The sequence below is a fragment of the Paramisgurnus dabryanus genome, chromosome 21 (genome assembly GCF_030506205.2).
Source record: "Paramisgurnus dabryanus chromosome 21, PD_genome_1.1, whole genome shotgun sequence".
Lineage (NCBI taxonomy): Eukaryota > Metazoa > Chordata > Actinopteri > Cypriniformes > Cobitidae > Paramisgurnus > Paramisgurnus dabryanus.
The window spans coordinates 12,915,125-13,059,303 of NC_133357.1; the positions used below are offsets into that span (position 1 = coordinate 12,915,125).

Below are 144,179 nucleotides of genomic sequence, written 5' to 3' on the forward strand. Positions count from 1 at the left end.
TTTTAATCAGAGTAATTTTACCATTTTTACCAAAATAAACACCATTACCCGAATTCCCTCAGGGACTAGTTCAGCCTCTACTGTTTCCAAAAACTACCTCTCTCTCTCTCTCTCTCTCTCTCTCTCTCTCTCTCTCTCTCTCTCTCTCTCTCTCTCCTTCTCTGCTTAAATACTTTTAACAAAAGAGAGAGAGAGAGAGAGAGAGAGAGGTAAAGAGAGAAAGGGGGATGGGAGAGGTGGGGGAGGGTAATTGTGTGTGCGTGTGTGTGTGTGTATGTGTGTGCGTGTATGTGTATGTGTGTGTGTGGGTACTCTGTTGTCACTGGTTGGGAGGGAAAGAGAGAGAGGGAGAGTTGAGTTGAGTCGTGTCCCATATGTGGAAAAAAGCATAGTAGTGCACACACGAGTCTGTCCGCTCCTAGGATTATCTAACTGGTTTTGAATCTAATGAAGAAATGCAGGCATGAGAAGGTAACTCTACCTTGGTTTTAAAAATGCATTCTTTTCTGTGCGGTGTTGTCTGTAAATGATTCGCCCTGTCTTAGCACTGAATTGCACTTTCCTTTATTCCTCCTGATAGTTTGAACTCTTCTTCTTCTTCTTCATTGCAATCCCCCTCTTTTAATGTGAAACAGATTCTTCTGCATTCCTCATTCTGCATGCAGGTGTGTTTTTTAAAGTGTACGACTAGGTGAGAAATCATTTAAGGTTTGGACGTGTGTGTACAGAACGGGGTTAGTAGAACGTGTCAGCTATCATTCTGAACAAGTTGCAGTGTTTTGGATTGTGTTTCAGTCAGTGAGCATGTAAAATCTCTTATGGTAGAGTTTTAACGTTCGGAATCAAGTTTTGGATATTTTCTGTGTTTAGTTAATGTATGTTTTATTATTATGTTTTATTTTGTGGTAAAACCTGCAGTTATATACTGTAAATGAACATCTATACAAATATGTTCATTTTATACCACAGTTTGTGTTATGTGTATTGTGGAGTTTTCTGTGTTTTTATGTATTGGCATGTGTTTCTTAACAGTGTAAAGATAATATTCATGTTTACAAAAATAAATAATTTAAAAGCAGTGTATGACATGAACCAGCACATACAGCTTTGTAATAAACAGTATGTCAGAATGAAGTTTCCAATAAGTTTTCCCAAAGCTGCGCTGGACGCCACACTGTTTGACTAACATTATTATGTAATATTTTTCATTCACGTGTGAGCTTTCTCCACGCTCACTTGAGAAGAAATTATGCTTTTCCGATTGTTCATTTACATACAGTACAATCTTTTGCAATGTAATTTTTATTGCTTTATGTCTGTTATTTGTTTGTGAGCTTTCAAATCTACAGAAGTAGACCTTGTGATTTATTTAAATAGACTTTAAAATGTTAAATATCATATGTTGTGTTTATTACTACCATCTTAAAGGTTATATCTTATTTTTATTAATAAATAACCATTTATTAATACGTTTTTATTGCCGATTTCTTGCGATATTTTGAATGCCTCACATATCCACCCTAGTAAAAAACAGATCCAATCGATGTGATTGGGGATAAAATGAGCAAAAATTTTGTAAAAGCGTGCTCTCTGCTGTGGTTATGGGGCGAGAAGAGCAGCTATGGTATGCGTGGTGCTTTTTGTTAGGAAGGTTTAGAAAGCCCCCTTTAGAAACCGGACAGAGCCATACAATCAGCTTAATGCCTGTGTGCGGACTCTTAATGAATACCCCTGTGTGTGTCCAGCCCACAGAGAGAGTGCTTGTGTCCATGACTGTTTCACTCTTGTCCAAAATTGAGATGACGGCTTAAAAGGTCCTGATTGTGGGTTGCGTGCCCGTAGGCGTGAATTCATGCATCATCAACTTGTTTACATTTACAAGCGACCGTGTGGATTATGCAACAAGAGCGTATGCATGTACTTCTGCTAAAAGTTTCCCGTTCTTCTCTTTCCCGAATAGATTTTATACGGAGTCCCAATGTGAGTGCAAGTGAATGATGGACTACGGTCGTACAGAAGCTAGCCTGGGTTTCCCTGCAGAACTATCGCCGTAATCGAGACCAGGTCCGCAGAATGCTGAGTCCCATTGTTCCCTATAGTAAGTTTAACCACATTCTCTGTTGCTAAACATGGCTACTGTCAAGTGATGAACTAATAAGAAAATTCCCCTATGGCTACAATTATTGAAGTATTTGTTAAACCTGTTTAACTAATGGCACACTTGACAATGTCAATCGTGTTTTTTAACATGTCTCCAGAAAGTTCACCTAAATGGTTGTTGTTTATTTCTTTAGTATGCTTAATGAAATGGACAAGTTAATGATGGGCAAGTTACCTTTTTATATTCAATATATGTCATACCAGTTTGGTAGTTGAGGAACTGAGGATTTTTTTTTCTAAGTCACATCATTATGTACAAAATTACGAGTTATTCTTATTAGGGGCGGTAAGTTGTCTGACAATGTCATCTTACCACGATTACCATCCCTATCCCAGCAGTGTTCAGCTCACAGTTGCTTCCTCTATCTGTCTTTCTCTTCTGTTTCACCTCCACCCCCCTCTCGACGGACCTAATAACTGACATGTCCAGTTTTAGCCCCATTCCTAACCCCCCTGCCAGGCTTCATTTGAGCTCGGCGCTGGCCCTCTCCAAAACAGCATTGTTTGTTGGCCAGCATGGGGTTTCTTCCCCCAGTTCTGCTTGAGGAGATGCTTTTTCCCCACTCTTTAGCTCTTCTCCCCTGCACTTTATAACCATGACAGTTACATGAAAAGAGGGAGGGAAATCAAACTAAAGGACCAAGTCACCTCAATTCGAGATGTAATCGTGTATTAATGAGGAGCCGGCTTGAATAGTTTTAAGCTGCTTGCTAGGTTGTTGCTTCAGCCATTGAAGTGTAATATGGTGTTATAATTCCATTTAGCAAAGCATTAAAAGGCCTTTGTTATGTGTGCCAATAGACTTACTTTTTAGTTTGTTTTGATAAATACCTTTTTTATTGCAAATGGGCTCCAGCTCGACCTACATGTATAGTTTTAGAAGTGATGAAGACATCTTTCGACCGAGGGGAGATGGTTATCTTTTCTTATCGATACTGATGATATTGCTTAGAAGTTAACTGAAGGTTCCTCTGATGTTTGGTCAAACATTCCTCAGAAGCTGAGCACAAAGAAGTATTTTGTATAGGAACTTAAATGACGGTTTATGTCTAGACACGCCAATTTAGTTTCTCTGTCTAGCACATTTTTTTAAGAGCAGCCTGAACTGATACGACTGTATTGCTTATTGATAATAAGTTTTTACTTTTTCAATAGGTATAAGTTTAATTTAATCTGATTTAATTTGTTAAGTTTCACTCATTTTAAATAAGAGTAAGGATTTGGCAGACGCTTTTAACCTACAGTGCATTACAAGTTATACATTTATCATTATGTCTATTCCCCGAGATCGAACCCACAACCTTTTGCGCTGCTAACACAATGGTCTATCACTGAGCTACGGGAACAGTTTTCACCGTCTGATAATGTTTAAAATCTGGAACTAAAAATGTAAAGTATTTTTATGTGTAGTCATACTTTATGCAAAAAAATGTCACAAAGCCCTGACAGAATTTTTTGAATTCTTTGAGGATCTGAACTGTGTTTTGTGTGTACGTGTCTTGTGTGTGTTTGTTCAATTTCCTGTTTGCTAGTTGCGTTAGGATGGAGGCTAATGTGAAAGATCTTGATTTTCCAGTGCTGCAGCATGTATTTGGATTCAGAACTAGTTTATTCATTCAGTTTTTTATTAAAAACTGTGCATGTGTGTATGTATGTGCTCATCTTATATGTTGACCACAACATCTTTAATAACCGTTTAATTTCTATGCTTTAAAGGCATGCGAACTCCTTGTGTTCCCTTCAGTCCTTTAGTCCTTATATGTAGGCTAGTTTTACCTCATAAGTCCTCTGTTCTGTGGTCAGCTGAATGCAGGGCAGCTTATATAGTATATACGTGAACAGTGTCACATCCATGCTGGAATTTTCTTAGTGGCTGAGCATTTCTGACGTTGGTGTTTATGTTTGACCTGAGAGGATAGGCATTTTTGTACTCGTACACTCATGCATCAACACTTACATGTGCATTTAAGTGTCCATCTCATATTGCATCCACAAACCATCATGTGTGTGATGTCTTTTCCGTAACTCTGATGTGCACGTAGGGGCCACGAGCTGAGCTGCAGTCGGACCTGAAGGAAATCTGAGAGAGATTCCTGGGGTCATGGATACTCCTGGAGGGATTTGGTGCAAAGAATCTGTAATCTGCACTTCAAACACACCCTAAAATCAGTCCCAGGCCAGGAGCCCATGAGTGCCCTAACTTTTGTTGCTCTGAGTCTTGTTGCTCAGGGGCCCTGCTGTCCAACATATTCCTTATTTAAAAAGAAACGAGCATGGCCAGGTCCACTTCTAGCGCTGACCCATCCTCTCCCTTCATTAGGACCTTATTTCATACGAAAGGACCTGGGCGATAAAGGCAATGCTCTGATTGCATCCGTTAACTCATTAAGGCTTTGAGTCCGGTCTATGGGAAGCGGCTTACTGGATGCCTCTAAAGAAGTGATGTAACAACGAACATCCAACACATCTATTCTAATGAGAGCAGGGGCTCTGAATGCGGCTCTGGAGGGGCCCTTGAGTAAACAGCAAGGTGCTGAAGTGTTGGTGTGAATGGGCACGGGGGTCATTAGCGGCGGGTGTGAATTGGCTTTAATTAGCCCACAGTGCACTCAGTGAGATGGAAGAGTAACGGCACCCATCGGAAACACGGGGGGTTAGAGATACACGTTGTGTCAGGTACCCCGCCTCTGCTCATCATCTCAGCATCATTAAAGACAGATCATTAGGCCCATTGCGGCCACAATTACCGCTCCAATTAAGACTTTGGGGGCTTATTGGGCGGCAAGCGTGTGGTCTGCTTTCAGCTCCTTCTGTTGGCTAGAAAGCCAAGATATCGCTCCATAATGTCCATGACACTTGCTTGGAGTTTTAAAAAATCTAAATTTTGTCTAAATATGAACCGACAAGTGCAGAGATGAAAATAAGTCCAATTCAAGTCCTATTTGTACGTTTAAACAGAAAATCCCAATACATAATAAGTAAAGTGGTCAGGGAATTTGAGCGAGGGCACTGTAATGCAGTTAGGGAACTCCGTGAGGGGGTAGGGTGGATGGGAATGAGGGAGGGGTAAAAAAGAGATTGGAAGAAGGAGATGGAGGAAGATTGGGTAAGGGAGACAGATGGAAGGGGGTGATTGGTCATCACAGAGCTTTAGGACAGCTGTTCTTTGATATATTAGTGGACACAATGACCCAAACCTGGCCTGCGGCCACAGAAAATAGGAACCCTGTTTTTTCTGCACGAGTGGGGGTGCCGGGCATTTGGCCATTTGTGGACAAGAATTAGCTGACCAGGGGGTGGGGGAGTTGTTTCTAAAATTATGAGGATCTAGCCACGCATCTAATCATTCATTCACACCACTTAGACTCCAATAAGACTCTATAAGCTTAAAGTCCACATCTTCATTTTTCTCCTAATGCACCTCTCAGATGGATTTTTGATGGCATTAAAGATAACACATCGCATTTAAATGTCTAAATATTAGGACATTTGTACAAAGTAATGTTGGTGTGATGCACAATATTTACAGCGGCATGCATGCCAATAACCAAGATTCATCAAGCGAACCAATGGCTGGAAAAGCTTAGTGTCCCATAGGGCAAAAATAATAATACCTACAAAGCTAAGAGATCGTGGAAAGCAGCTCAAATCTATTCTAGACTGAGGATAGAAAGAGCAAGACAAAAAAAATCAGATCTTTCACTGCCACTCTAGTAGATAGGTTTCTTCCTCTAGGGACCCCACTGGGCCCCGCCTGAAAAGAGCCACGGCGTCTGCAAGCGCGCTGAGGAGCAGGTGTGAAAACTCGTAAGGGCTCCACCGCCTCTTTCTTGCTTTTTTAGGCTATTGAAAGGGAGCAAATAAGAGAGAGCTCCCGTTAACCACATTGCTGTAACTAATGCAAAGATTTATAATTGTCTTTGTAATGACCTATTATGCATGCCTTGTGACTGATGATAAGCTGTTGCTGAATGCACGATTATCTAACGGTTGTTTGAAGAAGCACTCGTGCTTCTTTCTTTATTATGTTACTAAATAAATACATTTAGTTTTTAGTTTTACATAATACAGTATGGTATTTTAAAGATTGGAATTTAAAAAGTACATTTATGCATTTGGCAGACGCTTTTATCCAAAGCATCTACCAGGGCATCTAATCTATACATTATCAGTATGCGTGTGCACTGGGATCAAACCAATGACCTTTGTGTTGCTAACCAATAGAGGTACAAGAACAAGCTTGACAAGCTCAGGAATAAAATGAAAAATCAATTACAGATTTTTAAATAAATATTTAGGATTATTTGTAATGTCTTCTGCTACGTACACCAAATGCACGAAATGGCGTTACTCGCTCTAGATTACTCACTTGTCATGTGAATTTTTCACTCCAGTTGAATATTTTTAACTTGGGCGAAGATGCTTTTGAGCCATATAGCATCATTCGCCTCGCCCCACGCGAGGATGCGTCTGATCGTGTCTTTGCATTGACTTTTTATGTAATCTACTCGCGCAAATCGTTGAACTCGCGTCTGGGGTGAACCCACAGTTAGTCACTTATCAAATTTAAGGAGATTTATTACATTTAGATCATCTTGCGCAGTCCATGCTTGCTTGAGTGCATGCTGTTCTTAAAAACAAAACATAGCCATACCACAAATAGGTGCTTCGTGATGCAATAGAAGAACCATTTTTGGCTAAATGGTTCAATGAAGAACCTTTAACATCTGAATAATCTTTCAATTTCTTTTTTAGTTTTTTAGATTATATGAAGTTAAGAAAGAAATGATTCTTTAAAAAGGTATGACTGAATGGTTCTTCTACAGTATGGCATTGTAGTGAAGAACTACATTTTGTTTATTACACATTTTTCTCAAACTTGCCCAAGCCTGTTCCACTGACAGTAAAATGTTATAAGGATTATAAAGAAAATAATTTTTTAGATTCATTTTGTTACAGTATATCCTGATGGAAAAATGGATTTTAAATACCCATCCGTATTTAAGGAGTGCTAACATCTTGCGAAGACTTATTGCAGTCTTTCTGCATTGATTCAGAGATGTTTGTACAGAATACAAATCAGCAGATAATTAGAGCGCTGGGTGCCATCTTATCTACAGCGAAGTGATTAATTCATGTAAACACAATCCTCCTGGCGCTCTCTCTTCAACCAGATCTTCTCTGTCCTTCTCTCTCATCTTTCTCCCTTCCTCTCCGTCTCGCTCCCCCTTCTTAATCACTTTGCTCTTTTGAAAGAAGCCTTCTTTTGTGGCATATATGTGTTCTTCAAAGCGAGTTCCTCACATACCAGAACCGTGGGCTGAAGTTTCAGAGCATAATTCCTAACAACATCTCCACTATACATCCATTCAACTTCTGTTCAGTTGTTTTGACATTTTAGTGGGAGTAATTAATCAAAAACCCTGGAGTTGAGTAATTGTGCGTATAGTGTCTTTTGAATCACTTCCTTGGTGGCTGAATGTAAATGTCCTTATTGTGGATGTCTGCAGGTGAAGATGCAGTGGGTCTCTTTAAAAGCATCTGTGGGATTTGATATTGGAATTAGCGATGAGGGGGTGGCCTTTAGTAGATAAACCTTTTTAAATCTATGTGAGGGGTTTAGCGAGTGGGTACTCACAATAATACCTGATTGGATTGATTCAGCTTGCTTCTGTTTACAACTGGCCCCTATGCAATCTGCTTGGTTTAATGGCCCCGTGTCCCAGAAGGCTTGTTGCATCCATGTAGGTTTTGTTCCTCAGGGCAGGAAAACAAAAGTGACGCGGCCTTAAAGTGCACACGGACCCCTAGGGAGCTGTGAGACACAGAGCATCCTTTGGCAGCCGGGCCGGGTCTGCTCTCACATTGCAGAACCTTCTGCTCCGGCAACCTGCTTGTGTTGATGTAGTGGCGTCTTAGAGATCACAGCTAATATTTCTGTAAGCCTGACCTTTACATATAAAAGCTGATTTAATGAGGTAAATCTGCTGATTTTAGTATTTTTAAAAATAAGTGTGTAAAGCTACGCTTGCAAAATCGACTAGTCGGCAGGTTTCCTGAATGAGTTGTTGACTAATTGGTTTTAATGTATAAGGAAATAATTAGGCTGGTTCACCTGACCCCGTTCAGATGCATTTCTTATGGTGATTATTAGATACATTCTTGCATCCAGAAACATGTAGATGGACTCCAACTGAGTCCAAAATCATTTTGAATGCACATAACATGGGGATGCACAGCAATTTAATGTTTTTACATAAAATTATCATACATAATGTAAAAAACATTCTGTGAAAATATAACAGTGATATCTTTATCATAAATTTAGTGAGGTCATGTCAAAGATTGAAATTAAAGTGAAATCATTGAGTAAAATTAAACGTTGTGCCCTTGGGGGTCCCAAATTGTAACTTACAAAATATAGATAAAGTTTTTTCATACACTGATCAGTAACCCTGCATCTTATTTGGTGGCCAAACTGCTGTTCCTTCAGCATATATTTGGAGAAAAGCAAGATAGAGCCCACAAACAAAACACACACAATCTCCAAAAGTCCCTCAATAAATCCCAAGACGGCACAAAGGCTGTCAGTGCGCTGCTGCTGAATAGATTAATAAGATTTCCATAATTAGGCAGGCCTCGGACAATGGGATCCCTCAGCTTTTGTCTCAGGACCAACAGGATTGTCAGGCCAGGAGGACGTCTGCTGACTGGGCCGCCCAACAATGGATGCACAGACAGTAAGGCGACCATTGGAAACATCTGTCTCCCTGCCAGCCTCGGACCCTCACAGGGCCGCCACTACAGGCCACTCCTCAAAGCATTGACCAGGAACCTCCATGTAGACAATGAAGTTTTGTTTCAAAAGCCCTTCTTATATTAATTCACACAGAACTTATCTGTTTACAACAATCGTGTTAACGGTCATCACCCCACCAGAGATTGGGGAGCAAAAGTACATTATCTGGATATCATTTTATGGAAACTGACTTAAAAATATTTGTTTTTTTTTTTGAGAATATCAGCATCTTTATTATTTGGTATATCTATTTTTTCCTTTAATGGGAGCATGCACATCAGCTGGCATTGACTTATTGCACAAGTTTGTGCAAAGTCTGAAGATGCGTTTTATTTCAGCACGAGAGCATTTTGTGTGTTTTAATGGAGTCAAACAATTCTGACCTTTTGTACAAGTAGGAAACATTAACATTATTTTTTTTATAGTGACCTAGACATCAGTATTTTAGAGTCATAAATATTTTATTTTTATAAAGTTTAATATGAATTAATATATATTTTTTTCTGTGTCAGATTTGATTGTAATTATTTCAATAGTTCTGAGTTTGGACCTCAAAAAAAAAAAAAATAACGAAAGAGTGAGATGTAAAAAAAACCCTAAATATCATTCAGTGGTCATATGTACTGTAATATGCAGTACAATTAGACCATCTAATTTTAAATGTCCATAATGAGTTCAACTCTGCAACTCTGGTGACTTAAATAGATGCAAAGATTAATTCACATCTAGATTATTTAAGAATCCCCACTGAGGTGTAGATATAATTGCACATCGGCTCATGAGTAACGCTTTTAGCCGGGTAGCAGAACAAGGAAGAGCAATATTATGAACCGCCAAACCGCTCCTTTTAAAGCAGACATGTTTTCGGGAATACCCAGACCCAAAATGCATTTCCTTATCCAGCTAGGACAAGAGCTCTCCCATCTGTGTTGCTACACACGCACTCATGTATATTGATGGAGTGGACAGCAGTTTTGGCCGCCTGACTGAGTTTCCTAATGTCAAGCCCCTTCCTCTCATACACACCCATGCGCGTGCATGCACACGCACACACATGATGGCCGGAGCGCCTGCTGTCCACTCCCCTCCTCCTTCTCTACCCGCTGCAGGCTTTTATGAGCTCCCCTGGGCTGCCATCCATCTTTGTCACACACTGGCCTCATTATTGTGCTTCTTACAGCATTTCAGAAACCAACCGGCAGATGAGAATATCCTGCTGGACACTGTTCTTATTGACTGGACAATGACCCGTAACTTCGTATTCATACATTGGAGTTTTTAAGTGACTTGTAGTGCATTGAGTGTATGTTCTCTGGGAGTTGAACTCATATAGGAACTTTACCTGTGTTCACTTTGTTTACTGTGTCATTCATTTTTTCGTAATTTTTTGGAGTGTTATTAAAGTCATTATTATGAGTAGAAGCACTAGTTTGGTGCTCTGGATTTGAAGGACATTGTAATCCAGTGGCCATCTGGTCTGTTGGTGTGATCTTTTAGAATAAATAGCAGGCGTAATCTGAAGACACACATGGGAAGGTTTGGCGATGGGAGGGGGGACAACTTAAGAAACGGAGAAAGCGCACAAAAGGGGGGTGGGGCAAGTTTTTTTTTTGCAGAAAAAGGAGGAACAGCATACATACAAGACCGAAGTTTGATTTCAACGGCAATAAGGCAACAGCTTGTAAGCAATTGCAAAAACTGAATAGCGAATATTTTCTATATTGCAGGCCGGCAAAGATGATTTATACTTTATTCCTTTACCTTCCCATTTCCCCCTGTAGCTCACACCCCAGGCTGATTCCTGACAGTTCAATAATGCCAAGCTATGTAAGGAATTTCAAGCTAATGCCTCTGGAAGGAGCCATTGGAAATCCCTCATGAAATGGCTGGTTTAAAGCCATTCTCTGTTTGTTGTAATTCAAGATCAAACAAGAAATGGACATGGCAAAGGATTGAGATCTTTGCACTAGGAAGAGGCAAAAATAGTACATGCCGTAACTGAATCCTTTATATACCTTTATTTGCGATAAGGTTTTTATAATTAATATTGTAATAATGTCTTAAACTCTCTTTAGAACTTGTTGATTTGCTTTACTCAACTATTTTATTCGTCTTTAAAGCTGGAAATGCAGAGAAATAAAATAATTCTTTTTTTGATAGAATAGAAATGGACCCTAAAACCAAACTTTGTTTTTACTGAGCTTTATTTTCCCTCTTCACATGTGCATTAAGATCTCTTTCATCCCCTTTTCATTAGGCCAGCATAATTAATCAGGAGAAGAGTGTTGGGGATTGCCAGAGGAATGGGCATTCCACATTCCCAGTGCTTCATGGGAAGTGGTCAGTGAATAGCACAACTATTCCATCCACCCGTCCCTACCCCCCTTTTCCCACATCATCCCCTCCCTCTCCTCCTCTGTTCCTTCTTCTTTTTCCCTCCCTCTGTCAAGCCAGCCACAGAGGGCTTTTGGAGAAGTGCTTTGTGGATGGACTGCAGTGGTGGGAGGGGATGTATTGAAGAAAACATGGACAGGGTGATAACAGTTTCTCCTCTGGGAGAGCTGCAGATGGCAAAACAAGGCTGCTGCGCGGCTGAGGGCTTGAAAGGAGCAAATTCATAGCCCTCCTGTCCTCTTTTCTGCTTACTATAGGAAAAAATTCTGGCAACGCTTCTACAAAAAAAACACCAAACAGAATAACAAACAAAAATCAACCTTGCATGCAAGCAGCTCATGTGAACACTTACTGTCTAGCTTTATAAATGGCAAAGCAAATGAATAAAAAGCAGAAATACTAAAACAGCATATCATATTTTTTCTTTTCAGTGTTGTTTTATGTTAATGACTAATCTAATACATTACTGTCTTCGGCAGGCCTTTTGAAGATGCACTGGAACCCGGAGCATGCCCAGCCCCTGAGCCAGTGGCCTGAGCAGCATTTGGACGTTTCCTCCACGACTTCATCCCCTGCCCACAAGTCTGACCTGTACCCCAGCCGCAACCGTGGCTCCTACAACTACGCCTGGGCAAACGATGACATATCAGCCCTTACTGCCTCTAACCTGCTGAAGCGCTATGCTGAGAAATACTCTGGAATGCTGGACTCGCCATATGAGCGCCCTGGCGTAGGTGCGTACCCAGAGCCTGTGGCTTTTGGGGCTCTCAATGGAGGCCAGAAAGGTGAACTGGAACCCTGGCCTCTAACACACAGCACTGATGGGGCATATTCCGTGGTGCCTCCTTCCTCTCACGACGGTCTGTCGGGGCCAAAGGTTCCCACATCAGCAGGCCCACCGGGCTCAGGTAGTGGGTCAACAGTTAACAGCAACCTGTCGGACTCAGGCTACAGTGGGACCAGCTCCTGCAGTGGCCCCCATTCCAGTGACTACCCCCCCAGTTACAATGGCACCTACCTCTCATCAGGGTACTGTCCCCAACCCACCTCAGCACTTCCACCAACCTCGCTACATGCCCTTCAGCCAAACCCCACACTTCTCCCCAGTTATACACCTTCTGCCCCTGTATACAACTACCCCCCTAGCACCTACCAGACTGGCCTGGCTCCTAGCTACACCCACCCAACTGCCCCTTACATTGCCTCTGGCATAGCTGCCCACTCTCCTCTTCCCTCAAGACCTACAGTGGTTGGAGGCAGCTATGGCTACCAGAACAGCAGTCTAGGAGGCTCGGATCCTGGGGGCTCTCTGAAAAGGAAAGCATTTGAGATGACCCTAGAAGAGGAAGATGGGGATGGCTCTCGCTATAGAAAATATAGCTATGACCCCATGAAAGCTGGTGGGGATTCTCCTTACGGTGTCGCTGACAAAGCAGAGTGCCGTGGAAATAACTTTGGAACAGCCAGCACAGATCCTCAAACATTTAAGTCCAGCAAACCTTCATCACAGTCAAGCCTGGAAGGAGATAATGTGGGAAAGTACGGTGGGCTTAAACCATTGGTTTCACCACCATACGGCACAGCAGGGGACTACAGCCCTCCAGCAGCCATGACGGGCGAAAATGGAGGTGCAGATCAGGGCTTCTCTCAACAACGGTCTCAGAAATGTTCAGATTCTCTGAAAAGCATGGAACCTCGTATGTTGGAGCTGGTAAGCAGGGAGCTTCAGGATTGTGGCCCACCTTTGCTTTGGACTGAACTGGCTGGAAACTGTCACATCAAAGCAGCACTCGAGGAGGACCTGCTGTGGCCTGTCTTGCGGCCCAATCCTGCCATCCGCCCACCCAGAACCGTTCTGCTATTTGGCCCACAAAGAGGGGGCAAAACCACAATTACACGATCCTTGGCATCTCAAATGGGCGCCACCTTCTACAAGCTGAGTGGTGCAACATTGGCCTCCAAATTGAAAGGAGAGGCAGAGCAACTTTTGGTTACTCTGTTCACAGTGGCAGCCTCACGACACCCCGCAGTGGTGCTGCTGAGCGAAGTGGAGGCCATTGAGGAGGAAGGGCTCAGACTGCAGCTGCAAGCACAGTTAGAGAAGATCCAGCATGGTCAGACCAGCTTCGTTCTGGTGGTATGCACCACAAGACGGCCTGACTTGATCAAAGATTCTCTTCTGCGTTGCTTCTCTAAGCGTTATCACATTGGTCTGCCAGACGGGAGCACACGCAGGCAGGTGCTTCTGCAGGCGCTGGCGCCCCAAGGCTGCAGTTTGAGCGAAAGGGAGATGTCAGCTGTACTGCAGCGTTCTGAAGGCTTTTCGGTCTGGGAGCTCCTGCAGCTCTGCCAGCAGGCCCTGGCATCGGCTTCTGCCTCCGCACCCGTGCCTCTGCACGGACTCCCTGCAACTCTTTCTTCACCTGCCTTCCAAGACTTTGAAAATGCTTTTTGCAAGGTTCGCCCACATAGCACCCCCAAAGAACTGGACACTTGTATGGAGTGGAGCAAAGTTTATAGCCACTGAGAGACTGGCTGAAAACTTCTTAATGCTTTGTTTTTGTTTAAAACTACTTGTTGCAGCCAAAAGAGTGGGATTTGTTGAGAAATGACAGTTTTTGGTGAGGAGACATTTTGGATTTAATGCATTTAATCTAGGAAACATGCCATGGTGTGTTGGTTTTCTATAAATATACATATACTTTATTTTTTCCCAAAGAAATTAAATATTAGGCCTTTCTTAAAGGGTGTTTATTAGTTGCTCGGCTTATCTGATACAAAGTCTGAATCATATTTTGGAATTTCACTGGAATTCCAATAAGCCTTGATCCTGGACTAAACCTGGAGGTTAGAGATAACTTGACTTTTCCTGAAAATATAAAATATCCCCATTAGTTGCAACTCTCAGGATTCTATTTATTCTAGTCAACTCCAGTGAAGTTGTATCTTTTGCATTGACTAACGTAAAAGGGTGTTTGGTGTTGAAGGGCTTAGGATATATCAAAACTTTAGGAAAGTCTTTGTTTTACCAAAAATGCTCACCAACATTAAAGTCACAGCATTCACCAAAATGTATCTACTGTTATGCAACATCTTAGGAAAAAAGCAACAGTATTTTACAAAGTTAAATGTTAGGCCGTCGTCATATCTTGTGCACTTTGTCAAAACACGGCCATTTTACCAAAACAGTATGTACATTGCTACCCAAATAGTATTCAAATTTGAATCCATAACAAGTCAGACAAGAGAAAAAACTATTGGCACACTTTCTACAGAACGTTGGATGAAAATACTTTGTTAATGGTAATATGCACCATGTTCTGCACCAATACACATCAATAACTAAGCAGCCCTCACATTCCTCACAATCTCTGATTTGTTTTTGTTAGCGCTCAGGACTCTCGAACACAAAGACAAGTGTGGGTCCATGACTGTTTTCTCTCTTCTGATTTACTCAGTTTTTTTCTTAGTATATGTAGTCTTGTTTGAAATACTCAGGAAGAATTTCTTTACCTCAGAAATGATAAAGAATGTATGTAATCTTAGGGTCTTAGTAGTACGCATTGAGGTTGGAGGTGAGCGACAGATCTGACACAGACTTGTATACACACTGGATCTGTGCGGTTACCTCGTAGGTGAAACTTGAAAATGCTACAAAGACAAATAATGAATGTAATTCAGGTACTTCAGAGGATATCTGATGCCATTAATCCATGTTTTTAACTCTATGAAAACATTTTCCCTTATCCTTTATTTTTGATGTAGATTTTGATGGAGTGATGATTGTCTTCATGCAGTGTTTATGTAGATGGCAGATAAGATGTTTTATTTTGTTGGACAAACTGTTTTTACCCAACTCACCCAAAGGTACGACGCATATTTCGAAATGCACCGAGTATGTTCAACCTTGTGCATGTACTGAAGGACATTTAAAAAACGAACCCTGTACAGTATTGAAAGAGCAAAAAAGAAACACCCCAAAGATCAAAATCTGAATGTTTTTTGTAATTGGCAGCTAATCATGTCTAATCGCAAACTTTATTAAACATGTCACACCATTATGTGTACTGTACAAACTGTAAACATGCTCACCATGTAGACAATCCAGGTAGAGCAGCCTGTTTCAAAAATGTTGAGCATGTTGGCCAAGGTATGCCCATGCTGCCACCACAATTTCTCAATCAAGATCTTGTGATCATGAGTTTATCTACATTATCTGTAGATCCGCTTATGTGGAATTTTGATCAAATGTCTTTTCCCATGATCACCTCTTCCCGCTACTCTATGATCTGAGCACAATGGTTTGTCTCCCTGGTTGCTGCCATGTGGTGAGCTGAGCTTCAACCCCCCGCTCTTCTGTCTTACCACAGCCTTTGGGAGAAGCCATTTTCTGATTGATGTCCAGTAACCCTATAGCACTCTTCAGCTCTTCAACTACAGCTGGTGGCTTCACTCATGCCACACGGGTCAATCAGGATGACCCCAGGAACACGTATTGATCCAAAACTTCAGAACCTAGCAGACTCATAGACATTCACAGGGCACGGAAACATCTTATGTAGTGTAGATGTCAAAATTCAGCTCCAAATTTAAAGGTGGGGTGTATGATCTCTGAAAGCCACCTTAACAAACATGCCCCTAGCCCAATAGAATCCGGACCTTCTTTTGATAGACCCGCCCCACACATACGCAACCCAGGCAAGTAGACATGCTGCCTGCTGATTGGCTACAAGTGTGTTTTGGTACTCGCCCGACTCCTGCACCCCGCCTTTAATGACATATCACTGGATTGTATTCGAAATGGAAATACTGATTTAAAAACAGAAACACAAAGACGCTGAGCAACTTAAGAGTTTGTCCAACAAAATTGGCATTAATTAGCTGTTTTAAATCTGTTAGTACAGTAACTTCGTTCTTGGATCTTGTTCTTGTACATTTTCTGTAACCATTTCTACCTCATTTTTGCAGCATATTGTACATGAAAATATTTATTTCATGTCTTTTTTGATGTCTGTTTTAAAAATGATAATGTTCTTGAACTGTAATGGTCTACCTCAGAAAAGACTGTATTTTAAGAAAAAAAGTATTAAACAATATTAAAGAGAATATGTTGAAATTCTCTCGTGACTCAATCTCTTGAAGAGAAATGAAGATTGACAAGGTGACCTGCATTCACTTTAGATGCTCTGAAGATCTCAGACCTAACATCAGTAAAGTCACTAAGATTATCTAATAATATTTAATATGAAGGGCTATATGCCAATAATATAACGCGGGGCTCAACATAAAGAACTGCCCGCTGGCCCAGGGCAAGCATGAGAGACGTTTGGGCCAGTAAAAATTATTGTCACTTGCCCGATCGGGCCTGTGCTTCACCCTCAGTCACTAATATATTTTCATCAATGTATGTTATTTAACATCTTGGAAGCAGACATTTACTTGGGTAAAACACGTAAAAAGAAACAATGCAATATTTTGCACCGTTTGTTGTCAGTTTACAGGTAAAGCAGAAATGTTGGAACATGTCTGTTGTATATACAATTATATTTGACTTTTGAATTATTATTTTTAAATATGTGACACTGAAATTTTTGTATTGGGGCCAGTGAAAATTTTGGCAGGGCAAGTAAAAACCTGAGCCATTGGCCTGACCGGGCCAGTATAAAAAAAAACATTAAGCCCTACACTAAAAACGATCTGAATGGTAGTAAATATTTGCATTTGAGGTAGTAAGAGATGATTCGTTTAACAAATGAAAAGGGCGAATGAATTACTGTTTAACCAGTGTTTTATTATTTTGCGACTGGTGAATAAACTCAGTGAGGATAAGGAAATGACCTTGCTTATATCTCTGTGTGTTAGATGATATAGAATATGCTTCAGAAGCTGACCCCATTTTAACCTTCATTAGGTCCAATATATTTTTTAAATCTGAAGATTAATCTCTCTTTGAATGTAAAGTGCTGATGGATGCTGATAATTAGGTCTTAAATTAAGATGAATAATGCAGGGTTATACGCATTCATTGCCCTCCAGTCCCACTATGAAAGGTAATTGTCCTCGAGCCACCGCCGGTAGTGTAACGTAGGTTCATTTGTTTTATAAACGTATAAAGTCAATAACACATTCACCTTGTAGATGTACTAAGGGTTAAGAATACGAGGGGAGAATTTAAAGGTCAATATTGCCTTCGAACTAAAATGGTACAAAGCTCAATCTGAGACTTTGCTTTGATTTTCCAGTGGAATATCTGATCAATACACTGGCTTTTATTTATTTAGCTTTGAAATGAGATCGGTACGTATATGTTTTTACTAGTGTCATTTGGCTAACTAAATATTTTAGCTGTAATCGAAGATTGTGAGAAAGCTCAGGTTTAATAAATAAACAAATGATGAAGATAGTTTGTTCAATATTCGTGTCATGTACTCTAATTACAGGGCAATAATTCACAGGCAATAGGAAGGAAACTCTTTGCAATTTATTTGCACAGCAAAATTTTCAGTGGCCATTGAGAGCTTGTTTTTGGGGGTGTATCTTTGTTTGGTGTTGCTCTTGTAAGATTTTGTTTTAAGTATATTTACATCACTTATTATAAACTGGTTAAAAAAAGGAAAAAACATGGTTGAATCTATTTCTTGTATAATGTACTGGAACATTCACCTAAAGCAAAAAAATCCCTATTCCCATATATTTTCCACGATAACCTTTACCATAACAACTTATGCTGGCACGCTCAGGAGGATGTGACCTGGTCAGCTTGAATTTGACCTCTTTGACTTGAGAGCTGGAGCAGAATCTGAATTAGAGTATGACCAGGTATACAGAACATTAACCTCATTTAAATCCAAAAATGACAGGTCAGCTTTTTAAAAACAAAAACTGTTAAGATAGCAAAGGGAAACATGCATATATGTTCGGAAAATTGTATTCCTGGTGAAATAAAATAATTAATGCAAACTTTTTGGGGTGGTTTTCCGGACAGGGATTATCTTAAACCAGGACTAGGCCTTAGTTTAATTAAGAAATAAAACTAGTTTTAACAAACATGCCTTACTAAAAACAATATTGTGTGCATTTTGAGGCAAAACATAGGGTATTTATGTATTTTAAGATAGGAAGTTTGAACAGCTCTTAAGATTAGTAAATTTTCTTAAAAAAAATCCAGATCATTTACTCACCATCATGTAATCCAAAATGTTGATGTCTTTCTTTGTTCAGTCGAGAAGAAATTATGTTTTTTGAGGAAAACATTTCAGGATTTTTCTAACTTTAATGGACCCCAACACTTAACAGTTTTAATGCAGTTTCAACGCAGCTTCAAAGGACTCTAAATTATCCCAAACGAGGCATAAGGGTCTTATCTAGCAAAATGATTGTCATTTTTGCCAAGAAAAATAAAAAATATGCACTTTTAAACCTCAACATCTCTTCTTCCTCCGGTCCTGTGACGCGCCAGCGCGACCTCACGTAATCCGACATCACGTCAAGAGGTCACGGATGACGTATGCGAAATGACGCCCCAGTGTTTACAAGTTTAGAGAACGTTGTTGTTTGTAGAATGATATGTCTTTGTTACTGTTTATTGTTTAAAATGGTCCACAAATGTGCGTTTCATATATGTAACACGTAACCTTTTTGCGTCGTTACGCAATTACGTGAGGTCGTGCTGGAGCGTCACAGGACCGGAGGAAGAAGAAAAGTTGTGGTTTAAAAGTGCATATTTTTAATTTTGCTTGCCAAAAATTATAATCGTTTTGCTAGATAAGATCCTTATGCCTCGTTTGAGATCATTTAGAGTCCTTTGAAACTGCCATTTTAAACTGCATTAAATCTGTTAAGTTTTGGGGTCCATTAAAGTCCATTAAAATGAGAAAAACCCTGGAATGTTTTTCTCAAAAAACTTAATTTCTTCTCGACTGAACAAAGAAAGACATCAACATTTTGGATGACATGGTGGTGAGTAAACTATCTGGATTTTTTTTAAGAAAATGGACCAATCCTTTAATTTTTTTTAGTCTAGGACTAGTCTAATCCCTGTCCGGGAAACTGCCCCTTTAAGTTGAGAAAAATGTAATTAGTTGATGCACTGTAATTAGTTGATTCCATTATATATTAGGGGATAGTTCACCTTTCATTTTTGGATGAACTAAGGGTCTGCTAATGATAAAAGCTTTATAAGAATGTTTTTCTTCCACCCTTATCTTAAGTACTTTAAAAAACGTTGACATTACCAGTAAATGGAATTAGCAAATGAAAATAAGATAAGATCAAGTATATATAGGCTGGTTTCATATACAATAGAAAGTTTTGGCTTTCATGTCCTCTGTGCTCAGGCGCTGCGCTTTGATGACCTGTCTGCACATTGGTATGTGCACGGATACATAATATGATTTTTAAATTGGATTTAGCATTTTAAGAGTTACATATTGACTTTAAGGTAATCTACAAGAATACATCATATACATTACACTGTCACAGTGTCAATAATATGATCTATTCTTTTATATTTTAAAATAGAATCATATTTACATCAATGTATGATCATGATAGAAACCAGAGAGGGTTCATGTGAAGTGCAGCATGCAATAAGATTTCCCATACCTCAAGACACTGTTTCTACCAACACCATGTCCATAACCGCTTGTCTTTTGCACTCTTTTGTCCTATCTAGCCTTGATACTGACAAGGTTGACATCAGAGGAGATCCCTGACACAGGGTGAGTTAAGGCTGCCAGCTGGTAGCAATCAAGTCTATTTAGGAGTCAGGGACACATGGACCCCCAGGGCCCAACCCGTAACTAGCCCAACCCTTAGCCCTAACTCCCCCCAACCCTCCAGTTACCCAGTTGGGCTGTATTGATTCCAGATGTGTTCATCTCAGTACCACTCAGTGCTGGGTCTTTACCTAAAAGGACCCTGAAATAATTACAACTTCACAACCTGTGAAAGAGAGGAGAAAAATGTGTAAGCAGGACTAACATCTATATAAACAAACACGTAGATGAGTTACATGAGTCAATCAACCAAATATTTGTTCATTTCTACTCTCTATTTATTTGACGTAATTCATTAACATTCCTAATGATTCTATAAAAATAGATGTCATACTTAATTATTTTTTTTTGTTAAAAGTGACTCACAGTAATGTCAAACAGTATCATTGTGATCTCAAACAACTTGAGTTGCGAAAAATATATTTTTATGCTGTAACTTTTTTAAACAGCTGCAACGTGTTCGTTCTGATGAAATGAATCACTTCTTGCAAGCTATTTGTAATTAGGGACTTTTTATTGATAACATTTGTAACTTCAAACTTGATTTTTAGACCTGTCAAAATCTATCAGTGGCACATTGATCAAGTAAACTCCAAGTAACAGCTGAACCCCTCAAGCTCATACTGCATTATGCTGACCTATTCTCTCAAACACAGGCCAAATGAATCATGACTGGTCAGGAAATGGACTCTGATATGAGGAATGCCTGAGAACCCCCTGCATGACCATGCTACAAAAGGAATGAGTTAGTATTTAGTCTACGAACTTGTACGTTTTGGTAAAGGCAGGATAAAATGTATGTTTTCTTTTTTGTTAAATACAATTTATTGCACAAGTTTACCTTTTACAATTACAAAGACAGGCCAGTTAGACTTTCACACGACGACCGACTGCCCTCTAGTGGTGGTATACGATTTTTACAACCTTCAGCAACTTACAGGGACAGTTCACCCAAATTAAAAAATTCTGTCACCATTTTTTCATCCTCATGTTGTTCTAAACCTGTATACATTTCTTTTTTCTGATGAACACAAAAGAAGATATTTTGATAAATGATGGTAGGCATACAGCTGATTGTAACTATTAGTAGGAAAAACAAATACTATAGGATTCAATGGGTACCGTTAACTGGGTCCTTACCATCATTTATCAAAATATCTTCTTCATCATTTATCACAATACTTCCATAATATTTTTTTCCTACTATGAAACTCTATGGTTACAATCATTTATCAAAATATCTTTTTTTGTGTTGATCAGAAAAAAATAATTAATACAGATTTAGAACAACATGAGGATGAGAAAATGATGACAATATGTTCATTTTTGGGTGAACCATCCCTTTAACACGTCAATAAAAATGTATACTACAGTATTTACTACAGGTTATCAATTCATACAGTTAATAAACTTCTAAAGAATATTACCATAATATACTACAATTTACTACAGTTTACTGTAAATCCTGAAGTATTTTAAATTAAAATTATATTTAAAGATTAGTACTTTTTTTGTTGTGAAAACAATCAATTCCAGTATAAATAACATTTAACACCAACAAAATAACATTGCGTGTTAGCTTCATTAGCCCATTAACGCTTAATGTCTTTTTTCTTTATTTCTTTCATTCATTTCAAAGTGATAAAACAACCTCTTATGTGCCAGTCACGTTGCTCATTGGCACTGTAACGATTTCCTTAGTTTGTATTTCCAGGAAGCAGAGAATATGAGATCATAAAAACCTGAAGAAACTGAGTTCGTTTAAGAAAACGGAAACACATTTCGAAACTCCTTACTGGAAGCTAAGCTGTTTGAGCAGAAAGGTCGTTGTTTCCCCGCCTACAGTCGACGATGGCCCTCGTCGACAACAGAGCTGCTATGCGTCTCACGCGCGCTACCGAACACGCACAGAATCCCCACACTGTTGTCTCGGTAGGCAGCTCACTAGGTTTTGAAACACATCCGCATGACTCACTGTGAATACATTTATCTACGTATTGGCCCACTTTTGAAGACCGCTTTTGAAGAATTGCAATGAACTGCTTCATTAACTTTGCTCGTTTAGATGCTTTACAGCTTATACACAGACTAACCAATAATAATGTGCAACTTCATCCATTTCTGTTTACCCATCACATAGTTTTAATGGTTATAGGCTACAGTGTGAAATTTAATTGGAAACTATATTGAATAGGACTACAAAAACTGGTAGTGTGTCTAATGATGTTATTTGTCGGATGGTAACCAAAATAAATTTTAAGTTTTAGTTCTACTGAAATATAAGGAACTTTGTAATAGTTTCAATATTTAATCGTGTTTATAATAGGCAACCATTCGAATTTGTATTTTTTCCTCTATATAATAAGTATATGGGTTTTATCTTTGAATTGAAAAAATATAATGTTAATCATATGCTGATTAAACGAAAAACACATTTTTCAAAGCCTGTAAAGTTTTCTAGATATCCAGTAGAGCTGCGTCAGGGTGGCAGCAACTTCAGTGTAAAGTGAAAGTAAGTAGATAAAAAAACAACAAACGCACACGGAAGACGCAGACCTATTTCTCTTTGAGTTTGTTAAAGAGCTGGCGTCAAAAGCAGGTATGCTCTTAATATTATAGTGTTTGGTATATAAACTATGAACTGTAAGCTTATTAACATCTGCATTTGTTAATCGTTTAATGTTGCTGTAAAAAGGAAATGCGAGTTTTGTGACATTCGCTTCACTCAACTGTCGCGTTGAACTTTTCTGTACGCGTAACGTCGCTGCCGCGCGAAACGCGGAATAAAACTGGCATCTTAATGTTCGTGTGATTAAATATTCGTTTAAATTGATCATATACACTTATAAATGATGTAACTTTGCTGTGCCATTACATATATCTCAAACAAACTGCGCCGAAGATGAAAAGATTAGAGTCTGGCCTGGTAGCTCCATGACTTAATATGAGAGATAATGATTATATGCACTTTCATGTGAACGTATCCTCATATACCTGTACTGGAAATATAAAGGAAGACGACTTTTACGGCTTATTTATTATTGTACTAGTCCTGTCTTTACGAATAAGTTACAGGTAAACGTTTTGGTAAAATAGGGGAAAAACACTTGGTGTGGCAAAACGATTTCACGCCCTACTTTCTGTTCCCCATAAGCTGTTTCTGACATTAGTGTATTGCTTTGTTTTGTACATTATTGAGGTGTCAGTTTTTATAAACTCTCCTCACTGTTTTTGTATCATTGCTTGTGTGAGCTCCAGTCTTACGGATGTAACAGCCACATGCTGTTATTTTCATAAATATTACATGAAAACTAATGGATGGGTGTGCTCTCGCCTTTCTAAATGTATTAAAAGGTCTAAATGCGGTTTTTGTTTCTGTATATACAACAGGCTTTAGATGAAGTAGATTAGTGTTTGTGTGCTGTACTTGTCATTTACTTTCACATTTATTTATTTTGGACATTTTTCATAAAAAAGATGGTATCTGATCACTGCTTGTGAACTGATGTAAATAATGTTTAATTGGTTTATAGTTTCAGTCAAGGATGTACTGACCATAAGTGTAGTGCAATGGAGTCAATTGTAGGAATTATTGAAAGTGTAGTTCATTACACATACTGGAAAAGCAGAAAAATCATGTCCACTGTGAACTTAAGCCAGCTTGATTGAGTTTTATGGTATTAAGTACACTATTGCCATTAGCTATAATTGAATGCATATAAAATAAAATAAAAATATGACCTAAAGAGCACCTATTACATTGCTAAAAACAACGTTATTTTGTGTATTTGTTGTAATACAATGTGTTCGCTACTTTATAGTCCAAAACCACATTATTTTTCACGTACCGTACATCAGTGGTCTCCCCGCACGTAGTCTGTGTGTTGCCTGCCAAAGCACAATCTATAAATAGCCTCAATTTTAGTATTTATTTATTACATATATAGTTATATTAGCTTGGGTTGGTTTACGTATGTTAACATTTTAAACAATGATAAAACATATCAACAAGTAAAATAAAATAAAATCAAAAAGTAAAACAAACAAGTTTTGAGTAGACTATTTAAAAAAGTAGCCTTTCAGAATGTTTTATCCATTGAGGTAGCCCTTGCCGTACATCATTGCTCCTCTATGCCCTGCCTCTTTGAAACGCGTTGATTTTATACAAAGATTTTCATTCTGAAAAGTGCAGTGTCCTCCGATTTGCCAGCTAACCAGAAAGTTGTTATTGGCCTGAATACCTCTGTCGTCACCCGGACGCTCCTTATCATGTTTGGAAGATTGGCGTCCAATGCAATACTGACAGGAGTTAAAATCGTCTTTATCAATAAGAGCCATATCTGATCCAGAAAATGCAGATGACCAAGCTGATCGATCAATTTTGCCAGCGCAGCTTGAGCAGGATGTAAAAGATTGGTAAGGTAAGGATTACTAAAACATTAAAACCATGTCTGCAGTTGTGATCATAGAAATGACAAACATCAAGTGCTATTCTGCACTGCTCAAAACTTGCGCTGAGCATCAGATTTCTTCAGCTGAGCGCTTTGTTAACTTTGATACTTGAGCTGTGAGCTGAGTGGTTGTTGTGATACTTGTCCCGCCCCCCTCCACTGTGATTGGACGGCCGTGTTAGAACTGACATTGACGAGCGGAGCTTTTCACCTGAAGTTGAATATTTTTTAAGGGCCAAGACACACCAAAGCTTTTTTACGCGGCTGAAACGCCTGGAGGAAGCCGAAAGCCTGCTGTTTTTCAGCTGAACGTCAGCTTTCTTCACCTGAGCTGTGATACTTGAGCTGTGAGCCGGTTGGTTGTTGTGATACTTTTTCCGCCCCTCCTCCACTGTGATTGGACGGCCGTGTGAGAACTGACATTGACGAGTGGAGCTTTTCATCCCCTTAACTCTCGGCACTAAGTGCGGAAAAAAACGCAGAGCGCTGGTTTTCAGCGCGGAATCAAATCGCTAGCTGCTGGCTTATTTGAAAAATGCAGAGCTTCCATTGGAAACATTTGAAAACATGCACCGGCCGCCGGCGTAAAAGCTTTGGTGTGCAGGCCCCCTTAGGCAGTAAATACTTTCAATATTATAGCATAGACTACTTACAGGCTGTGAGTCAGAAGCGGGGGGAAATTTGATAATGACCGTTGTGTCCACGTCAACAGTAAACTGTTGCCCACATTCCTTGTGTTCGTTGTAACTTAAAGCAACACTATGTAGTTTCCATGTAAAAATGGCTTACAGCTCCCCCAATTGGTTGAAAAGCGCAACAGTGCCTGGTATCAGACACTCTTTTGCAGGCAGGGGGAGGGGCGGGGCTGTGTTTCCTACCCTCCACCGCCACTTTCAGAGTGTGCTTGTAGCAGCTAGGAGGCTGCTCAGGTTGGAGCAACAGTACAATTTGTCCAGTTAAAAGTTGTTCTATCACTGAAATAATTTTAGAGACATTATTTAAAGGTGAAAAAACTACATAGTGTTGCTTTAAAAGAGATTTAAGTTGAAAATTATAACTTGCATCATCGTTTACTTTGGAATTTGTACTTTTTGCGTATTGTTAACATGTATTTATACACACTTACACATCAAAAGAAATGGGATATTGTGACAGAAATTGCAAGTGCAGACAAAAGCACTTTGAGTTTGTTGATACCTGTATATGTGAGTTGCATGCAATAAACTGCTAGGTTTTGGATCTACTACTCATAGGGCCCTATCTTGCACCCAGCGCAATTGACTTTGTCAGTGACGCATGTATCATTCGTATTTTGCACCGGCGCACAGCGGGTTTTTTCCTCCACAGACGCACGTCGGCAAACTAGGGAATGAATTTGCGCTCCCTGGGCGGTTCAGCGCAAAAAAAGAGGCGTGTTCGGGCACAAACCATCCCTGATGCTATTTTGCAGTTTCAAAAAACAATTGCGCCACTGACCAGAAAAAAAGTTTAAAGTCAGTGGCGCGTTGCGCGTTGTTCATTATGCTATTTAAAGGGCGCATGCTTGACTATAATGTATAGCGTGCACAACGCGCACACACTTTGCTTATCTAATCTACACAGATGCAACACTTATTTTTGCAAATCATAAATTGTTACACTAAAAAATATTAATACACGAGATAAGGGGAATCATAGTGGTGAGCATTGTGGTGATAGTTTTTATTTATTGTGTGGCTGCGTTAAAAAATTCTCATGCAAATAACGATTAAAATATTTTCATAAGTTTGTTGTGTGGCTGTATTACGTTTATTTTATGTAAATAATAATTAAAATTCTTTCATAAGAAACCTTAATGTATGTGCACTTGATTAGTAAGTGTACTTTGGGGTTGGACCTTGCTTGCGTTTCTTGGGTCCGATTTCAAAGCCCCCAAACCCTTTCAGCGGTGAGGGTGGACGCAGATCTGTGTAGAGGCAGATCCACCTCCCGTTACACGGCGTGCCCGATTTATGCTGGCAAGCTTGGATTCCCTCGTCTCCTGACATCATTGTAGCGCTTGGCGCAACGATGGGGATGCCAGCTGATGAGACTTTGGCTATTTCCTCTCACGCCTGTTTAACCTACGCTGATTTGTGCGTGTTTCTCCTATCCCCATACAAAACAACTTCTCTGTCTTTGACTGCTCTTACAAGAACGTGGGTCTCCTCGGCTGTAAACCGCTCCTGGCGTGGTAAATCAGTCATAATAATAGCAACCCGCCATGGAACTTGCGCCCTTGCGTTTAAAGGGAATGTTGGATAGCGTTCTGATTGGTTTATTTGACGTTACGCCCAAACCACACCTATGAATAATGAACCTACTTCAGACCAACCCCTTATTGATTTGCGCCCGGCGCAAGAGTTATTTCTTCCGCCGGGAAAATAGCAACAGTGCCCGAGATCCGCCCAAAAACTCACTTGTGCGTTGCGCTTCGCACTCGCGTTTCAGATCGTTAAAATAGGGCCCATACACTCAACAAATACAAACCGATAAAATAATTGACCAGTTAGTATTCAGAGATGGAAAAGCACACACATCCTTTATTCAAGTAGAAGTACAGATACAAATGTTTAAAAATACTCTTAATTAAAAGTAAAAAAGTGTCGGCTCTCACATTTACTAAAGTAAAAAGTAGCCATTAATACTACCAATAAGATTTTAGCTTACGAAGCAGCTTACTACTCTATCCTGTTTCATTTAAAGCGAAGGTGATTATTCCTCATCTTTTGTCTGTGACAAAAGGCACTTCTCATATGTCGTCACATTGAAGGGATAGTTAACCCCCCCAAAAAAATTCTGTCATCATTTACTCACTCTCATGTTGTTACAAACCTGTCTACATTTTTTTGTTCTGAATAACATGAAGGAAGATTTTTTTTTTAGGAATGTTTGTAACGAAACCACTGAATTCACTTCAATGGTATTCTTCTTATATTGTGTAAGTGAATGGGGCTTACAAACAGTTTGGTTACAAACATTAATTAAAATATCTTCCTTCATGTTATTCAGAACAAAAAATGTAGACAGGTTTGTAACAAACTTGAGAGTGAGTAAATGATGACAGAATTTTCATTTTTTGGGTGAACTATCCCTTTAAGACAACACTGACTTTCTTACCAATTTATTTTAATTCCCTTAACACTCATAAAATTGTTTCATACTCAACAGATTTCTACAAAATATTCAATTCACACAGAGACCATGGTCTTCTTTAACATTATAGAAAATTATAAAGTTATTAAGGGCTCTTTTTCATGAATTTTTTTCATTTTGGTTTATTTTGCTCATGTTTCATGTCTTATTTTAATCTAATGAAAAAAGTCATTAACTGAGAAAGATCTGTGGTGATACGCCTTATTTATTTTATTTATATTCACCTGCAATGCTTTACTTGAGCTGCTTACAAGTCATGCTAGCAAGACACAATTCAAATAATTTTTTCTTGTGGCTAATTAGGTGTTGAGTATTATGTTCATCACATACCTAAACAACAAGCCAAGAAAAATACAACTGAATTACGAGCTGGGAAGGGCTACTGCCTACCTGTCTATGGTGTGCTAGCTAGGCATGCAGACATGCCCAGGGGGAGGGAGAGATCGCATGGGAAAAGACAAATCTCCCAACCTGATTTTTTTTATTAAAAAAGGAAATAGTACAGATATTTGTGGAAAAATATAAGGAGTAAAAATAAAAAGTTTTCAGAAAAATGAATAGCAAAGTAAAGTACAGATACCCAAAAATGTATACTTGTACTTTGTTACTTGCCATCTCTGGTTGTAACGTCTGTAGTAAGTGCTCGATTGTATTTCTTTTTTAGTTTTTCCAATAAGTGAATTAAACAAACTCATAAGATCTCATATGCCAAATAATCTTTTTAATTTCAGTTTTTTAAGGAATTTTGCTCAACTATCCTGTTTCTAATATTGGATTTATATACTTACTATATACACCATAAAGGGGTCCTATTATGTTCATTAAAAAAATAATTGTGTATAATGTGGCTTGAACATAAAAATATTTTCATAGTTACAAAGTCCACTCCAAAGAGTGATATTCCCTTTAAGAGAAAATTTTTAAGAACTGCAACAAATGGCTTATTGGAACTACGACGTGCTCCTTCCATATATTGTGACATCACAGTTTCGCTAATTTGAATAATTCCCATCCAAAGCATGCGCTAAAATGGGGGGCGATGCCTGGTTGAGCTGCTAAAGTAGTGTTGAGTTGTTAAAGAGATGTTCTTTTGTATACACAGATATATTTAGACCATGTAAACCACAAATATGTGCAAAAAAAATGTCAATGGTTTGTGACATTGTGTCTGAAATGTGTAAGATGATAACATCAAGTCATGTATGTGTAACTTATCTAAACCGCTCTGTGAGGGAATCAAACTGACGATCGATCTGGCATTAGAGTCGGGCGCTCTAACTAGGTTTACACACTGTTCAGCCTTAACACACTAGCTGATCTCTGTTACACTTGCAGTGGTGCTTCTGGTGAATCTGTTTGTAAACTAACAAAAACTGAGACGCTGAAGCTTGTGGTAATGGTTAGGGACGGATTTATCAGTGGTGTATAAACACCCTACAAAATGAACTGTATTGTTTTTATTACCTTAAAATGAGATGTTTTCATCTACATACATAACATGGCCATTTTGAGCCATCATGTTTCTACAGTAACCCTAAATGGACAAACTGTCCTATAAATCGCGTTTTGTTACTATATTGTGTCGGACGATGACGTGTTTGTCTTGTGGCGGCTACCATAGCTTCACTATGTGTTTCAAAAGGGAAATAATCCAATCATCACTGTTATGATTGAATAGCTTCATTCCCGGTCATTACATGTGGGGAATTGTTTTGAAAACCTTCATGTGTAAAAATAGCTGCCGAAAACACATATATGTCTGAGCCAAAAAAGTTTCTGGGTGCAAATGATCTGAAAAGATCTTGCCCAATTGCCCAGCCCTACTTTAAAGGCATGTTTGCTGATTGTAGGAAAGTTGCATATGGTTTGCTTGGCCCCACGTATTACTTCCCTACACGCAAACCTGTGGGCGGGGCTACAAAAGTAGTCATTATCATTTGACTCTGGATGTGGTATTTAAAATCTTTACAACGTCACAAATTCTTGGATCGGCTGTTTTCTGGGCTTGGTACCAAAAAATGTTTATTTTAGTAACAAGGACAATTTAAGTTCTGAAACTTGCAGGATGTCGTTTATGTATATAACAAAAAATCAAGTTAAAATTGATTCTTTTGATTCACTGCTCTTTTAACAAATGTTTTGAAGAATCAAAGTTTAACAAATTACTTTGTTGACACAGTCTATAACCTCATTCCCACAGCACTTTGGTCCCAGAAAATACCCGTAAAATTGCCAGACAAGCCCCTGTGTGAACGCAAACACATCCCATACATTTTCTGTGATCGCTCCCAGAAAGAGGACCTAGTAAGATACCCGGAAAACCCTTTGTGTGAACAAGAAGCCGCAACAATGCCGTAATAGGTGTGTCATAGTGAGGACGCGCGTCATCACAACGATAAGTTATGGTTCAGCTCTTTAAAACGAGAGATTTACATGCAGATTATCATTCACAATGAGAAATGAAGCATAAACAATGCTTTAAGGGGCGTGCCGTAGTGAGGACACGCATGTCATGGCAACATGAAGTTTTGGTTCAACTCTTTAAAATCAGGGATTTACATGCAGATCAACATTCACGACGAAAAATGTTAGCAAACTGGACTGAAGCAGATATCAGGTAGGTTAGCTCGTCACTTACTGAATAGTCACCGTCAAACATGTTATTGGTACGACTTACTTAATGCTCTCACCCAGATTTTTATGCTGAAGGAAATCAAGGATTTCAACAGGATTTTTGTCTTCAAAATCAGTCATGGCATACATTACAGTCAGTTCTGTTTTTAGCCGGGACAGATTGAAGAGAGTTCTGTGACTCTGAGTTAAGCTGGAGAACGCTGTATGCGGGAATTTTTTCCGGTATGATTGAAACTGGTCAATCCAATCAAATGATGAGAAATGCAACGGCATTATAAGCCAGCTAGATACCAACTCGAAATCTGATTGGTTAATGCAATGATTTATTTGCCATTTATCTTAAGCTGAAGGCGCCTGCACTGTTCGTTCTGAAGGCCTAGGCAGATTTCTTTGACCCTGGCAACACATGATGTCAGCCACAGGCTGAAATATGATTGGATAAATGCTCTATCAATATACACTACTGGAGGAAGCACAACCAAGAGAAAAGCTATGAAATAAAGATAGACTATTATGGGATTCATTTAATACACATTCATAGAAAAAATATATTAAAGTGTAAATCAGTGGTTCAGATAGTGCCAGTAGAGAATTAAATTTCTCCAAATTTTAAAGAAAGATCTTGTTTAGTTTTCTTTGCATGGGTGTTAATAATTTGTTAGACAATACAACTGTTGCGCCTTAGTACTGAAAAGTAAAAGACATACATTTTTTTTGTTTATGTTTCTTATTTAAACTACCTAAATAAGAGCAAAGCGTTCACCAGACCAGTTTTTCCTGCAGTGCTGCTTTTGTAACAAAATTGAAATTTAACACCTCAACTCAGGCATTTCTGCTCAAACTGAATTTAGTAGTATATTATATCTAAAACATGTTGATTTTTTTAGAGTTAACAATTGTTGCAAGCACAGGGGCTGTAGCCTACCCTTTAAAGAAGCACAACATAAAGGACATAAAGTTCATATTAATACCTCAGAGGTACATATTACTACCAGATGTATACATATCTGTACCTAAACGGTACATATTAGGACCTTTTTGGGGTACTGTCCCAGTGACAGTTTGAGACCATTTGTTTGACAGTGTAGTATGAAGTAAAAAAATAAGAAATTGTTGGAATGTTAACTTAAAAAGTGTTTGCTTCTAACAGAGAATGTTAAAATCCGGTTTCATCTGACGTATGCACGCTGCCATGGTTATGTGCCTGGTCTAAGGTTAACTTCCAGTCAGTGCTTGTTTATCGGTCTGGCTTGTGACTAAGTGACCATTGGAACAAATGCCTTGTCAAAAAAAGAAATGTTTTGGGTTCCTTAGGACAAGGGGAGATGATGGATCACTGCTGTCTGAAGAGAGATTTGGCAGTTTTTGAACAGCCCTAGTTTGGGCCATAAAAGCTGTTTGTATATGTTGTTTTTGCTGAAACCATCTATGTAGCTTAGTACATTAGTGAATAAAAATGCACACCTTTTGGCTTATAAACTGAGGTGTAAAGTAATTGAGTAATTATACTTGATTACTGTACTTAAGTATTATTTTTGGGGATTTTTACTTTACTTGAGTACAATTTAAAATCAATACTTTTACTTTTACTTAATTAAATTTTTTAAGAAAAAAAGTACTTTTTACTCCCTACAATTTTATTTACAGTCAAAAAGTACTTATTTTTTAGAGATCAATTCATTCTATTTTCCCTCGCTATTACCAAAACAATTGAATTTATGGCCAGTTTAACGTCAATGTTATTTATTCTGGATCCTTTGGACTATTCTAAGGAATTGGCCAACAGTTCATCTGATGATGAAGATTTTTTCTCTTCTTTGAAACTGTCAACACATGAAGTGTGCTCCCGTGTGACACGTTCCCTTTGCAGCATCTCTATCAAGACTAAGACCTTGTTCACACTCTCAGTCCAAATCTGATTTTGGTGCATATCCAATTTGACAGATTCGCTGTGCATATTTTGTATCACAACTGTTCAGATCTGATCTGTGCGTCTTGTAGCGCTCTGCCGTTTTACGGATTTCTATGGCAATGACGTTGCGCTGGCACGGCAATCTGCCTCGATGTCTGGCGTGTTTATGTGGCACAACAGCGTGACATAACCGAAAAGCTACACAAATGTGATCAGAGCGGTCAGGCTGAAATGGATTTTCAGAAATGTGATTTGAAAGTTCACACGTTCTAAATGTGATTGGATTCCTATCTGATATGCATCAGATTTGGAGTGACAGTGTGAACAAGGCCTAATACAGCTCTTCCTGCATCGGCTGCCTGTGAGAGGCTTGATAGAGCTTGAATTTTGACAATTAGCTTAAGTTAAATTCGAGGTTTTACAATTTTGAGTAGCATGTTGCTTACTGAAATGAGGTCTTATAGCTTGATAAATAAATACAATTAAATTCAAACAGTTGTAAAGCAGGATAAAAAATTTATGTGGTTAATTGACTATGTTTTTAGGGATTAAAAGCTTAATAATTCTTCTTGATACTTTTCCTTTTTTAATACTCAAGTACAATTGTAATGTGGTACTTTTTTACTTTTACTCAAGTATGATTGGGGCCAGATACTTTTACTTTTAATTGAGTAAAATTTACACTCAATACTTGTACTTTCACTTGAGTAACATTTTTGAGTACTTTTTACACCTCTGCTTATAAACAGCATGTTAACTTTGACCCACTTAACACTTTAGATGTAGTGCAGTAAGTTATACTGTAAGAAATCCGAAAAATATCTCGTAATCCTTGTTTAAACCAGGTAATACACCCTATAGTTTACAGCAGAAAGAAAATTGAAACTCTTGAGTAATCTGCTTCATCAATGTAAATATGTTTGAATTTGCCACCCATCCCTATATTTGAAATAAAGTTGTTAGAAGACCTATGACAGGTGTAGTAGAGTGTGAATAGTGTAGGTGTAAAAAGGCTTGACTGGTGAGTCAGAAATACACTGGAAACACTGAAAAGTTTAATTTAATGAAAGCATTTGAAATATTAAAATATTAAGTCACGTATATTAATAGCTTTGGGTGAATTTAACTTAAAATCTGGAAAAATTAAAGTACATTTCATTAAATTCCAGGTTAATTTAACACCAACTATGTAATATCAATTGCTATTTTCATTTACTCAACTGAGTAAAAATGAGTTTAACTTTAATTTAATTTCACATACTTTGATTCAGTGTAGGCTACTTAAGGATATACACATGAAATTATGAGTGACTTTGTCAATCATTGAATGATCTCGATTCTTCAGAAGCATTTACGCAACTGTGTTTTTATTATGCTTTTTATTACTGTGGAGAGAATAGGGTATATTTACCAAAGCAAAGTTTAATATCCTGAACAGTGCTCTCACAGCACACTACAATTTAATAACACTACAATAAAATAACACGATTAATGCTAAGAGCTTAAACCTCTGTGACCTTTAATTAAATAAACAAAACTTTTCAGGCTTTCAGCTATTTCTCACAGTATCACTGAAAATGGATGCAGAATAATTTTTTATAGTCTCAATAAAAATGTGTACTAAACTTGGGCTATTGTTGTTTACTTAGAATATATCATTTTTTATAAAATGAACCCTTTCACACATAAGTTAAAAATATTTTGTGACGCGTCATGATTGTCACGTGACACACCCGCAACTAACATATGTTTTTCCTTTTATTAATACATGTCAAACAAATAAAAGATAAATGTCTACATAATATTTGGAATGTCTACTTTAAAATGATATAAGTGAAATTGTACATTGCTAATACTACATGATTTCAGCGTTGTCTATATAGGTTGGAATGTGTGTACTGTATAGTAATTGTCTTGTGGACAAAATAAACTAGCGAACTAGACGCGCGAATGAGGTGGAAACGCATCTGCACATTGACTTAACTTTGAAATCACTCGCGTTTCACGCCTGTACCGCGTCTGGTATAAACGCAGCATTAGATTAGCATTTCTTTTTACAACAAAACCCATCACAATGTTTTTATTCTTGAAGTGATCTTTATAGGCTACTGTATGATTATTAGTTGGACTGGATTGCCACGTTGAACTTGAAAGCGCAACCATAGTAAACCGTTGCTGTATTAATGATAAAGTAACACATTAAAAGTAATTTACATTACAAACGACAGATAAGGACAACACTTCATTATGTTTTATTTAGTGTAGAAAACCAAACATTAACCTTAACCCTCAGTAATGTGTATACATGACATATAAATTACATTTATATATATATACGACAGTGAAGTATAACATCTGAACATTAATTTATATTAAGTTAACATTAAGTTAACATTGAAAATAAGGGAAATGTCCCAGTTTACTCGCCCAAAATACGGGAAAATTTTAACATGTATCTTTCTGTTGCTTTTCCTCTGCTGACAGCAAAAACTGCTGCATTAACTAAGCTAGTTGTGAAGCTCGGTCGTTGCTGACTTTGCTTACACATTGGCGTGAAATCGTGCTCCCACAACAACCACACTGTTATCTTAAAAAGGCCCTTTATTCACTATTTTTTCATATGGATCCGAACCGTTAATAGTTCCGATTTTGTCCACATACCGGTCCCTGCTTCCCTATTTAACGTATCCCAGTAAATTCCACATCCTTATCGGGATTTTAACATCTTTTTTCTTTCTTTTCATTCTCCCAACTATGCTGCTTCTCCTCGTTCGACTTGCTGTATGTTTACATTCGCGAGGCCATCAATATGGCCGCCACGTCCCAGAATGCAAAGCGGCGCCCAAGCCCTATTGGGACAGAGATTGTGCCATTTTCATATAGTTTTAATCAAATCGTAATCGCTTCAAATAATTGTTTGATGTATTGGCAAATATCACATCGCTGGCAGAGAAAATGTATATTGTATCACATCGTAATGACCAGTCCGATTTACACCCCTAGAAAATTCCTGTATTTTTACTTTTTTATTTGTAGTATTTCTTTGTCGTTTAAATACTGAATAACAAAAAAATGATTGGATATTGGCCTATATTAAAACGATTTCCAAGACTAGAAAATAAACTAATTTAAATGGCCATATTGGTGAATTCTGATCTAAATTTAAGGGGTTTTTAAGTACAATTTCTCATTGTGATGAAAAGACATTTTACAACAAAACAGGTTTTAACTGTTGTGTAATTTCATATTGAATTGTTATAACTGTTTTAATAATTTCTAAAAACATAATAGAGTTACTGAGAACTGCTCAAACCTGCTCTTGATGTTCCAAAAATGTTTTATAGTCCAAGCCAAAGCTAAATCTCTATCAAAGTATGTATACTCTAGTGTCAGAGTAATGGGGAACATGATGGAGCATGCACACATGCCTTTCAGCACATTTCAGTTTTAGGACTTGTATGGCTGTATGTCACTTCTTTGAGAACACTAAAGTTGTTTATACATAAGCAAATGTACATTTTTGATGCTGTCCTTAAGTTAATATTGTACGTTTCACTATCAAAACCTATGAAAATAAATGTGTACGATGTCAATATAATTCACATTGTATAGTTAAAGTTACAGTAATTCTCATGAGTTTGTATATTACCTACAAGTATCATTACTAGCTTTATCACATAAAAACTAGATGTTTGTGTAAAGTGTAGCATAGCTGATTCATTCTGCGTTTTTTGTATTTTATACAGCATGTTGTGGTACTGTATTCAATGTCTTCTGTACCTTGTGTTAGTAAGAGATAAGGAAGACGCACTGTTTTCTCACTATTTGCTAGACAAAAGTCACATAGAAGATTGATAACAAATTCCTCCAAACTTTTTCTGTCCTCTTTGCTCTAAATCAAAACTATGTAACAACCCATCATGCCATATAAAACCTGAAATACAGTTTGTCATAAAGTGTTGACTTAAGAAGTGTGTTATCTTGCCATCAGATCGAAATTAGGAAAAAGATCCTGAAAAATAAACTGAACAAAAGAATGTGCAAGAAAAAACGTGGCATGTTCTAACGTATAATAAACCCGATTCCCGCAATAGAAATGTAATTTGAAATACTTAATTTTATGTAATACAATTCATTTGGCTAAGTCATATATAGGCTCTATAAATAGCAAAATAATAATCGCAAATAGACAATCTTTCGAACTATGATTGAAAATGCCTTTATCTTGTCATTATTAGATCGGTTGCTCTCTGTCTGGTGCAGAATCCGATGCAGTGATTGAAAAAAGGGTGATTGCTTTTTTTAGTGCTGGTAAATATTGTCCTAAAATATATTGTTACAGTTCCTGCAGACTATGGCGCTGTGGGCGCAGATGACCCCGCAGTTACAGTACCTGCCAACCCAGACGCTGAATGAACTCTATCCAGACACATTTCCGTTGGACATCAGGCACTACCTGGCCAACTGGATAGAGGAACAGGCATGGTATGATGTCACTGACATGTATAACACAAAAGTCATTTTTGATGATGTCACATGCATGTCCTTTTGTAGTCAAAACTGAAAAGTGGGCTAACAGCAAACAAGTAAATAAAGTTGAAACAGTATAAACTAAATTATACTATAAAATGAATGACTCCATTTACAAACGTCACTGTTGTTATTGTATTTAGGGAGAACTTTAATGTAGACAATGTGGAGCAGGAGCCTCAGGCTCGAAGGCTGCTGGAACGGATGATACATTTGATACATGAGGTGGCCAAACAAAACCCTAACATGGTGGAGAGGGTCAAGCTACAGCAAATGAGCAAGAACTTGGTATGTACTGAAAATACTCGCAACACTCATAATTATCACTGGTTTGGGACTGAAAGCTACTGTATCAGTAAAAGTACTATTTAAAAATCTTTGGTTTTCATCAAAAACGAAAGTGAAATGAATTGCTTCAGAGAATCCGCAACAGAGGCTGTTAAAGCGATACTCCAGCCAAATATAAAAATTACCCTATGATTTACTTACCCTCAAGCAATCCAATATACATATCTATCATCTTGCAGACAAGCAAATTTTGAGTTATTTTATGTCCTTGTTTTTCCAAACATTAAAAAAACAGGGATCGGGGAACAACAGTTGCCCCAAAAAGTGCATCCATCCTTACGATAAGTAATCCACATGGCTCCAAGATGTTAATAAAGGGCTTTTGCAAGTAATTGATGCGCTTTTGGACAAACTCATGCACTATATATGTGTGCCATTATTGATATCAAACCTCAGTTGATGTTTAATTCAGTTAAATATTATTTATATAGCACTTTTTTACAATGTTGCATTGTTTCAATGTAGCTTTACATGAAAGAAGAAAATCAAGAAAACAGGAAAATTATTACATTTATAGCATAAAATACACAAGGTATTATTGCAAATGTTATTATCCTCAGTAAAAGATCTACTAGAGTAATTTACTATATCTACTAAAACTGTGTACAGGTATATGTATTTTGCTGAGACTATAGGAGATTAGTACATTAATATTATAGATGACAACATGATATTTAATCCAATATCTCTATCCCATAGACCAGTGGTCTCCAATCTTTTTTTATTGGAGAGCTTCTTTTTGAAAAATAAAAGTGGTCGAGGCTACTTGTGTCACGTAACACCTGTCTATTAACTCACTGTGATTTGAACTCTTTCCCCTCTAGCATTAAAAAAGTTGCCAGCCAGTGCCAGCATTTTTTAAAATATTTTTTACAGCGTTGCGCGGATCAGCCTGTTGCCGCGGCGTGGGCTTTACAGCGTTGCACAGATCATCCGGTTGCCGCTGCGCGGGCTTCACAGAGTTGCGCAGATCGGCCGGTTGCCGCGGCGCGGCCTTCATAGCGTTGCGCGGAACGGCCGGTTGTCGCGGCTGACTTTACTACCACAGGCGCTTGTAACACTAACCAGACATCCAAATGCGCCATAACCACAGAAAATAAATAAATAAACACACGAGCTAGCTACCTGCAATTAGGACACGAGCTACCAGTAGCTCGCGAGCGACGTGTTGGAGACCCCTGCCATAGACCGTAAAAAAGATGGACATAGCGACGCCGCTTCTTTTCATTGTAATGAATTGAAGCCAAAAATGTTTGGCCATGGGCGCTGCCATGTTACGTAAAAACATCAGTTTGGAGCCAGGGCATGCGCAGAAGGAGTCATGGTATCAAACTTCTGCCCAAATGCTCGCGCGCCCAATTTAACCATGCCACTTATAATGACACGCCCTGTTTCTATAGCATCAAATTACTAGCTAAAATGAAACTTACTTAACACAAAATTGAACAACTGAACATATATCATCGTGATAACAACTTCCTAAAAGGACCAAAACCATCTTTCTGAAAATTTTATTGGAAGTGTAAATAATTTTTTATTTTTGAGCTGAGTCTCGTTCGTTTGCATGGAGAGGGCGGGGTTTATGGCTTGTACTGCAGCTAGCCACCAGGGGGCGATCAAAGAGCCAGCGGATTTACTTTTCAAGATGTATAGGGCACACCTGGGGCCTCATTTATAAAGCGTGCGTACGCACAGATTTGATCGTAAAGTGTGCGTAGGCGAAAATCCACGGCAAAGTCCATATTTATAAAAACCGTCTTTGACATGGAAAACTGCTTAGCGCCACGTCAGGGTCTGAGCAGACGTACGCACTTTTGCTTGTCTGATTGCTGCAGGTTTTTGGAAATATAAGCCGTTCTTGCTGTTTGAAACTGGGTTTAAACATTGACAAGCGCTTTTTATATGTCTGACATTAATTACGCATCGTTTAAAGGCGGAGATCTGAAACTGCTCGGCTGCGCGCACAAGTTCAAGTTCATTTCTGATTTATAGATTTGAAAGGGGTACGCGCGTTTTCTGCGCGTACGTTCGGTTTATGAATCACACGTATGCATTTTTGTTAAATGATCGTAAGATCAAATTTAGGATGGTTTTTACGCAGCATTTTTATAAATGAGGCCCCTGGTCTATCCAGCTTGCAAAAAAATTTCCCATATGAAAGATTATTTAAGAACAGGAGTGTAATATACACAGAAAATTTGCAATGATACCATGAACAGTGCAACTTGCAAAGAAAATAGAGAAAGGAATAAAAGCAATATTAACAGATTTGACCCTGAGCCAAGCTAATGCCAGCAATATCGAGGAAGAAAGTGAAAAGGAACCAAAACTCCACTGATTTCTAAATGGAGAAATAAACCTTTTAAGAAACCAGGCTCAGCTGGGAGGGCCAGTTCTCCCCTGACATGCTACAGCTTGATGCTCCACATTTAATGATTTAATGATTATTCTAATTATAGATAAGTAACTGAATGAATGTCTTTTTAGAGCGTGTTTCATCCACAACCCTTGCAGCTGGTGAGGACAGTACGGGACATTCTGAGGAGAGAAAGACAATTGTTACAGACAGTAAGAACAAAGCCCGTTTGTTTGGGATTTATTAAGAAAAGAGGAACTGAAATCTTAAATATATATATATTACATGTAAAGGTTCATTGTGTAATTTCTCTTTGTATGTGTTTGTCTATAGGGTATCCATTCTGACTTCTCAGCCTTTCAGCCCATGCCTCAGGGTCCTTCATCTTCCAACGGCACCCAACAACTTCAACGGCAAGATTCAAGAATTGATGTGGACAATTTGGTGCTCAAAGTTTATGAACTTCAGAACTGTCGTCAACAGCTTCATCAGTTTCAGGAGAACTTGAACTATGAAAAACAGGAAGCTGAGTCTGTACCTGGTAAGAAGTCTTGAAAACTAAAAAATCATACAAAACATGTCATATTTTAGCATCTTCAGTCATAGTTTGTCTATAATTATCTGTTAATTTCTGATAAAAGAAGGATTAAAAATATTTCAAGCACTTACTGTAAAAAATGCTGGGACGTTTCAACCCATTGATACCAAACCACGTGTTGTTCATAAATTTGTTCATACTTTACCCATCCATGGGTTGAAACGACAGACAAACCTTGCAAGAGGAATGCTTGTTTCAGTGTCATGATTGATGTTCGGTGGAGTATACATTTTTACTCCACAATAGAGTAAGTGACAACAAAGATTACTTTTTTACATTATGGGGCAGTTTCCCAGACATGGTTTAGATACAGTTTTGCATCTATTTGATAGACACGCAGACAGACAGACTAGCGCACACTTGTAAAGTATGATGTTATCGTCTTGTTTTTGTTTACCCCCCTAACAATAGGACAGAATGAATTGGATCTACAACATTCAGATCCAGTCGCTAAAAAAAAACGCATACAGCAACTTGAGTACAATTCTTCAATTTGTGCAGAGGTAAACACTTGAAAGCATTTGTTATGTAACTGAGTAATATGTGGACATTAAGAAAGACTGCATTCTTTGACCCTGATCATGTGCTACGTGTTTACAGAAACGTGTACAGCTCCTTCAGGAAGCTGTTTGTGCCCTGGAGCAGTGCCAGTCAAATCTTATACACAGAATTAAGTCCTGGAGGTGGGAGCAGCACAGGGCAACCATTGGCTTGCATTTCGATGACAACCTTGGACACCTTCAGACACGGTGAGGTTTACCTTTGTGCCCAAGTGAAAGATGTTTTTGGGTCCACAAGATTGTTGATCCTGCAACAACATTCCAATCAACCAAACAGATTTGGGCAATAAATTTACAGTTTATGTGAAGTTTAGGCTTACTATCAGGGTTAGGTGCATCATTGTTTTCAACGGTTGCGTCCCACTTATTTAGCGATAAGTTATGCTTAGGGTTTGGGATAGGAGACCCAGGGACATCTCTAAATTGGCAAAATCAAGTCGTGCATCTATCATCATGCTCTCAGCAGCCAAAAATTCGCAAACCAAACGCATTATGGTCATTTTTTAATGCAAAGCTGTCCATTGGCATCTGCTTAATTTGGGTGTCCTCTGTTTTTCTGGTTTAAAGGTGTGAGCAGTTGCTTGGGGTGAACGGAAATCTAAGACATGAGGTTATGTTGGTAAAGAGAGACCATGGAGTGGCTGAACCGTTTCAAACGATGGAGGAAACTCTGTCACGTCTTCTCCAGACTCTCATACAGAGGTAACTAACCCGTGTCTTGTGAGAACGACTTTTTGGATTGCATTTGCATTTGCAAAAGCTTTATTCTTCAGAATGTCACACTAGGTTGCCTCAGATAGAAATTACACAATAACAACAAATGATAATCTCATTTTTTTTATTGTTTTTTAAAAATCTCTTGTTTATTCAGTTCCTTGCTGGTAGATAAGCAGCCTCCCCAGGTGATTAAAACCCAATCCAAGTTTTCCACCACTGTGAGGTATTTACTGGGAGAAAAGATCGCCCCTGGGAAACCCGTCCTGTTGAAGGCCCAGATTATTACTGAGGCACAAGCAAGAAACCTGGGTCAACAAGGAGTCATACCCAGGTAAGAAATCTTGTTATAGACTTATTTTTCTGAGGTTAAATAAAATTATAATTGATTATAAATGTATGTATTTTATAAAATAATTTATTTTATAATCTATTTTATGTATTTGTCATAAAACTGGAACCCCCTTGGAATCATCTCATGCCCCCAAGGGGGCCTGTCTCCAGTTTCAGAATCACTGGATTAAAGGGGACATTTCACAAGTCTTTTTCAATATGTCAAAGAAATCTTTGGTGTCCCTACAGTTTGTGTGTGAAGTTTTAGCTCAAAATACCCCACAGATAATTTATTATAGCATGTTAAAATTGCTTCTTTGTAGGTGTGTTTTTTTAAATAAAAATAAGCTGATCTCTGCACTAAACGTGAGTGCGCTGGTTGGATAGTGCAGATTAAGGGGCTGTATTATCCCCTTCTGACATCACAGGGGGAGCCAAATTTCAAAAGTAACTGGGTTGATCTTTTAAAATTTTCTAGGTTGACAAAAAGATATAAAAGATGAGTCCAAACAAGTTTATTAATATTTAAACAACACAATGCATATGTTTTAATATGTATTTTGGGACTAGTTCAAAAGTTAAAGGGGACATGTCACAATAATTTTTTAAGATGTAAAATAAATCTTTGGTGTCCCCAGAATACTCAAGTGAAGTTTTAGCTCAAAATACTATATAGATAATTTATTATAGCATGTTAAAATTGACACTTTGTAGGTGTGAGCAAAAATGTGTCGTTTTGGGTGTGTCCTTTAAAATGCAAATGAACTGAAGAGATGCAAACACTGATCACAATGATGGTGGTTTGATGCAATTCAAATTCATTTGTGCTGTCAACTCTCTTGCTCTCTGCACTAAATGGCAGTGCTGTGGTTGGCTTACAGAGAATGGTTTACCAAAACTAAGTTACTGGATTGTTCTTTTTTACATTTTCTGGGTTGATAGAAGCACTGGGGACCCAATCATAGCACTTAAACATGGAAAAAGTCTTTAATATTTAATGAAATAACCCTGATTTTCAATCACATATTTAATGTGTCCTGTCATACCCTCAGTCTTTTACATTGCTGTTGGGTGACTTTATTGTCATGCCTGAAAGTCTGAGCCCTTATTACATTAGGAGAGAAACTAAGGAGATATTATCACTAGGGCTGGGTTTCGATTCAAATTTCAAGAATCGATTCGATTCCGATTCTCAAGATCTTGGATCGATTATCATTGTTCGATTCAATTCGATCCGATCCGATCTGATCCGATCTTCGAGATTTAGATAAGTGTTTTTGAAAAAAGCCCGAAATGGTGCCAGATAGGGGTGCATGGCATGACCAAAAATCTATTCCATGAGTCATTTTATCAGTATATTTCATGGTATACATGTTTTTCAGTTTTTTGGATTATAAAAATGTGCAGTTATTTGCCACTCACTATAGCTTTTAACTGCTCACCACAGTTTTAAAATATGGACAATTTAAAGTTAATAATGTTAAAGTGAAAATGCCCAGATGATAACAACAGATTAAGTCTTGATAGACAGAATCTTGTTTTTAATTGAGTTATTAATTTTAAAGACTATTGAAGCTATAGTATGCATTGTATTTTGTATTTATGCATACATTACATTAAAAATAGGCAGTATGTAAAATGAACAGGTATAAATTTATGCACAAACCTACAGACAGGATAAATACCTGTATATGAGAGACGGACCTCTTTATAGATATTATGACGGGTGCTATGATGTGATGAAGTCTGTTTTGACGCTCTTTACTTTCTATTACACGTTAACATTTTCGTCTCTTTCTCGTCTTTCTGAACAAAGATGTTTGTACTATAAGCAAATTAGGCGTCAAACTACAGCGCACGTGTCACTGATATAAACGCGAGTTTTGTAATTAGCTTGCTTAAAGTTCAGAAACCTTTACAACTATTAGCATTATTATGTGTAAGAAGAACTCTTTATTTGGCGACCCGTTGCGCGCGCCTGAAGAAACCTCTGCCCGTCAGAGACCGGCTGCATGAGCACAGAGGGAGGGAGGGAGAGAGAGAGAGTTTCACTGGAGACCCGCGGTGGATTCACTGCATGGCGCTTATTATAAAAATTACACAAATAACTCGTTCATTTGTTATGAGTGGATTATTTTACATGTAGATCGCAGCTTTAAGCGTTTCTAGAGTTTTCAAAACAACCGCTTGCTTAACGTTCCTGACGGCTATGTTCGTTTTTTTAATGTCCTTCCACCTCGCGCGCATGCGTAAATTCAATGACGCGGCAAGTTTAAGTTATTAATTATTAAATCGATTCTTTGAGTTACGGATCGATCTTTAGAGATTAACATGAAAATCGATTCAGAATCGGTGAATCGATTTTTTCAACACAGCCCTAATTATCACCAATTTATAAGAGCAATTTCATCTCCGAAGAGCACCAAATTTAACACACCAAATTTAAAATTTATGTAACTTGCAGAGACAGTACTGGTGTTTTGCCTGTGATGCTGATTCATTGTCCATGTTACCAAAATTCTGTTTTGACCGAGATAAAATGAATGCACTGTAAAATAATAAACATATAAATGCATTTAAACAGTATGTGCTAACGCAACACTTTATCAGTTGACATACAGAAACAGTTCACATTTGCTTAACAGATATTGCAAATTACTTACATTTCGAAACAAGAATTCATTTTTACTGCGTCTTGACTTAAGCTACTCTTCCTGTGTGCATAAACGTGAACAGACAAATGTGAAAACCCGATCTACTGATACTGAAGCATTTCAGATAGATATCTTACTTTGATCCGTAACATGTCATTGTTTTATAATGTCACTTTTGTGCTGCATCCATATGTTGAAATCTGTCTACGAAGGCTGTCGTACATGTACATCGTACAGTTTAATGCGCTTAGACTTAAAGAGGAAGTGCAGGCACAACAAGATAAGCAAACAGATTCAGGGTTTCAGTTGAGCTGCTAACCAGACGCATGCCATGTAACTGTTTACAACATAAACTTGTATGGCCTGCAAATGTTTTATGGTAATTATTTATCTGTTTTTTTTTTCCCATTTAGTGAAAATGTAGGAGAACTTATCAACAGCACAGCCATACTAGAACATAACACCACCAGCAAGAGCACATGTGCCACCTTCAGAAATATGGTGGGTGACATTGCAGTGACATCTGTTTCAGTTTATAAAGAGTGTTGCTGTTTGCTTTCTTAGCGTTTCTTTCTGATTCGATTATGTTTGTGGAAAAGTTTTTAGATTAATTTGATGGTAAATTCAGGCATTTTATAAACCGTTTTTCTCCTCTTCAGTCGATAAGGAGGATCAAACGTGCTGACAGGAAGGGCTCAGAATCAGTGACAGAGGAAAAGTTTACCTTGTTGTTCACCACAGAATTGACCATCACAGGCTCTGATTGCCCCTATAGCATGCAGGTATGGACCGGTAGACTGTTTTATGTATGTTAGCTTGTGTTTTCAAAGTTACTTACTGATATATTTTTTCTTCTCCCAGATCATTTCACTTCCTGTGGTTGTAATTGTACATGGCAGTCAGGAAATTAATGCAATGGCAACCGTTGTATGGGACTGTGCCTTCTCCGAGCCTGTAAGTACTACTGGATGTGATGTGACACAGCTCTTGTTTAATACCACAATGTCCATCTGAAAGCGATTGTTTTGTGACATTCTCAGAACAGGGTACCGTTCGTCGTACCCGAGCGCGTGCCCTGGAAGCAGATGTGCGATGCTTTGAGCAGTAAATTCATGTCTGAAGTGCAGACTCAGCGTGGTTTGGACGTATACAATCTTCATTTTCTTGCCCAGAAGATCTTTGACCAACCAGACATCTCGGGAGACTTTACCAACATGCCTGTGTCCTGGGCTCAATTCAATAAGGTACCTATAAAACTTTCAAATGCCAACATGTTTAAGGTTTCAACAACATTGCAATTGAGCTAATTCAGCAGATTTTTCAGCACTTTTCCTACTTGCTGTATTTGTCTTATATTGAAACTCAGGGGTAAAATGGGAAGTAAATAAACATCTGTGACTAACTTCTGTAACACAGGAAGTTCTGCCTGGCCGAAACTTCACGTTCTGGCAGTGGTTTGAGGGAGTGATGGATCTTACAAAGAAATGCCTAAAAGAATATTGGAGTGAAGGGTATCATAGAATAGCAATGACTTTATTTGCTTTCTTTAGTAAAAGTTTAATCTTGAGACAATTGCCTTTTCATTGCCTTTTCAGATTGATCTTTGGCTTTATTGGAAAACAGCACCTCCATGTCATCCTGCAGAACAAACCCAGTGGCACATTTCTTCTGCGCTTTAGTGACTCAGAGATGGGTGGCATCACCATCGCCTACGTAGGCCCCACTGACAGTAAGTCTTAAGTCCTTCCATCCATCCACACATAAATTCAATAAATCTGTATATTATTTAGGCAATTAAGTCCTCAACATGTGCTAGAATTTTGTTCATATTCTTTCTAAGATACAATTAAAGCTTTTTTTCTGCTCAGATGGAGGCAGGAAAATACAGAATATTCAACCCTTTACCAAGAAGGATCTGGACTCAGCCGGACTTGGTGACCGTATACGAGATATTAACTGCATCACTCATGTGTATCCTGACATGCCAAAAAATGATGCATTTAAGAAATTCTTTACAGGCGAGTAAACCAAATTTACCAGATTCTTAAAGTCCCCCTGTGGTCAATGTGAAGTTTTTATTGTTGTTTATATGTCTAAAAAATTTGGTTTATTAGTTATTGGTATTTGGTCTGTGAAAAGTCATTGGGATCATTTGGGCTAGTTCTGTATGTCCATTGGGATGGTTTTGATAAGCAAATCTGGCAACCCATTTGGTTCAGAATATATAGAGGGTATGCAACAACGTCACTTTTCCACGTGACTATGCCGGAGCTCGCCCTGTTAAGTAGCAGAACATTCAACAAATATATATATATATATATATATATATATATATTCACTCCTGATGAGTTTGCACCCCTGCGCACGCACAAAACATTTCTTCGCAAAAACTGCAATTTTACATATCAATCAGAGATGGCGATAAAGAGGCCAGAGTTACGGACTGCCGCTTTAAGGCAAACCATGTGCATATTCATCATTCAGCACCATTGCAGAGTATTTTCTCTATGAATTTGCCTCGGGTGCCTATTTCACAAACATGCAAACAATCACATCAACACAGTTGAATGAGTGGATCTGGCAGTCCGAGCCATAGAAATATATGCCGCATAGACTCTGCACTGAAACGATTGCAGCATTGCTGCTTCAGCTCTGCTTTGGCCCTGTCGCAATTGGCACACTCCGGACTTGTGGACTTCCTCATTTTGATGACATCATGTAGTGCAGACCTTGACGCGAGTCCACGAGGACTTCTGGGTTGGTAAAATGCATGAAGCCAGCTGCAGTGCTGGCTTCGCCGAAGACCTAATCAAGGGTGCAAAGGGGGCGCTGATGAGCACACTTCGGAGCATAAAAATGACTGGGACACCCTACGGACTCGTAGACTAAAGGCCCGGGTATACTTTTTTTCCGCGTCCGCGTCCGGCTCGCGCGCGCACGCGTCCGCGCAGCTTTCCGGGTATAGTCCTCGCGGCTACACGCGGATGGCCGCGTTCGACACTATACGCAATACAAATGATTTCATATTCAAATTATTAGTCTAACAGGCTGTCAGGGCAGCACTGATTTGGAGACATTTACAGTACATTATAACATTAGGATAGGTGAAGAAAAGTAACTGATCCACCATTGCAAACACAGTTTAGAACAAACAACAAGACAACAAAGAACAGGAATCAAACAAACATGCTCCAGAGCTTTCTGTTCTTGGAAGAAGTAAAAGTTAAAGAAGAAAAACGATAGTGTGTGTGCAAATGCTGTCTATTTCCTTTGTATAATTGTTTATAGTGGAGTGTCCTGTCTAAATATTTTCATGCGCATGCGCTGTCGTACGCGGACTGTACGCGCACTGTCCGCGCGGTCTCAAATTTTGGGCTGCACGCGGACGGTCCGCGCGGCCGGCCGCGGACCTTCCTGATGACGAAAATGACGTCATGCGGACGGCGCGCATACGCGGACGTCCCGAGTATACTTTCGGCTTAAGCGAGGATGTGCACTTTAAGGTCCACATAAAGTGTGCCATTGGAACAGGGCCTTTGCAGATACATGTCTGGAACTGTCGAACGCTACATCTATAAACATATATCTATGGTTTGAACTGTAGCAGGGACTAATTTGCATATTTATATCTATGGTCTGCGCTGGTGTGATTGAGAGGGGTGGGGACTAATTTGCATATTAATAGAAGTAGCCGTGAAAAGCTTGATTATCAGGTTCAGGTGTGTTTGATAATGGTTGGAGGTGAACTCTTCAGGAAAGTAGATTTCCAGGAACAGGGTTGGTGACCACTGGTGTAGAGTTACATTCAAGATAAGTCTTAAAGGAATATTCAATTTTCTTAAAAGAAAAATCCAGATAATTTACTCACCACCATGTCATCCAAAATGTTGATGTCTTTCTTTGTTCAGTCCAGAAGAAATTATGTTTGTTGAGGAAAACATTGCAGGATTTTTCTCATTTTAATGGACTTTAGAGCCCAACATTTAATACTTAACTCAACACTTAACAGTTTTTTTCAACGGAGTTTCAAAGGACTATAAACGATCCCAAACGAGGCATAAGGGTCTTTTCTAGCGAAACAATTGTCATTTTTGACAATAAAAATGACAAATATACACTTTTAAAGCACAACTTCTCGTCTAAATCCGGTCCAGCGCGACCTAACGTAAATGCGTAGTGACGTAGGGAGGTCACGTGATACATATATAAAACGCACATTTGTGGACCATTGTAAATAATAAACTGACACAAAGACATTAATTAGTATCAGTTGACATACAACAACGTCGGAACGGTCCTCCTTCTCAACACTTGTAAACACTGGGGCGGAGTTTCGTGTTCGTCCTCTGTGACCTCTTGACGTCATGACGTTTTGCGTGGGGTCACGTTGGCGCATGACGGCCCGGATTTAAACGAGTTGTGCTTTAAAAGTGTATGTTTGTTATTTTTATTGTCAAAAATGACAATGGTTTCGCTAGATAAGACCCTTATGCCTCGTTTGGGATCGTTTATAGTCTTTTGAAACTCCGTTGAAAAAAACTGTTACGTGTTGAGTTAAGTGTTAATTGTTGGTGTCTATTAAAGTCCATTAAAATGATTAAAATCCTGCAATGTTTTCCTCAAAAAACATAATTTCTTCTGGACTGAACAAAGAAAGACATCAACATTTTGGATGACATGGTGGTGAGTAAATTATCTGGATTTTTCTTTTAAGAAAATGGAATATTCCTTTAAGGGATAAACATTTTGTCTAAACATCACAGTCATCATTCACTTATTTGTGTGTAAAACCATGTTTTATTCAAAGTACAGTCAAATAAATTATATGTCAGATATAAGAGAACAAAGCAAAGTGTATTGCATACTATTGCAATTTACAAGTCTGTTTTCTCCTGTCTTAAACAGTGCCCTCCCCCCCTCATCCAGATGGATACCTGCCATTTAAACTAACAACAGTAGTCAACACGTAAGTTTTACAGAATATATAAACTGAAACTTCTTATTATTTGTATGTCGTTTTTGGTAAGTTATGGAGTACTATTAGAAGCATTAACATTGAACGTGTTTACATTCACAGTCTTTCTCTGTGTGATAATGTGTGAGGACTTATAAATGCATAAAACTTTTCTTTAATGGGGCAATGTGTAGTAGTATTTTATAATGTCTTTATTCATAAATATGTCCTCATTGGTGTCAAATGACCTCTGCCAATGATCTGACTTTTCTTTGTAGGCTTAGAATTTCTTTTCTTTATTTACATTGAACGGTTAAGTCCAAGAAGGCTTCCATGTCGTTTCGCCATATTGAAAAACTAATAGCAGAGAGGGACAAAAAGCACTAGCATTTTTGTTCAGAACACATGAACTAGCTGAAATCAACAGTGAGATCAGTAAGTACATAATGGCTACCGTACTTGCAACACGCATTTGGAAAAGCGAGGCGCTAGAGAGCACTATTCCTTTGAATGCAAAATGCAATTTCACCACTAGATGGGGGAAAATCCTACTAATTGTCCCTTTAAATGTGAAAAGGTCATATAGTTCACTTTGTTTCAGTTTTGTTTATGTGCACTGGTAATGGAACGGCCTGCAGGAAATATTCCATGCAAATGCAGTTTTCTGCATAGCCGGTTTATTGATTTCCATGTAAACTCATTTTTAATAGTTATCGTTTTTGTGCATGTAACACACTCATTGTCTGTAACATAATTGTTTTTGTAATCTTCAGAGACCCTAGCACCACATCCTCCAACATGCCAAATCAGAACGAACTTTTATCTGACCTCTTTACACTTGGCTCTCCTATGCAAATGCCTTTCAGCAACCCGGTTGACCCACAGTAAGTATAAATATGGCAGTATTTATGTACAGCGCATGAGAGACTCTACTACAATCAGCGCAGCACATTTTAATAAGACTTATTACACGGCTCTCTGGAATGCTTGATTCTGATTGGTCAGTTGAGACATTTGCAGGTTCGTTCTTTTCAAATAATAACCGCTCCAAAATAATAACGCATAGCCGGACTACTTGCACGAGTAAAATCGCTCCGCGCCAATAAAGATCAATAAAGATTACTGTTTGGCGCCATCTTGTGACAAACACTCGACAACCACGACAAGACACAGACAGCTTACTGAGACTGAACTTGACAAAATAGAGCATGACAGCTACGAAGCCAACACACAAAAAATACAGAATGGGCATTAAAACTTCTCAAAGACTTGCTAAAAGAGAAAAAATGGAGACAGACAAGTATGAAGCAGAGGATCTTAATAAGGTATTACGATCATTTTATGCATCTGTGCAAAGTTTCGCGGAAGGATAAAATTTTTAATTTAAAACAAATATGCCAATAAAATGTTTCAAATTCATATTCATGTCCAGTTTTTTTTCTTATGTGGCAAGTAGCCGTGTAATAAGCGGGATAATGTAGAGGCAGCCGGTAGTTATTGGGAAATAAGCCCCTTCAGTGTGATACAAGACCCTCCGCTTCGCGTCGGGTCCTGATCACACTGTCGGGGCTTATTTCCCGATAACTACCGGCTGCCTCTACATTATCCCTTACATAATAATCAGTGGCGGTCGGTGACTTGTTTTTTCGAGGGCACATGATGCAAAGTTTTTCACAACATGTATATGTGTAGTTCGTCATTTCAAAATATGTGTTCGGTGCGTTGAGTGAACCTACTGTATGTGCTCACGTGTTTTGTCAAAATAAGTGCCTGCTGCAGACGCGTCAAAAGGGTTTCTGATAAAAAAAGACACCCGGGTTTGCCAGATACTCACATAATCTCATGCGTAATCAGAGTTTACTGTTAAGTGAGTGTCTTGCGTGTATTTTGTGAACGTGAGCATCTCTTTTATCATAAATGGTTTTGACGCGTGTGCTGCAGGCACTTACTTTGGCAAAACACGTGATGCACATGGTTCACATGAAGCAACAAACACATATTTTGAAAACACAAGCAACACCCATGACACTCCGAACACATATTTTGAATTTGCGCCCCTCGGATGAGCAGTCATGAGCCACCACTGATAATAATTAATTATTGAATTATTGGTTTATACTGTTTAAAAAATATTTTTAAATGGCATTTTTGACTTTGTTCATGTTTCGTTTTCCAGACATTCCACTCTTTGTTCACCCCCGTATATACAAGACCATCACATGTCTTTTCCAGGACCAGTAATTCCAACAACCTTGTAAGTACCAACCACGAGAAATGCTTGTTGGTACCACAAACATGGTAAGCTGTGTTTCTCACATTTTTTTTATTCTATAACAGAATAAATTCTGCAAGTGAGATAATGGACATGGAATCGGGATGGAATGACGGGATTTTGTCAATGTGTCAAAGTGCCACCGAAGACCCACATTCTGCTTAGACGATTCATACCGCTCTTCTCTTCCTGTTGGATTAATGCTAACTAACACATGGCTCGGTGCTCCTTCCACTGCAAATTGCTTGTCTTACTAAGGTCACAAAAGGATATGATAATCTGATGTATAGGGATATGTTATATACACTTGTCTTTTATGTGTATAAACGCACACATACATGAATCAATCAATCAGTGGTAAACAATAAGACCGTGGGCTGAGGGATATGATCACATGGTTTGTATACAACTAAATGTTACAGTCATTCATAGTAAAATAACTCAACTAGACCATTGTGTTATTTTGGCACTTGAGTCATTCCTGAAGTATCAGTCTCGACAACAAAGCAGCATTATAATTGACAAGTGAGACAGTAAGAGACCAAATACATTTGACTTAACAAATATGTTGATTCTTTTTTTATCTGCTGTTTATTCAACTGTATGCTATCGGTAAAGCAAATAAATTGTTGTATTAAATCTTAGTTTAGGCCTCACAGTTATAACTCATATGTGTAAACTTTGCTCATCTGACAGTCTTTTTGTATTGAGAGTTGATTTGCATATTTACCATTGAATATTCAGTATTCTTCTGATGCTACAGTCAGGTTAGACTAGAAAAGCTAAAATCAAAATCGAATGTGACTATATTGAGTTTTACTTTACATGTTCATGTATCTTGATATGTTAATTTAGTGGCACAATCATCTATTTCTGCATTTTAGCACTTCTCTGAAAACCTCTTTACATGACTGAGAACCATGAATCGTGTAAAATACATTTTATATGCACAGAATTAAGGTGGTTTTGTGTTCACATGATGAAAGGTATGGGTCTCTGCATAGCCTACTCTACAATGTTTTGGTGAATCTTCCTCTTAATGCACACAAGTCGGCTTGCTTAAAATTGAAATGTAATATAGTTCCTTTCCCACAAACTGTGATTTTGCCTTCTATAAATACTGTTCATTTCCCTTGTAAAATAGTACAACTTCTAGTGCTTTGAAAAGGCAAACATATCAAATGGGCTGTTTTTCATTGTAAACAGTAACTGTTTGTATGTATTTTTAAAAGTCATAATATCACAATTTTTGTTTTAATTGCATAAGATGTTCCGTCGAACACGCTGGCTGGATATCTACCCGTCTCATCATTGATCTTATATCCCTTGTTAAGTCATGACGTAAAAAATACTGTTTCCGGGTCCAAGGTTCCATTTATTTGAATAGAGGATATTATTTAAACAGCCGTTTATGAGCGCTGCTTATTCATATTACACCTTTACACAAACATTTTATAACCTCACAGTGTACACAGCAGTCTCCAGGCTCACGGAATCACAGACGGCAATATATTAATAATTCATAAAAATTCCATGTCCATGTCTGGTCATCTCGGATTTTGTTATGAAGATAAAAATTAGGATTGGATGTTTTTGCATGATTATATGAGCGTATATTAGCATGATTTTTATGTTATTTCCCTATGGCATTTGAAATCAGTTGGCCCCAAAAGCAGTGCATGACGTCAGACTTAACAAGCAGATTGCAATGCACAGTCACAAAGGAATGTAAAACATTCATACATTTGTCCCTGAGGAAATTAAAATGTCAAAGTTTAAAAATGTGTGACTTTTTCTCTAAATGTAATGTGAGAAAAGTAAAGAAACTATATAAGAATCTTTTTTTTTTTTGAATATATATATATATATATATATATATATATATATATATATATTCATTTTTCCATGTTTTAGATATAATTATGAATAAAGTACAATGGCATGAAACAGTGTCTTGCCTGTGTATTAAATGTTTGTGGTTTGACCAGAATAAATGCTTGACTCATTTTCTATAAGATAAAGTTAAATATAAAAGTCTATTTTAACATGAACAACTGTTCGTTGTAATTTAAAAATAAACATAAAAATCATCAGTTGTTAAAGGAACACTCCACTTTTTTTGAAAATATGCTAATTTTTTAGCTCCACTAGAGTTAAACATTTGATTTTTACCATTTTGGAATTCATTCAGTCGATCTTCTTCAGGTCTGGCGCTAGCACTTTTAGCATAGCTTAGCACAATCCATTGAAACTGATTAGACCATTAGCATCGCGCTAAAAAAATAACCAAAGTGTTTAGATATTTTTCCTATTTAAAACTTGACTCTTCTGTAGTTACATTGTGTACTAAGACCGACAGAAAATTTAAAGTTGTGATTTTCTAGACAGATATGGCAAGGAACTATACTCTCATTCTGCCGTAATAATCAAGGACTTTGCTAATGTAACATGGTTGCATGCAGCAGGCCCAATAATATTACGAAGTGCCCGAAAATCGCCACCTGCTATTGAAAGATACTAAGGGGGCTATTTTCAGCTGCTGCGTAATATCATTGCGCCTCCTGGAAAATGAGAATATTTTCAAAAAAAAGTGGAGTGTCCCTTTATTAATGAAAGCACTGTGGGCTTGTACACTCCAAACTTTGTATACCCACAAAAAGCAAAGACATTCAGTAGCTTAAAATTATAATTTATACTAGTTTCAACAGTCATTTAAATTGAAAATTAAACCTTTACACTTAACATAACACTTGCAACAAATTATATATTTGCTTACAGTGCCCTATGAAGGTGGCACAATTATTGTGGTTTGATGATCTTTCAGCTATAACCTTGATCTCCTCCATCAGCGAGAGGACAGAAAGGCAAAGAGAAGGGTGGAGCATTTACCTTTTCATTAATCAGATCCAAAATGTTATAATAACATCAAGTGCATTTAATATCCAGTACAACACAAGCTAAAATACAGATCTCAGACTGATGGGCAAAAGTTAACTTTGACGTAACCTCACTACTGAGCCTAATTTTGGATAATGCCCTAAAATATAAGAAAATTTAAATGGCATTGTATCAAAATGCCGAGTAAGGCTTTCAATTTTTTCAGAATAAAATACAATAATTTTTTGTCCGAGAAAAAAATCTGCATTTTCCAAACGTGCTTTTTACACACATAAAGATGCCAAACTTTATGCATGCTGATTTGAATGGCAGAAAACAATAAAAATATCAAACATTGTGCATCTCTGAATAAATCTGGAGGTATTTAACTCAAGTTTGAAAATGATATGGGGAGGGGCAGGGGTTTGGTCAAGTGTTTGTATCAGGTAAAAGATTATATCAATAACTTTCATGTGTTTATTTCTTAATATAAAGAGACTGTGATTCTATTAAAGAAACACACATTGGGCTTTAATGCCACAGTTAAACAGTTTGAAACAGACTCATGGTGGAATCGAAAAACCACTTTTAGCTGTGAAACCAAATGTTTAAAGAGTTCATTCATGATACAAACACATGGTGGCTTCTGAAAAAGAACTAAACTGGAAATTGCCAGAATAAAAACACACATGCACAAAAACAACTTCTTAATGTAAGACTGTAAGTAGCATGGAAACTGTTGCAAAATGGAAACAAAACCTGAAATAAAATGAGTGTGATAGATTTAAACACTGTGAAACTGTAAAGCATGCAGAAGTCCACTTCTATACTGTAGTTCACTCAATGAGTAATGACAGATTCCCATAGTGGATGCCATGAGCAGTGCCATCCACCGGTTCGGCGGTCACTAACTTGTTCCCTATACCTGCGGGTACAGCATGCAGTCTTCGGTGTGAAGCTTTCTTAGGGTCTTAGTTTTTGGGAAGCTGTTATCCCGGAAGGCAGACTCACTTGGTATGTTAACGGTGTGTTGAGATCAATGTATGTGTGTTTTGCATAATTGTCCTGTAAATGTTTATAGCGCTTGTGTTTTGAGTTCGATAGTCTCCACTCGGATCTCCTGTTGGGTTTCAGCATCAGGTGGCCGGATGCCCTTGAGCATAGCCAGCCGCTCAGGCAAACCACGCATGCGTGGAAAAAGCAAGAAATCGTAGACCACAGCACCCATAGCACCGCCAATCATAGGGCCCACCCAGTACACCTAGAAGAGATTGAGAGAAAACATGAATGAATTTGTAAAAGCACAGATTATTTCCATTTGAACTTTTATTCTTTATCTCATGATCATCCTTACCCAATGGTTTATAAAGTTCCTTAAAAGCACAGCAGGGGCGAAAGACCTGGCAGGGTTCATTCCAGCACCGGTGTAATATATCTGCAATGAGATTTGAATGATTTGGATGTTAAAGAATATCCTTTTTTTAAGAGGGAGTAAAACTACACTCAAAATATATAACCCCATGATTCTGTATCCTTTGCATCTAAAGAGTTCATATTAGTATCTCAAAGATACATATTTGTACCAGACAGCAGACCCTCCGAGGCCAGATCCACATCAGAGCTGCTGACTTTGGCGCAGATTTGGCCAGGAGTCGTCTGCTGTCTGGTATACATATTTGAACCAAATGGTACATATTTGATCTTATTAAAGGGACATTCTACTTTTTCCAGCTCCCCTAGAGTTAAACATTTGATTTTGGAATCCATTCAGCTGAACTCCAGGTCTGGAGCTTTCACTTTTAGCATAGCTTAGCATACTTCATTGAATCTGATTAGACCATTAGCATCTCGCTCAAAAATAACCAAAGAGTTTTGATATTTTTCCTATTTAAAACTTGACTCTTCTGTAGTTACATTGTGTACTTAGACCAACAGAAAATTAAAAGTTGTGATTTTCTAGGCAGATATGGCTAGGAACTATACTCTCATTCTGGCGTAATAATCAAAGACTTTGCTGATGTAACATGGCTGCAGCAGGCGTAGTGATATTACGCAGTGCCTGAAAATAGTCCCCTACTATTGAAATTAACCAAGGCGACTATTTTCAAAAGCGCCTCACTGCAGAACACGACATCCAGGGGGCGGGGTTGGATTTAGATCCAGAGATCCCATTGGTCGGCAGTTTTACCACAAGACACGTCATACACGTGTTTCTGCGTTACCATTTCCGCATTAAGTCGTAACTAAATTAAGTTATTATTTTGACATAAAAACTAACTTTACTTATGACTACAATGGAGTAAAACATTTCGGGTAAGCCTACTATGAGTAATCTTACCACATGCAGTTTAAGACCTATTAATGGATACAGTATAAATTTGCATAATTATTAAAATATATATGGACTTTGAACTTGTTTTAACTCGTCTTTGCTTACAGCTATTAGGAAACAGGTTTCCCTCGTAGATGGTTTACTTTTTTTTAATTTGCCAATAAAAGATATCAAATAAATTTGTTTTTATATTTACTCGTATAGGAATAGCTGTGTGGGATAATGTACAAATAAATCCCTTCAGTGATATCAAACTGTCGGGAACATGTCCGTACCTCTCCTTACACCTAACTGTGATACTTTCTAAATTATGAATCTTTCTCAACTATATTATTAATCAAACGTACACTTAAACTGATAAGAGCAAACGTTGGCGACCACAAGTTGCAACTAATTGCGGGCTGCAACAACGCAAATATACTGGTTCATTTGGCGGAACAAAGTATATAAAGTGGGAGGAGTTGGATCTAGATCCAACCCCGCCCCCTGGATGTTGTGTTCCGCAGTGAGGACCATCTCACTATTTTCGGGCAGTGCGTAATATCATTGCACCTCCTGCAGCCATGTTACATCAGCAAAGTCTTTGATTATTACGCCAGAATGAGAGTATAGTTCCTAGCCATATCGACCTAAAAAAGCACAACTTTTAATTTTCTGTCGGTCTCAGTACACAATGTAACTACAGAAGAGTCAAGTTTTAAATAGGAAAATTATCCAAACTCTTTGGGTTTTTTTAGCGCGATGCTAATGGTCTAATCAGATTCAATGGATTGTGCTAAGCTATGCTAAAAGTGCTAGCGCCTGACCCGGAGATCAGCTTAATGGATTCCAAAATGGTAAGCCTCAAATGTTTAACTCTAGGGGAGCTGGAAAATGAGCATATTTTCAAAAAAAAGTGCAATGTCCGTTCAAAGGGTACTGCCACAGTGACAGGTTTCATGAAATATAGAAAAAATGCCATATACTACAAATTGGCTCAGTGTTTTTTCAGAAGTCTTCTGTTGTTTATGCATATGCAAAATTGCACATTTTCTCATTTAACGTTGGATTTATGCAGTGGTAACCAGTTGAAAAACCACTGCTCTAGATATCTAAAAAAAAAAGGAAGTCCTAAATAAATCCAGCCTCGTACCCCTAGCAGGTGACCCATAAGCACTGAGAAGCCAATGGACAGGGCTGCAGACCCTAGTCGCCCGTTTCTTCTCTCATCCGTCACAGCGAAGACACAGACCACAAGTTGCAGAGTCAGGAATATCTCTATGGTGGTGGCCATGCCCAAACTGATGCCCGGCTGAAGCTGAAAGATGTAAGACAGGAAAGACTTTTTGTTTCTGTTTTCAAGTTTCAATTTCACTGAAATCGACATTTCCATCACATGCTTGACCAGTCATCTGAAACTTTAAGCCTTTATGATAAAATATCTAAACATTTCGAGCACAATTTTAAAAGATACACAATAAGGCTACATCAGCAGCAGTTTCTCAGTGTTTAAGAATGCTCATGTTTCAGTAACTCAATCCATGCTGGCAATTCAGCAAATGGACATACTGGATGAATGAAAGGCCCTTACCGTGTTCAGGGCCAGATTGCCTCTGACATTGTTTGGCGTGACTCCATACAGCACAGCAGCCCCGGCTAGCGCACCCAAGCATTGGGCACAGATGTAGAAGAATGCACGAAAGAGAGACATCTGGGAGCTGATCAGGTAGGCGAATGTGACGGCCGGGTTGATGTGGCCACCACTGACGTGGCCAATGGACTGGATGAGTGTGGCAGCTGCCAGCCCAAAGCAGAAAGCGACCTGGAGCACATTGAGTGGTCCGGTGGTCCAACGGAGAGCTGCTCCCAGCCCAAAAAACACAAAAAACATCGTGCCATAGAACTCGGCAAATACAGCCCGCCAAAAAGACATGGACCGGAATTCCCACATGGTTGTAATGGTGATCTCAAAAAATGGAGGGATGTGAATGGAAAGGTAAAAGCACCTCCAAGTTAGCAAAAAGAGCTTCCTCTTAGATCAGTCTACTGTACCTTTGATTTTTGTGGGTGGACACAACAAACAAAGGTTTATAAACTATGAAACGCCTTTCTAACATACACCCCAACTCATCTGCCCTGTTAATTTCTCACCTCAGGATTTGTCATAAAACATCAAACGTGAAACAGGCAAATGATCTCTGCATCTATGTAAAATTCCTAGATTATTTTTAATAAAAGGACATGGCTAGACAAAAATAACCAATGCCTGTGGACTTTCAACCTCTCTAATGGGGCATAGAGAGAGGACGTGGGGTATTTATAAAGACCCTCAGTGACACTATAATCCTACTGGAGGATTGTGGGAGGGGGCTGCAGACAATACATCAAATCAAATAAAAAAATGTGTAACCCTTTCCTGCCCTGCACTTTCAGGGTTTTAGGGTCACTTAAATTTTCGGCTACAAATTTACAACCATATGATGGCGAAATGCATGAAGCTTTTTATGAATTGATCAATTGTTAATTTGTTATCAGTAATGATCAAATAATAAAAAATGTCTTTAAATAGAGATCGCAACAAGATCATTTTATTTCTCTTATTGTTTAAACATGCAAAGGAGACATACTCCACAAGATAAAAAAAACACTATGGACCACTTTAAAATGACAGCTCATGAAACTGAGGAATTGCTTCATGTTTGCTCTTAGCTGAACTCAAATACAATACCAGGACCCCTGAAAGGGTCTCGTCCCCTAACACAAAAATCTACTCTGGTACCATACATGCACACACACGGTCAGAAAAAAATGGTCCCAAGCTATCGATGGGCCCTATGATAAGTTCCTAATATGTACCATATGGTACATTTGGTACCTATATGCAACTTTGAGGTACTAATATGCACTCATGGGTACCAATAAGGTGTAAACTGAATTTTTTGAAAGGGTATTGCCTCAGTGACAGCTAGGCACCATTCATGAACATTTTATCTGATAGTTGCTGGACAGAAGTGAATGTTTGTTTTTGAGTAACACAATAAACAAATAAGAGTGATTTAAAACAGTTTCTAAATGCATATAATTGCACCCCAGACAGCAGACAACTCTGGGTCGGATCCGCACTGGAGCTGCTGACTTTGGCGTGGATCCAGTACGGATCCGGCCTAGAGTCGTCTGCTGTCTGGGACTGTTTTTACTTTGACAAATATGTTTTCTCAAAATCATGTTTTGTGGCTTGATCAAAACAAGAGCAAATTTCTCTAGCACAGTGTTTAGTCCACCGAGACCAAGCATCTGCTTTGCTACTGCTTTTAATATTTGCCCCAACTGCTATCGCACATAAATCACATCCCTCCAGAACCAACAACGCTCTCACCTCGTTCCATGGGACCTAGGTGAGAACTTTTCCTGTAAACCTATGGTCAGGGCTGTGCCAGTTGGTTCTGTAAAAAACTGATTAGGTAGAGTTTTACATTGTGTGTGCAGTCAGGACTGCTGGCCTGAATCCCAGTAAGGCTCTGGAAAATCCATGTTTGGAGAGCAGGGGGTATCGGTCTCTTCTTTAGGCACGCTGGTGAAAGGATATTGCTTTGCTTGTGCTTTAGCTCTTTTATTAGGTGTGAAACAAAATGCTGCCCGCAACAGTTTCTATTGCCTTTGATTAATGTTTGCTGTGCAGTTGCGTCTGCAGTGATAATGCAATGTATTGCATCTTTCTGCAAATGGTACTGGATTGTGCATGTTCAAGCATAATAGTTTAATAACTATTTTCTTATTTTCGAACCCCCTATTCTCATTAATGTCATTTTTGATACGGTCGGGTAAAGAAGAACGTTGCTTGAGGTACTTGTTCCTAATATTTTAACTACTAACACAACTAGATGTCACATGTTTTTACCCTACAGTCAAGTTTCAAGAAGACCTACCAAACCAGAAGGGTTTGCTGTGGGGGACTATAATTCTGGTTGGGTTACAAGTTCTGCAATGCAGCCTCAGTGTTACTAACTTGATGTGTCTCTATTGTTGGCAGGATTACTCCTTGTGCTGGCTGTTCATGTGTTGGTAAGCCACCTTTTGTTGTATGGTAGTGTCAGCTTAAACCTATTTTTCTGTTAACTCTGGTGCAGACTGCTGAGACCAACATAATACTGCTAAACCTGCCATACTGCCAGTGTAAACAAAATGCAGGCTCAGTAATTTCTATACTCTCAAAATAACCCAGGCTTCATAGATCAACATGGGACCTATGCAGTAAAACTAACAGTTCTTGAGGAATCATATCATAAGGACTACAGGAGACACTCTAGTGCTTAATGAACCCCTTAATAAAGTTCTCTATACTGCCAACATGTCTTTCAACCCATTAGTTTTTTTATGAATATTGAATATATTTATTAATAAGCATGTAACTCCTTAGTTCATCTTTAAAGAGAAAATATTTATGTCAGTCAACATGTCAGTCCCATCAAAATGACAAATGATCATGAACAAGACAATGAAAGATGAAGATCAACAAGATCATGAATCAAAACAAGACAATGAAAAGACAAAAGTACACAATTATAGCTGTCAGTATTTTCTGAAGTGAATTTTATGGCTACAGTTTTGATAATCGAAACAGATTGTAAACTAACATGGCTGCACTTTTTCAATGTCAATAGTATGAAGTTTCTCATTTGTGTATGTGAAATATGGATTGCAAGAGATTGGACAGAATTCACATTTACACCTTAAAATTTTCTGTAAAAAAGTTACACACATTGTGGTATTGAAATAATCATTTTTTACAGTGCAAATACAACATAAAAATAGAAAGGTTTATTGTATCTCAACATAAAATGTTCTCCTGATGGACATCCTGATGTCCCTCCCAGGCTGTCAGATTCTCATCCACATCACAACAGATATCTTTCAGCAATTTATCAAATCAGTTCCCCATTTACAAAAGTATACAAAAAAAAATAGAAAAACAGATTATGACAAACATGTCAAAAGCATTCTGTCATGAGTCATTCTTATGAACAGTTAAAACCGCATTAAACATTGGTTCATAGTTGCGTGGTTGCGTACACTTTGAGATCAGCACCCCCTAGTGGCGAACCACCCGGAGTTCCAACCACTGTGACGTGCTTCTGGCTAGAGGGGATACAGCTACGGCCAAATCTCGCGAAATGTTGGGTTTAGAATTAGGTTTGGGATAAGATTAGAAAGGAAAACAGAGGTTCTGGAAATATTTAGGGTCAGGTTTAGGGGTATGATGAAAACAAAAAAATCACAAAATTAATGTGAGGTCAAAACAAATCTTTAGAATCAGCTGTTAACTTTCTTATCCTTATGGCAAAATTATATTTTCACAAACAAAGATTTCTTAAGAAAATACCTACTTTTATAGATTTCTTATGTATTGCTTCTGTCTTTTTTCTCCTCCCTTCTTTTCCATTTGTTCAGATGACTTTGGATGCATTGTTAATACATTTTATGTTTTATATATATATATATAAGTTGTATTTCATTTATGACCTGTTTGAATAAAATAATAATAATTAAAAAAAATCTTGTTCGACACATGGCGCCGCATGAACTGACAGGCGGATGACATCAAAATACCGCGAGAGCGATTGGAATCATACGGAGGAATCTGCTGTTGAATCGCTCTCGCGGTACTGTGATGTCATCCACCTGTCGGTTCTCGCGCTGCCACAAGAACTCGAACAAGCCTATTGATTAATGTTGTGAACTACTGAGTCAAAAACAAAGGATTCTTAAAGATTCGAAGCTTCAAGAAGCAGTGTCGACAGCACTTAAAAAGGAGCACATGAAAAATCAAGGTGGTAAAGAATAGCAGGAAGTTGAGGAAAATTAAACTTTGCATTGTTGTACAAACAGAAGAGCACTACGTCACGGGACCACTTAATATTTAGTAGCACTTAACTGGTCACAATGACTAAACACTTTTAAAGGTTCAATTTATGCAAACAACGTGTGGCAATGTTGAAATGATACCGTAATTAAATGTTTACGTAATAAAGTATTATATTGGCAACACTGTTGCATGCTTACAAATAGAAAATACAAATTATGTCCAGATTTCCCCAGCCAACATTTTATCAGGGAAGCACAGATTTTGTATTCATAGAAAATAAATATTACGCCTATAATTTCAATAATTAAAACACAGGTTAAAAAAAATCTAGATTTTTACCAAAGTGAAATGTGAAAAGCTTGATAGCCGTTGAAGTGAAACAACAACAAAAAAACAAAACTATTAAAATTCAGAGTGATCCTAATAAAACAATGCTAATATGCTATATCGTATATTCATAGAAATTACCATTAAAGCCCCATAACACAACACTCCTCTTATCTGAATAATATGCAAAAATAAACGGAGAATGGCAAAGTGTTGCTTATAGAGACAGTTTATTAGAAATATGTAGACAAAAACCTCACTGCATTTAACAAACTTAAATTTATAAACCTGAAACTGACAGGTCACAACATTACTGTTTTAATCTTTTAGTCACACCTGCATTGATATTTAGAGTGCAAACACAAATTGGTCATCTATTGATAAGTTATCCTTTTGTTCTGTACAGCGGTGAGGTGTATGCCTTTTTTTTATTTACTTCTCTCAACGTATATGGAAGAAACCAGTGTACAATTGCCTGCTACACATCTAAGTGTGATACAAAACAACAAATACTAACTGCCAACCTGAAATAATTTCGGAAAGCAGCGTGTACAGACAGGACTATGTACTTTGAACATGTTGGATTGATAGAAACCTATTTGAAGGTCAAAACCGCAGCTAAAACACATAAAACAGGCTTACAGATGAAACAGTGCAAGGGGTTTGAATATGCTCATTCCAGAGGCAGCAAGTATTTTGGATGGCATTTGGAGATAGAGAAGCATTAAGACAATGCTTGCTTCACTCACGCGCAGAAATCTGAGCCTCCACACACACAAAAATATAATTAAATAAAATTTACAGTTTGACAGAGGTCATGTAGGCAAAAAAAGTGTTGATAAAGTCATTTACATCCCTTTTCCATTAATACGAATTACAATGTATGCGTAATAGGATGCAAAAACCCCACTGACACCGAGGAAAACGCCCAAGACTGTAAAAGCCATTTCTGAGTAAACTGAGCATTGACGGTTTCCACAATACATTATGGAAAGCTCATAACTGTCCATGCAGAATATAAAATAAAAGTGTATATTGTCGAGGGGTCATCAACACAATAGTAAAAAATTAATCCCTTGTGACTTTCTGCAGCAAGACCTTGAAAAGTGTTTCATAAATGATGCAGTTTTTAAATGGCTACCAACTCAAACCTAGTCTCTCTTCATTTAACTTAAGTGAAATCCTTGCAATGATTTCTTGTTCCTTCACTCAAGGTCTGGCATTTCTGAAAAAAAAAAAGAAAGATACAGTTAAATTATGATACTGAGAGATTCACTGTAAAAGCTAATTTTCTCACAAGCCTTCTGAACACACATTAGCTCAAGTCCTTCAAATAATCAAAGAGAGGAAGACGAAAGAAAAGTTCACAAAGGGAAAACTTACTTTCATCATCACTATCAGCAGACTCCTCCTGGAATTTAATATGCAAACAGGTCAGACACAGAAAGTTTGTGGATATATAAATCTCAAGACATTTAGATAGAACACAAAAACACAGTTTATACATTTATCTGTTGTATGTAATTGCTTCACAACATATTCATCTGCATTATTTCCTGGTCCGTTCAAAAATACCATAGGCTGAAGTTTTCACTTACATCATCTGCACCATCCACATCTGGTAGGTCATCTTCCCCACCCATGTTGTTCATCATCTTAAAGAAAAACGAAACAAAAAAATCCCATCCCAGTGAGTATTAAACACATGCACTGCAAGTCATGAACACACACAAAGCAGTGGGCAGCCATTCACTGCGCACCCGGGGAGCAACTGGAGAAAGGTGCTTTGCTCAAGTTGCCTCTTATCAATAGACCATGACTGCCACACACACAAATTGTCTATATGGATTTCAGGGAACATTATAATATTGAAACAAGACCTCTGAAAAGCGGTCAAAACTGGACAATTCTTCATCCGAGTCATCCTCCCAGTCTTTCCAGTTATTGAAGTCAACACTGAGCCAGTTAAGCTGCATAAACAAAAAAATGAGAAAGATCATTAACATGAGTGATCTTAATACTGAACAGGGTTCCCACACCTTAGTTTACTTCAAATTTAATGACCTTTCACGGACTTTCCAGGTCCAGTACCCTCAAATTCAAGGACTAAATGTGGGGACACATTTCAAATGAGAGCAAGGTTACATCGTGTTACATTTTAAGATACATTAATTTGTTACTGTAGTGACACTTATGGGACACCTCCAGGGGTAAGTGCGTCTGAATGTGTATTTCATATTCAACCAATGGTGAGGCTTAACGACAAAGACAGGGTGACGCGGGAGCCAGGAAGTATATCACTATCTGCAATACTGTCAAAGACGGCGTTACAAGGATGCAGGAAGTTTGGCAAGGGAGACGCAGCATCTCGTTCCCTTCTCAGGGAACAACAGTTACATACGTAACCAGAGACGTTTTCATGTGTCAAACACAACTATGCAAAAAAGCATTTTGGTATAAATCAACATTCGCATACAGGATATATAAGCATTTAAAGCGAACAGTTTAGCACGTGTGCATACAAATTCTGTATTATCCTACACTACACAGGGAATTAAATTGATTTTTTTCCATAAAACACGATTCAAGCACTTTCAATGACCCCGGTCTATGTACAGTCTTGTTCAAAATAATAGCAGTACAATGTGACTAACCAGAATAATCAAGGTTTTTAGTATATTTTTTATTGCTACGTGGCAAACAAGTTACCAGTAGGTTCAGTAGATTCTCAGAAAACAAACAAGACCCAGCATTCATGATATGCACGCTCTTAAGGCTGTGCAATTGGGATATTAGTTGAAAGGGGTGTGTTCAAAAAAATAGCAGTGTCTACCTTTGACTGTACAAACTCAAAACTATTTTGTACAAACATCACTAAACTAATATTTAGTTGTATGACCACAGTTTTTTAAAACTGCTTGACATCTGTGTGGCATGGACTCAACCAACTTGTGGCACCTCTCAGCTGTTATTCCACTCCATGATTCTTTAACAACATTCCACAATTCATTCACATTTCTTGGTTTTGCTTCAGAAACAGCATTTTTGATATCACCCCACAAGTTCTCAATTGGATTAAGGTCTGGCCACTCCATAACATTAATTTTGTTGGTTTGGAACCAAGACTTTGCCCGTTTACTAGTGTGTTTTGGGTCATTGTCTTGTTGAAACAACCATTTCAAGGGCATGTCCTCTTCAGCATAGGGCAACATGACCTCTTCAAGTATTTTAACATATGCAAACTGATCCATGATCCCTGGTATGCGATAAATAGGCCCAACGCCATAGTAGGAGAAACATGCCCATATCATGCTCCATGCTTCACTGTCTTCACTGTGTACTGTGGCTTGAATTCAGAGTTTGGGGGTCGTCTCACAAACTGCCTGTGGCCCTTGGACCCAAAAAGAACAATTTTACTCTCATCAGTCCACAAAATGTTCCTCCATTTCTCTTTAGGCCAGTTGATGTGTTCTTTGGCAAATTGTAACCTCTTCTGCACATGCCTTTTTTTTAACTGAGGGACTTTGCGGGGGATTCTTGAAAATAGATTAGCTTCACACAGACGTCTTCTAACTGTCACAGTACTTACAGGTAACTCCAGACTGTCTTTGATCATCCTGGAGGTGATCATTGGCTGAGCCTTTGCCATTCTGGTTATTCTTCTATCCATTTTGATGGTTGTCTTCCATTTTCTTCCACGTCTCTCTGGTTTTGCTCTCCATTTTAAGGCATTGGAGATCATTTTAGCTGAACAGCCTATCATTTTTTGCACCTCTTTATAGGTTTTCCCCTCTCCAATCAACTTTTTGATCAAAGTACGCTGTTCTTCTGAACAATGTCTTGAACGACCCATTTTCCTCAGCTTTTAAATGCATGTTCAACAAGTGTTGGCTTCATCCTTAAATAGGTGCCACCTGATTCACACCTGTTTCTTCACAAAATTGATGACCTCAGTGATTGAATGCCACACTGCTATTTTTTTGAACACACCCCTTTCAACTAATTGCCCAATTGCACAGCCTTAAGAGCGTGCATATCATGAATGCTGGGTCTCATTTGTTTTCTGAGAATCTACTGAACCTACTGGTAACTTGTTTGCCACGTAGCAATAAAAAAAATATACTAAAAACCTTGATTATTCTGGTTAGTCACATTGTACTGCTATTATTTTGAACAAGACTGTATGTATATTTTCAAAAACTTTCCAGGGCCTTGAATTTCCCCCCCAAGATTCACAAACTTTCAAGAATTCAAGGACCCGTAGAAACCCTGAATGAATTTTACAAATAAATGATTTCAACAAGTAAATTCTACCTTCGTTTTCTCTTTTGTTAACCGCGGCCAAGATTTGCCGGGTTCTGCTTTTCTTAGACAGCAAAACACAGACCTGTCTGTGCGCTTGTGTTTAGACCCCTGCGAAAGAAAATATATATATTTTTAAAGAAAGTATACAATAACCTGAACTCTGAGCTTAAACTTTGCGATGTTTGCATGAAGTGAAACACTTACATTTGGGTCAATGGATTCAAATAGTTCTACTTCATTATGGTGTTTTGCGTTATCTATTCCACCAACACAACTAAAACAAAATGACAGCATATTAATTACATTATAATTCAGAATGAACTACGAAACTTCATTTTATCACATAAACACAGATTTTACACTACATTGAGAGTCGATCAGGGATTAACATTTACAATACATCACATTTATAATATAACACAATACTAGGGCTGTAATGATTAATCGAGCAAATGCGCATTTTCTCAATGAATGAATTTTAACTATATTACGGTGAAATCTCGGCACATTCCATAGCCAGGCGGCGCTCTCGTGCAGAAACTCCCTTTGTGCCACAGAAGAAGTAGCATTACAAACGCTATTCCAGGAAATGTCTGTAAGGATATTTATATTGCTGTTCTTCAAATTGTTTCAGGTATTTTCATGATAATAAAGAATATTTTGAATGTTTTTGTTTAACGAGTGTTGCTTTTTAAATGCACGTTATAAACGACTCGGACTCATAATGATTTTAGATTGTATAAGGACTTCGTACTGACCAAAACACCGTAGTACACACACAAGCTGTGCATGAAACACAGAATCGATTGAATCTATTTCAGTCAGGCATTTTTAATGGGACACGCGATTAATCGTTACAGCCCTACACAATACCCAAGAACTTTTCAGATTAATATGACAAATGTATTGCAAAATTAATACAAAAGCCTGGTCAAGTTATTGATAGCATTCAGAACAATTATTTTTGCAATACCAATCCAAAAATGAAATAACACTGTGACAAAGTAGGAAATCCTTTCTGACCACTGTAAGATGAACACATACCTGAAATCGAGTTTTGTTTTCTCAAATTTAACTTGGATGTCTTTGCTGTCTTCTATACAGAATTCAACGAAGACAGCCTCTCGCCTGTCATACCACTTGGCAGATGCGTTCTGCCTGTAAAACAAATAAAATTAACCTGTATATTGGAATCAGTATGCAGAGCTTAAGGCCATACCACACCTTAAAATAACATTTAAATAAAGTGATTTAATTTAAGATGGGAATTGGGAAACATGTCAAAACAAGAAACCGTGAATGTGTTAAAGCAACTCCCAAAACTTAATTTATTCTGCATGCACCTTTTCAAAAAGTTGTGGGAGGGACTGGTGAGTGACACCCAATATTCACTTGATCATTTTGACTGGGTATTATTCATTGCAAATCACATTAAAAAACAAAGATGTCTGTGCAGGAGGGGCTGTTAGGGGCGGAGCAACAATGACGTTACTATGACAACCCCTGTATATCTTCTGGCAGGTTAATGCACAGCACTACAAACACCACCAACTAGTGTACAACCTAAACTATGTGGGTTACCAATATAATAAACAAAAATGCAAACCACACCATTACAATTACATTATGTTAATGCAAAATGGCTATTAATGCATACGATGCTGTTTAACTTGTTGCTCCTGCAACGTCATGCATCCACAATATTATTTACCCTATCGTTTCAGTAACTACAACTGGTTATTAAAATGAACTTGAATCCAGCTGGTGTCGTCATATTATATATTATGGTCTATAAATGGTAAAAAAAAGTAGTTTTAGTCATTTGAATAAACTATAAACAGTAACTAGAATACAAGACTGCTGTAAGTTAATACACATACGTTTAGGTCTCCTGAAAAACCATTCTGGACAGGATTAATGGACAACATTCGTTAGTTAGATCAAATCAACATTTTAAACTTGTATACATTTTAAAAAATGCATATTCAGGACATGAATTCAGCCTTCAGCATAACGACAACAAGCACCCTGCTAGCCTTGGTGAATCGCACAAGGCTTAATACAGGGTGTGAAAATTTGCTTGTAGATTTAACTGTAATGCAAACTAATCAACAGCCGTGCGTGAGTCAACTAAGCTGAAGCTAGAAAATGTTAGCTGTGCAAGAACTGAAGGCCTCATCTATCTGATGCTAACCAACTAGCCAAGCTCCGCTGTGAGAGCAATGTGCACTATTTTCACCGCTGTTAACTATTAACTGTTTTTATGCAATTTAATATATTGTTCTCGAGAATAATCTTTAAAAAAACATCTAATTAAAATTTCAGTCTGATTTGCACATGAGAATTGCCGTTTGCCTGTCAGTGGCTATCCACACATTGGCTAACTAGCTAATAAGTTAGTGCATCCTCGTTACTGGCAGTAAAGCTTACATGATAATGTCTTCTTTCAGTTTTCACCAAGAATCTGCGTCGTCCCTCTCGCCTCTGTTAGCGTGTAATACCTATGCTGTCAATCCAAAGCCAATGCATTAAGAAAAACGCTAGCTGATTAATGCTCGGTCAACCTGCACGAGAATAGCGCGTGCCTGCGTTGTACTCACTGGCGCGCAGTGACGCATCCTCCCAACGTTTCTAGCGACTTCTGCTGCGCGCTCTGCGCCAGGCGCGCACCCCGAGCAAATGCGTCTCTATGGTAACGCAATTCTTGCTCCGCCTCGATGGTACAGGAAGCCTACTGTACTGATGCAGGACCGTTGTAGTACCTGTGATTATATGTTTTTTTCTTTCCCAAACAAAACACAGACAAAATAAAACAAGAGAGTAAATAAAAAAAACATTAATAAATGATATTATTCGAATATAAAAGAAAGGGACAAACTATGTATACATAAAGGTCTTACATACAACGGTCAAACAATTCTGGTGCGTTTGACTAGATGTTGCGCTGGACTGACCGATCGGCATATTGCATCAAAGTACCGCGAGAGCAATTCCAAATTCATGCTTTTAAATCACTCTCGCGGTACTTTGATATCATATGCCGATCAGTATGCGCAGTGCTGCACAAAGTCGAATACACTTAATAAAACCACAAAAATGTAGATAACGTAGTTTTAAAACAGCGCCACGAAGCGGTTACATTAGTTTCCAATCCCAGTAAAACTACACAACGATTGACTGAGTGGTTTTAAAAGAGCACCACACAGTGTTCACAGTCTGTAATCCGTCTCAAACCAGCAGTCACAGACTACAGTGACGAACTTCCTGTCTATATGATCTTGTAATCATAGGATTTTTCTTTAGAATTTACTCAAAGATAAACTATGTGACAAAGAAACACGGCACACGGACGATGACTTTGTGTCGCAAAGGTGCGGAAGGGGAAACATTTTGCTCGTGACAGTCAAAAATGCTCTTTGTAGTCGTGGTGGCTTGCTTTGGCCAAGGACGGAGAACAGGAACATCACAAAGAGAAGGAGCTAGTGTATTGATCGGCATGTGTAAAATGATCAAGAACATGGATATCTGAACTTGAGTAGGATATCCCAAGTAAAATTCGCTAGAATTGTCATCGCTTTAAAGGTAAATTCAATGCAGCGGTCGTCTGTTGAAAGGAATTCTCCAATTGCAGTAGGATCCCTATACATTCATCTCTTCTTCCGGCAGTTACTACAGAAGGTGAATATGTTATTTCATTCACACAATAGGCTTAATGACAGTGTTTTCCCCGTTGTTCTTATTATTTATGCAAGTGCCTGCGCTAAAGCAACCGCATCCTGTTTTTCATTTATTTGCAAAATAAACAATGTCTTGATTTAACTAATATTTATATTTTCTAAACCAGGGAAACAGGCCTGTTACTGCAATTAAGAGGAATTTATGGGATCACAAGGTATTTTTTTTTTTTAAAGAAATGTAATTGTTGCAAGCACCATGTGAAATGTGTGAGCTGGAGGAGATAGTGAGAATGATTCTTTGTTTAAACAGTGAACATATCTTTTAGATTCTGCACAGCCTGTTGGTGTTATACGACTTGGCAATATTCAAAAGAAACTATATGGATCTAGAATATTCCACCTTTGTGCCACAACAGTCTATTAGGAATGGGATACAAAAAATATATTATAAGAAATAGACTATGACTAAAGAAGAAAATCACTTTTTAATAGATTAAGAGAAGGAAGGTTGTGAAGGAAGAGGAGATAAATCTGACATCTGAGAAAAATGTTTTCCTGCAGCATGTTTTTTCAGGTGTGAAGTATTGTGAAGTCACGCAGGCTTGACTCATTATGCCTATTACTCACCATAAATGTCTGTCGTTACAAGAAAATGGGTGGATTTATTACAAGCACAATAACATAAAAGGGTAAATGTTTAATATAACTGTAATTAGATATGACATATCAAGCAGTCACCCCATGTGTGACGTTATACTTAACCTAAAACTCTATTAAACTTCTCATTAACTGAGATACTACAAATGAGGAATATTTGCACATCGTACATTTTTAAGTAAACACACATTTTTACTGTATACATATACTCTACATTCATACATGTATACATTTAAGGTCAATCTCTGAAAACAGAAAACACAAAATGTGATTGTATGTTATAGAATATATAAAAAGCTCAGATGCAAAAGCCGCTAAACGCCACCTGTGTACAACCACGAATGCTCTCGGCATCTATCCCCGGCCTCAGGCCTTACAGAAATACCGGTTTGTTGGCAGAATACATTAAATGGCAAGTTGATTTTTCAGCAAAGTCTAATGGTAAGCAAATGGTTCCCAGCCTTTTTTTGGGGGGGACCTTAGTACATATACGACAATCTGAGCCCCCCAACCCTCTACATTTATCTTTCTGTTTGATTTTTCTGTGTTACGTTGACAAGCATGTTGAGATGGAGTGAGCAAAATTAAAAAATAGGAAGTGACTTACAATTGCTATATATGTCAGAGGTCACACGCCTCTGGAGCAACTAGGGGTTAAGTGTCTTGCTCATGGACACAATGGTGTCTCTTACACCAAAGGCAAGTGTCTTATCCACTGCGCTTTCACCACCCCCCTAACTACCATATCTTGGCATTATAAGCATATGATTTTTTAAATATTTTTAATTAAATTATTTGTGGAACATTTTTATGCATTTTTATTTGAGCTCAAAGCATGTTGGAAAACCTGCACCTCTAGTTGGGAACCACTGCTCTATGCGCACCGAAGATGAATGTGAAATGACTGTGGATCAGATTCAAATTTGGGTCCCTTGTGAGTACTTGAACCTGAATATAGAATGTGGCAGCCACATGGATCACAGCGCGTCCTAATGTGTGGTTCAGTTTCTTTATTTTACCTGAAATACTTTTTTTACTTGAATTTTAACCTTTATCATTTGCAATGTTTCTTGTTGCATCTTTAGGGATTTTGCAACTGTTTACTAAGTGGGGGATTTTTTTTAAAGATGAGCTTTTTGCCTTGCATGTACTTAGAGGATTTTGCTGCGAAATCATTCCCATTAAAGTGAAATGACTGAACCGTAAAGGACAAGTTCGGTATTTTAGACTTAAAGCCCTGTTTTCAGATTGTTTATGGGGAATAGAATGGTTTTGACTGAAATTTCGACATTTTCGGCTGCCCTGAGAATTTTTGCGTGTTTGTGTTTCAGCTCAGACCTCTACAATGGGTTTAATGGTGCACTGGAACAATCCTTCCTAAAATGCATTAAACTTCCGTTTACAAAGACGTGAAACTCACCGAGTGGTCAGGGGTGTTCACTGGTATGCTCACACAAAAATCGCTCCAAAAAAAAGCATTCCAACAGGTTTTATCGTAGTTTTTACCAACTCCATTGACATGTATTAGATGTGCTGTGAGGTACGGTATTACTCGGCGCCGGGAACTTTGTTTCTATTCTTGCAATTGGCAAAGGCGGATTAGCGCCACCACCTGGGCTGGAGTGTTTATTATTCAAGCTCTAAGCGGAAGAATGTACGGGTGTGAGGCGTTTGGGAAAATAGGTCCACAAGTTAACAACGAATGCTAAAACAGCTGTTGGAAAGCATCTTTTGCAGCGATTTTTGTGTGAGCATATCAGTGAACACCCCTGACCACTCGGTGAGTTTCACGTCTTTGTAAACGAAAGTTTAATGCATTTTAGGACGGATTGTTCCAGTGCACCATTAAACCCATTGTAGAGGTCTGAGCTGAAACACAAACACGCGAAAATTCTCAGGACAGCCGCAAATGTCGAAATTTCAGTCAAAACCGTTCTATTTCACCATAAACAATCTGAAAACAGGGCTTTAAGTCTAAAATACCGAACTTGTCCTTTAACATAAAAGGCTTATACTTATTTACAAAAAAACATGTCATATGCACTTACATGGTTTTGCGTCTGAGCTCTTCATATAGAGAAATAAGCAAATCACTTGAAAATCGACAAACACTAAATAGTTGCATATTAAAAGTATAGTTCGCCCAAAAATGATATTAAACCCAGGATTTACTCATCCCAAAGCTTTCCGAGATGCATATGTCCATCATTTTTCAGACGAACACATTTTCTCATCTTGAATGCGGACGCGACTAAGATGGTGGCGTTACTGGAAGCTAGTTATTTTCATTTATAAAGTTTTAAATGTGAATATTTCTACAACAAAACCCTCAGAAGGCCTTTGTTTATCATTGTGGAGCCATTTGGATTTATTTTGTTAAGGATGGATACACATTTATCATGGTTAAATCATGGGTTTAATATCATTTTTGGCCGAACTATCCCTTTAATTTCATTTGAATGACATTAGCCAACTGATGCAATTTTAAAAACAAAAGTTTCCTAAAAAGGTCTTTGTCTGGATGAATAGTTCCCTAAAAAAACATTCAAAATTAATCCACAGAACCAAAGAAAATGTTCTTTGTAGTGCAAAAAATTATAAAAATTTTAATGGTTCTTTACAAAACCTTTGACTTAAAAGATGCTTCTTTTATGGCATTTTACTGTATAAATAACCTTTATTTTTAAGAGTATGTGCAAACTGATCTCTTTCTCTCCCAGTTTCATCTGATGAGATGAGCGTGCGTGCGGGGCAGGGCAGTGACGAAGTACTGGTGTCGCAGGCGGTGTGGGATTACCTTGCAGCCGCTGGACGGTCCTGGTTGGTTGACTTCGAGGATAAGCAGGGACTGAGTGCAGACATCATCCGACGTGGGGAGCGTGGAGGCTGCTGCGCCGTGCGGCTCTCCCCAGTAGAGGGCGGCAGCAGGGCCAGAACTGGGCTGACGGAGGGGCCAGTTTCTCCTCATACTCGCAAAGCTTTTATAGACTTATGCCGCTGTGCCCGGAAAGAGATGACCAAACAGGAGGCACCTCCTAAGAGGAAACGTTCTCTGTTACCCTGTGTGACGGCGATGGAACCCGATGGGGAAGGGAGCTTGCTGCCTCCGCTCCCTCCTCAACCACGTCGCTCTCAGAGACAACAGCAGAAATACAAGAAAAATGCAGAGGTGGAGAACTGCGTGGTTTTACCCATGCAACATGAAGCCGCGGCAAGAACCGGGCCGGAATTAAACGGCGATCAGTTAAAGGAAGAAGAGAGCACCATTTGCTCTATCTGCATGGGGGAGATTGCAGAAAAGACAACTCTTGACAAATGCGGCCACACTTTTTGCCGGTCTTGCTTAGAACAGGCGTTTCAAGTAAAGAAGGCGTGTCCTGTGTGCAGGCTGGTGTATGGTCAGCTTATCGGTAACCAGCCAGCCAATGGGAGCATGATGGTGGAAAGAGACCAAGACCTAGAGTTGCCTGGACATGAAGGTTACGGCTGTATATGCATTATTTACAGTTTCCCTCCAGGTTTCCAAGCGGTAAGTTCTGCTCACAGCCTAAAAAGAAGAGCAGTGAGTTTTACATTCTGATCACTTCAACAGAGACCCTAGATCCGATTTCATTATCTAGCACATAAAAATGCCCAGTCAAACTGTTTGTAATTAAGCACACAGTTTTATTGCTGAAGAAAATTGCTTGTGTTAACCATTTATGTTTGAATGATTTCAGCAAGAGCATCCTAACCCCGGGGTAAGATACCCAGGCACAGACCGTGTGGCATATCTACCTGACAGCCCTGAGGGAAATCGCGTTTTACGCATGCTGCGTCGGGCGTTTGAACAGCGCCTTATCTTTACCATAGGCACCTCCATGACCACCGGCATGCATAACGTCATTACCTGGAATGATATCCACCACAAAACCTCCATATGGGGCGGACCACGCTGGTATGCAATTTAATACTTGCTGACAAAATCGTTTCTTTAGATCCTTCAAAATTGATCTCATCATGTACAGTATGCCTCCATGAACTCCATTAGACTACTTATATAACTGGATGCTTTATTTAGCTTTTAGTCCTTTTAATATGAAATTGCTTTGAAATGAAATATATTTACATTTGCTCTTTAGAAGATATGTTTTGTGCTATAAAGGCCACCATCAGTTGCGTCGTCTGGAATTGAGGCACCATCATCCTCAAAAAAGAGATAATAATAATAATAATAATAATAATATTAATCGAATGGCATTGCTACATTATACATTCATCAAATACTTTCACTTCAAATCCACTTAGTCCGACCTGAGACCGTTCAGAAATACCGGCGTTTTGTTGGCAGAATCCATTAAGAGTCAGATAAAAAGTGCTCAAGAAAACATTAGCATCTTATATGACAATTTTTATGCTCTTTCTCCAGCTTTGGTTATCCAGATCCTACATATCTTGTGCGGGTAACAGAGGAACTGCGAGAGAAGGGAATAACAGCCGATTGACCGTGTCTTCGTAGCATCTGAGATGTTTCAAATGGATGGCAAATGTGTGCACTTGACCACAGTCTCTTCATAAACTCACTGTGTCGGATCAAGCCACAATCATCTGCTGCAGCATTGGATCAGTTCGGCCACTGTCACAATGTTTAACGGTATCATTTTAGTCTGTGTCTTCAGCTTTGTTTCTTGGTTGACTTGAGTGAAAGCAGTGTCTATCCATACACTTTTCTTTGGCACTTTACCAAAACAGATATTTTAAAGGTACTCAGCTGAGTTAAGGTACCCACTGCACTGCTAAAATGTGAATGTACACATTTCTTTATCTGCAGTATAACCTTCTTTTCCCTCATTCAGGCGAGAACCAATTATTAGGCTGATGGCATCCCTTCTATATCTATATATGGTTCTTCCATCCACATTATGCTTAATGGCCTTATCACATCTGGATGAGGAAAAATGAAGGGGAAATGGCATAGCACAGCTAAATGGGTACAGCTGGGACAATCCCATACAACCTTTTTTTCTAGTAATCAGCACTAAGAGGCACTTTGCTATGGAGGTAATCTTTGTATTGTGGGAATTTAAAGTGGATTCTGCCTGATCTTCCAGAGTGTTTTTTTGGGCCTTTTTAATTATAAGGTCCTGTTTAAAGAGTCGCTTTGATTTCAGTCCTAGTTTTGATCCTTTCTAACGTCCATTTTCTTACATTCCCAGGAAATGCTGCGGTTTTTCAATTTAATATCGAGTGCATGAGAATTGTTTTTGTCCTTTTGGTGTTCGTACGTTTGAGTTCTCCTGTAATTGTATGCGGTTTACTGATTTTTTAAAGTTTGTTTCACATTGATGTCAACACTTCTGTCACTGTCATAAAATGATAAAATGATGTCACAATGAAAGGGCGTGTATATCACTTTGACCAAACTAAATAGCATTATAGATCTTTTTTGTGTGTTTCTGCCTCAGACTTCTAGATAAGCCTAGCGTTGGGTTTATTTTCAAGGAAGAATAAGCTAATTTCTTCATGCAGAGTTAAAAAAAAAACTTAAATTACAAAGGAAATGGGTGCATCTTACAAAAACTTGTCAAGGTCACATTTAAACACAAAAACAACAGGAAACAAAATTTAAAGATACTTGGGATTAATAAAGCCTATTTTTAGGCCATTGCATTTTTGCTATTATGGTTATGAGAAATGTGGTGAAGAGGTGTGCTGAAATATCACGTAATTATATTACAATTTAAAAATATTTTAATTGCAAAGATTATTTAATTTCATATTTCTTTTGGTTATTTTGGTTGTGAAATATGCCCAGGTGTGGTCTTGACAGATTTTGTGGGATTCACCCAAATGTCTTATATTTCTGCTTTCATGAAGCAAATGATCAGACTTTTTCATTAAAAAATTATTGTGCCTTCTACCAAAGGTCACAGCCTGTTATAAATGGTACTCTGTACTCAGCAGTATATTTTTTTTATACTTATTGCAGTATTTCAGCTTTAAGTCCATCATACTTTAGGGACAGGTTATCAAGCATCATATTGTTTAACACGAACCAAACCGTATTTACTTTCAGTTAAAAAGCTTTTGTATTGTCTGCAGTATGATGTATGATGTTTACATTAGCAGTTTCATTAAATGAAAAGAGTATCATATTTGAGTTTTCTTCACCCCCACCATTTATGTTATGAAGGACCAATTCAATCAGGATTTGTTGGACTAAAGTGTTACTGTCATGCAAAATTCTATGCACTCAGATTTATAAAATAAACCTTTTCAGATGACTGATTGTTCAAAGTAAATAATTTGCCTTTATAGTTGTGTTGATTTGTATTACATTATTAAATTGTATGCTACAATTAAAACATGTGCTTTACATTTTCATACTTGAATAAAGGGGTTCAGTTCTGTTACATTGAATTGTTTTTATTTCGCTTGACACATTTAAGATGCAATTTGCTCTTAGGTAACCTGGGTGTTAAATCTTAAAACTAGGATAGAGGAAAAGTCTTCGAATGGATATTGTGTATAGGCTTTGTTGTGACTATCAGAATCGAAATGTTTATCTAAGTCATCAAGAGTTTCTAGACTTTTTGGGCCCTATTTTAACGATCTAAGCGCATTGTCTAAAGCGCACAGCGCAACGTCTAAATGGGCATGTCCGAATCCACTTTTGCTCATTTAAGGATGGGAAAAATGGTATGTGCGCTGAGCACATGGTCGAAAAGGGTTGGTCCTATTTTTTTAATTAGTAATGGGAGTATTTTGGGCGTAACGTGCAATAAACCAATGAGAGTCTCAGCTCTCATCCCCTTTAAAAGCCAGTTGTGCTGGCGCTATGTTTAATCCCTATTTAGATTACTGACTTTGTAAACTGAAAATCTAAGCGGAGGAAGAAGATCCCCAGTTTAAGATTAATGTTAAATAGGCTAATTGTGTTGTTTTTCACTTGTATTGAAATTGTTATTTTTTATTAAAACCTTTAAAACCCGTTTTCTTTTAGTCATGAAAGTAAAAAAGCAGGTTTTAATTGCTTTAAATTTATGGCTATCCAATATCATCAAAAAATAATTTACAAGTATGTAAGAAAAGGTTTGTACTCTAAAAATACTTTATTTGTAACAAACAGGAGATAAAGAATTTACAAACGGCTCTCTGCACGTTTTAGCACTTGGACAGTGACATCAGTTTTTTTTAAGCATTAATTAAAAATGTTTCTCATCTCACAGTCATTATATACAATAAATCCGTGAGGTAGCATTTAAAAAAACATTTAAAAACAGATGCATTTGTTTAAAGCAAAGCATTTATTTACTTACCAGGCTACAGGTGAAGCAGCTCTTTGCGCTTTGTAACGTCTCATAATTAGTCCTCATTTATGTCCAAGAGACTCAATAATAATCTTTTACATTCAATCCTTTAATCTTTCATATTTAAAAGCATTTTTGTGCTGCTGCGCATTCATGTATGTGATAAGCAAATCCGCGTTGTCGTCCAGTTTATAGGCGCATATTACTAATGCGCTCTTTAAATAACAAAAACACTATTGGGCTATTGACTTTAGACCTGGGGCCCGTTCTTCGTACGTTGCTTAATACATCCGAGATCAAATGAGACATCTAAGATATTTAGATCTCACTAATTATGATCTCGCTTATTTGGTTCTTTGAACACCACTGCTGTTGATGATTAGTATGGCAGGATTGAACTATCTGAGATCACTGCGCGTTCGTGCACTGCAAGAAAAGGCAATACATATCGATAGTAGAAACACTGATCAGCAACGCTGTGATTGGCCAGTTGTTACAATGGCCAAGAACACGCCCATTTTTTAACCCCTGCAGGCTGAGAGCTACTGATGAAAGGTTGTGAACTTTTTATGACACTGAAATTAAAAACCCAGTTAAAGCTACTTTACATAAATCACCAAAAATAATGTAAAATTTTCTGTAAAAATATAATCTTGATATCTTTATGCTTGTCAAAGATTGAAATTAATGATTGTAATTAAAATTTGATGCTCCTAAAGTACTTTAAATCTATTTTAAAAACAGTTAAAATCCTGTTTTATCTGTTTGAAACAGCAACATAAAAAGCAGAATAAAAACAGGTGGTGGTCCTGCATCTTCATGTAATATGCTGGCAGGAGTGATGTCTCTAAACTGATTGATTGTGCAGATAATCTCTGGAGCAGTTGCTCTTTCTTAAACCCACAGCCAATGCAACAATTTAATTCCTGATAAATACAATTCGAATTGTAGTTTATTATAAGATTGTGTTTTCCTCTCTTTTGTGCAGTTGTAGATAATACACCAACACTTTTAGCAGTTTCCAAGAATGTGGTAAATAAAGTATGATGTGCAGTAAGGGAATGGTAATGTTATTCTACATCAAAAGATTATAAAATGCAATCGTTTCTGATAGCAATGCACATGACAAAGAAATCCTCTCAGATGACAGTCCTTTAGAGAAACTATATGCAAGTGGTTAAATAAGTTTACTTCAATTGCATTATTCTTAACTGATTTCTGACTATATTAGCAGTATTCCACGTTAACTGAAAGTCCTGCATCTGCTGAGTCTGCATCGAAAAGTGTAGTAAAGAAGATAAAGATATGTGAAAATATGTGCAAAAAACTTATTTGGTTATTTTGGTCATTTTTGTCACAGAACGGGGACAGGGTAACATATTTGTAGACAACGTTTTAAAGATAGAACAGATAGAAATTACTAAACGAAAACCCTTTCATGCATGACTTTGTAAGCTAATTGACAATCTAAAGAAAAAACTAAAATGGGAGATTAGTTTATTCAAATGAAAATTATTTTACACTGAGTAATAGTCTTTATTGTACATAACATCTATTAGTGCTGGGTATGATTAATTCAAACAAATTTAAAATGAATGTGATCAGCATGTTTGTCTTGTCATTCGTTTAAGAATAATAATCAAACAACTGTTACACAAAAACAAGTCGCACAAGTACAGAACAAATATATTTGTTATATTATATATTTTTTAAATAACATCACTAAAAGATTTAATTAATATATCTTTTTTATTATGTGTTGAATTTGAAAAGCTCTTTATATTAATCATGCATCTTACGCAGATTGCGCTCGTATAATGGAGAATACGCGACTGCCTCAGACTTTCTGTATCACATCCGCTTAAATAGGTACAAACTAATCTTGTTTACATGAAATAAGCCTGCTCCTGAGCAGGTTTGAGCTTACGGACCTGTTGCTATGACAGCAAGTCTAGAATGAGCTTCGAAGAACCAAATAATCCAAGATCATGCCAAATCATCAACAATCAAATCCAGCTAACTGAGTTAGCGACGTACGAAGAACGGGCCCCAGGTTTTTGTTGGTCAATGGCGTAGTCTATTTTTGTTGCCTCAAAATAGCAACGCGCCAACAATGCGCCGGAACACACCTCTTTTTCAGACCAGAATGCCCAAGGGGGTGCAAATGCATTTGCTATTTAAACAACATGGCGCTAAACGTGAAAATAATAATTGCACAGGGTGGAAACTAGCAAAAGACACTTGCATCGCGCATTGAGCTGCATTGCGCCGGGTGTAAGATAGAGCCCTTTAATTTGTAAAGTGCGATGAGTATGTTTAGAAATTGAGCGCACAGCTCTGTTTGCTACTGATCGAGTTGAGTGGGGCAGAGACTGCGCCTGCCCTCCCAAGCTCAACAGCGCCCCACATTGTACATCTGTGGTAAAAAATGGAAATGCAGCGAGCCCTAATAGAGAGCCACATGGGCAGATTTGAATCTACCCCTCAGTCTGCGTGACAACATTAGTATGGCTGATTCTTCAGGTTGTGAGCATCGCAAGTGGTATCAACCCGATTGTCCTGACAAGCCAGATAACATTTCAAAATTGTGCAACTGCCAAACAAGCAATGGTAAGTTGTTCAATAGGGCATTAAAAAGGTCGTGGGATGACATAGAGCTATAGCTGTCTGGTTGTACTTAACAGGATAAAGTGTTTTATTTTTTCCATGCTTAATTTTTCATGCACTTAGCTCAGTGGTTCTCAACTCCAGTCCTGATTTATTGAAGGACACTGGACCTTGTTCAGTGTTCTGCATGCTCTTATTCATTTGAAATGTAAAACTTATACCTTTAGCAGTTAACCCTAGTCATACAGGCTACGATATGACCCATAATTTGCCCTGCCTAAATTTATAGTCAGGAGCCACTGCATAAGCCTGCTTAATAGGCTTTATGCCCAGCTGCACTACTTCCTGAACTTCAGCCAGCTCCTTATTTCCTGTCTTCCATTATTGGACAAACTGATTAATCCAGGTGTGTCTGATAATCGTTGTTGTGACTACTGAGGTAAGGCACACCTGTATTATTCAGTTTGTTTGTGACTACTGAGGTCAGGCACACCTGGATTAATCAGTTTGTCCAATAATGGCAGACCGGAAACAAGGAGCTGGCTGAAGTTCAGGAAGAAGTGCAGCTGGGCATAAAGCCTAAAATTGATGCACTGTTGAGTTAAAGCTGTCATGCTAATCTGATAAATTACATTGGCTTAATCATGTGCACATCTTGTTAATAAAATGATTAACCTTAATGCCAACATTATCAATATAAAGTATGTTAGAATAAGAATCAGAATACAAAAATATCTGAAAAACTGGGTCAAGTTGTCACAAAGCGGAGTTGCCACATGGGCTGTATTGCAGTAACTATTACATCAGAATGGTTGTTTCCTTTATGGTTTAAAAAACTAGTTAAAAATATGCCCTATAAGAACAACTGACCATGGTTTCATGACCGTTTTTTGTTTGTTTTGATTACCATTGTTCTGAAACTTTTCGACATGTGCCCCCCCCAAAGAAAATTTGTGACCCCTTAAACTTGAATTAAACAAAACATATTACATTATACAAAAAGTTCTGTTGTTTGGTAGCAAAAATTTTCTGAGGTTTAATTACATTGAATTTATGATGATTTAATGTATTTTATAAAATGTCATAAAACTTGGGTCACCTTGGCCCATCATGGTTAATTTGTCTTTTCCATGGTTCTACTTCAAAAAAATCCCCTAAAACATGACCATATTTAAACCAATTGTTCATTTTAAAGGGTATTTTTACTAATTTAATTTTTTTTACGGTTGGAATTTGTTAAAAAGCTTCAAAAGGCACTTTAATGGGAGGCTCGTAAACACTTTGTCAATAGGCAATGACAAAACCAAGTTTCTTTCAAAACCACAGTTGTTTTGTGTGTACAAAAAAATCCAACAGAGGGCACTACTTCATCACTTTACCATAAATTCCCCTGCCCATTCTTTGAAAATAGACATGCGTGTTCGGCTTCATGCTGTGCTGCGCAGACAAATCGATTATGACATCACAGTACCGCGAGAGCGATTAGAAAGCTTTACGTTGGAATCACTGATCTATATAAATGACTGGATTGCGCATGACGTCACACTTGTGAAGCCACCGCGCCGCCATGTTGGTATACCCAAACGTTCTATTAAATCAATGGACGTTATCAGATTTTAATGATAAAACATCACTTTACTCGTCTTCGTTTTTATATGTGAACTAACCCTGTACATTATTACAACACAAACGTCCAAAGCATGTAAATAGTTATTTACTGAAAGTTGTACATTTTGCGTTTTAATCAGTTATTATACATTCATCTTTATTACAGTATCAGATCAGCAGACAGACCGCAGCATATTTAGTATTAATGACAATAAACGTGCTCATTCTGAAATCTATATAAATAATCATGCTTTGTACCGTATGTGCATGCAATACTTTGCTAGTTTTAAATTCTAAACTTACAAGTTACCTAAACTTATTTAGAGAAATAACGCTGACCGTCTCAGTGTAGCTGAATGTCAAAAAAACTTTATTTATACCCGTGTCATTAACAAATGCAACAGACACACTCATCTTAACGGTTTTTTATAAATCCATTATCCTGCCCGATTAAAACATAAACATTGCAAATAACACCAGAATTAACAAAAAATTAACGTACACATATCCAAAAAAATAACATTGTGTAACTGATACGCTGTAAAGGGGGTAAATTTTGATCATGATTTTGAATGGAAGTCAATGACGCTCTCTGCCGGTTGGGTATACCAAGATGGCGGCTCGAACTCTGCGCTGGCTTCACGTCACGCAGTTACGTCAAGCGTTCTATGCGCAATCCAGTCATTTATCGCCCTGTCCCAAATGGCACACTCCGGACTTGTGGTCCTCCTCAGAGTCCACACTTTGATGACATCACGTAGTCCAGACTTTAGGGACCCTTGATGCGAGTCCACGTGGGTGCACCGGAGTCGTATTTTGGGACAGACTCGATCATCACACCGGAAATAGGTAGAGAAGTTGCCCGTCAGTGTGAGCTCCTCCCTTCTGTCGTGTGATTGGTCTGATTGCCCTTTCGCAAGGACTTCTGGGTTGGCAAAGTGCGCGAAGCCTGCTGCAGTGCGGGCTTCGCTGAAGACCGCATCAAGGGGGCAAAGGAGGCGCTGATGAGCACACTTCAAAGAGTAAAAATGACAGATGGGACACCCTACGGACTCGTAGACTAAGCGAGAACGCGCAATTTAAGGCCACGAGACCGAAAGTCCACATGAAGTGCGCCATTTGGGACAGGGCCTATATAGATCAGTGGTTGGAATAGCTTTCGCGGTACAATGATGTCATAAGCAGGTTGTTCTAAGAGAGCATGAAGTCCACCACAACTAATGGTAAACTGTCTCTGACCGATGACTCGAACTGTGAAGTACTTCTTGAGGGATAAATAGGAGGTAGTGATACTATTCAAAAACAATCAAATATATTCAATTATTTGACATAAACGACATCTACTACGTCTGGGCAAAGGTTGAGACGAGCCACACTTCAAACAGGTTTTAATGCCATTTGACTTTATCGACATGAATTTGACCTAATAAAATTGAGTATGCTACTATTATCTGTTTACGTTTCCAGTAAACACTAATCCTTTCTGTAAGTTAGCATTTGCATTGATGTTAGAATTAGAAGTAGCTGGGAACAAAATATTGTTAGCTGGTATCTGTCTTCCAACAATACATGAGATTTTTGAGGATGTTTTGGCAGATATTCTATGACGAGTGGTGTAATGGTAAAGCACTGTGCAGTAATTTGGAAAACCCGTTTGAAATTTAAATTTAAGGCATTTCCATTATGCCAGCGTGCCCTTGAGCAATGCAGTAAATCCCCATCTGTTCTGGAGGGCACAATGATTGTTGATGTGCCCTGACCAGACCACGTGTATTAAGTAAGAGTATGACACAGTCACATGGTGCTACTTTTTGATTTTTCTCATGTTTATTTTTGCTTTAAATAAAGTCTGATTAATTACTTAAAAGTCAAATGAATGTATATGTATATGTGTATATATGTATAAAGGAATACCGTCATTCTTACTACCTTTAATTGGCTAGACTTACAACTAATACTGAAAAAAATCTTCTAATTCCCATTTACATTATTAGATCTCAGATCTGAGGGGTTCAGGTGTGTGAGGCTCATGTGCAGGATGGACCATGAGGTTCTACAGTGATGCGAGCTCCAAAGTGAGTGCCATGCTGAAGCCTTGCCGGACATCTGCTGCTCTTGCATCTCACGACCCGGCCCATCTGGCCCAGCCAGTCTTTCCTCTTGACAAAGATGGTTGTTCATGCCAGGAACATTCTTTTTCAGCCTTTCTTCTTCGCTCTCATCATTCACATTTCTAGAAGAATATGTGAGGACCATCAGATCCGAATATTTGGAAGGTACTTCTTGTTTGGGTGAACAGGATAATGTGTAAAAATGTCCAGTATGTGTTTTAAAGAGCCCCTATTTTACATTTCATGATTTGACTATATTTTGTGTTAGTGTGTATTAGTATATGTTAACCATCTGCAAAGTTACAAATCCCAAAGTCTACGTTATCATCTCTAACTGAAATCTCTTTTTCCTATGTTTTCATATTTTAAGAATTTGCTACTGACAATTCATGAAGAGAAAACAGGATACATACATCCAAAAAAGTCTTGACCAGGTGCAAGATCAAAAGATGAATAAAAAAACAGAAAAAGATCTGCACACTGTAAACGTCCCTTTATTTCAAAAGTTAAAACAGCAACGTTTCGGTCAAAGACCTTCGTCAGGCAAAAACTGAAAATTCAAACATGAGTTTGGAGCGGTGTAGAGTAGCGCTTGCTGTGGGTTGTTTTTATGATCACAAAACAGACATGGTTTTATGTTTTAGTATCCTTATCTTACCAATCTGTTACATTCTGCTCAAGCCGTGCTGGCAAAGTTGATCGATCACCTTTTTCACCTGCATTTTCTGGATCAGGTTCAGGCTTGTATTTAAAAGGTAATAAAGACAGTATTATTTCCTATTGTGAGCTGATCGTCCAAATATGGCAAGGAGTGTCACATTTTTGTCACCCTTGAGATATTTGGCCAATCACAACACACTCGCAAGCTGGCCAATTGGAGCATACCGCGCTTTACCGAGCTTTGTACAAATTAATGCGTTTAAAAAAAGATGGGGCATAGCATAGGGACATAGATATGTAGAAAGGCTAGATGTCTCGCCCGTGCTGCTGGCCAATTGAGTGGAACGTCCGCATTTGATGGCCATCTTACCACAGGCAGCTCGCTCACTCATAGCATTGAGTTTTAATGGTGCAGAAACTTTTAAATGACCATAACTTGCTTAATTTTCTACCGATTTTAAAACGGGTTGGTTTGTTATAAACGTCAAAGACACTGCATACTTATACAAAAAAAATTCTGGAAACATGTTAAAGCATTCAGAATTATAGCCACGTTGATATTGTTTGTAAGAAACCAAACCGTTTGGAACTCAATGCTACGAGTGAGCGAGCTGCCTGTGGTAAGATGGCCGCCAGGTGATGACGTTGGAGACTCCTCCATAACACATCTAGCTTTTATACATATCTATGCATAGGGGAGCAACAATAATGTAAAAAATAACAAACAAATATGGTATCTGAAAATAATTTGTTTTTAAGCATAAACCATGTGAACACGTTTCCTTACCCCAAATACGCAATGTAATAGGGGCTCTTTAAAGGTTTGTTGTTGTGTGTGGAAGTTACCAAAATAAAATTGAATAGTAGTAAATATACTGTATTATTGTCTGGTTTACATAAATTACAACATATATGCCCACCAGGCTGTTTCTGTGATGCTAATCAGGGTGGGCTGATACACTTTCAGAAAAAATGGTCAAAAAAATTCCAGGGCAGTACCCTTTAAAAAGGTCCATTTTGGTACCAGTGTGTTACCTTTAAGGTCCTAATATGCACGCTTTGATACCAATATGTTCCTTAGGTTCAAATGTGTAGGCTATTGTGAAATCATGTGTAGAAAGGTCTGCTCTGCAAAATTGTGGGTTCTGTGATTTGGTCTTTGCTCATCATGTCTATTTCCCAGGGCAATCTCTGTCACGTCATTACCCATCTGCCTGTATTAGAGTACAAGGGGACAGGGAACCATTGAAATAAACCCAGAATGCAAATATTGAGAACAGATTGAAAGAAATATTTTTGTGATTGTAATTTTTCAAATTGGATAAATTAAAATGGAATAAGAATAATGAAGAAAACCAACAGCATTGTGAACAATGGAGGTAAATAGGACCTCCAATGCCGTGTAACCATTGAGATTCACTGAATCTTGCCCATTTGGCACAGAATGACAATCAATTGTGATGGCTGAGCTGGTTGCTACATTCAGCTACCAAACTTTTCTCTGTCCCGGTCTTCCCATGGCTCTGTGCAACATTGTGCAGTGTTTTATGAGATTTTGGCTTTGACATTTTGGTGCCTTTCTCTACACAGAAGCTACCTTGTGCCCCCTTCCCACTGGGCTCTTTAATTATACAAGATCTGGGCTCGGACAACCTTGGCATGCAGCGTCTCTCTCTTTGATTCTCTTTGTCTTTCTCTCTTTATTTCACTCTAGCATACTCTGTAGCATAGCGTTGGCAGGAATAGAGTACACGCCTTTTATTGAAGATGTTTGAAAAATATTTGTACCCCATACAATCTTCCATCTTGCAGATGGGCTTAGACCTGCTTGTAAATGCTTGCAATGCAAATCATACATGCATTGAGTTTGCATATCATGCACAGAAGAATAGTAAGAGTACTATGGTAGTGTGCTAATCTGAACACAGGCATAAAAAAATAGGTTTTGTCTTCTGACTTAGATTGGTGTATGGCTTTTTTCTGCCCAATTTAACAGAGGCTCATAGATTCTGCTGACAGATTTACAGATGGACATTAGGGCACGGGAACAGCTCTGGGAAGAGTTGTGTTTTGGCTCGGATTCCAGAAGACAGATTGAAGACTCTGCTCGAACTGTTATTTATTACTTAAAGCTTGTTATCACTTGTGACAGTTAAAGGCATTATGATTATTCCTCTGTGTGCAAGGGAGATTAAAATTAGGGTCTGTAATTGCCTCTTAAACCTATTATTAAATAACTATAGAGGAATGTCACTTAATAGACCGGCTATCACTGGGGTAAATGGGTCAGAGAGGAATTATGCATGTGGGATGATGTAATGGTGATATTACTAAGAAAGGAAATTCAAATGATATAGATTTTTAACACTATTTCGTGATTTCCCGGACAGGGCTTATCCTAGTACCAGACTAAAATGCATTAATTTATAGTCAGTCATGAATTTTGTGTTATAATTCCATTTATAACCAGGCCCAGATTGGCCATAGGGAGAACCAAGAGAAGACTGCTGCTTTATTCTGCTTTTCAAAGCGCTCTCCTGTGAACACGAGTTTTGTTTTAGATGCGTTTATATTTCAGTGGGCTTGCCACACGTCTAGATTATATAATAAACTTAAGCATGAGTTTCACATCTAAGTCATAGATGTAATAATGAATCGTCGTTTTTGTCTATTGCAAGCAGTGGCGGCTGGTCAATAAGAGGTGCTGGGGTGCCGCCCCCTTAAGGTTGGCCAGAGATGAAAGCTACTTTAACATGTTACCAAAAAGTTAAATATATAGTGCAAATTAATAACAAATAAAATAATTTAGTTGTTCTATTTCACTGTTAGTCATATTATATATATATATATTTTTTTTTAAAAATGTAAATGTAAAAAAATGTGTGTGTGTCTGGGGCGCCACCTAAATGAGTGTGTATGTAGGTCAGTAAATTTGTTAAAAGCATGTGACTGAGAACTTATTGGCTTGTCAGCGATCAAATATAGATTTTAGTTTTTAACCACATGTGATTGGAGTCTCATAGCCGTGTTGCGATTGAAATGTACTGCTAGTTACAGTACTGATCAGTATATCTCGAGATGACAGAAAATAAGAATTTATCCTTACAAAATCACCCTTTACAAGGCGTTCAGTTGAAGAATACATAAATGATTAAGGAGCTTGGACCAGATTGACCAGCAGGAATTGATCACGGTCGAGTTTACACTGTGTGCTTATTCAACACTTATGGCAAACAGAGTTGGCTAACGTTAGCTGGATGCTATGTAAGTCATGCCTTTTATTGTTTTCCCTGTTTCCTTTTTCAAAGTCTGCGTGATAGACTTCGTAAAAATTCTGTGGCGCATTTGAGCTGCCTTTGCGTAGACATGATGCTCAGACGATTATCTGGGTTAGAGTTAGGTTAGGTATATTCTGTATATTCCGTGATTTGGTCGTCTTTGTTGCTTCCCGAAGGAGTTTAAAAGAGCACCCCGAAAAATCCACTGTGTTTAAGGGAACTTTGAGCTGTTGGACTGTATGTTGTGTGTTGTAAGGGAACATGTGCTTCTTTACCTAAACGATTAAAAAATTTATTATTAAGTCGAATTTGTTTTATTTTGGTAGGTAAGTTACTTAAAAAAAGTTTGTACAAATTATTACTAGGATTTTATTAAGTAAATTTGATATGTTGTTTTTTCAGTGTGTGTTCCCTGCAAACCCACACTGTAAAAAAGATTTGTAGGTTCAACTTAAAAAATTAAGTTACCTGGTTGCCTTAAAAGTTTGATTCAATATTTTAAATTTAAATTAACAAAAAAATTTAAGGCAACCAGGTCACTTACTTTATTGAAGTAAATAAAAAGTAAAGTAACTTTTTTTACAGTGCACAACCTTCTTCACTCTGTGAACACACTGCTCTACTGTCCCTAGCTCTCACTGGGGCAGTACCATTTAAAACACATTAAGGTTTCTTTTGTCTTTAGGTCCCCTATACTTAGTAAAAGGTAAAATTAATGCTTGATTAATCATGTTATATAATCTGAATTATAATTTTTCCAATAATCGAGGAGCCCTAAGTAGTATAGTGTATTTGTTAATACCATGCTGTAGCTTTGATAACCTCATATTTTACCTACTTTATTCATTCCTTTTCAGGTTTTGTGGGGATGCATGTCTAAATAAGACTGCCTTATTTGCAAGCCCAGTTTCAGGCCTTTAGCCTAATGAGTTGTGAAGAAGATTATAGAGATGGCTCATGAAGCTGTATTGATAAAACCGTAAATATGTTTGCTATAGTACTAAAGGCGGGTAGTACATGCGAGTATTGATGGTGGTGGTCACCTGAAAAGACTTTTGGACTGATTAATTCACATTGTAAACACAGTTTGCTGTGTATCTATCTGTTGTATCAATTCCAGCGTGTAACAGATCCACAGATTGAACTTTAAACATGAAGAGGTCAGACTCAAGGATAGTCATGAGCTATGTAGCCTGTCCAGAGTAGGTGCCATTCATGTGATTTTTGTAGCCCTGTTTGGGTAAATCTGTGGTTCTGGGATAAAAACACATCGCTTGGTCTGCTGACCAGACAAGATAGTTTTTAAGTTTGAGCTTTGAGGCTGCGTTTATTTCTTTACGCCATTCAGCATCTACGGCTATATTCATGGTGAGACACAAGTTTTATTCAGACAAGTTTATCCATCCGCAGGTTGGGGGAGGGACAATTTGGCATCTCCAATTTGCCTAACTTGCATGTTTTTGGCCTTTGGGAGGAAACCGTAGTAAACCCATGCTGACACAGGGAGAACATACAAACTTCACACAGAAAGGCCACCTGCCCTAGCTGGGGCTCGAACCGGGGACCTTCTTGCTGTGAGGCAACAGTGCTGAAGTACTTTCAACTAGAATCAGTTTAACATATAACAAATATAACATACTAATGGTATATATAAATCTGAGAACATAGTGAAATGCTTCTGTTCTGCATTTGTCTTTTTAAATACTTAATCTTTTTCTTTAGATTCATTACAATCTTTATTAACATAAATATTATATTTTTTATATGAAAATCATATTTTCTAATTTTGTATGCCTTTTTCTTCAAAAGTAACAAAGATTAATGCCACAAACTTCACAACCTGGCTAACAGGGTACAACTGTGAATTGTAAAACAGCAGCAAAGCATCAAGAAACAAAATCAACTCGCAGATAACAAAAATGAGTTGTTTATAGATCAAGTGAGCAGTACAGAACATAAAGTCCCTGTGTGTTTCTTACAAAACCCCCTTTAAGCTCACTTTGTGCTTCACTTGCCATAGTTTTGTGAGTACATGGTGAAATATCCTCCAAGTGCTCGCCCAGGGAGTGTGAATCCTAATCGCAAGCCTGTCATTGGGATTTAATATCAGCCAACTCACCAATTCCTTTATTTTCAGCCTTCCAAAAGAGCTCAATGTTTAAAATGTAACATCAGGCCCACAAAAACAGAAGATATTTTAATGTTTTCAACTACATATAGTTAAGTTAAAGTTAATGTTTCAACCTGCGGTTGGGCAAAATATAGACACACCAAACAGTTGGGATACATAAACCTAGAAAATGTCCACATTTAAATGTTAATGTTGAAAAAATTGGGATTCATCCTCTTTAAGTCGCATACATGCCCATTGAAATAAACGCTTTTTAGGACAATGCAAAAATATTAAAGAACCATATATGTGTACTACTAAGCATTAACGTGTTTCATGGAGCAGAAGATATGATGACTAGTTGCCTATAAGTATTGTAATTGTGCAAAACGTCAAACTACAGAGGCATGTCATCAACAACCTTTATTGGAATGTAAATGCACATTACATGGTTGTCAATCGCATTATCAAGGGTTAATTTATTCAAATGTCTATCTACCGAACTACCTGCTGTTGCTTAATTTGCGGACGACGAAGAAAAAGCACCTGTTAATAAATGAGCTAGTAGTGGAGAAATAATAACTTTTAAGAAATAATCTTTTTTTAACCCTTATGGGTTGTTGGGGCCATTGTATTTTTGAGTCTTAATTTGGCCACAACTTTCTCTGTGTTTCAGCAAATGGAATGATTTTTGGTGACAAATCTTATATTGACACACATTTTGAGAAAATGCTTTGAAAAAAAAAACCCTCAACAATATACCGTGGGCAAATTTACTACCCCTTCAAGTTGTTTGTGTACAAAAAAGCCACTACATTAAACGGCTGTAAAAATTTATCAGATAAATTTTTTTCAACCTCAGTATTAAAACTACCAAATGTTTACAAAAATTCCATGATTTTAACATTTTAATTGCCAAGTTCATAAGTGATGTCACTGATTTGGGGGAAAAACACAAAATGACCAATTTTCAATATAAAAAAAAATGTCTTGGGCATGTCAAAGATTAGTAAAAACATTGGCTTTGATGCATTTTTAGTTTTTGAGTACAGCATTAGATTAAATTTTTTCTTCCCTAATTAGTTTCTGGTGACTTTTTTTTGCCCCATTGACTTCAATTATAACAAAATTTTTTTGATTGCAAAGCTGTGACATCATATAATCATGCCTTATTGGTTGTTGGCAAGGACGGACTGGGGCTAAAAAACGGCCCTGGACTTTTTCCCAAATAGGCCCATCATCCGGCCATTCGCCCCTAGCCGTGCGCAACAGACACAAGGATGTCCTGATACTATGCCACAATACTGTCAGACTATTAGACAAGGATATGTAATGTATAATGATGTATAATAAGGCTGTGAAATAATGAAAATAGCTAGGCCTATTAATTTTGTCTGTACAGCTTTCACAAACAACCACCAGGTCTTTGCCAATTCCAGAATACTAAACACAAATATGAAAGACAAGGAAAAACTGCACTCTGATGGAAGACAGACAGAAAGTGCAAAGTGAAATTTTTTGGTTAAACTAATATTTGGTCAATTATTTAGCCCCATTTCTTATTAGCACGTTTAGAGTGGTTGCAATGCATGCCTGATATTTACCAGTTTAATTCAATACCTTAGTCTTCATTGTAGCAGAAATGTGAGCTCACTACAACCTCTCATATATAAAGTCAATGAAAGAAATGAAAACCAATGTATGTCCCATATGAACAAAATGACCGAGTATGTATTTTTTTTATGTTTCCACTGTTCAATCGCGCCCGCGCCTCTCTCTCTCTCTCACACACACACGCGCGTGCGCACACACTCACATTACGTCTTTCTCTAACACTAGTTGCGCATTACGTTAATTTTCACGCGAGTTTTATTTATTTTTATATTGTGTATATTATATTATAATGTCACGTGTCCTGCTACTACTGGCACTTAGCTCTTGCTGATGTGAAGTTAACTCGGTCTGTCCCTCATCATGACTAGGCTGTGGATGCTCAGGCCGCAAACATAGATGCTCGCGAATTCCGGGAATCCGTGGACCAATCATGGCTAGTAGGCCGACTCTTCTTCCTTGTTTTTTTACACGTAGCAGCATATAAGTGATCGTATTAGTGCCTCTGCTGTTGGCTGTTCATATTGCGTTATTAGACTTTTTTTGCCATCGGCCGGGCGACGGCCCTCCGTTGAACGGCCGTTCTGGACTTTTCCAGAACGCACAGATTGCCAATCCGTCCCTGATTGTTGGTGGTTTTTCCTTTTGCAAAAAGGGGAAATTTGTCATTTTTACTGTTGATCACCATGTGGCACCATTAACCCTTTAGTAGGCCTCTGCAACAAACAGAGCTTAATTTCTGGCTTGTACATTGAGTTGTATGACGTATAACTGCATATTATTGTTTGTGTTAAGCAAGATTGTTACATATGAATCTTTCATTTTTTTTACTTTCAGAAACTCGTACCTTGTGAAGTGCATTTGGCATAGAAATACTCTGTTATATGTCCAACTGCTTTTTTGACACTTTGCTTATGTTTAGCGTGAGGAATCCAACTCTAAAACAGTGTTAATAAGTCAGAATGCGTGAAATAGCTTTAACCTCCACTCTCCTTAAAGTGTTTTGACTAAAAATAATGTTATTGTTTGATCACATGACAGTCATATGATTCATTTAAATATTTGATCAATATGGCAGCTGCATGCAGTACCAGCGTTGCTGTACCTGCTTTTTTCTTTGATAGCACTGTTACATGAACTTTACATACAATCGTACCTGTTTTAAGAATGCTTAAAAATTAGTATTTGACATGTTTGAAAGCCCTGGTGAGTTGATCGGGTTATACAAGAATGAGTCATCATCGGTGGTTTACATTCCTCTTTGTTGTCTGGCAGGTTTAATTGCAGGACTCTGTGGCTGGTCATTGCTCGAGCGTTCCACTTTATTTCGTTGATGGTTGGAGAGTTAGAATGAGAGTAAACCTGACTTATGACTTCAACGCACAGCTTTCGGTTGTTTCTGCTTGGGTTGCCGTACACAATGCTCAATACTGTCACATTCTGCACATCACATTGCGCCGTCACCGCCACAGCCTTTGTGTGCACTGTTGCCTAGTAATGGCATGAGGGTAAGCACAATGTCTGTGTGCACATGTTTGTGCATCTTTGCTTTGGCTTATTTAATATCCTGTTTGAGTTACCCAGAGCGGGCGTGAGGATATTGTTACAATCGGAAACCAATATTTAATTAGAGCAGCATTATAAATTAATGCTGTACATGAAGATGAAAAAACATGCCTACGTTTGCAATTACTCGTCCAGAGAAATAACACAGATCCGCTTGGTTTGCTTGACTGAATTGTGGGCAGGACATACCATTTAATGTGTTTGGATGTGTCCTAGAAACACGCAAGATTTTGGTGCTTCTTTAAAAAATACAGAAGAGTATGAGTCTGGCAAAGCATCAGGAACATTAAACAATTGATCATGTCTACATTTGCCCTATTCAGAGTGAGGGGGTGGACAGGGTGCTCATGGGAAAACATGAGATCACGATGTCAGCCCGTTGCTGCATGATTAAAGTAACACACGAGAAAGATGTTTTGCTTGGATAAATGTTTATATAAATATTATATGCATGTTATATTGTGCAGTCTATAATAATAATAAAATTAAATTTTGTATAATAAAAAATATATATATAAAGAATCTAAAACGTGTATCCTACACAAATTAATACTTGATGGTTTACTTTATAATACTAATTAATAAATAAGTTCATTTTAAATATATTAAGCAATATATATCAAGGTTTGTGATAACTGTGAAATCATATATTGTCAGAAATAAAGGTCACTGGAGGTACCAATCTTTCAAATATGTATTTTTTAAAGGGACAAACTCCACTTTTTTTGAAAATATGCTTATTTTCCAGCTCCCCTAGAGTTAAACATTTGATTCTTACCGTTTTGGAATCCATTCAGCCGATCTCTGGGTCTGGCGGTACCACTTTTAGCATAGCTTAGCATAATATATTGAATCTGATTAGTCTATTAGCATTGCGCCTTAATCATAACCAAAGAGTTTGGATATTTTTCCTATGTAAAACTTGACTTCTGTAGTTACAAAAGTTGCGATTTTCTAGGCAGATATGTTTAGGAACTATACTCTCATTCTGGCGTAATAATCAAGGACTTGGCGCAATGATGTTACGTAGTGCCCGAAAATAGTCCCCTGCTATTGAAAGATACTAAGGGGAATTTTTTAGGCTGCTGCGTAACATCACTACGCCTGCTGCAGCCATGTTACGGCAGCAAAGTCCTTGATTATTACGCCAGAATGAGAGTATAGTTCCTACTGCCTAGAAAATCACAACTTTTAATTTTCCGTCGGTCTTAGTACACAATGTAATAAAAATATCTAAACTCTTTGGTTATTTTCTAGGCGCGATGCTAATGATCTAATCAGATTCAATGGATTGTGCTAAGCTATGCTAAAAGTGCTAGCGCCAGACCTGGAGATCTGCTGAATGGATTCCAAAACGGTAAGACTCAAATGTGAACTCAAGGAGAGCTGGAAAATGAGCATATTTTCAAAAAAGTGGAGTGTCCCTTTAAGGTACGCACATGACATTGCATTCTGGGATTGCCTTGTCTTCGATGGAGATGTGCTACCTTAGAATGTGGGTAAATTGAGGTATCTTATGATGCTTCATAACAGATCTTTTGGAAGAGCGCATCTATCTTTTTTTAGGCAACTCTCTAGGTTTGGGATTAGAGGTGTATTAAATTCAAATTTAAATTTAGTGCACAATAAATTCTCATTCATCACTTTTTTGTTGCAATCTGCCATAGCATAGGGTAATCATTGCCTTATAGGCTTTTAATCATTTCTACTGGGGTAAACACAAGGCACATGTTATCCTTGCAGCTGTGTATGCTTCATTAGTCTGCCCAGACGCTTATGGACATTCATAAATGGAGTGCCAAATCAAATATATCACATTATTATTTTGTGTGAAAACATGTTTCGAAATATCAAAACATCACCAACACAATCTTAACACAAAGGGCTAGAGCGTTTGACTGGCATACTGACCCTTACATCCCTGCATACCAGTCTGGGATAAAACCAATAGTTGTTGGTGAGCTGGCTGGGTCCTGCACTGCGGCAGAGCCTGTGTGTGAGACAGTCGGAGGGTGTAAGTGTCTGTGGCTATGCTGCAGAGGCAGACAGCTCATCAGTAATCTGGGAGCGATGCTCACTACCCCTTCTCAGGAGGCGTGTACTCACACACACTCGAACCCAAACAGAGATCTGCTTATTTGGATTGCAGCTCACTCGCAGTTCTTTCGATGTTGTTCCTTTTTGCCCGGCATGAAGGATGTTTTGAAGGATGCAGAGAGACCTGTTTGCTTTCATTAAAGACCCAGCTGTCAAAGCAAGATCACAGAGGAAAGTAATATGCTTACTATCTTGCTACTGTTTTTAAACCAATATAGCAATATAAAGGGATAATATTTAATATTATCACACTAGCTATGGCAATTGTTCCCAATCTTTATTATCTGGGGGCTCAATTACCTACGTACATATATGACAATCTGAGACCCCCAACCCTCTACTTCCATCTTTCTTTTTATTTTGTAATTACATTGACAAACATGTTGAGATGGAGCGAGCATAACTGAAAAAAATATTTTGAAATTAATTATTAACCTTATTCTTGGCATTGTTAGCATATGATTTTATTTTTACTTTAAAAAATATTTAATATAAATTATAGTGGAACATTTTATGTATCTGTATTTCCCGTGCGGACCCTAGGTTGAGAACCACTTTGTGTTTAGCCTTGAAGAAAATAATGACTTGTAAATGTAAGGTATAATTGTAGACATAGACAGTATACATCCTTGTACAATATGCAATCAGTTTGTAACCATAAATGTACATTGTACTACTAATCTAATAAGACTTTTTTTTGGATATTACCGGTTCGTAGCATGTGCCATGATGCCTGTGGCCCTTAACCATATCCATTCATGGATAAGTGAGCAATTCCTCTTCTTGTCTCTGTCCAGATGTTGACCTAATTTGCCGACATGTGATGTCATGGCTTTCTTCACTGGTATACACACGCACCCTTGTTTTTATTTAAGGAAGCAGACTTTGTATAAGGAAACTATTTGCACAGTTGAATAAGCTGAGAGTGAAACTTTAGGTGTACTTTCACTCCATGTGGTTAAAGGACAAGTTCGGTATTTTAGACTTAAAGCCCTGTTTTCAGATTGTTTATGGTCAAATAGAATGGTTTTGACTGAAATTTCGACATTTTCGGCTGCCCTGAGAATTTTCGCTTGTTTGTGTTTCAGCTCAGACCTCTACAATGGCTTTATAGGTGCACTGGAACAATCCTTCCTAAAATGCATTAAACTTTCGTTTACAAAGACGAGAAACTCACCGAGTGGTCAGGGGTGTTCACTGATATGCTCACACAAAAATCGCGTCAAAAGATGCTTTCCAACAGCTGTTTTACCATTCGTTGTTAACTTGTGGACCTATTTCCCCAAATGCCTCACACCCGTACATTCTTCCGCTTAGAGCTTGAATAATAAACACTCCAGCCCAGGAGGTGGCGCTAATCCGCCTTTGCCAATTGCAAGAATAGAAACAAAGTTCCCGGCGCGGAGTAATACCGTACCTCACAGGACGTCTAATACAGTCAATGGAGTTGGTAAAAACTATGATAAAACCTGTTGGAATGCGTCTTTTGGAGCGATTTTTGTGTGAGCATACCAGTGAACACCCCTGACCACTCGGTGAGTTTCACGTCTTTGTAAACGAAAGTTGAATGCATTTTAGGAAGGATTGTTCCAGTGCACCTATAAAGCCATTGTAGAGGTCTGAGCTGGAACACAAACAAGCGAAAATTCTCAGGGCAGCCGAAAATGTCGAAATTTCAGTCAAAACCATTCTATTTGACCATAAACAATCTGAAAACAGGGCTTTAAGTCTAAAATACCGAACTTGTCCTTTAACGTGGCATTTAACAATAACCCAGATACTTCTGGCATGCTTGCATAAGAGCTTTTGAGTGGATCAGGAGCACGGCAGGTGACCATGAGGTCACCCAGCAAATGTACTGATTTAAGGGAGGAAGCCATGCTTTTCATCAAATCCTGCATCCTGTTTTAGATCCATGTACTCTATTTCATTGTTTACTCACTTGTTTTTCCAACTAAACATATTCAACATCAAAATTAATTTTCTTAAAAATTATGTAAGAGATTGAATCTTGTTTCTTGGGAAATATAAAAGTTTTGTTGTACAATTAAACAAAATCCAGTTAAAGGGATAATTCGGCCAAAAATGATATTAAACCCATGATTTACTCACCCCCAAGCTGTCCGAGTTGCATATGTCCATCGTTTTTCAGACAAACACATTTTCGGATATTTTAGAAAATGTTTTAGATCTTTCAGTTGATTAAATGTAATGTTACGGGGTCCACCCATAGTCCACGACCTTCAAGTCCAAAAAAAGAGCGTCCATCCTTCACAAATTAAATCCAAACGGCTTCAGGATGATAAACAAAGGTCTTCTGAGGGTAATCAGCGCGGTGTTGTTGTAGAAATATCCATATTTAAAACTTTATTAACGTAAATAACTACCTTCCATCTTAGTCGCATCCACATTCAGGATGAGAGCTTACGCAGCCTACGGAGGCTCCTCTGCTGCTGCTCTGTGCCCCCGCCCTCCGAATTTGTCATACGTCACTAAGAAAAGTGCGTACACTACGCTAATACTCTCTCCTGAATACAGAGGAGTCTAAGATGGCGGCGCTACCGGAAGGTAGTTATTTAAATATGGATATTTCTACAACACCACCGCGCGGATTACCCTCAGAAGACCTTTGTTTATCATCCTGGAGCCGTTTGGATTTATTTTGTGAAGGATGGACGCACTTTTTTTGGACTTGAAGGTCCTGGACCCCGTAACATTACATAAAATCAACTGAAAGATCTAAAATATTTTCTAAAATATCCGAAAATGTGTTTGTCTGAAAAACGCTGGACATATGCAACTCGGACAGCTTGGGGGTGAGTAAATCATGGGTTTAATATCATTTTTTGGCCGAACTATCCCTTTAAAGGACAAGTTCGATATTTTAGACTTAAAGCCCTGTTTTCAGATTGTTTATGGTGAAATAGAATGGTTTTGACTGAAATTTCGACATTTGCGGCTGTCCTGAGAATTTTCGCGTGTTTGTGTTTCAGCTCAGACCTCTACAATGGGTGTATAGGTGCACTGGAACAATCCTTCCTAAAATGCATTAAACTTTCGTTTACGAAGACGTGAAACTCACAGAGTGGTCAGGGGTGTTCACTGATATGCTCACACAAAAATCGCTGCAAAAGATGCTTTCCAACAGCTGTTTTAGCATTCGTTGTTAACTTGTGGACCTATTTTCCCAAACGCCTCACACCCGTACATTCTTCCGCTTAGAGCTTGAATAATAAACACTCCAGCCCAGGTGGTGGCGCTAATCCGCCTTTGCCAATTGCAAGAATAGAAACAAAGTTCCCGGCGCGGAGTAATACCGTACCTCACAGCACATCTAATACATGTCAATGGAGTTGGTAAAAACTACGATAAAACCTGTTGGAATGCGTCTTTTTGAGCGATTTTTGTGTGAGCATACCAGTGAACACCCCTGACCACTCGGTGAGTTTCACGTCTTTGTAAACGAAAGTTTAATGCATTTTAGGAAGGATTGTTCCAGTGCACCATTAAACCCATTGTAGAGGTCTGAGCTGAAACACAAACACGCGAAAATTCTCAGGGCAGCCGAAAATGTCGAAATTTCAGTCAAAACCATTCTATTTCACCATAAACAATCTGAAAACAGGGCTTTAAGTCTAAAATACCGAACTTGTCTTTTAATAAGTGAGTTTTTAAGTTGTTTTTTTGGCATAAACCTAACTAATCTTTAATCACTTTCCCACTAAACAAGACCTGATTGTGTACGTTTGCTTCTGAAATAAATGTATGCTGAGCAAAAACACAAAAGTACTAAAATGACTTTAGTTTTGCATCGGTAGCCCACCGCTAACCAAGTATCAAAAGCCAAGCAGTTCTGTAATCTAATGATAGAGAAGCCTTAACAGACTTTATTTTCATCAAACATGCGCGATAGGTTACACTTCTTTGACAGGTGGGCACTTTTGGCAGGTGGGTTGGGGTCTCCGTCTCAGCCATACGGCTCCTGGCAGCGTTCCTCATTTGGACACTGCAGCAGCTTGTGCTTTACCCCCTTCCAGATGTTGTGTCTTGAGACAGATGTGCACCACAGCGCATAACCAATGAATTTATTAAGTATGTGGTTAAGAATGGAGTTGTCTTCTTGGCATGGTCTTTCCTTTTGTCAGCTAGTATCTGATGGCCTTCCTGGCACACAATCAATAAGGGGGTGCCATGGGGTAGCATTTCTCTGTTTAATGGCACGGCAATATTTAAGTTAATTTATTGAATGAATTAAGCATTAAATTCGAGTTTCCGTTTCATCTTCATTGTTTGGAATTAAACTTTTCTGATTAAAGTCTTGGCCAAATGCATAAATGTAAATGTCTGAGTTCTTTGTCCATAAAAACATCCTGAACTAACAAGAAAACTGAATTGTTTGTAACTATCAGTGGGGGCTCGTGACTGCTCATCCGGGGCGCTAACTTAAAATAAGTATTCGGAGAGTCATGTGTGTTGCCTGCATTTTCAAAATAGGTGTTTGTTGCGTCATGTAAACCATGTGCATCACGTGTTTTGTCAAAATAAGTGCCTGCTGCACACGCGTCAAAGCCGTTTATGATACGCTCACGTTCACAAAATACACGCAAGACACTCCCTTAACAGTAAACTCTGATTACGCATGAGATTATGCAAAGATTTGGCAAAAGAAGCGTCTCTTTTATCATAAACCCTTTATACGCGTCTGCAGCAGGCACTTATTTGACAAGACACGTGATGCACACAGGATCTCTCGATGCGCAAAACACATATTTTGAGAAAAGAAACTACATGCATGATTGGCTACATACATGTTGTGATGAGCTTCACATCGAGCGCCCTCGAAAAAAGAAGTCACCGGCCGCCACTGGTAACCATACATGGGCGCCATTTACTTCCATAGTATTTTCCTACTATAGAAGCCAATAGTGCTTCTGTTTCCTGTTTGATTACAACATTACAACAGAAATGTATAAAGGTTTAGAACAACTTGAGGGTTTACAACTATCCCTTTAATGCTTTACCTTCCTATATATAATAAAGGCAAAAGCCTCGAAATATCTTAACGTAAAAAATACTCAAAGTCATGTGTGCCACACAAAGGCAAGCTTTATTACTGCAAAGACAAAGAGAGGGGAAATCCAATAATTCAAAACAATAATGTTAAGAAACAAAACTGTGTGTACAACACAAACGTAAAATAATCACCTCAAACGATGAATCCAAATAAATAAGACTACGCAAGCTTACATCAAGCACATATTTGTCAATCCACGACATAAACAAATATTAATCTCATGACATTGTTTTACATGTCTTACAAAGATTACAAAACAGGATCTGTACAACCGAGGAACCACAGTACATGCTTGAAGTGTAATCGTACGCTACGGTGTGCAATGGCAGTGTAATGACTGACGGCCCAGAATCATTTATCTATGATGAATCATCTGGGCTGCTCAGATTACCCAAAATGCAATGTTAATGCGATCTCCATCACCCAAAATTGCCACTCTATTTGTGCAGTTTGTACACAATGCAAAGGAATTAAAGTTGCGGTCACAGTGGCGGCGTCTGTAAACAGCCACTGGAGCGAAGAAATTACAGTGGCTGCCCACTTCCGTCACTGGTGATTTGTTGTGATGAGAAAAATATAGATTTGTGTACAGAAATGAGAAAAACAACAAACTAAAGCAGTTTATATCTAAAAATGGAAAAATATCTTTCAATAAACAGGGCCAGCCTGTTTTCTTTCTGACCTTGCAGATACACACAAAAAAACAAAGCCCTTATCACGAGCGTCTAAATCCTCTTCCAAGTCCACCCGCCCTTAAAGCCAGGAGTATAGTCTGTTTTTATCCGTGTATGTACGCGAAGTTTATTTGACGCAGACGTTCAACACATGCACATTGCGACAATATGCAGTGCATCTTCTGGTCTACATACTACGGTCTCCATGGTTACAAAAATGCGCGGGTGCGCGTACAGGGCATGACTACTATTCTAATGACGAAATATGCATCACGCAAACTGTACGCGAACCTCCGCGTATGCGTATAAACGCGTCTATACTTCTAGCTTAATGCATTTACCTCCCATATGCTCATAAACGCAACATTACTATTCATATGAAAAGCCGAGGAACAAATGTGATGTACTCCCATAATTGGTTTAATTTGTGTTTTAATGCGACCGAAAATGTTACCCAATAACAGAATCACAATATATTTGCTTGTTTTTACAGCAGCAGTGATTTATTTAAACATACATAAACTGTACGTACGTCCACAAAGCAGTAGCACGGATTAATTAATAGGCTTTTTTATTTTTTTACTTATTGCCACTCTACAGACTCAAAGTATTATTATTGCTTTGTGGTGTAAAGCAGACTTAAAATTCAGCACTCTGGACATGAAACACGAAGCTTTAGGTATATTCCAGGTAAGGTTATCCACAAATATTTCAGGAAGAACTGCTACGGGGAGGTCAGTATATGAGCACGGATATAGAGGAATGGACATTGGAGGTCACTGAATGCTACGATAAAATATCACACAGCTGTGTGAAAAAAGAAACAAATCTATGCTGGTCCGATCACAAATCATTACATTTTATAATTTCATGAAAACCTCAACATAGTGCTACGATATCTCAGGAGGTAATTTTTGAGAATAAAAGAAGATTAATCATGCCTATTTCGATCTGATAAGAGTTATACCTCACGGATCGGTTCACAGATTCTTGGTTGCCTACACTACAGCAGCAGTCGTAGATACAGATCATCACTGTAATGGACCTCGGTCACACCCCTCCAATCTCTCCGATAGTTATTGCTTCTAAAAATAGAAGCTTGTATATATCAGAGAGGATTTCAGTGAAGGGAGTGATGGTTTGGAAAATTGACTTTGGTTGGAAAATATTTTTGGCCCTCCGGTCTTAATCGCTTTAAGAAATAAGTGGTGACCCACAAAAACAGGCAGCTGCCACTTAAAAAAAAATAAAATCACATTTTATCTGCACAGCAGCCAATCAAACCAGCACGATAATGCCAAATAAACGTCAGTGTCGGATGCAGTCGCCCTTCTCCTTTACGTGACCTGGGCCTCATGCACTGCTCCACAACGCCTTGAGCTATTCCTCCAGCTAGAGTCTTTAGTGCATACTGTATGCATGTGTTTCATTTTGAATTTCATATTTATACACTATATGCTTACATTGTACGAAACATTATTGTAACCTCTTTGTTTTCTATTTACTAAGTTGAATCATTCCGAGCTTCAACTGGCACAATAACACTGGTGCGACAGCAATTCGCTTGATAACAGCAAGGAGTGACTAGATGACAGCTGATGATCGAACCTCTTTTAAAAAAGCAAGATACAGTACTGATAAAACAGGTATGCACTGTTGAAAAACTCAGGACATAGAGGACAGCATGGTGTCCACTTGTTCTGATAGGTGTTTCGTTGGGGGGTGAGGAAGGATCCCACAATCCAATGATGTGGCAATCGGAACCCACCCCCCTTCCCCAGACTAAAGCGCGGGGAATGGTGTAGCTTTTTGGGGGGGAGCTGAAATCTCAACTCACATTACGGAGCAACTCTTCGCTTTCTCCTTCTTGAAGGTGGAAGAGAGCAGCTCAGACCTGCTGGGCAGGTGGAGAAGGCGTTTGGACAGCCGACGGGTCGGGCTGGGTTTGGCCAGCGGCTGAAGCTTGTTGATGCAGGCCAGCGCTGCGGTACGAAACACGCTGTGGATGCTTTTCTCAGAGGTGAAGGCTGAACATTCCAGATAAGCCTCTGCGCCCAACTGTTTGGCCATGGCAGAGCCCTGCGAGGGGAAATTTAGATTAGCCATCGGCATACCTATAATAGCTTATGGTGTCTAGGAAGGCAGCAGGGTTGGTTGATGTGAATAGAAAGTGACAGTGATTGGCTATACCTGCTCGTGAGTGATGGGTGTTTGTTTCTGATTGGACAGCTCCATCAGTGTGCAGACATCTGTGCGAAGGTCTGTCTTGCAGCCAATAAGGAGAATACGAGTACTGGGACAGAAGTCAAGGATCTCAGTCCTCCACTGGAAATAGATCGAAAAGTGCCAGTGTAAGATTAAAGGATTAGTCCATTTAAGTAAAAATCCAGATAATTTACTCACCACCATGTCATCCAAAATGTTGATGTCTTTCTTTGTTCAGTCAAAAAGAAAACATTCCAGGATTTTTCTCATTTTAATGGACTTTAATGGACCCCAACACGTAACACGTTTTAATGTAGTTTAAAATTGCAGTTTTAAAGGACTCTAAACGATCCCAAACAAGGCATAAGGGTCTTATCTAGCGAACGATTGTCATTTTTGACAAGAAAAATAAAAAATATGCACTTTTACCTTAACTTCTCGTCTATCTCCGGTCCTGTGACGCACCAGCGCGACCTCGTGTAATTGCGTAATGCCGTGGAAAGGTTACGTGTTACATATATGAAACGTACATTTGCGGACCATTTTAATCAATAAACTGCACAAAGACATTAATTAGTATCATTCAACATACAACAATGTCAGAATGGTCCTTTTTCTCCACACTTGTAAACACTAGGGGTGTCCTCGACTAAGGATTTACATATTTGAATCAGAATTGTCGAATCTTTCCATAGTCGATCGATAGTCGAATCATATCTATGTTTGTCTGCATGGGTTGGGAGGGGGCCAGACCAGGTACAAATTGTTAACTTTTATTTTCTTTCACAAGCAGGACACACAAACAACTTTCTGTTAAAGTGACCAAAACTGTCTTTCAAGTGATGAACGAAGACAAAACTGACGATGCATTTATATATTTATTTTTTTAAGGTAAAATATATAAGGCAACATTTGTTTATTTATTCCTCATAACATTTTAAAGCCAAGATCTACAGAACATCACACAAAAATACATTTTGATAACTAAACCTAAAAAAAATAACAAAGGTGATTCTGCCTTGGAAACCTCGGCTAATTCAGTGTTTTTATTTAATTTGGAGATATAGCGCGTCAAAGCAGTCATGACCAAAAAAAAAACCAGACAAATGAGAAATAACAAATAATTTGTGATTGTGACTGTAAATGATAAAAACTAATCTTTATTTACAATTCATTAAACGTTAATTTATAACATGAAAAACACTGAAATTAATGATTTTATAGACACTACGCGTTATTATTTAGCACAGAAATACCTGCTTGCTTGCTCTGACTTTGATCCTCTCTGTATTAACTTTAGATACAGAAAGACCTGATGATATTATTTATTTCAGAAAACTCTTTGCTATCATTTAAAAGTGAACACCAACCATAATATTAAATCACAAGAAAGACATTCGTGTCAGGCAGAAATAGGTTCGGTGCAGATAGTTTCCGTTTCATCACCGAAATTTAAAATAACGGCTTACCTGTTTTGTAGTTTAACTTTTGACAAGATAACCAAAATGTATGATAAATACATTTTAAAAACTTATACCCGTCGAAAAACATCCGTTTTTTAATGTTTAGTTTGATGAACTCCTAAATATGAGACGCAGAGCACCTAGCCCGTTCGGCTAAATTACATTCGCAAATATGGCCACCACGCAGTAGCGCAACATTGATACAACGAAAAGCTATCCAAAATGTACAGACTTAAATTAGATCAGAATTTACGTTTATAATAGATACATTTTTTAAATAAAATAAGGTCAGAAGTAACAAAGTGCAGAACAAATATGCAAAATGCCTCAAGTGCACAGAAACAAAACACAAGCCAAATAGTTAAATCAAATCAGATAACCCAGAGTGATTTATAAATAAAATAAAATAAATTATTGAAAGAATAGAAAACTATAGCCATAATATAATTGCCAGCTTTGTCTTTTAAATGTAAAGAGGCAATGTTTTATTAACTAAGAAACCTCCGTGTAGCCCGGTCACAGGGGATGTTGGATTTATTAACGCATTTTAAAAAAATATATTGAAAGCTGTTACTTCACATATTATTTTCAGCATTATAATAATATGCTTTATATTAATATATTGTGAGAAAGCTGTTATATGTGAAATCAGATAATGTGTGAACCCATATACGGCTAAAATTGAATGATCCTCATTTCATAACACATCTGCGACGATTCGACTGTGAGATTGGTAGTCGAATCAGGCTTCTCCTATCGATGCATCGAATCTTCGACTATTCGGGGTCACCCCTAGTAAACACTGGGGCGTAGTTTCGCATACATCCTCCGTGATACCTTGATGTGATGATGTATTGCATGAGTTCGCGCTGGCGCGTCACATGACCAGATATATACGAGAAGTTGTGATTTAAAAGTGCATATTTTAATCGTTTCGCTAGATAAGACCCTTACGCCTCGTTTGAGATCGTTTAGAGTCCTTTGAAACTCTGTTGAAACTGCAATTTTAAACTGCATTAATACTGTTATGTGTTGGGGTCCATTAAAGTCCATTAAAATGAGAAAAATCATGGAATGTTTTCCTCAAAAAACATAATTTCTTCTCGACTGAACAAAGAAAGACATCAACATTTTGGATGACATGGTTGTAAGTAAATTATCTGGATTTTTTTAAGAAAATTGACTTATCCTTTAATATAAAAACATAACTGATTTCATTTAGGTCATATTTGTTGACTGTCTCTGTGAAATCCAGTCTAAAGTCTCATAATCTAATTATGAGATTAAGTGAATCAAAGTTTGATTAAAGGTATGGTTAAGTTAGGTTTCTTGACATTACCTTCTTAAGTCCACTGTCAAAGATATCTGGGCGGCTGATGTCAAAACATAGAAGCACTGCATCAGAGTCACTGTAGCAGAGGGGTCTCACGTTATCATAGTATGGGGATCCTGAAACAAAACAAGAAAATTATCAATGATGAGGTGCAATATATGACCAGCTGAAAATTTTACCTGTGTATCTCTGAGAGCGAATAACGTGGGGTGGGGCTTTTATCCCTGGAGTGGGCAAAAATAAACAGGTAGAGCTTCCCTATTTCCCACTTCATTTCAAGTCAGATCCGCTCATATCGTCTTAAAACCGCCTTCCTCTCACTGCTCGCCCTGTTGGCATTTTAAAGGCAAAGAAAATGACAATTGAGCTCTAAATCCTCATTGATCTGTCCGTCTTGTTCTTTCCTTCCATTTATTCAGTAGATTATGCAACCGGAGAGAGGGCTAGGGTAGGCAGTTCGTCTCATCTTGCTCAGGATCCTTAAGTAAGCCGCCCACCCCTCCGTGCCCCCCCCACATATATGCACTACCCTCCAGTCCCCCTGTTTCCACAGCAACAGCCTTGGAGTCAACCATCTGCAAAGCGCCATCCTCCTACCCTGCTATAAAGGCGTCCTTTAACTGCCTATCAATCATTTGATAGAGAAGTGCCCACCCACTTGGTACCGAGGAACAGGGGTGCTGTAAACAGCCTTATATACTCAGTTGTGGCCGAGTCTATTTGTCTGGATGAATCTTGCATCTTTCTAATGAGAATCTCACATGTAACGGATTTCAAGCTAAAGGGGTGTTTGCATGAGTCAGTGAACAACTAGCTGTGTGAATAGACTGACATGCTCGATTGCAAAATGGATTGCTGTGATAAATCTGGTAGATTCTCTTAGCAAAGCATGTTACAGGTATAGAAGGTTGTGTCAGTCCATGTATTCCCATGTTGCTAGCGCCCACTGAGCGACAGGAACACTGCAGGAATTAGGCTAGCGATGGGCTTGTCTTCAGTGATGAAACAAACATCTGTGTGTGTATCTATGACTCGAATGATACAATCTTATTGGTACAAAAGCAGTCAATTGTGCAGTACCCTTTCATAAGGTCACAATAGGTACTATTTAGATTCAGACATGTACGGTATATGTTTGGTACCAATATGTACATTTAGGTACTAATATGCACTCCTTGTGTACAAAGGTAGACTTTTTATAAGGGTACCGCCCCAGTGATAGCTTTTGTAACTTATTTTCTGAGAATGTGAAGCACTGTGTTAGCAGCACAGAAGGTCGTGGGTACGATCACAGGGAATACGCATATTAACTCTTTCCTCGCCATTGACGAGTTAACTCATCAATTAAGCAAAAAAACACTTCCCTGCCATTGACGAGTTTTTCCGGCAATCCGTATTGCCGCTATTATCCACCAGGTGCCGCTCTTACCCACCTTATAAAACCCGGAAGTATTCCCTTAGGGCAGTGCTTCCCAATCCTGGTCCTCTAGTACCCCCTCCCAGAAAGTTTTAGATGTCTCCTTATTTAAAACACCTGATTCAACTCATCAGCCTCTTTCCAGAATGGTTAACAAGCTGATGAGTTCAATCAGGTGTGTTAAAGGGATAGTTTGGCCAAAAATGATATTAAACCCATGATTTACTCACCCCCAAGCGGTCCGAGTTGCATATGTCCATCGTTTCTCAGACAAACAGATTTTCTGATATTTTTGAAAATGTTTTAGATCTTTCAGTTGATTAAATGTAATGTTACGGGGTCCACGATCTTCAAGTCCAAAAAATGTGCGTCCATCCTTCACAAAATAAATCCAAACGGCTCCAGGATGATAAACAAAGGTCTTCTGAGGGTAATCCACGCGGTGTTGTTGTAGAAATATCCATATTTAAAACTTTATTAATGTAAATAACTACCTTCCGGTAGCGCCGCCATCTTAGTCGCGTCCGCATTCAGGATGAGAGCTTACGCAGCCTACGAGGCTACTCTGCTGCTGCTCTGTGCCCCCGCCCTCTGAATTTGTCATACGTCACTAAGAAAAGTGCGCACACTACGCCAATACTCTCTCCTGAATACAGAGGAGTCTAAGATGGCGGCTATTTTCTAAAATATCCGAAAATGTGTTTGTCTGAAAAACGATGGACATATGCAACTCGGACAACTTGGGGGTGAGTAAATCATGGGTTTAATATCATTTTTGGCCGAACTATCCCTTTAAATAAGGAGACATCTAAAAGTTTCTGGGAGGGGGTACTTGAGAACCAGGATTGGGAAACACTGCCTTAGGGAAACAGTTCAAACTCTGTGTATGTTTTGATGATCGCTCTGAATTAAATCTCTATCAAAAGTCCTTCACAAAAACGAAATTATCTCAGCTGTTTGCTCAAGTTTTTGTATTTTTGAAGAAACCTACCCATATATGAGAGGTGATAAAAGAGAATAAATGGAGATATGAGGAAACAGGTTTCTTTATGCAGAGGGTGTGTTTTTTCATTTGATATAGTGCATATTTATATCTTTAAAGAAGAACATTTACTGGAAGGCACTAAACTTTATAAAAATTGCTGGCTAAATTTTTTTTAAATGCTGGAGGGGAAAGAGTTGCTAAAAATGTATACCGTCTACAGTATATCCAAAGCAAGTCGATATAGGCGTCTGCCAAATGCTTTAAATGTAAATGTAATATTGATCTCTAATGTCAACATATTGACTTTTATCTATTCTGTGCTTTATTCCTCTCTCTAATAGTGTAATGTCTTTGAATTACCCTAATGTTTTTTCAGCATATAGCCTACTGCTATTATCTTAATCTTAAAGTATTGATACAAGGTACCTTTATTTTGACACTCCACATCTTCATGAAACGTCCGTCTATTTTTTGCCAGTGCAGACTTTTTTGTTTACAATGCAACAACAAAGTGGTGGTAGCAGCGAAAAGACGGATGCAGAAAACTGTGTCTGATGTCAGATGCTTTCTAAACATTGATAAATCGATCGATATACCCCTAAATCGAATCAAATATTTTAATTTATTAAGTTATTTATTTACAATTGCCAATTGGTCAATGGACTGCAGGAGAAATGGAATTCCTTTTGCAATCCATATGGTTGACTTGATGGCAGTTAAAACTACGTAACTAACTTCTCTTGCTTCTTTGCAAAGTTCACAGGTTAAAAGTGCAAAAGGGTAGGAATCAGTTTGAAAGCCACACTGCAGACATACCTGCACCTTGACACACAGATCACTTCCTCTAGCTACCCGAATGGAAAGTCACGGACACGCAGGCCTGGACGTGAGGCTGCATTCAAGTGCTCCTGATCTAAATGCAGCAATCGATGAAGATGTACAACAGGGGACTAAGAAGCCATTTCAATTATACTTGACAAATGACATATCCAAGCAGACAGAGTAAGAGACAGCAAGGGTAATACAGAGGTCTCACCTTCAGACGGTGAACCTTCCAAAGACCACACCAGACATAGATTATGTTATGGAGGGTCTGCAATAACTGTAGAAGTATTAAAAGCACACAGTGACATAAACCTTATTGACATAAACGCTTGCAGCCATTTTTGGAAGGTGGCACAGAAGCGGCACCTAACATGGAATTTAGGTGCGTTTAGACGTAATATTTACGTATAAAGAGGTATGAAATGCATGATTATGATATACAGTAAATTAGGAAATACATACTCGTAACAATAAACTAAATTAAGGCCACTCTGATGTTGCATTTGAATTAAACAAACCAAAGGCAGCATCATGTCTTTGATAGTAGAAGTATTTTATGTTGCATTGCCTCCTTGCACATAATTTCGAATCCGTCTTAACAGACAGGAAGGGTTGTGATGCGTGATAACAAGGGGGAAAAGAGCAGTGTAACGCTGCAACAAATGCACTAAATGTTTCTTTCGTGTAGATGCCATGCCTGGAGCGTACTAGCTTGGTTGAAAAGTGGGCCAGCATGTGCATGCGATTGATACGAGATGGTCTTTCTGTTGGGCCCAGAGAGTGTCTTCCGAAGAGAACAGATGGAGGTGGAGTGGGCTGCTTTTGTGTGTCATACAGACAAAAGCCACGGCTCATTGCAGCGCATTCCATCTGCTGAAGCCCTTTAGTGACTCCATAAGAAATCCTATGAGGAGTTATACCAGCAATTCCAAAATATGTAACAAATATGTCATAAAAGTGAGCAGATAGTGATTGTATATGATTTTTGCACGTAACAGGCACACTAGTAGTATAATGCATTTCTCATAAAACTGCTTGGTGTCTGCTTTGGCGAAAAGGTTACATGTTTGCATTTCCTGTGATGCATCAGCCTGCAATGCAATGCAAACCCTATAGTGTGTTCGTAAAGTTTTGGTGACGGATCTTATAGACAGGTACCTTCAAAAATACAATAACTGCATTTACATTATTTTTAAATTGCGCAAAATTAATTTGTAAATTGAAAGTACACCCAATGAAAACATGTCAATTTTGAGAAAACTCCCATTAATCGCAAAAAAGTTATGCTCGCATGTTGAAGTTTTACAGGCATTTAAAAAAAGGAATATATCACAAAACTTCAATGGAAACTATTTTTGGCATTTACAGGTCACATGATCATTCTTCAACTCTTTCTCTGCCAGCATTTTTCATGATTTTCACAAAAGTTTAATGCCTCCCAGAAAATGCTCTTCTTTAAATATATACAATATATTAAATGAAAGAACAGACCCTCTGTTTTCAAAAAAAAAAAAAACATCATCCTACCTTTATCAGTTCTCTTTTTATCACCTATCAAGTGTGGGTAGGTTTCTTCAAAAACACCAAATTTTGAGTAAAAAGCTAAGATAATTACATTTTTGTAAAGGACTTTTGATAGAGATCAGATGCAGAGCGATCCTCAAAATTTAGATGGACATACAGCTGTTTTCCGTATGGCGTTACTTCTTATTTTATAACCTGCCACCTGGTGGATAATAGCGGTATTGCGGATTGACGAGATAACTCGTCAATTGCGGGGAAAGAGTTAAATATGCAAAAATCACATACTATAACCTCCCAGAAGCTCACCTCATATGTAGCCACTCCCAAGTGAAGGAAGTGGCCACACTTCCTTGCCATTAATTCTTGGACAACACGACTGCATCTCCTTTAATTAAAAATAATGCAATATATGTACCTACCTACATCCTTTGCCATGATTTTTGGAATGATTGATCGTGATAAGCAAAAATGACGTTTTAGTTATGCTGTTATTAACGCTGTCGTTTCACAATCATTTTAATTGACATTTAGAAAATATCGCAAAAGTTTTGTTAATTACACAGACATAATTTCCTCCTGGTAAGCAGCTGCCTTGAAGTACCAAATTTGTACCAAGCAATTGAAACAACAGTGACAGCATGAAAATGAACATTAGACGGCATAGTTATCTTCACAGCTTATGACTAAGCTTCTGTCTGAATGAGTCATAACTGGTCCTGTTAATAAAGTGTCACATCTGTAATTTACTAGAGAAACGAAATAAGCCTAAATGATCATTCCAGATGTGAATAAAACCGGTATATCGAATAATAAAATTAGATGGTATCATATTAGTTGACATTTCAAATTGAACACAGATGCAAAGAGCTGACACAGTAAAATATCAACACAGCGTATACTCTTCAAATCGGTGGGAACTGCTCCGTGCTGTCACACTCATGTAAAAGCAAGCGAGAGGCTGAGAGGTCAACGTTCACAAAGGAACCTAAAGAAAGTGAAAGCCCCCGTTCTTTATCCCATTAGAGATTATAGGAACAAAACCTGGAGCATTCTCCGTAGCACCCCTACCCCCATTCCCAAAGATGCAGAGATTCCTTCAGAGAACCTGATGAGTCCAACAAAGGACCTCCCCCCTCTCATTGTGAGGGTCTGGCCATGACCCCGCAGGGAATACTCTCTTAAAAGGGCCCATCGCTGTTGTGGCATTTCCTCAACGTTGCTTGTCATCAACTGCCAATAGTGACCGAGAGCTCATTAATCTATTGGCTGTTTTAATGTGCTAATGGAGCATTATTTTTACGCACCTTTCATCCTGCACGCTCATCCCATACTGATGCAGCGGAATTTATATTTGCAGAAATGTACATCTATCAGCATAATGGCAAACACAATTCAACCAAAGCTAATACCTTAATGCAAATTAAATATAGCCTCCATATTAAAAATACAGCAGCCATCTTAAAAGAGCCTACAGGTCTTCCAATTGGCTGTACTGATTGATTTTCGCCTGTAAATTCTTTCTGAGCCCTAAATAAAGCAGTTCAATGCCCAATGACGAGGTTGGTTCAATCAATGAACAGAAGACTAATAATAAGAACCCTCCGCTGATTTAGTGTTTTATTTTATATTTTCTAAACACAGGTCAAATTCATAGCATTTTTCTGTTCTTTTTTGATTTACGGATATATTATGACTATCGGCTGTTTTTAAACTACCGATCAGTGGAGGCCGGTGACTTCTTTTCTCAAGGGTGCTCAATGCGAAGTTCGTCACAACATGTAATGTAGCCCATCATGTGTGTTTTTTCAAAATATATGTTCTGCGTGTCGAGAGATCCTGTCTACATCACGTGTCTTGTCAAAATAAGTGCCAGCTGCAGACGTGTCTAAAGGGTTTATGATAAAAGAGACGCTCACGTTTGCCAGATACTCACATAATATCATGCGTAATCAGAGTTTAGTGTTAAGTGAGTGTCTTGCGTGTATTTTTTGAACGTGAGCGTCTCTTTTATCATGAACAGTTTTGACGTATGTGCAGCAGGCACTTATTTTGTCAAAACACGTGATGCACATGGTTCACATGACGCAACAAACACATATTTTGTAAACGCAAGCAACACACATGAGTCATGACACTCCGAACACTTATTTTGAATTTGCGCCCCTCGTATGAGCAGTCAAGAGCCGCCACTGCTACCGATACTCATTATTGGTATATCAGTGCATCTCTAGTTAATATAGTTTTGTAAAGTTAAATATCAATATAATATTTGTTCCCCCACTCCTAACATTCATCTACAGTATAACCCATTAACCGACTGATTATATATCAGTGAAATTATGACATTTTAGCATTTGAAGAATCTGACTTGATCAAATTTAGCATATTTGCTCAAGCAAGCAACCAGTGGGACACGAATAATATTCACTGAACATTGTTGTAAATCTACAGTATCAACAAAGATTAACAGCTTAAAACAAGCTTCACCCTCTCATTCCCATACAAACCCTCACTCATCCCTTAAACTGCTCTCTGCCTCTCGGCTGGCTTGTCTCCAAGCAGAGTAATCAGATCAAAGAGCGCAAGCACAGGGCTATGGCATCTTAACAGCGCATATTTTATTCAGTGTTTAATATCTATATAAATATCCCACTGCTTCCTCTTCCTCCACATCGTCCGTCGATCTAAATAACAATTGTACAACAGACAAATAAATTATAAAACCCAAGTCTTATAAGTAGCCTTACATAACTGGGGGCTAATTATGATCCTGACGTTGACGTGCATTTAGTACACATGCCAAAAAAAGAGAAGAGATTATCCTGTCTGTCATTTACTGGAGATTTGATATGAGCAAAGCAGACAAACAGCACATTGTAATCAGGTCAATAGGCTACAATGGGAAGCCGTAAGGAGATGTGAACTGCCTCAGTGATCATGCAGCTTCTGATTAGAGACTACTGACTGCATATGGAAGCTAACAGACAGACAGACACAGTGCTTAAAATGACCATTTATGCATTTGGCAGCTAAGTTGTACTGCATTTAAGCTATACAACTTAAGAGTATGTGTACTCCCTGGAAATCAAACCCTTGCCTTTAGGAAGTGCCATTCTCTAGCATCTGAGATATACAAAAGTTAGTGTAACTTTGTCGCATTTATGCAGCTTGGTTGTCTACTCAAAATGAAAACTCTACTAATGCAACTCTTTCTATTTAGAAACCCATAACAATCTTGCAGACAATAAATTTGTTTATACTTTTATCTAATGAAAATGTTGAAACACATTCCAAAATAGTACTATGACTATAACAGCTTGATCATAAACCAACAATTATTGTCTTATTTTCTTATCTTATGAAAATAGGAAAAATTTGCAATAATATTTGGTTTGCTTTCAATGTGACTCTGTCTGTGAAGTCCAGGCTAAAGTCTATCTAATCTATTTATGAGATTTTGAGCATCAAAGTTTGATGTCATTGACTTCACATTAAAGGGATAGTTCACCCTAAAAAAATGAAAATTCTGTCATCATTTACTCTTATGTTGTTACAAACCTGTTTACATTTCCTTGTTCTGATGACCACTAAGGAGGATATTTGAAAAATGTTTAAAACCAATCTATCATGACCCCCATTGACTTCCATAGTAGAAAAAAGGAATACTATTGAAGTAAATTGGCCTCATGATCAATTTGGTTTTAAACATTTCTCAAAATATCTTCCTTTGTGTTCATTAGAACAAAGAAATTATACAGGTTTGTAACAACATGAGAGTGAGTAAATGATGTCATTATTCTCATTTTTGGGTGAACTTTCCCTTTAATTTCAATCTTTGACATGGCATTACTCAGTCAATATTTAAGACATATTTTACCAATAGTATTTCCTTATATGTCTACAGTTTGTCCTAACATGGATTTGCGCTTAATCTGCATGGCAAAATGCAAAATTGTGAAAATGCTACAGAAATAAATTTGAATTAAACTAAATTAACCACACACACCAATGCAAATAAAATAAAATAAACTACGAGAGCACAGAGACGGCATCTACAGTACGTCAGCATTCTCTTCACATCACACTTGCTCACTTCAAAGGGCAAAGCACATACTCACACTAATATATCTTTAAGTGATTTTAATTTTCCATCACTACGACATTCAATTATGAGACTCACATATATGTAAACTAATCATTACCTACACTAGCTTGCATAAAGCGGACAAGTAAATGTTATTGTTGTAAATATTTGGAGACAATCTTACCTGATGTGTCCCATAAACTCAGTTCAACACGCTGATCATCAAGCTCCAGGCAAGCTGTGTAATTCTCAAACACTGTGGGCACGTACGTCTGTAAACATGTAAACACTGATTAACATGCGTGTGACGCTGCAAAACATTTTAACACTGTAACGTTGTGTATGTCATGCACTGTTAGAAATACGTGCATGATGAATCGCATTTACACGTCTAAATAATTATATACTATGATTTAACACGTATTGCGTATTACATTTTATGAATCCGATAAAATAATGGCACTTAAAGACATATAACACTTAACTGGACCTGTTAGACAACTATGCTTGAATAAATTACAATGAATTATTTGATATCATAGACATTTTGTTATAAAGAAAGTGTCATTAAAATGATCAACATGCGTAATAAAAATAACCTTATTGCATAATAACTTTAAAACAGAAAGTGTTAACCTCTAATATTACTTGCATTGATATAACTAAAAGCCGTATTTCTTCAAATTAGCCTAAATTCCGAATCGTTTACTCACCTCTGGATAACAATCCTTCGCCAAAACCTGTAACATCGCAGTTTTCCCGCATTGAACATCCCCAACCAGCACCAGTTTACATCTGACAACCAGTGGCTGTGCATTTCTTCTTTCCTTCATGATTCACAATATCTACGTTACTAACTAACCAAAAGAAAAACCGAAACCGACTAACTAAAACACGAGGATACGCGAATTTCTTCGGTAACTACGCAGTTCACCTCAAGTATCCCGCAATTGATGTGACTGAACTGTGTAGACTGCGGATTTATATTCGCCTCACAGCAGCCAATCAGTGTGCGCGCTGCTCGTGACCTCGCACATTCCGCTTTGCATACTGATCCTGCAACGTACTTCCCCGACGACTCAACCTGTTGGGAAACTTTTGATTCATCCAGATCTAATGAAGAAATTCCGTAAAAAATTCCAGGAAAGTGTTATTTTTAACAACGCTATGTCTATAATGGGGTTATTTTCCGATTGCACAAGACTTTTAATTTATATACTCTGAAATTATATCAATATGGCTAGTGTGAAAATCTTGTGCATTATTAAAGCATATTTGTATTTCTCATACCTCTCAAGCATATGTTTACCTTTAGAGGTATATTCCAGGCACTTGGCATTAGTAATTAATTACATTTTTTCACCCATCTTTAATAGCAAAAGCCATGACAAGGACAGTTAGCACCTCCCTGTCTCTAATACCAACAACACTCTAACCTTTATTGCAATTTCATTGCAATTTCCTTCATATACTGTAGAACCTCAAGTGTTACGTTTTGGTTTTATTTCTGAGTTTTCTTTTTGCCAAACACTTTAGGCATGTGTTATTTTTTCCCCATAGCCTAATATTTTACAGAAAAGTTTTCTGCATGACCGCTTATAAAAATCCCCTTGACTCAAACTAAAACAGGTGTTTGCATGACTGGATTATTTGACAAATTGCTCTTTGATCCCTGTCTGTGTTTGTTTAAAGCACACAGAAGTTTATATATTGATGGGTGTGAGGTCACAAGATTATTGGGTTTGATTGGACAGCCTCAAATGTCTGCACTGAGGGAGTCTCACTCAAAAGACTAATGTGGTCTGGTTTGCAGACTCTTGACACTTTCAAGGTTATTTTGTATATTAAACACTTCAAAAAATGCCTCCGACTGGGAGGAATAGACCTTATGCAAATACTTCCGCCTTCTTCCCCACTTACAAATTCAGTCATTCCTCATTACAAAATTGGATCTAGTTTTTAAATCTAATTTCACATTACTAAATCAGACCAGTACATTCATTAGTTTAGCTGAGCATATTAGAGATACAGGGGTTCATAAACTGTATGTGTTTTACACTTTTTAAGCAAATACACCTTAGAATAAGATGTAAGTGGTACTGTCTTTAATTAAACTGGAAACTTAATATATATATATATATATATATATATATATATATATATATATATATATATATATATATATATATATATATATATATATATATATATAGGTGGCATTGAACATGAACTAGTTAATGATGTCATGGACAAGTAGTGTGGTATCCGCAGCAGGGGTGGAGACCCCATGAAGTATGTATGAGAGAAGAATTCCCTCGCTGTAACAGCAGGGCACAAAGCGCAGCAAAGCAGGTTGAGCTGAATAATCAACAGCGCAGAGTGCCACCTTACAATCTGGTGCAGGAGGAAGAGGACGGAGGCGACATGAGGTTATGATCACTATTTAACCTCAGAGGTTCATGGTCACAACAAGGGTTCCATATGGTTATCCAAGAAAAGGGTTTGATTTCTCCATTTTTATGATTTTTTTTCCTAATGGACTTTTATTAAAAGAATTTAAATGTATTAAAAGTGTGTTTTTTGAAGTCTATCACATGCATACCAAATTATTGCCTTTTAAAAGATTTCCTGCAGATTTAGACAAACTGATTTGTCTCCTAAGTCATCAATTAAGTTATTTTCAATTAGCATTTAGCATCAATAGGCACAGATATGAGGACAATATAGGGCTATTAACACATCCCTGTCCCTCCTCCTAATGGCTCTAACCTTTAATGATGTGTGAATTCCCTAATTTCCTTCTGTGAAGACCTTGACAGGTATGTTTGTTTGGCTTCAGGTTGATGTGTTTGGGGTTCACATTTATATGTTAATTGCTATTGCAAAGTTCATTGAAAATATCTATTTGGTAAAAATAATTAGAAAGATTTACTAAAAAGTATAGTGCATAATTTTTGGGTCCCCCTTTTTAAGCAAGTTAAAAAAAAATCAGCTTTAACTGTGCACTATATATAATTTGCAATGGTGCACTATATATAATTTATTTTAGTAAATCCCAGCATATCATTTTTTTCAGTGCAACAAAATTTATTCTGCATATGTGTTTGATTTTCATGTTCTCGTTTCATGCGCTTAGTATTTGTCATTTGGGAAACTCTTTTATAATATTGTTACATTTTATTTTGTTACGTGCATGACCCCAAAGCAAAAGTCGACTGCATGCACCCATGCTGCTGAATAAACATTTGTTTTACCATATTAAAGCTTGTAACCGTGCCGCTTTGTGTTGTTTTACATATGTATGATGTTCAGTTGGCGAAGTGATAGAGATAAACCCTTGTGTGACAGATGGCTGTGTCATTTAGAGATAAAAATGAAAGCATTTTAGCATCACCATCTCAGAAGGGAAATGGAGCATAGAGAAGTAGCATATGGAAACGGCAAAGCCCATTTGTTCTGGGGCATGTGTGGATCTGATGAACAGTGCGACGAGGTCAAGAGAAGCAGTGGAAATGCTCTCTCGAAATGTACAATTTACTATCTCTAGTCAATCTAGACCACCCATATCCTAACTCTCTCTCCTTCTCAATTCTCTCATTACAGAAATTTCTCTTTGAGCTTTGCCACGGGGACCGTTATGCTCTGAAGACAGGGGATGTGACACTATCGGGTATATCAGGCCACACCAGTAATCATCTCCTGCTAAAACACCAGCTGAGCAGGAAAAAAGGTAGAGAGACTCCAACAACACCCCCTGACCCAAAACCGCCCACTTGCACCAGACAGAAACACAGCAGGCAGCTAATTAGCATGTGCTAATGAGATCCTGTGCCAAGGTGACCGGCTTTCAATAGTGCGGGGAAAGCGTGGTGCTTGTAAACACAATTACAAACAAGCTTGACATGCTTCGCAACTCAAAACAGCAAATTTAGTAAAGTGTACACAGAATAAGCTTTAAAATACAATCCATAGGTGCCGAAGGGATAGTTTCCTGAAGTCAATTCTTTTTGTTATTCTATGGCTCAGTTGGTACTGATAGAGCATAGAGTTGGTTGTGGGTTTGAATTCATAATCCTGATGAAGTAATATATACCTTGAGTATACCTTTAATCCAAAGTGACACTGTTAGAATATGCAGATACCATATGCATGAATGTAAATGTCAATTGTCAAGCACAAATCTGGATGTTTGGCCTAGTTTGATCCTTAGGATTTCTTGATTTAGCTTTGTATTTGATGGATAATGAAGAAACCATACGTGTTACAAAAAAGTTACTTTCTATGTCTATTCTATTTTGATAACTTTGCTTTTCTATCCCAATACCCAACAAATGCTCATGCACTGCCTTCTAGTGGACATTTTATAGGCAGACATGGTGATTCTACACTCACCTAAAGGATTATTAGAAACACCATACTAATACTGTGTTTGACCCCCTTTTGCCTTCAGAACTGCCTTAATTCTACGTGGCATTGATTCAACAAGGTGCTGAAAGCTTTCTTTAGAAATGTTGGCCCATATTGATAGGATAGCATCTGGCAGTTGATGGAGTTTTGTGGGATGCACATCCAGGGCACGAAGCTCCCATTCCACCACATCCCAAAGATGCTCTATTGGGTTGAGATCTGGTGACTGTGGGTACCATTTTAGTACAGTGAACTTATTGTCATGTTCAAGAAACCAATTTGAAATGATTTAAGATTTGTGACATGGTGCATTATCCTGCTGGAAGTAGCCATCAGAGGATGGGTACATGGTGGTCATAAGAAGATGGACATGGTCAGAAACAATGCTCAGGTGGCATTTAAACGTTGCCCAGTTGCCCAGCACTAAGGGGCCTAAAGTGTGCCAAGAAAACATCCCCCACACCATTACACCACCACCCAGCACAGTGGTAACAAGGCATGATGGATCCATGTTCTTATTCTGTTTACGCCAAATCCTGACTCTACCCTCTGAATGTCTCAACGAGACTAATCAGACCAGGCAACATTTTTCCAGTCTTCAACTGCCCAATTTTGGTTAGCTCATGCAAATTGTATCCTCTTTTTCCTGTTGTAGCCCATCCGCCTCAAGGTTGTGCGTGTTGTGGCTTCACAAATGCTTTGCTGCATACCTCGGTTGTAACGAGTGGTTATTTCAGTCAAAGTTGTTCTTCTATCAGCTTAAATCAGTCGGCCCATTCTCCTCTGACCTCTAGCATCAACAAGGCATTTTCGCCCACATGACTGCCGCATACTGGATGTGTTACCTTTCACACCATTCTTTATAAACCCTAGAAATGGTTGTGCATGAAAATCTCAGTAACTGAGCAGATTGTGAAATACTCAGACTGGCCCGTCTGGCACCAACCATGCCACGCTCAAAATTACTTAAATCACCTTTCTTTCCCATTCTGACATTCAGTTTGGATATTGTTTTGACAAGGACCACACTCTTAAATGCTTTGAAGCAACTGCCATGTGATTGGTTGATTAGATAATTGCATTAATGAGAAATTAGACAGGTGTTCCTAATAATCTTTTTGGCCTATCTGGATGTTTGGCCTAGTTTGACCCTTGGGATTTCTTGATTTAGCTTTGTATTTGATGGATAATGAAGAAACCATGCTATGTGCTACAAAAAAAAGTTACATTCTATGTCTATTCTATTCTATTTTGATAACTTTGCTTTTCTATTCTAATACCTAACAAATGCTCATGCACTGCCGTCTAGTGGACATTTTATAGGCAGACATTGTGATTCTATATGCTTCTGGTTTAAACATGCATGCTTTAGGAAATTGCACAGAGAGAGAGGCAGAAAAATGAATTTTTTCTTTTATTTTCATTTTCCAAAGCATAAAATACTCTGTTCAGCATGAGATAGTACTTTTTTACCGCATTTTTCTTTTGTCAGAACTTAGTGCTGGGTCAGTGTTGTCACATCAGTACAATATGATATATGTAACTACATTGGAAGAGTGTTTACACACTTACAATATGCATTTATTGCATTGTATTTAAACCAAGCAATACAAAACCAAAATAGTGCAATCATATGGATTTCCCTTTATTCTGTGATAGACCCTTATTAGTCCAAAATATTGTCTTCATCTTTCCTTCTTCCTCAGTGTTGCATACAGTACAGTAAATTGTGATACAGAACAACATAAACATCTAATAAAATAAACAATTAGCATTCAAAATATAATTCGAAGACCTGAAAGGATATCAAGCACATTTCGGATTGGGAAGAGCTTAAGTCGTCACTGTCATTGTGCTTTAAAGCCTGTGTCTCTTCCATGTTGCTTTTCAAACCATATAAAAATGTGGTTTATGTAAACCAAAGCAACAAAAGATTTTACACATTTTAACAGGTTGTGTTTAATATAAGTAAATTATATTATTACATTATGTACATGTTAAATGAACAGAAACTGTATTTGTGCTATTATTTAGACAAATTATATTTAATGTGTAATATGTATATATATATTCAAGCAGCTTGTGATGGTTAATATGTATCTACGTCTTTGCCATTGCATCACTCTATTTAGTTTACAGTGCAGTGGTTTTCTACAAATGGCTGTATCATGCATAGTTATGATTTGATTCAATGTACAATGAGACTGCATGTGCATGTATGCAAAATAAGTTCATTTACATAGGAGATTGTCTTGCAAATAAGACATTCTGTAATGTGTGATAATATGTTGAAATAGTGTTGTATGGAAGAACAGCAAGCAAGAATCGAAGAATTTCAGCAGAGATCATCAAAGTGATTATCATGCAAATAGGTGTTGATGGCAAAAGATAAAAAAACGACAATCCAATAAGTCTAAAACATGTCTAAATTATTGTTTCATAAAACAGACATTGCAAATTTCTTATGAATGCACTGAAAAGAGCCAGGAGACCAAAGCTATCATACTATCAAACGTAAGACTCAAATAGAGGTACAAAAGCTTTCACAGGGGCAGTACCTTGTCATAAAGTACACCTTTGTACCTGAAGAGTGCATTTAGTAACTATAAAGTACATGCAGGTACCACAAAATAAATATTGGTACCTCATATCTGTACCTAAATAGTACATATTGGGACCTTTTCAGGGTTACCGTCCCAGTGACAGCTTTTGTACCTTTTTCTGACAGTTTAGAATACTTGAAAGATCTAGTCACCATTCATTGTATTTGCATGGAAAAGAAAGACAAGTACATTCTTAAAAAAACAGTGCTTTTGTGTTATACAAAGAAAGTCATACATGATGTGCGTAATGACACAAAGTTCAGAAAATAATGGATTTTCTATGAAAGGGACACACTTTTAAAAAATATGCTAATTTTCCAGCTTTCCTAGAGTTAAAAACATTTTATTTTTACCGTTTTAGAATCCATCCAGCTGATCACCGGGTCTGGCGGTACCACTTTTAACATAGCTTAGCATAAGCCATTGAATCAGATTAGACCATTAGCATTACGCTAAAAAACCAAAGAGTTTATTTTCAGGTGCTGCGTAATATCATTGCGCCTCCTGCAGCCATGTTACGGCAGCAAAGTGCTTGATTATTACGCCAGAATGAGAGTATTTTTCCTAGCCTTGTCGGGCTAGAAAATCGCAACTTTTAATTTTCCGTCTGTCTTAGTACACGATGTAACTAAGTTACAAGTGAAGTTTTAAATAGGAAAAATATAGAAACTCTTTGGTTATTTTTGAGCGCGATGCTAATGGTCTAATCAGATTCAATGGATTGTGCTAAGCTATGCCAAAAGTGGAACCGCCAGACCTGAAGATCAGCTAAATGGATTCCAAAACTGTAAAAATCAAATGTTTAACTCTAGGGGAGCTGGAAAATGAGAATATTTTATTTGAAAGTGGAGTGTCCCTTTAAGCTCTTTCAGAGTCAAAGGCCAGTACCCTTTTTTAAAAGGTCCTAATATATACTATTAGGTACAGATATGTAGACATTTGGTACCAATATGTACCTTTCAGGTACTGTTATAGTACTAATGGCGCTTTTCCATTGCATAGTACCCCACGGTTTAGTTTAGTTTGGGTCGGGTCAGCTTACTTTTGGGAGCTTTTCCATTGGGTGCAGTACATAGTACCCGATACTTTTTTTCGTACCACCTCGGTTGGGGTTCCAAGCGACCCGAGCTGATACCAAACGTGACGCGAAAACACTGTAGATCACTGATTGGTCTGAGAGAATCGTCACGTCATCGCTATAATGTAAATATTAGCTTTAGCTTACTGCTAGCTTGCGCTGTCTCAAGCAAACCTGTTGTGATCTGTGTTCTGCTATAAGTTTCCAAACACCCTTTTAGCGATGAAAAACATCTGCAGGTTGAGAATCCGGGACACCATAACAGTTTTTTCCAGACTTCCAGTTTGTGGCGGCACATTCGCGACGTGCACGTCCGCATTATATATGCTTAAATGCAACTTGAATGAGGCTCAGCGGAGCGCCGTCGACTGACGCCACGGGTAGGGTGTTTGAACAAATACTGTCATGTGAGACAGAGGTAGTTATAAACACGATGTGCGAACATCTATGTGTGGTGGCCAATTTTAATTTTGTGGCAGACTGAGAAATAAATGAATGTATGGGTGTACAACGACGCTCTCACGTGTATGATGTCACAGCAGTAGGCAGCGTAAATATAACGACACGCCTATAATCCCTCCCACTCCGAAGTGATACTAAACTCGATGGAAAAGCTAACCACGCCAATAGGTGAGGTGAGCTGACCCGACCCAAACTAAACTAAACCGTAGGGTACTATGCAATGGAAAAGCGCCATAATATGCACTCTTTGGTACCAATACTATATGTACCTCTGAGGTACTAATGCCGTATAAACTCTTTAGATACAAATGTGTACTTTTTGACTCACTCGACCCAGTGACAGCTGGGGTACATATTTTGACCATTTTATCTAACAATGTATTGTGCAAGGCCTCTGCCTCTGAGCATGGTAAGCAATGAAAATAAATCTAATGTGGTGTAGGAGGTGAAGGTTGAGTAAACTGACTGGCAGTCAGCGGTTTCGTGTTAGTCTCACAAGGCAGATCTCTCTTTGAAAAAGTGGTGAGAGCTCTTTGATGTCACTGCCAGAATCTCACCAGGCATGAGAGCCGGGACTGGAAGACAGATGGGACCACTGAGGGGCTGTGGACAACCAGTTTATTTCCAGATACGTTTAAATGTGCAAACTTCATACTGGTTGGTTGCCTAAACAAATCTTCGATTTATGGGTCTTGAGGAAGCCCTGCATTATTAGGATGTTTTCGGGTTCATCTAAGCCCATTTAGATGCATTCTTAAAATATAAGCATTCTTGTTTTGAAAATACGCTTTTAAATGATCTGGCATGGCGTCTCTAGAATGCAACAGATAAAATACAAATAATAAATAAATAATCTCACAGATTGCTATGCTAATGTTTGTGCTTTAAAGGAGATGCAACTTTTCAGAGACGATTTTACCATGCAAGCCATCTAATACCTCAAAATGTTGTAAGCACCGAGCGTAACTAAACCACTTAAACAAAACAAAATAAAAATGTGAAAACAAGAATTTCCCTAACTAGTTTACTATTCTTTATAGCTTATCCCCAGTTCAGACCAGTTAAGTGTGTTTATCTAATAGATGTATAGTGTGTGTGTTGGCTGAAGGCCTGCAGCAGAGTGGTCCTGAGATGTAGAGGACAACATGTGTGTTAGTGCAGGAAGAGGGCCACTGTTGTGTGGTCACTGTTAGGTCTCGCTTACATTGAGACTGTGAATGGTCCAATTCCTCACAAGCCCTTCATCCCTCCACTCCTCTTTTTTCTTTTTAGGGGACAGGTGCTCTGAGCCCTCATCTTAGTCTGGGGCAGTGAGTGGCTGGCCTTTGAGGAATTCTGGGGGTCTTTCTGGAATGTTCAGTTTCACTCAGATTCATCTGTAACAACCATAAGCAGTGGCAGAAGAGTTTATCATAGGTTAAATAAGAATTTAGTCACCAGTTGCTTAAAGGGTACCCCGACAATAAACACATGTATGCCATAAAAGGCCAGGCTCGAGCAATGACATTCCCTGTACACACCCAGGCATATAATTGTTGGACAAGACGAGGAAGGTATCTCAGAAGTCAGGAAGTAAAGCAACATTGGATTCGGACATGCCTTGATGCCTTCCTGCCTTGAAATGCTGCCTCCAAAGGCAGAGATTTCAGGATGCAGCAAGAGTTAAATGCACAAGACAGTCGGTGACGATATTTGGTCTTAACATCTGCATGCCATTAAAAATACAAGAACACCAACAAACTTCTGTTGAGACCTTAATGTGAATGGACAGTAATATAAATGATGAACAATACAGCACTCTAAAAATGGTTGGGTTATTTTTGACCCATAATGAGTAAGTATTGGACAGAACACACTGCTGGGTTGAAACTGACCCAATGCTAGGTTGTTTTAACCCAACTGCTGGGTTATTATGTTACCCTATAGTTGCATCACAACAACCCAACACTGGGTCGTTTTGAACGCAGTGTTTTAACCCAGTGGTTCTCAAACTTTTTCAGGGTGCGGCCCCCTTTGTGTACGGTGCATTCCCCCCAAAGAAAATTTACGACAAAAAACAGTTCTAAAACTTCACATTTTAATTAAACAAAACATTAAATTATACAAAGTAGTGCTGCCTTATTTTTTTAGGTTTAATTTCACAGAATTAATGATAAATTAATGTATTTTATTAAATGTAATAAAACTGGGGCCCCCTGGCACCATCTCGCGGCCCCCCCTGGGCCCCAGTTTAAGAACCGCTGTTTTTACACATGTGTTCTGTCCAATATTACCCATTATGGGTTAAAAATAACCCAGCCATTTTAAGAGGTAGGAACCATACAAATGAAAGATGATGATAATACCCACCCTTAATTGTGGTAGTGCTCATTCAATTAGTTCTTGTGTCTCTGAGAACTGGAGGAAAAGAAAAACAAAGCGTTTAAGAAATCCTCATTACAGGTGTGATCCATATATCGTAAACATTAACTCACCTGTTGGCTAGAGTTGGCTGAGGGTGGGGTTACCACATTTTGCTCCACCGTAGGATTGGTGGGGGCAGAGCCTGGAAGGTGAGTGGCCCGCCAATATATATCTAAATGTTCAGCTAAGTGTTCACAAGCATCTTCTAGCTGGTTCTCGTCCAGTATGACGTCAAACATTTCCTAATGCAAGTGAGAATTGGACAAACAGTAATGATGCAGAATATTGCACCTGTTCATTTATTGCAAACAGCAGGATCATAGCTTTTGTTAAATGTATGTGTGTGCAGTACTGCGGGACTCACTGGCGGGCACTGCGCTAGTTTATCTCCTGCCATCATTTGCAAGTTGAGATGTTTGCTTTGAGATTTCCCTCTGGATTTAATGAGTCTTTGAAGAACCTGGTGTAGAGTGAGTGACACTCATTAAATAAAGGTACCTGTGGTAGTTTTGCTTGAAGGAAAGACATTCATTAAGTGACTCTAAAGAGTGACTCTTTAAAAGATACACACATTTATAACCTACAGTCTCTTACTTTTGTTAATATGGCTCAGTGATTTTTATGACATCATTCAGCTTCTCATCAGATTATAGGCTGAGAGGTAAACTAAACGCCACTGGCTAAAGGGGAGGAGCCACTCAGTATATCTCGCACACACTTCCTGTTTCAGCGGAAATTACCTTAACCCCTTCAGACCTGATTTATTCAGGTTTAATCAATGTGCCTTATTTTGATTGGTTGATCAGCATTTTTATTGGTTTGAACCACAAAACATGTGGGGCCCTATTTTATCGATCTAAGAGCATTGTCTAAAGTGCACAGAGCCAGTCTATATGGGCATGTCCGAATCCACTTTTGCTAATTTAACGAGCGGAAAATGGTTTGTGGGCTGAGCGCACGTTCGAAAAGGGTTGTTCCTATTCTCCTAATGTGTAATATGTGTGTTTTGGGCGTAACGTGCAATAAACCAATGAGAGTCTCAGCTTTCATCCCCTTTAAAAGCCAGTTGCACTGGCGCTACGTCTAATCCCTATTTAGATGACGGACTTTGTAAACTGAAAAACTAAGCAGAGGAAGAAGATCCCCAGTTTAAGATTAATGATAAATAATTGTGTTGTTTTTTCACTTGTGTTGAAATTGTTATTTTTTTATTAAAACCTTTAAAACCCGTTTTCTTTTAGTCATGGAAGTAAAAATAGCAGGCTTTTAATTGCCTTAAATGTATGGCTATCCAATATAAAACAAATTTACAAGTATGAAAAAAAGGTTTGTACTGTAAAAATACTTTATTTGTAACAAACAGGAGATAAAGAATTTACAAACGGCTCTCCGCACGTTTCAGCACTCGGACAGCGGCATGAGTTTTTTTTAAAGCATTACTAAAAAATGTTTCTCATCTCAAATAGATGCATTTGTTTAAAGCAAAGCATTTATTTACTTACCAGGCTGCAGGTGAAGCAGCTCTTCACGCCTTCTAACGTCTCATAATCGGTCCTCATTTATGTCCAAGAGACTCAATAATAATCTTTTACATTTGAATGCTTTACTTTTTCATATTTAAAAGCGTTTTTGTGCTGCTGCGCATCCATGTGTTTGATAAGCAAACCCGCGTTGTCGTCCCGTTTATAGGCGCATATTTCTAACGTGCTTATTAAATAACAAAAACACTATTGCGTCAATGGCGTAGTCTATTTTAGTTGCCTCAAAATAGCAACGCACCAACAATGTGCCTGAACCCCACCTCGTTTTTAGATCAAAACGCCCATGGGCGCAAAAAATGGGCGCAAATGCATTTGCTATTTAAACAACGTGGCGCTAAACGTGAAAATGACAATTGCGCCGGGTTGAAACTAGCAAAAGACACTTGCGTCGCGCATTGCGCTGCATTGCACCGGGTGTATGATAGAGCCTGTGATGTCCATTCCAGTGGACGCAGGGTCTGAAGGGGTTAATGCATCGAACAATCTAAAGATTATCTAGGCATTTAAAGAGATCCTTTAAAGAGATAGTTCACCCCAAAATCTGTATTAATTTCATTGTTCTGCTAAACACAAAGGAAGATCTTTTGAGCAATGTTTGTAACCAAACCATTTTTTGATCACCATTCATTTCCATAGTATTTTTTCCTACTTATGAAAGTCAATGGTGCTTCTGTTTCCTGCTTCATTACAAATATTTTCCTTTGTGTTCCGCAAAACAAAGAAGTTAATACTGGTTTGTAACAACAAAAGGGTCAGTAAATGATGAATGATTTTTGGGTGAACTATCCCTTTAAAACACACTTTTCAGACTCACAAAGTCTAGTAATTTAATATCTACTAGCACTGTTCAATATGTGTCACAGGAGAATTATGTTATTTTTCTCTTTAACAGAATATAATAAAAATTGAAATGTTTTGTTTTCACTCAGCATTTTATATTGAGCAATAAAATTATTTAATGTTTTTTTTTACTTTTTTATAATAAATCAAATATTATAAATCTTAACTTACTATATAAAGGCATTTAAAAATTAGCAAAAATTATGAAAGTGATTTTATACACTGTAAAAATGTGTTTTTTTGTTGAATCAGCTCAGATTTAAAAATTAGCAAAAATTATGAAAGTGATTTTATACACTGTAAAAAAATTTTTTTTTTTGTTAAATCAACCCAGATTTAAAAATAAGCAAAAATTATGAAAGTGATTTTACAATGTAAACAATGTGTGTTTTATTGTTGAATCAACTCAGATTTACAAGTCATTTAAACTTACTATTATTTATCTTGACCCACTATAAAAAAGTTGTGCTAAATAGCACTAAAATCTCGTAATCATAGGGGAACATCTATAAAGCACCAATGAAGTACCATCCAGGGGTGATATAGCACCACTATAGCACCAGATATGGTTCTATATGTAAGGGATAATGTAGAGGCAGCCGGTAGTTATCGGGAAATAAGCCCCGACAGTGTGATCAGGACCCAACGCGAAGCGGAGGGTCTTGTATCACACTGAAGGGGCTTATTTCGCGATAACTACAGGCTGCCTCTACATTATCCCGCTTATTACACGGCAACTTGCCACATAAGAAAAAAACAAACTGGACATTAATATGAATTTGAAAAAATGTATTGGCATATTTGTTTTAAATTAACATTTTTATCCTTCCGCGAAACTTTGCACATATGCATAAAATGATCGTAATACCTTATTAAGATCCTCTGCACTGTAAAAAAATTCCGTAGAAATTACAATGTTATTTCAGCTGGGTTGCCGGTAATTTACCGTAGATTTACATTTATGTTATTTACTGGCAAGAGTTTGTTCAAAGTTAAATAAATGTTAAATATTAACAAGTCTTTATCTTTACAGAATAAAACTATACAATAACAGCCTCATGCAAAGCAATCTGGGAACCAGAAATCATCATCAACCTTTTTCTGCTTTTTGCTTCAGATTTTGTTTTCCAGAATGTTTTGCTTGATGCTGTTTTTTTAGTTTTACTCTGTAAAGACAAAGCCTTGTAAATGTTTAATGTTCATTTAACTTTGAACAAAATGTTGTCAGTAAAAAACATACATTTAAATCTACGGGATTTTTTTACAGTGTGCTTGATACTTGTCTGTCTCCATTTTGTCTCTTTTAGCCAGTCTTTGAGAAGTTTTAATGCCCATTCTGTATTTTTTTGTGTGTTGGCTTCATAGCTGTCATGCTCTATTTTGTCAAGTTAGCTCTCTGTGTCTTGTCGTTGTTCGTTCTTCTATCCACTGTTTAAATGTTTTGTTTTTTCCGTACATGTTAAAATTAATGTCAAAATTTTAAAATCTTAATTATGGTTGTCCAGTGTTTGTCACAAGATGGCGCCAAACAGTAATCTTTATTGGCGCGGAGCGATTTTAATCGTACAAGTAGTACCGGCTATGCGTTATTACTTTGGAGCGGTTATTATTAGAAAAGAACGAACCTGCAAATGTCTCAACTGACCAATCAGAATCAAGCATTCTAGAGCCGTGTAATAAAGCACAATATGGTTTAACACAGGTGCTACACAAGTACTACGTGCTATATAACACTTAAAATGGTTCCCCTATATGATAACGAGCCAGTGAACCACTTTAAGTGCTATTTAGCACCTATTTAGCACTGTTTTTAGAGTGTAGGTATCAGTTGTTATAACCACAGCAGATTTGGTTATAACTTATAAAATTAAGTTTTAACTTTTGAAGTGAACTTTTTTCAACTATATTTTATAAGTTGTAGCAACTCATCTCTTGTAAAGATAAATAATAGTAAGTTGACATAACTTGTAAATCTGAGTTGATCAACAACAACAAAAAAATTAAGGCAGGAAATATTGTTTACAGTGTATAAGACGACGAAGCTAAAATTTTCATAAAATCATTAAATAATACCATACCTTTGGAGAAGACACTTTCACATAGACTATAATGGGAGCGAGTGATGTCTTTAGAAGCTGTGTAGGATGGTTAATGGTATCTGCATCCAGGACCACCAGCTGTAGGCTCTTAGCTAACTCAAATATTCTGTTAATCTCACTCTGTACCTCCGCTGAGAAAAAAAAACAGATTAATAATAAAATATCAAGTCACATCCTTCATATACAAACTTTGTAGCCTAATCCCTGATGATGTCACTCACCCAGGCTAGACGGATCTAGATTTGGTTTTTTATTCAACACTGATCGTTTGGCCAAAGACAGATCCGCAGTTACCCTTGTAATAGAAATCCTGCCAGGAAACCATTTACCAACAAAACAAACATTTGTACTTTTAGCTCAAAACAGGAGAATTTACGACATGTCGTACAACTGATGATTTGACATGATGATAAAATCAGCTTTCTCACTCACCTCCCATCAAACCTGTGCTTCAAAAAATCAAACAGAGCTTTCTGCATCATATCTGTAACCTGGAGATTGTGACAAAATATATACAGTCTAGTGTAGTTAACCAAGAGAGTGTAGGTTGTGTTAACATCCAAACAATAATTTAGTTGTTTAAGAAATCTATGGCAGGGATTTGAAAAAAGTGCCATGTGTACATTTTTGTGGTTTAGGTGATGTTGTTTTATTTAGACTCAGTAAAAAATGAATGACTCTAGAAATAGAGGCTGTAGATTCAGCAGTACCCACTGTCTCTGTTAAAGAGCTGACTGAGAAATATGTCCAGGGCTTTGTGTGTCACCTCTATTATGAAAATGTAAAATCCATGAATCCACTTGCAGTATGGGAATTTACATACAGTGCCAAATAATAAAACTCTGATAATAGCTTGCCTCTTAAAGGCGAGGTACATGATTTTTGAAAAACACTTAGGAAAAGTGAGTTGGGCTTAGTACCAAAACACACTTGGGGTCAATCAGCAGTAAAGGGCGTGTCTACTAACTGACATCGTTACCTGGTTTGTGTATGTGTGGGACGGGTCTATGAAAAGAACGTCCAGATTCTATTGGGTTAGGGACGTGTTTTTTAGATGATTCCAAATGTCAGCATTGGCTTTCAGAGATCATGCACACCGCCTTTAAGCATGTAGGCAGTCACAGTCTTATAACTGGTTCAACCCTTTCAGTCATTGAATACATTTAGTAGAATTTACCTCATAGCCTTTTAGTGAGGGACCAACCAGAACAACAGGCCTCATAGATGGAACAACATCATAAGGTGGAACATGCTCTGTCTGCAACACACACACACATTCATACATTTTACACATACTGAATCATCATGATTCATGACTAACATTTCCCAACATCTAATGAGTCACTTAAAAGGACACTCCACTTTTTTGAAAATTCCTAATTTCTGGTGCTAGCACTTTTAGCATAGCTTAGCACAATCCATTGAATCTGATTAGACCATTAGCATCACGCAAAAAAATAACAATAGAGTTTCGATATTTTTCCTATTTAAAGCTTGACTCTTCTGTAGTTACATCGTGTACTACGACCGACAGAAAATTTAAAGCTGCGATTTTCAATGCAGTTATGGCTAGGAACTATACTCTCAAACTGGCGTAATAATCAGTGACTTTGCTGATGTAACATGGCTGTTGCTGGCGTAGTGATATTACGAACCCATTCTCACCAAAAAGCGTACAAATGACACGCAGTGTGATTATCGTGCAATAGATACGCCAAATTCCGATTTTGCGTGCATATGATACGCCAGTCCTTCCCATTCACTTATATGGCGAATCGTTTCGTGACGTTTTATTTATTGTTTTCTCATTTGTTTTCTGTTTTTTTTACCATTTTCGCTTGGGTTTAGGGTTAGAACAACTTTTTGTTATATAAAAAATGACATCCTAACCCAAACCCCAACTCTAACCCCAACTCCAAGCGACCATGGCTTAAATATAGATAAAAACTTAGAGAAACCTGTATATTAAATAACCTGCTTAAACAAATGTGAAATCTAACCCTAAACCCAAGCGAAAATGGTTTAAAAACAGAAAACAAATGAGAAAACAATAAATAAAACGTCACGAAACGATTCGCCATATAAGTGAATGGGAAGGACTGGCGTATCATATGCACGCAAAATCGGAATTTGGCGTATCTATTGCACGATAATCACACTGCGTGTCATTTGTACGCATCTTGGTGAGAACGGGTTGGATATTACGCACTGCCCGAAAATAGTCCCCTTGGTTACTTTCAATGGCAGGGGACTATTTTCAGATTCAATGATTGTGCTAAGCTATGCTAAAAGTGCTAGCGCCAGACCCGGAGATCAGCTGAATGTATTCCAAAACGGTAAGAATCAAATGTTTAACTCTAGCTGGAAAATGAGCCTTTTTTTTAAAGTGGAGTGTCCCTTTAAGGGACACAGTTTCAGTAACAGAACTAAAATCGCATTTGGAGAATCTAACACACAAACTAATTGTAGGTCACTTTTGGGGGGGAAAGTGTTTGCGTTATGTGAGTACGAAAGCAACCTTTCCACTAACCTGCTTTTGCTTCTGTTTGGCTTTTTAAAAACAAGAGAAGGCAAAAAATAATTTTATACGGATAACTGAATAAATCATGCTGAAAGATAAAAGCAGATGAAACAGCCCAATTTAATTATTTATTAGATTAAAGTTGCATGCAATTTCCAAAGCACATTTGTTTTTGACTATTTATGTCAATTGGTCGAACAGTGTCACTACAATAAGACAGTAACACTGTTCAAACACTGTATTGGTATTTAAATACCTCTCACCTGCAGGAGATGCAGATTTCCGGCTGCCAGAGGATGCATTCCCACCTATTTTTCTGATAATAAACATTGGAAATGAAAGAATCAGAATTAAAAGCACATACAAAGTCCTTACAATGCCAACTTGGAGGTACAGGTAAACGCAGAAACAGAGCTTATTAATGTTGATTCATGCGTTATTTAATAATGACCATAGATAATGATGGGATGTAATTGTTGCTCCAACCTCTGAGCTGCTTTCTGTTCCTGCTTGATGCGCATGGCCTCCAGTTTAACAGGACTGGGAATGAAAGCAATATCTGCCCCCTCCTTTACCAGCCTCCCTATCCACCAGTCATTATTGTACTTCTGTGGGATGGAAGAGAATGTGCTTAATACAATAATAAGTATCTAATTAAACATAAAATCGTATGAAACATAAAAGTAAACAGTACAGGAATAACTTAAATTCTTGTGAGCCTCGGGTTTAATTTCAAACCAGCATGATTTTTTTTCTCTCTAATAAACTTTCATAATAGTCTAAGATGTATGTCAAGTTTTAGTTTATATGTTTATAATACTTTCATGGTGTTTTTTGACATAATAGATCTTAATAGGCCAGCAAGAAAGTATGTATTTTAAAAATTGCTTCTTTATACAATTAGCCTTTAATGTTTCAATAACAATTTTTGGGAGAACCATCCCTTCATCAAACTTCTTTGACTGCTCTTCATTTTATCCTTTCAGTCATTTGATCCAATAATCTCACCTCTTTTATATGTAGAAAATCTTTGGTTTCAAAGTTGATGGCAGCACCCTGAACTGGACAGTCCTCGTCCAGTGCCCCGCAGTAGCTGACATTGGTTCTCACTGCAAATGCCACCGGTTTGGCCTGCAAAAAGGCAAACAGAAAATGATCTGAGCCTATCGAAATAAAATGTATGAAATAAATGAGATGTGTGAGAAATGCACCTTGGCTCTTTCGAGCTGGAGCAGGACCTGGCGCTCGGCTTCACGCCGAGACGCCTCCTTGTCCTCCTCCAGGGACAGGTCGGAATCAGATGGCCTGCTCGTGTACGAATCAGCTGAACTCTGCAAAATGGATAAGAGGAGAATGTGTGTGTGAGATAGATATAAATAGTTGTTTAAAGGGATAGTTCACCCACAAATCATCAAAAAAGTCATAATTTACTCACTCTCATGTTGTTACAAACCTGTATGAATTTCTTTGTTCGGATGAACACAAAGAAAGATATTTGGAGTTCACTTCCATAGTAGGATAAAATAGTACTATGGAGTAAATATTTTTGTGTAAACTATCCCTTTAAACAACTATTAAAACAACTATTATTACCTACAGCAACTATTACTGTGCGTTCACACCACCTCCAGCGAAAGCGTCAAAGTGGCCGGAAGTCATTCATTGTTAATGAGAGCCGGCGGAGAGCTCCGGCGAGCAGCGGCATGTCATGGACGGTGTGACCCCTCGTTCAGACAGCCAGCGACGTTGTCGCTGTGTGTCGCCCGTCTCTTTCAATGAGGCGTTTCCAAATCTGCTTGTCATAAACAAATGAGTACCATCCACGCCAGTAACTGACGAGAGAAGGATGACGTGAACTCCACTACTTTGTTCTCATTGGTAGCCGCTCCCGAAATTCGCTCGACATTTGCATAAAGTTAAACTTTTCTTAACTTTCTTGCGTCGCTAGACACGCCCATACGGTCGCCAACGGTCACTTTCGCTCGTGTCGCCGGAAGTCGCCCGGTTTCCATTGAAATGAATGAGATCACGTCACTCTGCTACTGCTGGTCGCTGGCTGTCTGAATGGGGCGTGAGCGTTGAGGAGAGTTGAAATTAGCTCAACTTTATGGTAATGAGCTATGACGTGGTTCGACGACAACCAAACGGAAGGCAGAAACATTTGGTGGAAACCAATCGGAAGGTGGAAACCTCTGCTTGAGAGAAGTCCAGAGAATGCATTCGCGAGTGAGAGCGTCCATTATAGCGTCGTGGGTAGGGCAGACAAAGCTGTCCCACTGTCCAAAGATATAAAAAATAATTAAGCAGACACTGGATAAGATTCTTATGAGCGATAAAAAAATACTTTTCATTTAAATGAACATTTTAATTAAAAGTCAGCCCTGCTTAAGAATGGAGTATAAACTATATATATAAAAAATCATTGGCTGATTTATATCACAGTCATTTGTCCAATAAATCATGTTTATTGGAATTGTGAGGAGAACAACATGATAAGAAACAGATTATATAGTAATGTTTAAAGGTCACCACATAACATCAACCATAAAAGGTCCTTCTAATGCAATGCAATAAAATCAACTTATGTGACCCTGTCTGTGAAAACCCAGGTGAAGTTTATTTGTGATTTACTGTTTTTACATCTAAAAAATCATACTGCATAGTGTCAATTACATTATGTAAAAGTATAACCTTGATATATTTAAAGGAAAACACCACCGTTTTTCAATATTTTACTATAATCTTACCTCAACTTAGACAAATTAATACATACCTATCTTTTTTCAATACGTGCACTTAATATTTGTACAGCGCTTTGTGAATGTGTTAGCATTTAGCCTAGCCCCATTCATTCCTTAGGATCCAAACAGGGATGAATTTAGAAGCCACCAAACACTTCCATGTTTTCCTTATTTAAAGACTGTTACTTGAGTAGTTACACAAGTAAGAATGGTAGCACAAAATAAAACGTGGCGATTTTTTATTTATATTGTATGGCGGAAGAGCACTTAGTTTGCAGCACTTCGACCTCAGGCGCAGTAATATTGACTGAAGTTTGAGCGAGAGGGGGAGTAGTCAGGAGTGATGATGTTACTGCACGCCAAGGTCGAAGTGCTGCAAACTAAGTGCTCTTCCGCCATACAATATAGTTCTCATTTTTTATCTGCTTAACAAATCACCACATTTTATTTTGTGCCACCATACTTCCTTGTGTAACTACTCATGTAACAGTCTTTAAATAGGGAAAACATAGAAGTGTTTGGTGGCTTCTAAATTCATCCCTGTTTGGATCCTAAGGAAGGAATGGGGCTAGGCTAAATGCTAACACATTCGCAACGCACTGCGCAAAGATTAAGTGCACGCCTTGAACAAGATAGGTATGTATTAATTTGTATATGTTGAGGTAAAAACATAGTAAAATATTGAAACACGGTGGTGTTTTCCTTTAATATTGACTGAGTAAGTAAAGAAACAAGACAAGAACTGGAGGTCAGGACCCAAACATCAAGCTCTGACACAACAGATCGGACTGGCATGAAACAACAGGGATTAGAGGACCATAACACAAAGTGCTTCTGATAACAAACATTTTGTATTCCGCACACACAATTTACATTAACTCTGAGTCTATTTTTGATGACCTGACAGACTAAGCAATTTTTCCACTCAGTACCTGGATCGATAGAGTAATGTAATCCTTTAAAAGACACGTTGCATGGCATCCTCATCCGCTCAAAGTGTTTTCACAACACCACATCTGATATTCTACTTACAACACATTCTAACCATCAGCCTTTCTCGGAAAAAGGAGGTGAACAATGCTTATGTTAAAAAAATAATGCACCATGATCCCAAAAATATCAAAGTTTATTGTAAAACAGTTTTAAACAAATTTATATCATCAGGAACAAACCTCGACCGTCAATATTATTTAAAAAAACTAAAATGTATATAAATATTAAGTGATTACTTTACTAGTGTAAGGAAAACACTGTATGCTACAGTTTCCAGTGCATCCCAGGAATTTGATGTAGGGACGTTAACATATACCTTCTTGTGCAACATCGCACCGCCAACAGGGGGCGACAAAACCCAACAAACCAAAAAAGCATGTTAGATAACATCAATTCACCTATGCTTCAAACAGTTTCAGTGTTTTGATATTGTCAGAATGTAATTCACTCTTCTCTAGTGCGTCTCCTGCAGTGCCTTTGAACTGATGAGTACTGTGATGAGGACAGATCCGAAATAGATGTGGGAGGCTGGATCTCCACAATAAGCCTTCATGCACCACATATATAGACATAAGATCAAATAAAGAAATGTAGTGGTGCAGAAGCACGTTTTAATCTTTTGTTGTTGATGTCACATCGATTAAACTTTATAGTAGATGCAGGCCATGTGTGGCAGATGGCAACATGGACAGGTAGCATGCCATTAAACTAAGAGAGCAAAACTAAGTGCAAAATATGACTCAGACTACAACAATACGGATTCAGCTGCAAAAACACTACTGTTACACATTAAGCAATGCCATTGAAGAACTTGTATTACAAAGAACTACAAAGAAGCTTTTGTGCAACAGAAAGGTTATTTATAGAATCAAACAGCCCGACAAAGACCATTTTTAGTCTTTTATTTTGAAAAGTAGGAGTAACATGGATCTCCAAACCACCATAAGTGTATATTTATCGCATCAAGGTGATTTAATTTGCCAAAAAGGATTGAATCAATCCAGCTTAATGCATTGGATGTACTCGTATACGTTTGTCTAAAAGCAAACCTTTGCATCTCGACCGAGAATTATTTATTCATAAAAATAAGGCTTACATGATGTTATTAATAGATACGAGCCAGGCAGAATGCATGCAAAATTCATTCACCCCACCAAAGCATCGCTGATTGATTACAGAATCACATGGAGTGAAAATGTAATACGGAGAGAGTGAGAATCAGAGAGAGCAAGAAAGAGAGAGAGAGCGAGAAACAAGGCAAGCTGTCCCTACCTTGCAACTAAGCAGTGCTGCGCTCGAATCGGACGCGGACATTCCTATAGAGACGGCTCATATCCGCCTGAATCCCTGTACTCCATCATCAACAGCAAGAGAGGGGAAGCCTCTGCTGATGATAGCCAACTTACTGCACTCAATGCCTATACAAAATTGATGCCTCGACTGCAGCAGTTGAGTTTGAGAGCAAACACCCCCCCTACACGCTGCTGCTGCTGCTGTTCCTCCGCCTGCACTCACATACAATCAGGCTCCATCTTCTCCACACACTGGAAATGCTGTGGTGCAAGCAGTGCAAGCGGGGGTGGAGATGTTTACATCTCACACCAGCAGACACTGAGATCTGATTCTCCTGCAGCAGGAAACACAGAGGGGCTTTACAAGTGGGATGCCCATTTCAGGAGAGGTGAAACGCATCATGTTGTGATGCCTGATTTTGCTGTATTGTTATGTAAAGCAAAAAAATGGATATATACAGTACAGCCAAGAGTGGAGTCCAAATGTGTATGACTGTAAGTGAAAATGCTTTATTTGGTCATTTTAGATTGCAAATTATATTATAAGCATAATGGTTCAATGGAAAAGTTTGGGAAATTATATTTTTGATCACTACTTCACAGGTTGCGCAAAATGTGACGATTCATATTACATTGCATTTACGCATTTCACAGGTGCTTTTTTCCAAAGCAACTTACAGTGCATTGCATCACTACATCAGTATGTGTGTGTTCCCTGTGATCGAACCCATAACCTTTTGTTAGCTAATGCGATGCTTTACCATTGGGATACAGGAACAGTTTTATTCAAGCATTATTTATTAAGGATGTCCAAAAGAGTCCCAGTGGTTATCTTAATTTTTGAACAAATAGATGTACACGGTCAGTGGCATCATAGACCTTTCTCACAACTTCCGTATTTATGACCGGAACTACGCAATCGTCGCGGAAATCTACTTCCTCCGCAGTCAAGGTAATGCAAAAAGCCGTATCTTTTCCATCAATTCCCTGTTGATGGTGAAGGTATACAGAAGTGGATTCAGGCTATCCGGCGAGACTTATAATGTGTCGTTTTAGTTAACAGTTCAGTAACAGTTATACTCGCTCTCTACTTACCTAGAAATTTATTGACAAATTCTTCATGGAAAAAGTTTTCCTGCATTAGTCGTGTCACATCAGCAAATGTAATATTTGGCAAATCCGTTAACAAAGTTTTGTAGACTCTTTGATCCATTTTAAACTTGCCCGGGTTTATGTTTTTCTAGTGTGTTGACGCTTGACAGGAACTCCGCTTACACGACGATTACGTATTTCCGGTTACTGTGAGAAAGGTCTATTGTCTTATTTTTTAAGGCTTATTTGATTCACTTGAATAAATAATGAATCATCTTTTATTTAAAAATAAATAAATTTGCATTTGGACCCCACCGTACCTGAAAAAATTATGATTGTTGGAGCCATGGCCTAGCCATATGTTTTCTGCAGAGTGATCTCACACAAAATGTTGTTATAGTCACAAAAAATTAGATTAATTTATTTGTGGTCATGGACGGCAATTCAGCTTTTTTCGTGCCTTGGGCACAAATGTCTTTTTCGTGTCACTCGCACAAATTTCCATAAATAGTTTTTCGTTTCTGTGGCACAACTTTCTTTTTCGTTTGATTTTATGTATTGTTTTCTCATCGTTTTTTCCTACTTTCTTTCCATTATCGCTTGGGGTTGGGGTGAAAATCAGTTTCTGTTAATCATTAGTCTTTATCGATTGATGATTGGTTCTTTTTACTGGAAGGCGGGACTTATGTTGCCAGATCGCCCACATTGAGCGTTGCATTGTGTCCACTAATACTATTCATAGTAATAGTTGTGCTCAATCTTATTAGATCCCATATCTTTCAATATCTTAAGGCGAGCAATATGGCTTGAGTGTAATCTCCTGACCATCCTTTCCTATCTTTACTTTATGTACATAAATAAATAAACAAGCATATCTTTATGGTACAATAGCATGTCAATAATGTTAGCCATGCCCTTTCATTTGTACCTGGTAAAATGTTTACAAGTTTACACTAAAGTTCTGTCCATTTTGTCCAGCTAATGCACCCTTTATCTTTTCCATCATTTCATGCCCACATTTTGCAATGCCAACCAGACTCCAAAAGCGAATGCAAATGTTATAGAATGCAAATGTTATATATATAGGAACCCAATAAACTGAAATCCCTCATGTGCATGAACTAACAATGCAAACAAACACATCTGCCTGTTGAGAAACCGCTGTAAAACCAATCGCATTAATGCGCTGGTGCCCTATAATGTGGAACAGTGAATTAAATGGACTATATTATCTAAGGCCTGTATGAGCATTACCCTAAAAGTGAACAGCCAGGGTTTGGATCTTGGCATTATTACATTATATGTAAGTTCATCTGTCTAAATCATATGCTTTTAATCAATATTAAAATAAGTTTAGATTTGGTCTATCTATCTCGCTGAGAGCAAATCTGTTAAGCCCATGCAGTGAGTTCAGGAATGGATGCCTTCAAAGCGATGCTGTCCTGACAAAAGCATGATGCAGAACAGTCACAAGCACAAGGTGGGTCAACTTTTATGGGATGACACCAAAACTTAATCAGTGGCAGATTAATAAGGGTCTTTTCTCTTATCAGGTTGTATTAAATCAGCATGCTAACAGAGGTCTGTCTGCCCCGGGCAGTGTGGAGCTCTCTTTGAAGTCCATTATACTAGAAGCATGTGTTTTTCATTCAGATTTGCCCACAATAGAATAGATTCAGCACTATGATGGCTTTAAGAGCTGCATGTCCTGGGGTTACGCTCCAACCGCGCTTTTTATGAACTTAGAAGACAAAAGTAAGAGCACATTCCCACACAGCCCTAATGGCAGGATCTTTTAAGGATCACAGAATGTTTACCGGGGCTAGTTGTCACAATTCTCGCTCAAGTGAATATTCCTAGGGGTAGGTTTATTTTTGAAAGGCAGTTTCTGTATAGGCACATGCTTTAAAGCCCCCCTAACCTAGAAAATGCACTTTTAAATGGGTTTGTAGCAGAAAATGAGTGCAGAAACATCCTGGTATTATACAAATCCATCAATTTCTGTAATCTCCTTTAAACTGAAGAGTCATGCAAAACAGGCTGTTGGGGATCCCCATCAATGTGATGTCACATTGATTACGCCCCAACCATAACCGGTCACAGACTCTGCCTTATGAGCGTGTAGTTCAATCTTCTGCCAGAGACACATGTTTTGATGTAGTCCAAAGCACATGTGTAAGCTTTGCATACGGGGAGGGGAACAGAAGCTTTCTTTGCATTTAAAGCAACACTACAGAGTTTTTGCTCTTTGCTCCCCCTACAGGTTGGAAGCGGAATTATCCATTACCATAACAATGTGGCTGACACAATGTCAATAGTGTTTTTTTACATGTGGCTGACCATTTCAGATGTTTTGCCGAGCTGCGGAAAACCATCCCCGGAGAAGATTTAAATTCGGTAACTTCTCATTTCTATTCCAGATGAGATGTGGGTAAATCAATACCAGCAGCAAATAGATTGATATCTCATCCCATCCTGGTTTGAACTTCCCGTTCTAATCTTCTCTTGTTGTCTTGCTAAGTTTCATCTTTCTTCCCCCCCTTTTTTCTTTTTTTAAGTAATCACTCTTAATTATACAAAACATTGCGCCAAGGACACAGATTCCAGTCAAAGACGCTAAATGGACAAGATGATATAAATAGAGCCAACATCTTCTTGCGTTTTAACCACAAGCAGTACAGTAAGAGTGGAATATGAACACTAGAATGACAGTGAGTCTAACGATTTAACTGCAACATGAGATTTATATTATATAGGAGCGCTTTGCCCACACAGCACACAGTACAACAATGGCATTATGGGATTGACTCCTATAGTACTGATCAAATGTCAAGACCCACCAAATATATATCAGGTCAGAAAGCAAGACTTTAAAGGGAATAAAAAGCAACTTGATACATCCTCATATTCATATTGGAAGTTTTGACTTTCAAGTAGTTTTACTGTACCAATTTAAAGTACCAAAACAATAGTGCTACTATACCAAACTACATTACAGTGCAATGTACAATTAAGTACAATGTACAATTAAGTACAATTGTTTGTAATTAAATATACTTTATTTTCAACGCATTGGGTCAAAAAGGACAAATACATTTTTTACAGCGTGGGTTGTTTTAACCAGTTGTTGGGTCAAATATAACATTTCTGGGTTAATTTAACCCAGCAGTTGAGTTTGCATGAGTTTTTGATGCAATTCTTGGGTAAAAAATAACCCAACATTTTTTATTGTAAACACAAAGATTCAGTGAAATTAAAGCTGTTATTAAATTTAAATATAAGTTACTGAAGTTCTTCACACTGTATAAAGTGGAAGTTGGATCTATTTAAAGAGTTAAACATTTGATTTTTACCATTTTGGAATACATTCATCCGACCTCTGGCACTAGCACTTTAAGCATATAGCTTAGCATAATCCATTGAATCTGATTAGACAATTTTTTTATGCTAAAAATTACCAAAGAGTTTCGATATTTTTCCTATTTAAAACTTGGCTCTTCTGTAGTTACATCGTGTACTAAGACTGACAGAAAATTAAAAGTTGCGATTTTCTAGGCAGATATGGCTAGGAACTATAAAAAATTACTTCAATTGGCAACACCGTATTTTACACTTAAAGCCCTGTTTTCAGATTGTTTATGATGAAATAGAACGGTTTTGACTGAAATTTCGACATATGATGCTGGCCCGAGAATTTTCGGGTGTTTCTTGTATCACCCCCCACCTCTATAATGGCTTAATGGTGCACAGGAACAATCCTTCCTAAAATGCATTAAACTTTCAATTACAAAGACTCACCGAGTGGTCAGGGGTGTTCACTGATATGCTCACACAAAAATCGCTGCAAAATACTCATTCCAACAGGTTTTATCGTAGTTTTATCCAACTCCATTGACTTTAGATGTGTTGTAAGGTACGGTATTACTCCGCGCCGGGAACTTTGTTTCTA

The 144,179-nt window shown here is 38.0% G+C and overlaps 7 protein-coding genes across 8 annotated transcripts; 3 read left to right on the forward strand and 4 right to left on the reverse strand.

Annotated features, from left to right (window-relative positions):
* Window positions 1-348: 348 nt before the first annotated feature.
* Window positions 349-16,459, forward strand: fignl2 (fidgetin like 2). The gene is made up of 3 exons (XM_065285668.1): window positions 349-471; window positions 1,961-2,098; window positions 11,833-16,459. Exons 2-3 carry the CDS (start codon window positions 2,074-2,076, stop codon window positions 13,878-13,880), a joined length of 2,073 nt encoding a protein of 690 aa, XP_065141740.1. The 5' UTR covers window positions 349-471; window positions 1,961-2,073; the 3' UTR covers window positions 13,881-16,459.
* A 6,134-nt stretch (window positions 16,460-22,593) lies between these two features.
* stat6 (signal transducer and activator of transcription 6, interleukin-4 induced) lies at window positions 22,594-53,402 on the forward strand. The gene is made up of 20 exons (XM_065285669.1): window positions 22,594-22,729; window positions 36,644-36,786; window positions 36,975-37,119; window positions 39,667-39,747; window positions 39,869-40,076; window positions 40,545-40,636; window positions 40,734-40,882; window positions 41,261-41,395; window positions 41,565-41,741; window positions 44,808-44,895; window positions 45,054-45,176; window positions 45,256-45,348; window positions 45,435-45,638; window positions 45,811-45,905; window positions 45,990-46,123; window positions 46,263-46,412; window positions 49,300-49,360; window positions 50,122-50,232; window positions 51,525-51,602; window positions 51,686-53,402. Exons 2-20 carry the CDS (start codon window positions 36,656-36,658, stop codon window positions 51,783-51,785), a joined length of 2,355 nt encoding a protein of 784 aa, XP_065141741.1. The 5' UTR covers window positions 22,594-22,729; window positions 36,644-36,655; the 3' UTR covers window positions 51,786-53,402.
* A 1,436-nt stretch (window positions 53,403-54,838) lies between these two features.
* On the reverse strand, window positions 54,839-59,706 carry mipa (major intrinsic protein of lens fiber a). Its single transcript, XM_065286673.1, has 4 exons — window positions 58,400-59,706; window positions 57,962-58,126; window positions 55,852-55,932; window positions 54,839-55,758 (listed from the first exon to the last, which is right to left on the reverse strand). Exons 1-4 carry the CDS (start codon window positions 58,757-58,759, stop codon window positions 55,573-55,575), a joined length of 792 nt encoding a protein of 263 aa, XP_065142745.1. The 5' UTR covers window positions 58,760-59,706; the 3' UTR covers window positions 54,839-55,572.
* A 3,505-nt stretch (window positions 59,707-63,211) lies between these two features.
* On the reverse strand, window positions 63,212-69,951 carry ptges3a (prostaglandin E synthase 3a (cytosolic)). Its single transcript, XM_065285671.2, has 8 exons — window positions 69,734-69,951; window positions 68,348-68,461; window positions 67,508-67,577; window positions 67,313-67,411; window positions 64,879-64,968; window positions 64,597-64,653; window positions 64,382-64,409; window positions 63,212-64,223 (listed from the first exon to the last, which is right to left on the reverse strand). Coding segments are annotated over exons 1-8 (480 nt in total). The 5' UTR covers window positions 69,736-69,951; the 3' UTR covers window positions 63,212-64,203.
* Window positions 69,952-70,516: 565 nt separating this feature from the next.
* On the forward strand, window positions 70,517-78,029 carry dtx3 (deltex E3 ubiquitin ligase 3). Of its 2 annotated transcripts, XM_065285672.2 has the most exons (5): window positions 70,517-70,981; window positions 71,148-71,195; window positions 74,358-75,166; window positions 75,357-75,574; window positions 76,046-78,029. In XM_065285672.2, the coding sequence occupies exons 2-5, from the start codon at window positions 71,183-71,185 to the stop codon at window positions 76,119-76,121; spliced, it is 1,116 nt and encodes a 371-aa protein (XP_065141744.1). In that variant the 5' UTR covers window positions 70,517-70,981; window positions 71,148-71,182; the 3' UTR covers window positions 76,122-78,029. The 2 variants fall into 2 exon arrangements, with proteins under 2 accessions (XP_065141744.1, XP_065141745.1); XM_065285673.2 differs by lacking the exon at window positions 71,148-71,195.
* Window positions 78,030-101,655: 23,626 nt separating this feature from the next.
* rnd1b (Rho family GTPase 1b) lies at window positions 101,656-117,128 on the reverse strand. Its single transcript, XM_065285674.1, has 5 exons — window positions 116,872-117,128; window positions 116,343-116,430; window positions 107,330-107,439; window positions 104,513-104,647; window positions 101,656-104,401 (listed from the first exon to the last, which is right to left on the reverse strand). The coding sequence occupies exons 1-5, from the start codon at window positions 116,989-116,991 to the stop codon at window positions 104,156-104,158; spliced, it is 699 nt and encodes a 232-aa protein (XP_065141746.1). The 5' UTR covers window positions 116,992-117,128; the 3' UTR covers window positions 101,656-104,155.
* Window positions 117,129-124,948: 7,820 nt separating this feature from the next.
* Window positions 124,949-139,463, reverse strand: cacnb3b (calcium channel, voltage-dependent, beta 3b). Its single transcript, XM_065285675.2, has 14 exons — window positions 139,119-139,463; window positions 135,324-135,443; window positions 135,121-135,243; window positions 134,599-134,720; window positions 134,376-134,428; window positions 134,122-134,141; window positions 132,769-132,849; window positions 132,024-132,082; window positions 131,813-131,901; window positions 131,571-131,722; window positions 127,476-127,571; window positions 127,183-127,353; window positions 127,058-127,105; window positions 124,949-126,084 (listed from the first exon to the last, which is right to left on the reverse strand). The coding sequence occupies exons 1-13, from the start codon at window positions 139,158-139,160 to the stop codon at window positions 127,076-127,078; spliced, it is 1,158 nt and encodes a 385-aa protein (XP_065141747.1). The 5' UTR covers window positions 139,161-139,463; the 3' UTR covers window positions 124,949-126,084; window positions 127,058-127,075.
* Between the last annotated feature and the right edge of the window lie 4,716 nt (window positions 139,464-144,179).

Coding starts and splice junctions, on each gene's coding strand:
- stat6 (XM_065285669.1), top strand. CDS start 36,656: ATGGCGCTGTGGGCGCAGATGACCCCGCAGTTACAGTACCTGCCAACC. Junction 40,077..40,544: donor GGAAGCTGAGTCTGTACCTG/GTAAGAAGTCTT, acceptor CCCTAACAATAG/GACAGAATGAATTGGATCTA. Junction 40,883..41,260: donor CTTGGACACCTTCAGACACG/GTGAGGTTTACC, acceptor TCTGGTTTAAAG/GTGTGAGCAGTTGCTTGGGG.
- ptges3a (XM_065285671.2), bottom strand. Junction 67,578..68,347: donor AAAACAAAACTCGATTTCAG/GTATGTGTTCAT, acceptor ATTTTGTTTTAG/TTGTGTTGGTGGAATAGATA. Junction 64,969..67,312: donor TAACAAAAGAGAAAACGAAG/GTAGAATTTACT, acceptor TTGTTTATGCAG/CTTAACTGGCTCAGTGTTGA.
- rnd1b (XM_065285674.1), bottom strand. CDS start 116,991: ATGAAGGAAAGAAGAAATGCACAGCCACTGGTTGTCAGATGTAAACTG. Junction 116,431..116,871: donor CGAAGGATTGTTATCCAGAG/GTGAGTAAACGA, acceptor ACATGTTTACAG/ACGTACGTGCCCACAGTGTT. Junction 107,440..116,342: donor GAGTTTATGGGACACATCAG/GTAAGATTGTCT, acceptor GTTTTGTTTCAG/GATCCCCATACTATGATAAC.
- fignl2 (XM_065285668.1), top strand. CDS start 2,074: ATGCTGAGTCCCATTGTTCCCTATA. Junction 2,099..11,832: donor GAGTCCCATTGTTCCCTATA/GTAAGTTTAACC, acceptor TGTCTTCGGCAG/GCCTTTTGAAGATGCACTGG.
- dtx3 (XM_065285672.2), top strand. Junction 75,167..75,356: donor TCCCTCCAGGTTTCCAAGCG/GTAAGTTCTGCT, acceptor GAATGATTTCAG/CAAGAGCATCCTAACCCCGG. Junction 75,575..76,045: donor ATATGGGGCGGACCACGCTG/GTATGCAATTTA, acceptor CTCTTTCTCCAG/CTTTGGTTATCCAGATCCTA.
- mipa (XM_065286673.1), bottom strand. CDS start 58,759: ATGTGGGAATTCCGGTCCATGTCTTTTTGGCGGGCTGTATTTGCCGAG. Junction 58,127..58,399: donor GCAATCTGGCCCTGAACACG/GTAAGGGCCTTT, acceptor TACATCTTTCAG/CTTCAGCCGGGCATCAGTTT. Junction 55,933..57,961: donor TTATGGGTCACCTGCTAGGG/GTACGAGGCTGG, acceptor ATCTCATTGCAG/ATATATTACACCGGTGCTGG.
- cacnb3b (XM_065285675.2), bottom strand. CDS start 139,160: ATGTCCGCGTCCGATTCGAGCGCAGCACTGCTTAGTTGCAAG. Junction 131,902..132,023: donor AAGCACAGGTTTGATGGGAG/GTGAGTGAGAAA, acceptor GTTTCCTGGCAG/GATTTCTATTACAAGGGTAA. Junction 131,723..131,812: donor TCTAGATCCGTCTAGCCTGG/GTGAGTGACATC, acceptor TTTTTTTCTCAG/CGGAGGTACAGAGTGAGATT.